This window comes from Furipterus horrens, unplaced genomic scaffold (genome assembly GCF_987537825.1).
Source record: "Furipterus horrens unplaced genomic scaffold, mFurHor1.1.pri manual_scaffold_11, whole genome shotgun sequence".
Taxonomy (NCBI): domain Eukaryota; kingdom Metazoa; phylum Chordata; class Mammalia; order Chiroptera; family Furipteridae; genus Furipterus; species Furipterus horrens.
In genome coordinates, this window is record NW_028327181.1 from 9,906,768 (window position 1) to 10,009,666 (window position 102,899).

Genomic DNA, 102,899 nt, shown 5'->3' on the forward strand with positions numbered 1-102,899 from the left:
CCATTGTAAATGGAAGATAGATCAATGGATTTGCTTGATATGGGTTTAGATTCCACATTACAATTAACCTTTAAGAAGCTATCGCTTCAGTGAATTGAGTGTCAGCCTGTGAGCCAAGTGTCGCTGGTTCGATTCCCAGCCAGGGCACATGACTAGGTTGCATGTTAGGTCCCCAGTTGGGAACGCAAGTGAGAGGCAATCACACAGTGATGTTTCTCTCCCTCTCTTTCTCCTTTCCCCTCACTCTAAAAAAATGAATAAACAAACAAATAAATAAGTTATTTTTTAAAGTTTAAAAAAGAAAAGAAGCTATCACTTGTCGAGTTTTGGCGTAACGTCAAAGAAAAATATCAACAACGATTTCAAAAGGCTATTAAAATATTCTTTCTTTTACCAACCACATCTTTGTGATGCTAGATTTTCTTTTCTTTTTTAGGTTTATTTATTTATTTTTAGAGAGATGGGAAGGGAAGGAGAAAGAAAGGGAGAGAAACATCAATGTGTGGTTGCCTCTTGCACCCTCAACTGGGGACCTGGCCCACAACCCAGGCATGTGCCCTGACTGGGAATCAAACCGGCAATCCTTTGGTTCGCAGGCCAGCGTTCAATCCACTGACTCACACTAGCCAGGGCAGATTTTCTTTATGTAATTCAATCAAAGCATCAATATACTAAATGGAAAAGCAGATATAAAAACTCATTTTTTATTATTAAACCAAATATTGAAGAGATTCGCAAAAATGAAAAATAATACCATTCCTCTCATTCATTTTTTTAAATTTTGGAATATACAGTGATTTCTCATGAAAACATGTGATGTTAATATGTAACAGGTTCATTGTTAAGTATTTTTAAATGAAGTAATATTTTATCGGTTAATTTTAATATGGTAAATATGAGTATCTAAACCTACATAAACTAAAGGTTTTTGAGATCTTCAACAATTTTTAAGGGTATAAAGAGATTCTGAGACCAAAAGTATAAGAACCACTATTCTAAGTAGTTCTCCAAACATGGGCTAGTCCCCTTTGATTATTCACAGGAAGACAGTGCTTAGGGTAAACCTTTGCAGTAGAAAATGATCACGTCCCAGTCAGGTTAGGCAGGGGAGTGCTATGAGGAAGGATCTCTTCAGGAGCTAGAGTTAGCATGGTGACAGCTCATTCCCACAGTAACAGGTCAGTCTAATAGACTAGGACAACTGAATTCAAGAAAGGCAGGCCAGAGAGCTTTTTGGAAAGATGGGCTGCAAGTCTAGATCAAGGAAAAATAAATAATTGAAACCCCCTTTAATTAGGAATTCTGTTTGCTCTTGCTATGCGTGTCTCTATAAATATATTAGGGAGAACGTATCCTTTTTTGATCAAAACAGACAAAAGAGCCCACAATCCTCCTGCTCAAGAGGGCATAATGAAAAGTGTCAGAACACTCCATTTCTGGAATGGTACCATGGTCAACTTCAAAAATTCAGCTCTAAGATTGACATGGGAACCCCTCAATTCTCTGTCTCCTTTCCAATCAACAAGTGAACAAAGCCTGTGCTAAGGCTCACAGCCTTTCAGATTCTCACCTTCAGTTTGGGGTACAAAGTGATGTATATACCTAAATATTGGCAGGCTCTGAATTTTTTTTAACTGACTTGAGAGAGAGGGAAAGATCAATTACTTGCTCCACTTATTTGTGCATTCATTGGTTGATTCTCGTACATGCCCTGACCAGGGATCAAACCTCTGTGAAGGTGGATGATGCTCTAACCAACTGAGCTCTCCAGCCAGGGCTAGTAAGCTCTGAATTTAATAAAGAAAAGCCTGAGAAACCATTTGGCTTGAAATTTCCATCTCACTGTGATGAAATGAGTCAAGGTGTATGATCTCACTCGAAAACGGCTTCTTGTCCGGGAGAAAAGGGGAAAAAGAGGGACCAATTCTAGCTTCAGACAGGCTAGTTCACGAAAATGGGAGACCGGGAGTCACCAATGAGGTTAGAGCAGGAACCGGCTGGGGTCATCCAAGCAGGCTCTTCAGTCCTTCTTCTGATCATTGCAGGAAGCTTCCCTAACACCACCTTCTGTATCGACGAAGGCCGTCTCGGTCACAAATGACCACTTATATTCCTCAAGATGTCTCATAGGTGAAGAAAGTAAAGAACGGATGATTTACCTGAACCCTGGAGTCAGCCTGCCTGGATCTGATCCTAGTGTAGTGACCTGGGCAGATGACTCCACCTCTCGAGGCCTCAGATTTCTCCTCTGGAAAATGGGAAGAGTGACAGTGCTCACTTTGTAAAATAATGGGTAGAAAGCCCTTAACACCAAACTTGGCACCTACTAAATACCAAATAAACACAAGTTGTTTTTAGGGACATTCTTTACTCCATATTCTCTGGGCGCAGTGTTTTTCGTTATTACTCAACACAACTCCTTTCCTTCAAGGCTATTTCCGAGGTTCTGGTTTCTTATATCCCTGAGTCATCTCCATTAAGATGCTGGGTTTCTGAAATCATCCCTTTTTACGGCTCTCTAGGGCTCCCTCTCCTGACTGCTTAGCTCTCATGGGGCCCAGACCCTCAATTCCGTGACTGCGAGTCTCCCTCGGGGCTTGGTCACCTGTCTTGGGAAAACGTCCGCAGTCCCCGCGGAGACCAACTAAGAGGCGGCGACGAGACTGAGCAGCACCCCACGGCGACAGATGCCCCAGACCCGAATTGGAAGTGAGGCAGGGGCGGGGCCTTGTCCCGAGGTGAGAGGAGATTGGGGGGGTGCGGCGCACCCAGTGGGGAACGAGGCGGGGGCGGAGCCTTGCTCCGACCTGAGAAAGAGGCTCGAGCGGAGCTCATTGGTGAAAGCGAGGCAACACCCCGAGGTGAGAGTGCTGGGGGCGGGGCCACACTCGAGGTGGGGTGAGCTTGCTCCCAAGAGCCGATCGGAGCCTTAGGGATGCGCCAGCCGCCTCCGCTGGCGGCGCGCGCAGTCGCCCACATGCGTGACGCGGCGCAGGGGTTAAGGCCGCCGGCGCCACCTGGGCGTCGCTGAGGAGACCCAAGAGCCAGCGAATCCCGTGCGGGCGCGGCGAACAGGTGCCCGCGCGCGTCGGGCGCCGGGGAGGGGCGGGGAGAGGGGGCGCGGCCGGAAGCCCAGGGCGGGGTGCGGCCAACCCGGTGAGCAGGAGGAGCCAAGAAAGGCAGGAAGGAGCTCGCCGGGCGGTGCGGCGTGCGATGTGGAGCTGCTGCCTCGGCGCCTGCAGCAGCAGCGGCAGCCGCCACTGCTGCTGCCGAGCCGAGGGACATGGAGCGCGGCTGCAGAGAGCGGCCGCCGGCAGCAGCAGCAGCAGCAGCAGCAGCGAGCGTCGAAGCAACAGCGGAACGCAGCCCGTCCAGTGAAGCGCTGCCCGGCCCGTGGCGGCAGCGGCGGCGGCGGCAACAGCAACAGCAACAGGGCGGCTGATAACCCCGTGGCGGCGGCGGCGGCGGCGGCGGCGTTCATTCTCAAAACCTCAACTCCCGCTTCGCGGCCCCTCCGTCTTCCCGTCCTCAGCCTTCCCTGTGCCACCCGCTCCTCTGCTGCGCGCTGCGAGCAGCTGAGCCCGGAGGCGGGGGGGAGGGGGCGCGTGCCGCCGGCGTGGGGGAGGGGCGGGCCGGCGCGCGCCGCGCCCAGGGCTCGCGGGGACCCGGGGGGCGCGTGCCGCGGCGCGAGGCGAGGCGAAGCGCGGGGCGGTGCGGCGGGGCCCCTCCCCCCTGCAGCCTGGCGCGCGCCGGCCGGGCCGCACAGCTGCGGGCTCCACGCGTGCGGGCCATGTCCGCCTTCTGCCTGGGCTTGGCCGGCCCCGCTTCAGCACCCGCCGAGCCGGACAGCGCCTGCTGCATGGAGCTGCCCGCCGCCGCCACGGACGCAGTCGGGAGTCCAGCCGCCACCGCCCTGGTCTCCTTTCCTGGGGGCTCCGGGGAGCTGGACCTGGCATTAGAGGAGGAGCTGGCGCTGCTGGCGGCCGCGGAACGGCCGTCCGAGCCCGGGGAGCATCCTGCGGCCGAGCCTGGGCCTCGGGCCGAGGGAGCCAGAGTGCAGCCACCGCCTGTCCAGGACCCTGAGCTGCTGTCGGTGATCCGGCAGAAGGAGAAAGATCTGGTGTTGGCGGCCCGGCTGGGCAAGGCGCTGCTCGAGAGGAACCAGGACATGAGCCGGCAGTACGAACAGATGCACAAGGAGCTAACAGACAAACTGGAGGTGAGGATGTCCCCCCTGGGATGGGTGGGAAATAGGGGGAGCCCGGGCACCCGCCAGGCCCTGGGCAGCTTCTAGCGCCACTCACCCCCTGCCCCGCACTCCACCCTTTCCTTGCCCACCCAGCTCACAAAAAAACGCCTGGAAGGGTAGGGGCAGGATGGAGGGTTTGGGATCATCAGACCGGGGACCCATGGCATACACCTGCCTGGCCCATCCTGTTCACAGCGGACGGGTCCACACACAACCGCCACCACCGTGGGCCATGCTGTCTGTGTACTGTACCCGCATCTAAAACAGCTCTTACAGTGTGACTAATTCATACAGCACTGAGGTGGCAGCCGCGCCCCGAGGAATGAGAAGGGGGAAGCATTTAAAATATGCCTCAGGTTTGCAGGGAGGTGGTTAACGCCTAATCTGGGTGTTAGGCTAAAGCTTCCCAGACTGGGCGTCAAGGCCTCCAGATGCCCTTGTCTTAACTTCCTGGCAGTTCGGAGTGGTGGGAAACAAGTGCCCTCAAAGGAGCTTTTTATAGGTTCACGTACTCCGGGATTAAGAGCTGGTTCCATGGCCGCCAGCCGGGCCGGGGCTCAGCACGTGACGGCCCGGAGTGGATTTAATTTGGACCTCAGTATTTGTGTGTTTAAACAGTACTTTTCTGTGTTCCGGGTCTCACCCATGCAATCGGATAGGCAAATGTGAGAACCGTATTGCTTCAACTGTTGTTATAAATAACCCCTTGAAGTAGCTGTAAGATTTCTGCCATTTCTTTCTCCTTCACTAGAAAAGGGTCTTGAAAGTGGTATGGAACACCAGCATTTCTAAAAATGAGATTTTAAAGGGGGAGGCATCTATGACAGTGGAGATGAGCTTATCTTTTTCTGCCTGTGCATTTACTATTGTTACCCACTTTGGTTGCAACCAGTTGTATGTATGTGTGTGTGTGTGTGTGTGTGTGTGTGTGTGTTTTATTAGTTACAAGAGAATAGTACAGTCTTGAATAAGGTCTGAAATTGACCCTAGTCTGGTTCGGTATCACTGCTCCTGGCTGAACAGGCAGAATGTAGATTCAGAAACTTTTGTATAATAAGATTTAAGTATGTCTGTAGTCCAACCACATATCAAAAGTAAATCAGGGAGAAAAAAGGAAACCAGTGAGTGCCCTGTAGTTCAGTTGGCCTGTTAACTAGGTCTGCCAGTCGATGAACTCCTGAGATACCTCTCTGAAAAGTGGTTTGTGAAACCTATAGGTAGACTGCCAAAAAGCAACCCAATGAATGGAATTGTTGAATTTTCACTTGAAGTAGAGGTCTACAAATAAAAGGGTGTCTTTTTTTTAAAAAAAAAGATCTGATTACACGGCTCTATATAGAAGTACCGCTGCAGATAGTTATACTTGATTTGAAATTCCTTCTTTGAGGGACTTGATTGAAGAGACAACAAGCTTGAAAGGACCATCATATCAGTCAGTTTGATTAGTGGTAGATTTCAGAGTAACCCTGAGTGTGCAGTTACACACATCCTGGGTTCCATGTGGAGCCTTTATACATTTCTTCAAAGGAAAAAGATTTCAAAATTTGGTAACAAGAAAGGTTTTATTGTAAAAGAATAAATTACCTTTGACTTTGTAAAATTTAAAGCTCGAATTGTTTTTTAAAATCTTCACTCCTCTGCAGGCTGGCATATGAACTCTAGTGTTAAAAGTTGATTTTAAATTTCTGGAGGTTTGTTGCACAACAGTGTGAATGGACTTAACACTTCCGAACTCTACACTTAAAAATTAAGATGGTGAATTTTATATCCCATACACTGTAGTCCCCCCTTATCTGAAAAAGAGATGTTCTAAGACCCCCACTGGATGCCTGAAACCACAGATAGTCCTGAACCGTATATCTACTATGTTTTTTCTATGCATACATACCTATGATAAAGTTTAAATTATAAATTAGGCCCAGTAAGAGATTAACAACAACTAATAACAAAATGGAACAGTTAAGTCAAAAACATTCACCTTTTTTACTTTTTGTAAACACTTTACAGCTTCTCTGGTGCATCCAAATTGCTAACATCACTACTTTTGAGCTTTGGGGCCATTATTAAGTAATATAAGGGTTATTTGAACACAAGCACTGCAATACCGAGACAGTCAATCTGATAACCCAGAGGGCTACTAAGTGACTAACTGGCAGAGAGCGTATATGCTGGACAAAGGGATGATTCACTTCCCAGGCAGGACAGAGTGGGAGGGTGAAAGATTCATCATGCTGCTCAGATCGGCGCAAAATTTAAAACTTGTGAATTGTTTTTCTGGAATTTTCCATTTTAATATTTTGGACCAACGGTAACCGTGGGTGGCTGAAACTGTGGAAAGCAAAACCACAGGTAAGGGAAGAGTACTGTACTTTACCGCAATTTAAAAAATAACATTTTTTAAGGTTTATTTTTAAAAAGCCAAATAATGAGCGTCATTGAAACTGATGGAGAGTTCAGTTATACTGTTTCTTCTAGGTATGTTTAAAAATTATTATTAAAAATGTTTAGTTTTTTCAAACATTTAAAAATATAAAGATTGTCATTAGTTTCTTGTTAATTCTTCTAGTGTCAGTGTGAGAGTGACAAACCTGATTTCATTTGATACCTGCAAGTGAATTTTGTCCACTGTGTATTTTTTAAAGCAGCCTAGATTTTAGAATGTCTCCTTAGACAAAATACTTTCTAAAGTTCAACACAGCTACTCTGCTATAATTTCAATTAAATGAAACGTTTGGAGGTAGAGAACCAGCTCTTACTTTAAAAAGCATTTGTAATTTTCCACAAACTGCCACACATTGGAGTCACATTTTCTGACAGGTTGGTTTGAAAGATAAACAGTGGATTCTGAGAGAATGTTGGTTTGACTGTTAAGTGATGAGATGGTTTTGTTTTAGTCTTGTCTGCTTCCTTACTACTTCAAAATTGACACCTTTCTAACTTGAGGACCAGTTTCAAGATCTTTTCTTCCTATTCATATGGAATACCTCTCCAGTTATGTGTACCAAATCCAAGGTTATGTTTTGTCACTTAAAACATAAAGTACTTGATCTTGTACTGCTCTCTTTATTAAAGGTACACTTTAAAGTTTTTAATAGTTTAAAGATTAACAGACATTTTTTAGCTATACATCTCTCAGTGTTAAAATAAAAATTCCATTTAATTTAAAAGACTTAAGGTTTTGGTTATTTTTTTCCATCCTGAAATTGTCTATCCTGTATTTTATTCACTCAACGAATCAATTTTCATATGCTTAAAGTTTTTAAGACATTAAAAAAAATTCTATTTGCATCTACAGTTAGCCCATTCGTTTTTAAAACTTATAGCCAACCAGGTCCTAAAGGGATTTTTTTCTCCCAGAGTAAGAACTATGACAGTCATTTGCATTTTTACACTTTTTTCTTCAGAGATTGAATATTTAGTTTTTTTAATTACTGTTTTTAATGTACAGAATCCCCTCTTTTTTTCCTTCCAGTTGAGAGTAACTTATCTCTTACTGCAGAGGTGGTTTTTCCCCTCGAATACTTTTTCTTTCCCCTTTTCTAGGCCAAGTCTTATGATTCTAGTGCTCTTTTTAAGAGGGTAGAACAAGAGAGATGAAAATGATTGCTTATTTGGAGTCAGTAGTAGACTTAGAGGAGCAAACCTAGGGGTCCTTATTTGCATCCAGTGCTTGGTCCACTTTAAAAAAATAGTATTTTTCAAGAACCATATCCTGGACTTATGTGAATGGTGTTGCTTTTTCAGTTCTTTGCAGAAATCCATTTCTGTGACAACCAATTTTAGGTAGGCTAAGGATAACTAGCTTTTGTTTCTTTGGAGTTTTAAATAAACTTCTTTTTTTTTTTTTTTTTAGAATGGCTTTAGTTTCAGAAATATTGGAAAGATGGGACAGAGAGTTTCCATCTGCCCTCCATCCTCTTTCCTCTATTATTAGCATCTTACATTAGTATGGGTCACTTGCTTTAATTAAGAAATGAATACTGATATGTTGTTATTAACTAAAGTCCTTAGTTTATTCAGATTTCCTTAGCCTTTACCTAATGTCTTTGTGTCTTCCAGGATTCCATCCAGGATACCACACTACATTTATTGGTAGTTCTCCTTTCTACTTAGTTTCTTCTTTGCTGAGACAGTTTCTTAGACTTTTCTTGTTTTTGGTGACCTTGACAGTTTTGATACTAACTTTTTCCCTCGTTTTTTCTTTATTGAAGTATAATCGACATATAACATCATGTTAGTTTCAGGTGCAGATATTAACTTTCAAGATACCACATAGCCCCAAGAAACAAAGAATAGCATGAGCAGAGCCTTCTGACCTCTGCACTTGCTGATAATTCTGCCTAGAGTTTACTGGTTAATTCAGCACTTAACTGAAAATATAATTCTAGAAGAAACCTTTTTTCAGGATAGATAAAAGGCTAAATTCTTTAGGTTTATTAATAGGAAGGTCTTGATTTTTTTCCAAGAAATTTGTCACATGTCCAAAGGAATGTAAGGACAGAATAGATTGATCAGCACCACCTGTCCTCAACCCCGCCTCCCAAGTGGATTGGATTGTTTTAGTTGCTTGGTTGGGCTGTTCACTAACAGCTGTTTGCTGAATATTTTTAAGTCTCTCTGTTCTTTTAGAACACAAGCCTAATTTATCGGGCCTCTTCATAACACTGTGATTACTGAGTTCTTGCTGTTGCCTTCTCAATATTTCTCACTTTGGAAAAACTCAGTAAAACCAAGAATCACAATTTTAGGATTGCAATTAGCATTTGTTTCTGAATTTCATCTTTCTGAAGTTTCTACAGTGGCTAAAACAGTCTCATTTTGGAAGTTTAGCAATATGAGGGAAGCTTAGAGCAGAAAATTCTCATACTGAAGAGTAGAAGTCCCTCCCTTATCTTTCCTTTTCCCACATGCTCCAAACTGAGACTGTATAAAGTGTAACTATAATGTGACTTTTTCAACAAATATACTAGAGTGGCTATATCCAAATGAATTGTTCCCTGAAAGTGGTCAATTTGGGAGGCTGTACATGTATTTCAATATTTATTAACAAACTATCTTTGCTAATATGCTCAGAATTTTAATTTTGGATCACTACTTTTATCTTTTGGCATATTATTTGGACTGTTGTACCGTGGTAAATTTTCATTTTGGGGGGTAAATTAGACTTTCAGAAACATTCACAAGTCACCCAGAGCAAAGTAAGGGGAATAAGATGCCAGGATGAAATGAGATCATCTCAGATGTGAAGTAATGGGACTGATTTTCTTGTATAGTTACACACTGGCCCTTAAGGTGTTCTAAAAGAAGCATTCCAAAAAGTATTTGCAAAGTGAGGTCTTGGATAGAGCAAGAGCATAACTTCCCACGGTGAAGAGGTGACTAGTATTCTGAAGGAGAAGATTCATGTATGATTTAAAGTAGACCTGAACCTGAAACTGCCTTAATGATTTTGAAATACAGTACTATGTAGGGCACCAAATATCTATTGAGTTGTGGTTTAGAGCGCTAAAAAGAGTGAAGTATCATAGACACAAATCCCAGCTCTGTTATTTACTGGTATTGACCCTTATCTTGTTACTTAACCTCTTCTGTTGCCTCATTTATAAGGAAAGGTAGTTAATCTGAAGGATCTCTGGAGTTCTTTCCATATCTGAAAATTCTGTGATTCTAAGTGCTGATATTATATGCCAAGTAGAACAGATGATTTCAACAGAAGCCTTCTTAAGGAATCTTTTAAGTTGTTCAAATATATAGTTCATCAATTAATTAGATGACAATAAATTTCTAATGAATTCCTAAGTCTAGAACCCCATGCCCAAGGACAGAAATAAACATAATACCATTAAGTGGTTTTTAATAGGAATGGCAATCTATTTATGAAAACAACTCCTTTTCTATTCTGGAAGAAGGGAATATTTTCATAGCTGTGAAATGGACAACTTTTCCTAAGTGGCAGTGTTTTGTTGTGATGACTAACTGGGAAAAAGAAAAGTTAGGAGAGTGTGCAAAGAGAAAAAAACGAAAGGCCACGGAATTTTTAAGTTTTTAAATCCTCTTCATTTTTCACCCAGCACTTAGAACAAGAGAAACATGAACTAAGAAGACGATTTGAGAACCGAGAAGGAGAGTGGGAAGGCCGTGTGTCAGAGCTGGAGAGTGATGTGAAACAGCTTCAGGATGAGCTGGAGAGGCAGCAAGTTCATCTACGGGAGGCAGATAGAGAAAAAACACGAGCTGTCCAGGAATTATCTGAACAGAACCAAAGGTTATTGGATCAACTCAGCAGGGTGAGTCCCAAGTTAAGAATTTATGGTTTAAAATACTAAAACTTGAAACAGACCTTCTGTATAATGTCAGTCATGCATAATAGTAAGAGTAATTCTCTTGTTTGCTGCTTTCGGTATTATATCAAAAAGTTAAGTTATTTTCACCTACAAGGACATCAGCTGTGCCAAACTATGAGTCAGGAACCAAGACCCTTACCTGTCATTAGCCAGCTATGAGGCTTTAACAATCACTTGGGAGTTTTCTCATTTTTAAAATGAAAGATTTCTGACATCCCTTATAGCTCTAAAAAGCTATAATTCCTTTTCCTAGAGAAGGTCTGTCACTGATAAATTATGTTAATGCATTTAGTTCAGATATTAAATGGTGCTGTCTATAAACTGAAAAGCTTAGGGGGAACTTCTAGAGGAAATGATTTTTATTGATACTACATTTGTGAATGTACATTACTTCATATTATTTAAATACTAAAGGAGGTATATATATATATACATATTTAAAATTTGTTCTCTGTATTTCCACATTCAGTAAAAATTCTTTACTTGTGCCTTTATAAGGTGATGTCATGAAAGAATTAATTAACCAAGGTCAAGACTTATAAAATGATTGCAAAGGAAAGAGTTTGAGGGCTGAATAGGTGGAAGTCTATTTAAATACAGAACATAACGTTTTAACAAATGCAGGAATGTTGTTAATACCCTGGTCTCTAAATCCACTCACTTTTGAGTTAAGAACTGGATTCATTATTGTACCTCAGTCCTTTGTGTGTGTTGAAAATAAAACTACTAATCCTTCAGTTACCAGAGGAAAAAAAGAGCTTCTACTCGGCTCCCATCCCTAAGCACTAATATTCTCATGAGAGCCCTGCCCTTGTCTGCATGGTTAGTATTTGGTGCTTAGGTCTTTGGGAAAGACTTAACTAGAGCAGCATATGGTAAATCCTGGTGCTTCCACTAATTCAGTGGTTAACATTATACTAAGTTACTTCCCATGGGTACTCTGAGGCTGGTTAAAGCCTTCATGTCTGACAAGGAAGTGTGAAGTAATTGCCATTATTAGAGAAAGGGAGAGAAAGGAGAGAACCGAAGGAGGCCAGGGAAAAGAAGTGAGATAGCGGAAGGAAGAAAAGGAAAGAGAGAAAGATACATTCATATCAGAATGTATCTGATAGGAAATACCAGAATGTATATGAGGCGAGAATTAAAGTGAAAGGTCTTGCCTGCAGGTTTCCCATCTAGGGAACCAAATTACCATTTGATTGGCTGGAAAGGACGAGTTGGATGGTTCTTCACGAAGTCATTTACAGGGCTAGTTCAGTAATAGCATTTCTGATTCAGTTCTAAAACCATTTTCAGCAACAGGGAAGGGAATCTCTAACCTTGTAAAATTGTATAGGTTTTTGAGTCTTCACTCATTCATGAAAGATTAAGCTAACCAGATAGACCTGGCCACATTGATTTATTTGTTCAAAAATATTTATTTCACACTTATTCTGAGCGAATATTTCTATGGAGACGTAAGACCAGGAAGACAACAAACCAGAAAATTAAAGGGGAAATTATTTCTTGATTGTCAAGCTCATGTTAGAAAAGAACTCTGCTTTCCGATCTCATGCAAGATAGGTGACCAGGAGACAGGGGAGAAAGCAAACCTTAGCAGGGCGGCGAAAGAACCCAGAGCTCGGCATTAAATTCCTATTGAGCCTTAGCTCTGCTTCTCATTTGTTGGGTGACCTTGTCTGTGCCTCACTTGCCTTGTCCTTAAAATGGGGGTAAAAATGTGTACCTCATGCAAGTACTTTTGGCATGAAAATAAGGTAATGTGTTTATGATAAGCAGTGAATTGAATGTAAGGATTTGTTTCAGTGTTGATGGTTATTTTGCTAAAGCAGTGTCTTTATAGTTGAGGATCCCTTGCCTAATTTCTCTGTAGAAAATCCTGATAAGCTGCTCTCAAAAGAAGATAGGAGGATAGCATTTCCACTAGATCTAGATTCTTCTCCTCTCTGGCCTTGAATGTAGGCCCTTGATGAGCTTAGTGGCTTTTTTTCCTTTTCTTTTTTTAAGCAGGACAATTCCCTGGTGTTTCCATCAACATCCAGTTTAGATTGCATTGTATTTTAGTTTTATTAACTGGGTATTCAGGAACTTGAGAAGTAGAGTGGTACTTTGAAGTGAATTAAGATTTTCCTAGGACAAGAAAACAACCAGCAAAAGTAATAGAAGGCCATGCTTTTCTTAAAGTGTATATAATATGTTTTTATAAGCATGAAATGTATAATACCTATAATATAATACAATATTTCTATGGTGCTTTTGTCCAAAGTATTTTTAAATATATTTCCTTTGTTGCTATGGTTCTTTCATCAGGGTGGGGGTGGGGCTGAATTATACAAACTATTTATTTCTTTAATAATAGCTCTATTGAAATATAATTCACATACCATAACATTTACTTTTTGAAAGGGTACATTCAGTGGTTTTTAGTATATTTAGAGAGTTGTGCTCACCGTGATCTAATTAAAGAATATTTTACCTCCCCCCAAAAGAAACCCTGTACCTATTAGCAGCCACTCCCCAATTTCTGCAACCCTCTACTTCACACTCTGACAGCCTCTAATCTACTCTGTCTCTATGGATTTGCCTATTCTGGACGTTTCATAGAAGTGAAATCATACATATGTGATCCTTTGTGACTGGCTTCTTTCCCTTAACATAATGTTTCTAAGGTTCATCCACACTGTAGCATTTATTAGTACTTCATTTCTTTCTATGGCTGAAGAATATTCCATTGTGTGGATATAACATTTTGCTTATCCATTCAATACTTGATGGACATTTGGGTTGCTTTTACTTTTTGGCTGCCATAAACATTCATGTACAATTTTTTGTGTAACTGAGGTTCTTTTCAGCTCTGAAATAGGGTGCTATGAGCAAATGTATCCCATGAGCTTTTGTATCCTCATTATGGTGAAGAAAGGAATAGGTATTGTTCTAATTTTATAGCTGGGAAATCTTCAGGGACAGAAAGATACGTGACTTGATTAAGGATCTTCCAATTTAAGATTGATTAGAGTTCCTATGCCTTGATTTCAGATTTCTGAGGCAGCAATTAAGCTCATAGGCTTTGGAGCCAGACAGCCCTGGGACCAAACACAGACTGCTATTTACTAGCTGGATGAACATGGAAAAAGGGTTTTTTTTTTACCTTTTTTAACCTCCTCCATATAATGGAATAATTATATCATCACTAGTACCTGATAATGCTATGAGGAGTAAGTGAGATATGTATATATATAGCTCTGGTCACAATATCTAACATACCATACTGTTCAATAAATGGCAGCTATCATTATAATTTTCATGTCCTCATCCAGATGGGATTTCTGCATTTTTAAAACATTGATTCTCTGACTTGAGAGCGGAAGAATCTGAAATGTCCCCAGCATATATCAGTGTGTAAAAATGTTTCGTTTAGTAATTAGTGTCTATGCACAAATACTTTTTTAAATTAATTCTTCTAGGAGTCGAGTTGAGTTTATTTTATGGCACCTCATATTCTCTGGACACTGCTTCATATATACTGAGGACACATTTATCCCAGTTTATTTGCTCATTTGGACAAAATGCCCCCTAAATTCTTTTTTAGCTTCTAAGATCATGAGTCTCGTTTTATGAAACTTGGCCTGACTTAGTTGGAGAAAGAATAACTCACTTTCTAAGTTAGAACATAATACCATGATGGCATTGACAGTGGAGTTTAATGGGATGTGTTAGACATTTATTATCCTGACTGTATCAGAAGTGGAAAGAATACAATGAGCCTTGCTTTCAGAAGGAGGAGAGGAGAGGCGTGGCCATCCTTGTTGTCTAAGGAGAATGTATGCGCGCGCACACACACATATACATTGGCACAACTTTTCTATTTATTTTTGCTTTTTATTTACTTTTTGGAAACATTGCTTTTTTCTTTTTAAACGAAATGATTTTGTTAGTTTTTGGGTTACTATATCTTAGACCAGTTTTTATATTTTTCATGGTTGTATATAGTATTCCATGTACACATGGACGTACCAAAGTTAGTGTGACCATTTCCTGTCAAAGAGCATGTGCATTGGTTACAGAGTTTTGGTACCAGAGTCACTGCTGCAGTAAACATCCTCGTTCATACATCTTTGCACTTCTACATTAGCATTTCTCTAGAATGAACTCCTAGAAGGGAGATGTCTAGATCGGAAGGTTTGTACATTTATAGTTTTAATAGATATTATCATATTGCCTCCCTCAAAATATTTTAATAGTCTGTACTCTCCCTAACATTTATCTGTATTAAGGCTGAAGAACCTATCATTCTGCATGCATAAATAGTAAAACTACAGGGAAAACTGAAGTGATTCCATCACAAAAGTGAGGATAATGATTACCTGAGGAGTGTGTATGGGGGTGTTTGTCATCATGGAATGGTGCTTGAGGAGGAGAATTCAGGGATGTTCTACTTCTTGACCTTGCTGGTGATTGCATGGGTATTTGCTTTACAGTTATTTGTTAAACAGTACATCGATGTTTAAGTATTTGTATTTATATATGTTATATTTTGCAATTAAAAAAGAAAAAAATCAGTCATTTATTAAACAAATATGTATAATGTGCACCTATTGGGCACCGTTCTGGGTAATAGAAATACTGCCGTGAACAGGATAAATTCCCTGTCCTAAAATAATTTAGGAGGTTTGATGGTAAAAAAAGGAACTATATAAATAATATAAATCAGGTAGTGATATGTGTTACGAATAAAATATAGCCAGGTAAGGGGAGGAAAGTGGTAGCTGAAGAGACAACATGACTTTGGCCGTGGCGTCAACAAGCAGCCTTTTAAGAGGTGAGGTTTGAGCAGGCCCCTGAAAGGTACAAAGGAGTGGAAGAGTATTTCAGGCTAAGAGGAGTGACTGGAGAGCAGGCCGATGTGACTGGGATGCAGTCGGTGTGGGAAGAGTGTAAGAGGTGAGGTCTGAGGTCGGGGGGTGGGGGTGGGGGGCGGAGGGTAAGGAGCCAGACTACTGTGCTGTGAAGCCAGTGACGGGTTTCTGATGGGGGAGCCTCGTGACCTGATGGATAACCTTTTAAAAGATGACTCTAGCTGCTGTGGGAGAGCGGATTCTCGGGGCCAGGGGTGGAATCACGGTAATTAGTGTAGAGGTGACTCTCCAAGGGGAGGACTGGTGGTAGCTTTGATTATAGAAGTGGTGAGAACGATTAGGCGGGGGTGGGGGGGGGGTGGGGGGGGTTTGTTTTGAAGGCAGAACCAACAAGACTTGTTAATGGAATGGATGGATGGGAGAAAGGGAGTTAAAGAGAGAAGAATTTTTTAAAAAGACTCAGATTTTTATCTCCAGGTTCTGTAGGAATAGTGGCATCATTGACCTGAGAGACCAGAGGTTCTCAGGAGCAGGGGCACAGGTTGGGATATAAAATTGAATAATTGTTTTTGGGCTGTTAAACTTGAGCTACCCTTTAAACATCTGTTAAGTTTCACATAGGGCAATAAGAATTCTATCGTATTGAGGTGAAATTTTGAATTAAATTTTCCATGCAAACTCCCTCAGTGCCTGAGACTGTTGTAGTACAGTAAGTTGTCACCCAAGAATTGACTCATTTCGAGTGACTGAAGCTATGTTCAGATGAGTGCCTACTCCCCTCCCCCCAGGGCTGACTTCTTCTGCCTTCTGTGATCCCCGTCTTCTCCTTGTCACCTGCCCTAGATTCTCAGCTCCTAGAAGAGCCACTCTTCGGAGTTGTTGTCTGTGCAGTGACATGTGTAGGAGGAAGTGTATGCAAACAGGTGTTTTCTTCCCTGCCTGTTTGGGGCTGTATTTCTCAACCCGCCTCCAATGTCTTACCCAAACAGAAAAAATACAGCGTGCATACTAGCTGGAGCTCATCTTCCCTGAAAAGACTAATTTTCCTCTAAAATGTAAACAGACTCCTGTTCTTTAAACAGCTCGTTTGGGATTAAGAGCTCTGCATCTGGTACACTTCTTGAAGCACATTTTCTCCAGGTTTCTTTCTCAGGGGTAAAGTCTTTAAAATAGTGGCCATTAGTGTCACAGTCTCCCTGCTTCTGCTTGGTGACACGTAGCCATTTTTGTTTCTAGGATGCTTGACAGTGAACAACAGCTGCTTATCAAAAGTAGTTTTAATTTCCCTTTAGGGTCCTTTTAGAGTCCTGGCTTTCTTCTTAGAAAAGTCTCTCTCTCTCTCTCTCTCTCTCTCTCTCTCTCTCTCTCTCTCTCTCTCTCTCTCTCTCTCTCTCTCTCTCTCTCTCTGTCTTGACATTGAAATATGGATCCCCTTAGTCCCTGTAGACAGCTTAGTGTATTGTATTAGAGTGGCGAAAACAGAGGTAAATGAGCTGTCCCTGTCTGATGTGTGGTGAGGCCTCCACATTTTGAACCTGGCAAATGGTTGGAGGTAATAGGAAGGCTGGAGTTAACTGGCAGGAAAAAATGTTGGCAGCAAACTGCATTCTTTTGTTAACCCATAGTTCTGGTTGCCTTGAAAAATAAAGTGTGTATTCAGTGAGTAAGCATAATCAGCAGAAAAACAGGTAATGTTTTGACTCTGATAGAATCTTCACTGTTCTTCATTGGAGTCCAGGAAAATAATCCAGTGCTATCATGTCATCGTTAGAAATGAACAAGAACTTCTAGTCTGGCTGGACCAGAGGTTTATAAAATGTTTGCTTTTTAGAGGTTTTTCATACTTACGGGGTTTTAAAAATTACACCACTTTGAAGAACCGTTACCAAAATAGATATCATGCACTCTTGAGATATGTGCCGCATTTAACAGATGAAAGACCACCGGTGCCTCAGCATGTGCTGCTTTCTAGAGACATTCCCCTGCAGCCTTTCTTACCCTCTTGGCAAACTAAAGAGTATGATTTGCTGGGAGTTGAGCTGTGTAGAAACTGGTGTTATTTATAACTGTTTCACTGAGAGAATAAAGTTTGTTTCATTACTTTAAAATCACAAATACATCAATACTGAGTAAAGCTGCCATTATTATTCTTATCCTCCAACTTCAAATTGTTTTGAAAAGGCCTCACTGTTCTTATAAATTTTATACATTTAAATTTATAAACTACTTAGCCCTGGCTGTTGTGGCTCAGTGGATTGAGCACCGGCCTGCAAACCGAAAGGTTGCCGGTTCAACTCCCTGTCAGGGTACACGCTGGGGTTGTGGGCCAGGTCCCCAGTTGGGGGCGCACGAGAGGCAACCACATACTGCTGTTCCTCTCCTTCTCTTTCTCCCTCCCTTCACCTTTCTCTAAACGTAAATAAATAAAATCTTAAAAAAAAAACAAAAAACTGGAAATGCAGAGAAGCAGATCTTCTCCTAAAGTCCCCAGAAAGGAATACAACCTTGCTAATACCTTAGTTTTCCTCCAATGACATCATGTTGGACTTCTGACCTGTAAAACTGTAAGATAATTTGTGTTGTTTTTAAAAAAAAAACGTAAGAAAAATTTATAAAATACTTAATAAAATAACCTTTATCTGTATCTGTTTATTGAGACGTCTCATAAGATTTCATATGGAAAAGGGTTGTACTGTCAGAAAAACACCTCACATAATTTGGAAAACTGTTGGTTTAGATCAGTAGTTCTTGAACTATGTTCTGAGGAACCATAAGTCTCCAAGAGATGCCTTGGGAATGGTTGCAAGGAAGCGCTGAAAGAGATATTAAGCTGGTAGATTTCTGTCCCCTTCGCTGTTTCCATTTCAATCTGAGTGTTCCTGTGTTTTATGTATTGAAAATGTGTTTTATATTTATTTGGAAAAAATGGTTTTTCCGCTCTATGGTAAAATGATTTGCAAATCACTAATCCATTAATAAGTAGTTAAGGAAGCTGAGACTCAGGGAAGTTAAATGACTTGCCAAGCCTGCAGTCCCAGTCCTTTGCCACTTCCAGTGGGGCTCTTACTGCAAAGTAAAGCCATTTCTTCGGGAGTAAATAATATAATACTGATTAAGGAGGGGGGTAGACAAAGAGTATTCACTATTTGTAGAGGAGTAACCCTAGTTACATATTATTACAGTATTTATGAATTAATACTGATGTTTGCATAACAGATAAATCTCAAAATCTTAGTAGCTTAAGAGAGGAATTAAAAACTGGTATTCCTGATTGGCAGGTGCCCCTCAGCTCAGGCAATGAGTCAGGGATCCAGCCGTCTCCATCTTGTGACCCTGCCACCTTCAACAGGTGGCTTCTAAGGTCGCGGCCAGCGGCAGCAAGCCTGGGCGGTTTCTGTGGGTCATGTCAGGAAATGGTGGTTGTAGCTCCCCCTTGTTCACTGGTGAGAGCTCGGTTCTAGGACCTCACAGGAGAGACTGGAACGTAGGACGTTCTGCACCCAGGGTAAGTGGGTTGGCAAACAGCTGGTCGGTCTCAGCCCTGACAGTATCAGAAGAAAGTCCTGGACTTCCCTTTTCTGGGCTTCAGTTTTCTGAAGGACTTGGACCAGGTAATTGTTAAGATTTCACCCATTCTAAGTAGAGTGGCAGACAGGGTTGTGACAGTACCGCCTTTTTTATACCCATACGCCATTCTGTCCTAAGTAGGGAAGCTGTTGGCTTTTTTGTACTCAGGTAGTACATCTGGTAATCACAGCTTTGAGTAAATTTCTTTGAAGCTATAACTTGATCCAGCATCCCCCAAATTTTTTAAAAAGTGGTTATGATTTTCGGGTTGCCTTGGGGTAGAATAGATCCATTCATGGTTACATTAGGTAGGATAAAGTGTTATAACATATAAACCCTAAAATCTCAATGGCTTTACATAATAGAAGTTTATTTCTCATTCCCCTGAAGTCCAAACAATGTTTCTGTTAAAACATGAGGGGGGAAATAGCATCATATTTTAATGGAAAAAACTGGCCCGGAAAACTTAAAACTTCACTTCTACCCTGTGCTCTGTCCCTTACTGACCTTTAATAAATCCTCACTGTGGGTCTCAGTTTCGTGTCAGTAAAACAAGGGGGTTAAGCTAGAGAGGAGATGGTTCCTTCACTCTTTAAATATTCACGTGAATATATGTGATCTCTATTAAAAAGAAAATTCTTAAGGGGATGTTCTCACATTATGTGGTGTATTGTGATCCTGATAGCTTTGTGATGTTAAACATATTCATCCATGCAGAACATAACTGATCCATCTCTGGGACCAGGGGCAGCTTCTCCCTGCACTAAAATTCAGTGCCTCTTATCTGATGGGAGATAGAGAAAGATTGAGATGATTGGTGATATAGGAAAATTTATTTTCCACTTCAGTCTTGACACATAAGGTACTTCCCCTGAACCCAACTGATGATGAGGGCAGTGAGGTATTTACATGCTTTTCCTGTTTAAAAGTATGTAGTATAGTACTAAGGTTTTATGAGGCTGACAGTCCCAACTCTACAAGAAAGTCAGATTTTCCACATCGCCCCTAGCATTATTAGTTACGTTCAGTGCTGCATGTTATTTGCAGAACTGGAAGAATTCCCCACACACACACCTCTCGTCATCACTTGCTAGGTTACAGCATTTTACATTGTCTCAGTCTGGTGATGTTGCTGTGGATACCGGTTATTCCTCCTCCTGTGACACTGTGCTGGTCAGGCTCAGCGTGCAGACAAGACATAATTATGGGACTTCCGGCCAAGATGGAGGCCTAGACTGACATGCTCTGTCTCCCTCCACAACTAAGAAGGAATACAACTATTGCAAGACCAGAAGTAACTAGAAGTTCCAGAAAATAAAGCTACATGGAAGTCCAACATATGATGTTATAAACATTGGTGCTTGTCCGGATGGGTAGGAGGGGTGAAGCCTGGGAAGAGAGGTCAAGCTGTGCTGGCGGTGACGGTGGCAGGACAGCGGTAAGCACACCCGTATTTAAGGGGAGGCGAGAAGCACCTGAGGAGCACCCCTGGCTGCAGACCAGACCTGTCAGCTTGCAATTCCAGTGCTGGGGAAGGCAGACCCCCATTGCCTCGGACTATGATGCCCAGAGGGCGCAGGGACGAAGGAGGTGGCTCCCAGTCTCTCAGCAGAGAGTAAACAGCGGAATCCATCTTTGACCCCCGCCCCCACTCAAAATGCCACAGCGTGGTGAGACAGGTCGCCCAGTAGTGACAAGCGCACAGGGCTTCGCCCCCTATAGCATGGGAGGTGTGACAGCGCCGCCCAGGAAGCAAAGACAAACACAAAACTGTCAGGATGGCACAGATCATGATAGAGATCCCCGTGACGCAGCTGACCAGCCAGGAAATATCTGATCTAATGGCTCAGCAGATAGGAAATCTTTCTGAGACTCAGTTCAGAGCTTTGGTTATACGAATGCTTCCAGACCTAACAGCAGATCTTAAACAAGACAGGGAAGGAATGAAGGCTAGTCCTGCTGAAATGAATGAAAACACATATGAAACTAGTGGTGAGGGAAAGAAAACAGGGATCAAATCAACAATTCGGAACATAGGGAACCAGTGCAGAAAGAGGAAACAAAAAGTGAGGAAAATGAGGAGAGGCTCAGGAACCTATCGGACAAGCTATAAGCGGGCCAACATCCAAATCATAGGGTTACCAGAAGATGATGAAGAACTAGAAATTGAAAAATTATGTGAAAAAATAATGAAGCAGAACTTCCCTAACTTGGGGAAGGAAACAGACTTACAGGTCCAGGAAGCACAGAGAGTTCCAAAAAGCTGGACCCAGGGAGAACCACACCAAGACACATTATAATCAAAATGTCAAAAATTAAGGATAAAGAGAGAATCTTAAAAGCAGCAAGAGAGAAGAGAATTATGTACAAAGGGGTCCCAATAAGACTATCAGCTTATTTCTCAAAAGAAACACTGCAGGCAAGAAGGGACTGGCAAGAAATATTCAAAGGAATGAAAAGCAAAAACCTACAACCATGATTACTCTATCCAGTGAAGCTGTCATTCATAATAGAAGGGCAGAGAAAGTGCTTCCAGGACAAAGTAAAACTGAAGGAGTTCATCAGATCCAAACCACTGTTATACGAAATGTTAAAGGGACCTATTTAGGAGAAAGGATCAAAACTATGAACGTTAAAATGAAAACTGTATCACAACAACCAGCAACAGAAACTAGGGAATTAAAACAAAGGCAAACTAAGTAGGCAACGAGAGTGGGAAAAGAATTATAGGTATGGGGAACATTTGGGGGGGAGGTCAGCGGGGAGGAAGAAGGGGGGAAAGGGAGGGAGATGGTAAAGGAATTAAGAAGCAAGGTAGGAGGGAGTGGAGTAGACAGGATGATGTTGAGAAAAACTATATGCACAACCAATGGGCATGGACTAAGCAGGAGGAACAATTGGAGGGAGGGGGGGTCACTGGGTCGAGAGGAACAAAGGGAAAAGAAATTGGGACAACTGTAACAGCATAATCAATAAAGCATATTTAAAATAAAAACATAATTATGATGTCAGAGATGTTTTAGAATATGGTGTTCCCCTCTACGCTAAAGATAAGATCTAAGTAATAGATATCAGTTCCGTCTTTTCTAATATATAAATTAAGGAAATGAGGAAAAGCTGAATCCTCAACACAGTCCATCACTTCAGACCTTTATTCCATTATTATTCTACATAAATAAAACTAGAAGATTTGAACTTTGAATAGGAGACCTCCTGTACTGTGTCCAGTTCATGCTCCACACAGACCAGCATCCTGCCTCCTGCAGGAAAGGCTTTGCATGGAATTTAATCGTTATTTTTGACATTGCCCTCAAAAGTTAGGGCCATTTGGGGTGGCTCTTTGTCAGACTCAATTTTCTAAGGGATAAAGCCTGTCTGAATTTTATTGCCACTTCATATCACACGTGGTTATGCTTGTTTTCCTGCTAGGTTTTAGACAGTACGAAGGCAGGGACTGTGTCTGTGACTGGTTTTCACCCCCAGCAGTGCCTAGAACAGTGCCACACCCATGGCAGTGATCCAGAAAAGGCTTATTGATGCTTTCTGAAGACTAAAAGAGTAGGTAATTACTAATTTGATTTTTGATTTCTAACACAATGTTTTAAGATGGTGAGAACCCCTTCATATTACAGTTGTTGAAGATTGCACTTAACCCGTGTTATTTAGCTCTTACCTAGTCAGACTCTTTGATCTCACGGTGGAAGAAACATGAAGGCCCTAAGAGGATGTGACTCATTTAATGTCACAGAGCAAGTAAAGCTGTGGTTTGTACAAATGTGTTATTAAAAAGTCTGTAAAAAACAGTTTAAAATCTTTGCAGTAAAAAGAGCTCTGTTTACTTAAATAATAGTGTCTTGTTTTATGCAGTCTTTATTTAAAAATGGGGCAGACAGACACATATTATTAGAGAAGAACTCAAGGGGTTAATAGGAGCTCTATGAAGAGCATACCAACTTCTATTTCAGGTCAGCTCAAAGCCTCACAGTCTACTTAAATATTTGACTTATTCCTCAAAAAACCAGGTTGAAATTGAACACAGCGTAGAATTGAGGGCAGCCTTTCAAAATTAACATCCTATGTAAAAACTGGCAGAATATGAATTAAAAAGTCATCCCTTGCATGTGATGACAGTTTCCTAAAGTGAAAGGAATTTATTTACCTAATAGAAAGGAATTTATTTACCTAATAGAATCCCTTTTTTCTGGGAAGAAAACGAAGTGAATGAAAAGGTATCTTCTGAAACACAGACTGCCAAAGTTTTTGGACTTGTCTCTGGGAAAGACAAGACATACCCTGTGAGAGTCGAGGAAAGTGATAAAGGAGAGGCCCTCAAAAGATGACATGTAATTCAGAGTGAAGCTCCCCTCCTTCCCAGGACCAGAGAATCAGAGAGCCTGCCCCTCCTTTCTCGTCTCTCTGCATCCCTTGCGGAAGTGAACTTTATGCAGTGATTCCCTTATGCAGTGATTGCCCAAGTACCTCTGCCTTTATGCTCTGCCCCTCCTTTTTCCCGTTGTCAGATTACCTTCCCCCATGGCAGTGTTCTGAGCGTGGCCTTCAGGGGACTCCCCTTTGCCTACCAAATTAAGTTGGAACTCTTTGGCATGGCATTCAAAACCCTGTACTATCTGGACCTAGCACACATTTCCAGCCGCGTCTCCCCTACTTTCTACTTGTGCCCTGGGCTTCAAACAAATTAGCCTATTTCCTCAGAATGCCTGGGGCTTGTCTAGCTCGCATTGTCTTCTCCCCTTGCCACCTGTTGGAGTTTTCCCCAGCCCTGAAGGCAAAGCTCAGTTGCCACTTCCTTTGTGAGGCCTTTGCTATTTTTTTCCCTCGAGTTTTCATCTCCCCTTCTGTTGACCGCAGAGAGCACTTTCATACCTTTCTTTTGTCACTTACGTCAGCCACCTATTGTGGTTAATTCATGTGCTCGATTCTGTGACATCAAAAGCATGGTACCTCCCACGGAGAGCTAAGCACCTTGTCTGAAACACAGATACTTACTTAGTAAGTATTAGAACTACAGTGACAAGCATATAATGCCTAGTTCTGTGGTTCAAAAATGTATAGCAAATTTGGCTGTTTACTAAAAGGTTTTACCTACCTAGACGATCAATATTTTACTTCCTTTAGTGTACACTCCCCATCTAGGAAATACTTAAGTTTATCTTTTATTAACTTCTAAAATTATTGAGATATGATTGACCTATAACATTATATTAGTTTTAGGCATATAGCATAAGAGATTGCGAAGTGATCACCAAATGTACCCTCATTTTTGCTGAATTTCTTCACCATTGTTTGTATCACTGGTTCCTGGTCTCAGTATGAGAATACTCACCCTTTAAATACAATAGGTAATCGGATTACCTTCTGCAGTATTTTTGGACAGCCTTATTGAGGTGTAATTTGCACTTTATAAAATTCACCTGTTGTAAATGTATAGTTATTTTTAACAATTGTATAGAATTGTGCAACCATCGCCATAGTCTAGTTTTAAAACACTTCCATAATCCCCTCCTCCCCCACCCCCAAAACGAGTTCCCTGATGTCCTTTTACAGTCAGTCCTCACTCCTACCCCACCCCCCTCAGCCCCAGGAAAACTGATCAGCTTTCTGTCTATATTGATGTACTTTTTCTGGATATTCCACATGTAACGGAATCAGACAGTATCTAGTTTTTTGTTTCTGTCTTCTTTCACTTAGCATAAAGTTTCTGAGGTTCACTTATGTTGTAGAACAGATCAGTAGTTGCTTTTTGTTACTGAATAGTATTTTGTTGTGTGGATATAGGCACTTTGTTTATTCATTCACCAGGTTAAGGACATTTGGATTGTTTCTAGTTTTGCCTATTATGAGTAGTGCTGCTATGAAGATGTTGATTCTGTACCTTTCTTTGTGTGGACATGTTTCATTTATCTTAAGCAGATACCTAGGCGTGGACTTGCTGTATGGCATATCTCTGCGTAACTTTAAGAAACTGCCAAACTGGTTCTACCATTTTACATTCCCACCAGCAAGTGTATGAGGGATCCATTTTCTCCACAAGAGGATCCCTTCTTAGTATTAAAAGAAAAAAATTGTAGATGCTCACATGATAATAGATGTCATTTTAGTACCTGCAGGTTAATAAAAAAATGTAAAAATGACACATTATTAGGGACTTAGTAATACTTCTAGAAGAGTTTATATAGGTATACCTTGGAGGTATTTCACGTTTGGTTCCAGACCACCGCAATAAAGCTAGTTGTAATCTTTTTGCTGGTGGAGGGTCTTGCCTTCAATTTGTTAAAAATGAAACAAAAAATAAACTGTGAAGTGCATTAAAATGAGGTGTGTCTGTATTCAGTCATCATAACAGCATTTAATGACATGATGTATTCACTCTACAGAAAGCAGTTTGTGGGTACTCTTACAGCAGCAATTCGGTGTTCCCCAAGTTGCTGTAGTTGGGAGCTACTGGTCCAGGTGACTTGTTTAGAAGTAAAGTTGTTTGAAAACATGTCAAGCATTTATTTGGCTTGTAATAGGTGCTCAGTTAGTGACAGCTTGTTAGTACTTAAGGATCAGAGGCTTAATAGAAAGAGCACAGGCTTTGGAGACAGGCGGAACAGCAGTCTCTCCTTTACTCAGGCTACCTCGGAATGGATTCTTGTGAACACCTGTTTTCATACGTAACTCTTGCTAACTTCGAGTATCAGTGAGTATCTACCCATTTTTGTTGTTGTTTCATTTTGTTGGATAGGAACAGTCTTCTCCTTCCCACCGCCAGGTGTCCCGTTCACTTTGAAGTGTTGTTCCTGTACTCTCAGCATGGAACTCTCATCCCTGATGGTGCGTTAGAATCTCCTGGGCGGCTTGTGTGATGAATACAAGTGCCTTCGTCCTACTCCCAGAGGTTCTGATTTAACCACTTTGGGATGTGATCTGGGCATCAAGATGTTTAAAAGCAGGTGATTATAATGTGTGCCCAAGGATGAGAATTACTATTCTAATGTGTAACCAGGATTGCTGGCAGCTCTTCTTGCCTAATTTCATATCAGCAGCCAATGTTACAAGTATAGGCATACCTTGTTTTATTGCGCTTCACGGATGTTGAATTTTTTCCAAATTGAAAGTACAAACCTCAGCCAGAAAAAAGATTACAACTCGCTTTACTGCAGTGGTCTGAAGCCGAATCTGCAATATTGAGGTAGGCCTGTAGCTTAATTCCTTTGTCAGTAAAGGGATTGAGCAAAATGGAATCTCTGGGATACCCTGTTAGAACAACACTGAGCCACTGGAGGAACCTTCAGGTATAGGACTTGCTTCCACCTAAGTAGCAAGTTCGTGTCTGAAAGGAGGGTGTGTGGAATGAAAGCAAAAACCTAAAACCTGGCTGAAGTCAGGGCATATTTCATCCATCATCACACCTTCTAGGAGGCAGTGTGCATAGTGAAATGGATTCAGATTTTGGCACTGGGTGAATATGGATTTAATTTGTCTCTCTTACTAGCTACGTTGGTTGGGTTCAGAGAGTATGCAATTGCACACTGTTCTCATCCGGAAAAAAATAGGATTAGTAAAAACAAAAAGAGAATCATACACCTTGCAGGGTTGTTAGGAATTTGGACTGGACATACAGTCCTTAGCATACTGCTGGCTTCGTAGACAGCAGTTGTATTAGTGTGACTGCTCCTGCTGTGTCCCAGTGACTGGACATTAAAGGGACCATGAAGTTAGAGACTGTCTTAGACTCATTTGTACCTCTGGTGCCCTATGCTCAAAGCTTAAAAAATTTGATGTATAGAAAATAGAAAATTTTGTATTAAAATCTTACCGCTTGACCTCATAGGTAAATAATTAATAGAGATGCGGCACTATGATATTTAGTGCTCAGCAGGTAAAATTTGCTGCACATTATAATGGCAGTATTCCTTCCTTTTTGTTTAATGAGATTCATGGTCAAAGTCATGCAATGTCATACAACCCAGGGACAAAAAATAGTAGTACATCGTATTAGGCAAGAAATGCTTCAGCAGTTTCAACAAGTTTGATGTGAGCAGGAGGATAGGTATGAAGGACGCTGTAAAGAATAACCATGCAAGGAATAAGAGAGAGGTCAGAATAGAGTAGGATGGTTACACAAGCCAGAATCAAAACACTGAAATGCAGTTCGTACTTTTCCCTAGCTTTGTCCACAAAGGGCTGAAAAACAGTGAAATACTAGTAGTGATGAGTACCTGAGTACCTTACTGCCCAGATTTTACTTTCTAGATATCGTTCCCCGCTGAAAGGAACCGGGTTCCTTGGAGAAATAACTTAATTCCTAGACTGGCATAGGAACTTGACAGGGTGAGCCTAAGACATCCTTCTGTGCTAAAACCAAAAACCTTTCCAAATCTAATAATATAATTATACTTTAATTGAAAACAAACGAGTGGAGTTGTGTCAAAAGAACAGAGAGGCCAGTTTGAAGGAACTCTGACTGGCTAACGTCAGGACAACTGGCGCATTAGGGAGAATAATGATGCAGTTAATTTATATACATGAACACACAAAAATCCATGAATGTAAATTCACACTCAGAAAAGAGAAAGCTCGAGCCCCAATTGCCAGTGTTAAAAATTACTCTAGTATCAACTCCTTACTCTAAATATTGATAAAATTAATAATTGAGCATTTTTCCAGGAGCAACTTTTTTTAGGGTCTGAATAACTCTAGGGGATGAGGATATGCTGGTTTTTTACATGAGAATATTTTAAAGGAAAAAAAAGGCAAAAACAGTAGAAGGTAAATTTAAAGCGCCTATAACAAGGAAATAATATTAATAACTGAGGCCAAGCAGGCTTTCTGGGTGTCCGTGGGAGACAGCACCAGTCACTGGTGTGGCTTCCCAGCACTTGTCGGAGGGGGTGTGCGAAGGAGGTCCCTATGGTGTTGTCACAAGGCCTTAGCTTCTTAAGTCAGCTTTATTTTCTTTCCTTGCTGTCTCTGAGGACATGATTATTAGTGTGAGATCCCTGTGCTATGACCTGACACTGACTTGGGACTGCTAGAAATCATTGTTTTCCCACATCCAGCTGAGGTGAAGTTGGTATTAAACTGTGGCGGGAATTCCATGAGGAAACTGGGATTGTCTATAGAATATGAATCATTGGCTATTTCAGTGCCTGAAACGAGAGGAGAATAAGAATGAGGTAAAGGTAAATCTCATTGTATTCCCCTTGTGGTGCCCCTTTACCTTAAAATTGCCTAGGAATGATACTTTTGTGCTTTATAGTTTGATCTGTTTTCATATATTATCTAATTTGAGACTCACAGCTATATTGTTAGACATTGTTATCCCTGTTTTACAGATAAGGAAACTGAGACCCAGAGAGGCTTTGATTTGCTCCGTGTTGATCAGCTCGCTCCTTCACAAACTGTCATGTTGCTGTCACTCTCTGTGTCCTATCACGGATGTTTGTCCTCAGCCTTCTTTGAGATCTTTAAAAGTCCAATTTGCACTCCCCAGGTATTGTTGAAAACAAGGCTTCTCTTGTGGAAAACTTTATGCCCCAGAATTTTCTCTTGCATATAGTGTAGTAAGTGTCCAAAATGTTTTGATTCCTCATAGGACCAGTTTAGCTATTTCTATCCAAGACAGAGGCTACCATCACTTAATACCATTATTCCTAATTAAAATATCTGTTTACTCTTAATTTGCAGTTATGTACAAGATAGGCTAGCATCAAGGTTTGGGCTCAGGAGCACTGAAATGTGTCCTAAATGGGTGTTTGAAGACCAAGTTTTAATTGAGGCAGGGGTAGGCATTAATCTCACCCTGCCTTACCGTACCCCTAAAATGTTAATGACTCAGAATTCATCCAGGAGATTGGCTCTTTTGGAAGACTAGCTGTTAAATGGCTTCATTTTTCTCATAATGTCTCGTCACCAGGGCCATGACTGTCAATTTAGTCAAGGAGACTGGAATTGGAATGTAGCTCTGTTATTTTCTGGGACTAGAGGCTCTATTAGGAATATTAGTTTGGTGGTCCCTCCAAGTCTCATTTCCACTGAAGCTTTAGTTATTAAGAAAACATCTCTAATTCTGTGTTTTGCTACCTTTCAGAATTTCCTGTTTCATTGGCTATTCCAAATGTCTCAAAGCCCCATTGTCTGTTCTCTATCTGAGAACTGATCCCCCCCAAAAGGGTGAATATTGTACATAAGAAAATGTGTTACTCTGTGAAAAAGACAGCAGTGGAACATAGTGGCCAGACACCTAGCTATTTAAGCAGAGTCTACAGATTCCATAGTCACAGGTAACCGATGAGTCGGGCTGGAAGGCAGTAGGTGACTTAAGAAAAAGAAGGCTGGTAAAAATGGATCGCAAAATTGGTTGCGACCCAGGAAGCCAGCGAAGAGGCTCTAGCAAAGTGTGCTGAGCAAAGGTAGGCCCTGACTTCAGGGTGTGGGGCCTTAGAACCATGGCTCTTAATGTTTGCGGTCAGAGACCCAAGGTGGATCTGCTGTCAGTCATGGAAGGGTAGGCATGTTGATTAAGATCACAACAGGTACAGACAGAATGTACTGTGGAACTCCAAAGGCTCTGTGCCCGGAAGTGCACAGCTATAATTTCACCTAAAGGTCAGCACCATTTTCTCCTCAGTAGAAAGGACAAGGATCCCTCAGCTTCCTTCCATGGAACATAGTCTCTCACACTGTCATTAGAGTGACTTACGTGTTCTTTTTATTTTTAACATGGTTGCCATCAGTGGAACCCTGAATTGAAATATAGGTCTATTCAGAATTTTCCAGAGTGTTTACAGCTGTTTTCCCTCAAAGTGTGCAATTATAGCATCAATCCCAAGAAATGTATCAGAATAAAAGATTCCATGGTCAAGGAAGTTCAGGAAACACTTAACATTATCTCTCTCTCAGAGAGTTGCAGTATATATTAATATACTAAAGGTTTTGTAAGCCTTACAGCAAAGAAACTTATTTGATCCAATGTTTCCCAAACGTTTTGACCCCAGAATTTTGTTTTTTGTTGATAACTGTCTTTTGAACTAATATTTCTTAACCTGGGACATAGGACATACCCTTGGAAATAATAACCCTATGCCACGTGGATTGACCTTGAAACAAATAGAGAATTTAGATTATTAGCAGCCCCATGATTTACAGAAAATTTCAAAACCTCATTAAGGAAATGGATAAACCCAAGGAAGGGAACAGTAATGGTGAGGTGGGTATATTTTGGGAAGTGGGGCGCACTTGTTGTCACTAAGACCTAACAGGATGATGAGGTTACCTCACATGTGTATTAAGCTTTCAGATTTACAGAACTGGCATTTCCATGATCAGGACCCTGTGAGGGAGAAAGGCAGATACTGTCTTCATTTAACAAAAGAGAAACTGCAGATTAAATGACTTTCCCAAAGTCACACGGCATCACTAATACATAGTAAAACTAGTGTATCTGCATCTTGGGGCTTATGAGGTCTGTCCAGAAGGTATTCAGCCATGTAATTTGAAAAACGGAGACATTTATTGATGAAGACACAAGATACAAGAAAAAGAAACATTGTACATAGGACAGCGAGGCCTCAGTTCCCGTCAAAGCAGGCACCTTGGGCCCTCACACGGTTCTCCCAGTCGCCATCAGCTACCCTGTCGTAGTTTCCTAACTCTCATCAACAGTCTGAATCTCTTTGTTCCAAAGGTGATTTAGTTTTGGGAAAAGCCAGAAGTCTCAGGGCACCAAATCTGGGCTGTAGGGGGACTGAGTCACCTGGGTGATTTGATGTTTTTGCCAAAAAACTGCAAGAGACAGACGTGATGCATGAGTGGATGCATTGTCGTGATGAAGCTGCCGATCACCCGGTGCCCACAGCTACGGCCTTCTGAGTCATCTGAATAGTTTCTGTGCAGGGATGCTTAAGTTCAATGAAAAATATGATGCAGATTTGTTGCTCTGCTCGCTGAGTCATTTTGAATGTGGTGGCCACACAGTACCGCCCCTGCTATAATGAAGTCATCATTGTTCACGCATGTGCATTCCAGTCCTCTCTCCTTGGCTGCCAGGTTATATCAGTGTTGCTCAAACTGTTGTCATTATATGCACAATGGCTGCATTTTTTTCTGGACAGGCCTCATAGTATTCAAGTCCAGGGTTTATGCCCCCATCACTAAAGTAGTTGCTCCTATCTGTGCTAGTGAGTGCTTCTTTTATAGGAGCGGACACCTTCTCATGCTTTCTCTTTTCTCCTTGTAAGTCCCTCTTGTTGCATTTCTACACCTGAATTCTTTTTAGGCTTTGCTGTTTTCCACAGCACCTGAGTGATGAGCAGTCTAGACATAACAGATACCTAGTTTGTCTCTAGGCATTCTACATCAGAGGACCACACACTTTAGAAATTTCACATTTCTTGTATAGAACATAATTCCCAATATGAATTCAGAACCTACTATATGTAACCTTTTTTGGCTTTGTTTTCATAAATTCAGTGAGCATTTATTGAGAACTGACTACCAGTTACAGGCAAGGAATCAGGTTATCTATCACTCCATTTTATTTTCTGATGCATTTCAAAGTAAGGTAGAGACATCGGTGCACTTTACTCCTTAATAATTCAGGATGTGTGTCACTAATTAGAGTGCAACGTTTGTTTACAGTTCCTTTTGTGTTGGTGTGCCAGGCACATGAATATGTGAAGGACTCAATCATATCAAAACACAAGAGAAAGACTGGAGTGAGCACATTCATGAACTTCACTGAACCCTGTGTAGTTTGAAAGGGTCATGTCTGCTCTCTTGACAGTCTCAAAAGAAAATTTCCTTCCACCATATCTTCCCTTAACTCCCTTACGTGCATACAGGGCCCCACATATACCTGTGTCAGAACATTCCATTCTCAGAGGCAGAACATTCCATTCTCAGAAGCCAGGAAGAGGAAATCTTTTAGGAAAACGAAGCCAGAATAAGTCAGAGCTCCTCTCCTGGTGGTGGCTTTGTGGTCATGAGCAATGGCAGAAACAAGGAGCAGCTGATTTAAGATTTAATGGGCAGTTGGTTTGTTTGTTTGTTTGTTTAGCCTAAATATCTCATGACCTAGTCAAGCTCTCCTTCGTACAGCCCTGTCACGTTCAGGCTGATTGATGGGTTAAAGAATCAATTCTACCCATTTTTTTTAGGACCAGCTGGCAGTTAGTTCATCCTCTCCTAAAGGCTTCCCTCAACATTCCAGCGCAGTGATTGCCTCATCTAGTTGGCACTTACTATTCACTGCCTTGGAGATTTTGTTTTGCTTAACTTATTTTTTAACCTTTTTTTAAAACCAAAAATCATATACTGCACGTACTATTTTGAAACCTGCTCTTTAAGTTAATGATCTCCACTTTTCTACTCCAATAATTTTTCATTGTAATTGTAAGTCCACATTCAAATTTCCCTAATTGACCTCAAAAAATGTCCTTTACTCTTGTTTTGCAAATCAGAATCTAATCCAGGACTATGCCTAATCTTTATTACATTATGTCTTACCCCTTAAGTGTTATTTATTTTAGTACAGTTTCCCCTTTTGCGTTGACACGTTGAAAAAACTGGGCCAGTTGTTCTGTAGAAAGTTCCAGCCTCTGAATTTGTCTGGTTCCTTTCTTATAGTGACATTTAGCTCAGTCTTCTATTCAGTGCCATATCCTGTTAACTGGAAGTTATATATTAAAGCTTGATGGATTCAAATCAAACATTTTTGGCTAGAGGATGTGCATTTAGGATGCATAACATCAGATGACACGTAGCTGGTGGTCCCTCAATCAGTGATGCTGAGACTGGCCCCTGGACTGTGGCGGTGATGTGAGATCCTCCATTGTTCGGTTGTGTTTTCCCCCTTTCGACAAGAAAAGTAGTCTATGGAGTATTCAGACATTCTTCCAACGCCACCAAATACTGGAACACAATGTCTCATCCTTCAAAGTTATTGATCATTTTGATGAAAATAGCGTATCACCAGCTAGTTTTTGCATGTAAATTTTCAACATGGTTTTGGTCCATATAACTTACTGTTCTGATTCTGGAACATGAACCAGAAATTACATTTTATCTGTAAGATTGAAATTGGGAAGACCTGCCTGTGGCTCAGTGGGTATAGCGCCATCCTGCAAACTGCAAAGTCACTGGTTTGATTCCCGGTCAGGGCACATGCCTGGGTTGTGGGCACGGTCCCTGGTTGGGGCCTCTGAGAGGCAACGCGTGTTTCTCTCCCTCTCTTTTCCCTCTCTTCCCCTCTCTAAAAAAAATAAATTAAATATTTTTTAAAAATTAGGAAGACTTCAAATACAATGGATGAGATTTGCCATCTGTAGGAGTCACAAACTGAGAATTGTCTTAATGAGTATAGACTTGGGAACATGCAGAGTACAACCAAGGTGACTTGCGTGTAACTTCAGGAGGGCATGACTGGACTTACTTTTAACTAAAATTATAATACAGAAATTAACTAAATACCAGGGAGTTGTAAGAGCTGCCATCTGGCGGTAGGTCTCCTTCCCTGGATTGGGACTATTGGGCTCAAACAGAAGCACCTGGTCTTGGGCAGTCGGTAACTGGATGGAGCAGCATGACATGTGACTTCATGACCTCTTTTGGAACAAGATCATCCAAGAATCTTCCTAGCTGGAATTTGGCTTCACACACCAATTTCTTCAAGAGACTCAGGGATCTGTAATCTTGATATTTACTTTCCACCATTGCTGGTGGTCAGGAATTGGGCATGAATTAACAGGCCCCTCCACAGCACAACCTCCTTTTTCTCCCCAGAAGAATCACTATCCAGATTTTTATGGTAATCAGTCCTTTACTTTCTAGTGAGTTTTATTTGTTAAGTAGGTATCCATAATAATACCATTTTGTTTTTCCTGTTTTGGAATTTTGCGTTAAATCATTCAGTGTGAATTATTTTGTGTCTGATTTCTTTAACTTAACAGTTGTTTTTTATGGTTCATCCATGTTGATACACATAGCTTAAGTAATTCATTTGCTTTGGCATATTATATTCCATTATATGAATATATAATACATTATTTTATTGGTGATGGTTGTTTATAGGTTTTAGCTATTAACAAAAAAGTGCTGTTTAAATTATCTTGGACATATATTCTGGTGAACATACTCACACATTTCTGTAGGATATACACCTAGGAAATTGCTAGTACATAAATCTTTGACAGCTTCTTTTATTGTTCCTGAAGGTAGATTCCTTGCAGTAGAATTAATGGGTCAGAAGATGTAACCATGGAAGGTGATTTCAGAACTATGATTTTACTCTATAATCAGTAAGACAGCCTTTATTCTAGTTTTCTTTCTGCTCCAGTGTAAACCAGCTACCCTTTGTTCAGTCTGTGGAAACAAGCTATGGACTCAGTAACAATTTCCTTGTACTGGGAACATCAGACTTGATTTTCCCTAAAGTTCATCTGGAAATGTACTTCTACCATGCTATCGTCTTTTGGGTTTATGTAGTAAATATATCTAATTGGCTGAAAAGCTTAGAACTGTTGGTGAATCTCATTGTGTGGAAATATCAACTCACCATGATCAAATGTATAAATACATTGATTCACTATGCTTTATTGTAGGATTCACTTTCCAGAACTTAACATCTATTAATTGAATGTTTTAATGTATGTGCTTCTGTGTTGTTGCCTGTACTTTAACAAATGCAATATCTGGTTTGTTCTCTGGCATATTTCATGTTCCTCCTTGAATGCAGGGCTGCATCTTACTCATTGCCTGGCAGCCGTGCCTATGGTACATGTCCAGTCACTGTTCGCTGCAGTGGTACTTGATTACCACGTTATTTACAGTTGCTGCCTTTGTTGTATTTTTGCTCTTCCTTAGCATGTTAGGTGTATTAATGAATGATCACTTGGATTTCTATAGAGCACCTTCTCTGCCACCCAGGAGCTGTGAGGTGATAGGTTATTTGGATTCTTTTTGGCTTGAAGGAATTATTCTGGCATTTAAATAAGCTTCTGTCTGAATGTGCTCCAATTTTGCATTTCTATCTTTTCAAGCTTTCTTGCTCCCCAAAATTTTCAGGCTTATAAGACTGCAATTAATTAATAATCTCCATCTTGGTTTTCCAGATAAATATGGAAGTTGACTGACAAAGAAAGCAGAAGCAATTTTTAAACAGAATAGTGCTTAGCAGTGAGATAGTAGTTTATACCTGAAAGCCTTCACAGACATTAACTAATCAATTTTCCAATATCTTGAAGAAGCAGGAAACGGATTTTTATTATGTATTTAATATCTGAGAAAGTGAGATATGCTTTTAATTTCTTGACTCTCCCTGAGAAGTTGAAATTCACTTGAGAACAAATTACTTTTTGTAGCCTGGTTTACATAATACATTTCTGGTTTTTTTAACAGACTCATCCTTTGACCTTCCATTTGCCTCTGGAGAAAACTGAGCTAGCTTCAAAACTTAACCAGTTCCATAAAGCGAATCCACTAGGCAGTTTCTGGAAGTAGTAAGCTACTCTTACTCCCTTACCATCCTTGGAGAAACAAGAAAATGGAACAGATGCCAACTCACAACACCGAGTAAACTAATTTCCCCTCAGGATGGTCCAGCAGTAGATAGAGTTAGTTTATCCCCTATTTTTTAAAGGCCTGAGGAAACAGGGTAATTGCTGATGTTCACCCAGTGAACCAGGAAGTTAGGACAGGTGATCCCTGTCCCAGTACTTCCTCCTTAAACCATTGGTTCTTAATCTTTTCTTTCTCATCAAGACACCTGCTCAGAACACTTCCGTAATGTTCAGTTTGCTCACTAGCTGTGACTATACCTTTTCTTCCCCACTCAAGAAAACATAGTGAGTGAACACTTTGAATTTGCTATTATTCATATTTTTTAAGTATTTACTTAATTACTTGATAATAACAAGTGACTTGGAGTATACATCACAACTGATCATGACGAAACACCAATATGTTCATAGTGATAGCTTTATATATAAATTTAATTAATTTTTTCAAAATAGTATATGACGTTGTTAGGAAAAAAGCCTGTCTCTGCCTTCTCACCTACTCACATCATATGTAGTTCTTTTTGTTTTTTGTCATTGTTGATTTTCTTCAAATCATTTTTGCCAGCTGATTGTCTGTTGTAAGCTAAACCCTTTCTGAATCCTGGAGAAGTTTCAAGAGGAGTCGGGCCACTCTTTCACTTGAAACACCTACAGTTCAGTGCCAGTGCTACGGCTTATTTGGGGGTAATGATCTGTCATACTGGAGAAGCCACTTAACCTCTCCTAAGTTCAGTTTCCTCTTTTAGATAGTGGGTTAGTAATATCTCCTGACAGGTATAATTATGAGGACTTGTTGAAATAATTCACGTGAGAGCACGTAGCACTGGTGCCTGGCTCAGGGTAGCACTCAGTAGCTGCTGACTCAGTTTGCAGTTAGGGAACCATGCAAGACATTACAGTGTTCCCTCACTTATCACAGGTATTACATTCTAGACCCCCATCCCCACACCGCGAAGTAGGAACCTTACATTTATTCTACACTCTTAAACCTACGTAACTTTAACAACATACGTATACAGTACTGCAGAATCCTGCAATATAGCGAAAAATTCGCAGTAAATAATTAAATATAATATTTTTTAAAATCCTGTGATACAGTGAGGCCACGATAAGTGAACCATGATATAGAGAGGGACTACTGTATCATTATATACTTAAATTATGATATGGAAGCCATTTTTAAAAAATAGGAATTGAGAGACAGAAGCAAGAACTGAGAGCCAAAATGGATTAGGAAAGGCTTCATGAAGGCTGGCGGATTTAAAGAGGCTGAAAAGTTGGTGATCAAGTGGTAGGTGTTAGAAGGATAAGGAACGGATAGACTGATTTGGAGGAAGAATTTGGACTCCCCTATCCTCCTCTTACAGAGAGTCTCCCCAGTTTTCTATCCCCATATAGTATCTGTGTTCCTTCCGCAGTGACTCCACAGAAAATAATTCTACACTCAATGGTAAAACCCTATGGAGCTAGTCCTTGTCAGCATTACTACTATTTCCATGGCAACCATCAGGTAATATATTATCTTAATGAGGCAAGGAGTTGCCGTCTCCTGAGAAGGGGAAGACTCAGGAGAAGCACGTTTGGGTGGAGGCCTTTCAGTGAGTTCGGTTGTTGTGCGTCTTGAGTTTGAAACGCACCTTCACTCACCAAGGGGACCTGTTGAGTGGGCTGTTGGATATAGGACCCTGAAGGCAGAGAAGAAGTCAAGACTGGAGATAGCATTACAAAACAAGTCTCAAAGCATTCAGGAAGACGTGCCAACTGGACGTCTGGTTTTTGCTGCTAAACCTAACCAGCCACGGGGGTGAGGACAGTCTTTTTTCTTGGGCATGGTGGCATTTTCATTGGCTTTGGGATCAGACATGCATTTGAATACTCGCTCCATCATTTACTAATTTAAGTGACCTCAACTGTGTGACTTAATCTCTTCTAGTGTCAGTTTCCTCATGCATAAAATCTGTTAACAGGACATAGGCCATAGCACTAAGTTAAAATGAAATGGTGTATGTTACCTAGAACAGTGCTTAGACATAGAAAGTGCTTAAGAAATATTCATACCTTCCTTTTCTTCAGGTTTAGTTTGTTGCATTCAACCCAAACGAACAGAACATCAGAAATCTAAATTTAAAGCTTATTCCCCCATATCCATTTTGGAAGTGTGCCTGTTTAATAATAAGCTCCAAAAATTTCAAATCAACTATCAGAAATAATGACCCTATAAAAGACCACTTTAATGAGGTTTATAGAAGGCTCAGGGGGAAAAGTTGTGGATTCTAAGTATTAAAAGATTCCACCTGCAGAGTGAAGGTATATATAGATACAAGCAGCAAGTACATGGATCAGTCATGGGTAATTTACATCACAGCCTGAGTAAATCTGCTTAGGCCATGGTGAGGGACTAAAAGAGGAAATAGTGCCCTTGCCTCGGGATGGGCTATTCCACTCAAGAGAGTTATCTCATTAAGGGGATGATCCTGCTGGAACTTTGCTAAAGGGACACTTCTGGGGTTTAGCTTAATCCCACTTCTATTTTCAACAGTCATAGCGTGACTGACTCAAGTACTCATGTAAGGTATGCAGATTTTTATCTCTTACAGTAATCATTTGAGCACCTACTGTATGCCATGTACTTTTTTAGGGGAAAAAAGATAAATAGGTACAATTCCTGTCCTTAAGTCTTTCACAGTATAAAAGAGAAAACATATAAACAAATAAAACAGTATGTGATAAACAAACAAAATTGAGTGTATAATACTCAAAATAAGAGCATTATAGGACTGCAGTATGCATAATCAAGTAATTTTATCCTGGAGATTATAAAAGCATATAGTGGTCACCTCTGAAACACACTGTGCTGTTAAGGTTAAGAATTTACCAGGTGAAAATTTTCAGGGAAAGACATTCCAATGAGCAGAATCCTGGAGGCAAATTCAGGGGAAAAAGAAAAAGGCATAATGTGATTGATTAATAGTTTTGTCTTTACAGTGACCATCATTTTGAAAGCAGTTTTTCCTTAATCCTTCTCCAGCTCCAAACAAGAACATTTGAACTTTTTAACCTTTTGAGGTCTAGAGGAGTCCCATGGTGAGCCATATGACAAAAAAAAAAAAAAAGAAAAGAAAAAAGGTACTAGAATTTTCTTTATTAGGATTAGACACGAGTTATTTTTTGAGGGAATACTTAAATGTGTCCCTGTGATACCCTCAGCCCATTCCCATCACTGTCCTAAATTGAAATTTACTAAGCAGAATGTCATTCAAATATCTATCTTTCCCCCACCCTTCCTGTTTATTATGAAAAGGTTCTCAGTTTCTTTTCCAAGTATCTTGGGATAATTGTCTTTGCCAAGCATAGACATTTCATATTCTGGAAAATCCTACCATACTCATAGTATTTTGGACCCTGAGAGAACAGGTGGGCCTGTCCCAATATAGCCCTGTTCTTGGGGACAATGCAGTGCCTCAATTTAACTGGGTAGTAATTCTTTTAGCTTGCCTGCCTTTCCATATCCATTCCCTCCTTTGCCCCCAAGACCTTTCAGGGTTTGTTACCACCCCTGCCACCATCCATGGATGAAGGAGAGGCCTGAATTCTCTGCAGCCCTGCCTCAGGGCTGTCATTTTCCATCCTCCTTCAGTCCCTATGCCAGATTTTCTTAACTCTTCAAGATCTTCCCTCATTTACATTTAGTTTTTAGACATTTCTATGCCAGTGACTTGAACATCAGATCTTAAATCAGGGTTAATCTTTGAGATGATTAGAGGTAGCGAGTAGTAATGATGAAGATGACAAAAATAGCAAGAGCTAGCACATATAGTACTTAAGTGTGTACCAGATGCCATTCTAACCACTTTGCGTGTATTCATTTATTTCATCCTCGCAACAACCGTTTGAGGTAGCCACTACCACTTTATCCTCATTTTATAGATGAAGAAGCTAAGGCACAGATAATTAAGCAATATGCCTGAGGTCGCACAATGAAGTAACTGGTAGAGAAGCAAGACTTTTTTCGACCTTGAGTTTGGAAGACAGTTTTCCTACGGGAACTGAATCTTACCTGTATCCTTGGTTTAGAGTATAGAAAGCAAGTGTTCTGTCCGTGCTGGAATTAGGCAAAGTGCTAGCCGTCAAACTGACAATACACAGGATTGTGTGTCATTTTGGGTAAAAAAAAAAAAAGCCTGAGTGAATCAAAAGCTCTTGGTTGTGAATACAGTATATTAGGAATATACTAGGGCCTATCTAATTGTATGAGTCCTCGTAGAACATTTAAATTTTGAAAACCTATTCTTGGCCCTGGCCAGGTAGCTCAGTTGCTTAGAGCATCATCTGCATACGGAAAGGTTGTGGGTTTGACCTAGGGTTAGGGTACATACAAGAATCAACCAGTGAATGCATAGATAATCGGAACAACAAATTGATGTTTCTCTCTCTCCCTCTCTCTTCCCCTCCCTTCCCTTTTTCCCACTCCCCCCTTCCTTTCTCTTCCCACCCTTCCTCTCTCTCTCAAATCAATAAAATAAATTTTTAAGTCTATTTAATCTCTTCTTCTGAAATATTATTATTAACTAGCAGTGGGAATCTGACATTGAATGATGGCCTTATTTTAGAAACAAAGGCAGAGTAGCGTTTGTCCTTTTTTCTTTTTCAATTAAAGTGTGTGGTGCCAGAGTTGCTGGTCTTTGATGCTGAGGGAGTACATTAGTGACAATGATTAAAGGATGATACTACTAATAATAAAACTATTATTGTGCTCTAATTTTAAGGTTAGTTCCAATAAAACAAAACTAGACATGGCTCCTCTCTAGTGGGTGTACATTTTCTAAATGTCAAAGAGCAGCTTTTACAAATACCTCACGTAACAGGCCCACCAGTAATGCATTGACTTTATCAGGCATCCCCTCACATGAATAACAAACATTGTTAGTGGCATCAGACTTTCTTCTTTCCAGGGGGTAAGTTTTTGGCATCCCTGAAAATTGTCCAGCATGTGGCTGTTTTTGTCTTTATTAAAAGAAATGGTAATGAAAGAAACCGATCTTAGGCTGGACCCTTAACCTTCACTCCGACCCCTACCTGAGAGGCCTGACTTTGCTGACCCATACCTCAGCTTCACCGCGGGGTTTGAACCAGGTAGCTCCGAGGCTTCAACTTCCATGTTGCCTGTTTTTCTTTGAACAAATGAAAGCGTTCTCTTTGTAGTTTTCACTTTATCATAAGCACCAGTAATAGCTATAACATATTACATATTGTATTTTCACGCTGCCATAACTTTAAAGGTAGATCACTTAATCATCGTTTTTCAGATGAGGAAACTGAAGCATAGTGGTTGTATAACTTTCTCAGGGTCACATAGCTGTATACTTTGTTCTTCCCCCTCTTAAGACAGTTCCATACTTTGCCGTGAGCTGCTTGTGCACTTTTCATACCACCTGCCAGGTGCCTTATATTGGCAGCTTTGTGAGTGTTCATCTCCTTGAGGATGGAGATTAGGTCTTATACTTCTTTATATACCTCATAGAGACATGAAACTGTAAATTTTCAGATTTGAAAGTTAAAAATAAAACTTTTTCCCCTCACTTTTTTAAACTTACACTATCTGAGGTTTGTTGTGATTATTATATCAGTCTCCCCAACCTCATATTACTTCCCTTTCTTTCACTTTTCTCCCTAGTTTGGTGTATTATGAATTCACCTATTTTCAAAATAAAAGTTTTATTTTTCCTAATTATTAAGACAATATATACTTCCTATAGAATGTTCAAAAATTACCAAAAAATGACTTTTCCAAAGTTGTGATACAGGGGGGTGCCTATAGGACTATCAGTTGATTTCTCAGAGGACACTTTGCAGGCAGGAAGGGACTGGCAAGCAGTATTCAATGTGATGAAAGGCAACCTGCAACCAGGATTACTCTATCCAGCAAGGCTATCATTTGGAATGGAGGGGCAGATAAAGTGCTTCCCAGACAAGGTAAAGCTAAAAGAGTTCATCATCACCACGCCATTATTATATGAAATGTTAAAGGGACTTACTTAAGAAAATGAAGATCAAAACTATGAACACTAAAATGACAACAAACTCACAACTAACAACTGAATTTAAAAAATAAAAACAAAATCCAACTAAGCAAACCAGAATAGGAACAGAATCATAGGTATGGGGATCATCTGGAGGGTTATCAGCTGGGAGGGGGGAGGGGCAGAAATGGGGAAATGGTGCAGGGATAAAGCATAACCGATTGGTACAAAATAGGGGGAAGTTAAGAATATAGGAAAGGGTGAAGCCAAAGAACTTATATGCACGACCCATGGACATGAACATGAACTAAGGGGGGTGGGATTGCTGGAGGAGAGGGGGGTACTGGGCAGAGGGGAGCAAACATAATCAATAAAATATACTTAAAAACAACAAAAAGCCAATGCTGCAGTCAACACCCGTGGGCGTATTTCCTGGGTGCAAAGTGAGTCTCGGCTGCCTGTATCCCGTATCTGCACTAAGAAGGTATGAGTGGTGCAGTGAGTGGTCCAGCAGATGCCCATAGCCACACTGTTACCGTGTAACAGCATGAACTTACAACAACCCGGTGTGGGTTTGATGGGTAAAGTCTACCTTTACAAGCATCGAACTTTGGGTTGTTCAGATAAACAGATTCCCATTAGACATTAAAGTAAAATGAAAAACTTGAAAATATGACTCATCTTCAAGTTTTTCACTTGAAAGAACTGTTAGATGTTTGCTTCTGTGTCTGCTTTGGTTTGGTAGTAAGGTGGTGCTTTGCAAAGTAGAGAGGATGCTCTGTATTATAATGTGAAAATAGCACTTGATGGGAGAACCAGCTTTTGAATAAGGAAACATAAGTCATTCATTCTCCAAATATGTAATAAGTGCCAGTGAAAGGGATGATACTACTACTAATAAAACTATTATTGTGCTCTAATTTTAAAGTTAGTACCAATAAAACAAAATGTGGCACTTAATGTCTGGAATACTAATGTTCAGCATCTAATGGGAGAGAGATTTCCCTTTTGTAATTAGTAAATATTATGGGGAGGTACTTTAAGGCTATGCAAATACCCTGCTTCTCATTCACATTTTGCCCACTAATTATTAGCATTCATCTGCTAGTTCTTGCCTGCAACAGTTATTATTGTGATGCTTATCTAATAATAGTTATTTCAACTATAACTTGTACTTTTTATTAATGGGAATTCTTTCATAAGGAAGGGCTACCCCATTTCCTTTTCCCCCATTAATTTATTCAATTATTTATCAGGGTAGACACGTGAATATTTATCTTATTCTGTGCAGTATAACCCATTACTATTATTTGTTTTATTCATCAAATGGTTCTAGCCCTTACCATTGGGAGCTCCTTCAAACTGGATCCTGTGTCCATTCAGTATACTGCCATCATTTTTGGAGCGCTTCCTTTCTTTTGGGCCTGACAGGATGTTCCAGGCTCATTTTGTATTTTTCGTGCTTCATGAAACCCTGGAACCAGTCATTTCTCCAAGGAACCTTGGCTCTTTTACTAGGAATTGGTATTTAGAAATCAAAATCTGAGCACTAGGTGTGCTTATTGCTGCTAGGATGTCGTTACTTTTAGGCCATCTCTGAGGACAGAGCCAGAAATTAAGTATATATACACTGACACACTCATAACCAGACATCTATAATTATTTCCCAACCTCTGTATCTATATATACAGGGTTGGGTGAAGTAGGTTTACTGTTCATATGGAAAATAATACAATAAATAATAATGCAAGAATAAACTATTTTGCATACTCACATACTACTTTTGCCCCATCATGTATATATCAAAAACCCTAAGCTCATACTGATATCTTCAATTACAATCCAACACCATTGACTTCATTCTAGCGTTCCCTCTTTCATTATTTGTAACTTCTTTTTCCACAAGAGAGAAACCTGGTTCTCATTATCCATTATCAATTTACTTATTTGTTCAATTCTATTAAACATACACAGTAATGTCAGACTCGCTAACCCATACCTCTGTGAAAAACAAACTTATTAATTGCAGTGCAGTATCTGTGTATAGTTCCTTTTTTCTTGAACCTTACAGTATACAGTCAAAAGACTGTTTCCCCAAATTAGGTTAGTTATATCCGCCCCCCACCCCCCGCCACCTTAAGTTTAGTTGTTATTCATTTGTAATGTCCTTGGGTTTATTTGTTACTGTTTGTGTTCCGTTGATTTGTTGTAATAATTTGCATAAGTGAGACATTAACATGGCTCTGTCACTGTCTTGTCAGCTCTTTAATGCTTTTAAGAAGCCGTTTGTATTTTATTCAGTGTTTTTAGCTCTTTTCAGTAGAAGGATCAGTCCAAACAACCTAGCCCACCATAGTATTAGAAATGAAACGTTTTCTTTGGAAAAGTATTGGTAAAAACCCTTTGTCTTCATACATTAAGGAAAAGATATATACATAACAAACTTCACCTTTGAGTTTTATTTTGAAAGGCTTTGGGAGGAACTGGCATACTGAATCATAATGAAAATGAAAAGGCTATTTTACATTTTTTTTGCATTTATTTATCGTTCAGGAGATGGCTGTCACTTTTATTACTATAATCAAGAATAGTAAAAGGGGGATTTATCATGTAACGTGCTATCAGAAGGTTCATGGCACCCATTACTGAATTTAAAAGTTTTAAGCGGTAAAATTTTGAAAATAAAAATACAGACTTCTAGTTCATTGGCTTTTCCAGTTAGCAAAAGCTAATTATAAACCATTTATGCATTTTCCCTAAAGTATATTCATCTAACTTTCTGATGAAAAGCTAATCATAAACCCATTTATGTATTTTTTTCCTAAAGTATATTCATCTGACTTATCCATTCAGCTTCCACTCAGGTAAAGTTCTGCCACCACCACCCCAGTGATGTGTATTCATTGTAATTGGAAAATACGGGAAAATCCCAGATGCCTAACAGTGAGGGAGTGGTGAAGGAAATTAGGATATATACCTGATGAAATATTATATAGTCATTTAAAATGATGATTAAAAAGAGTAATAATAAATAGCATGGAAATGGTTGTGATACAATGCTATGTGAAAAAAGGAAAACCTGTGAACAGTATGATCATAACTAATTGTACATACACATAGAAAGACTGGAGGGGGATCAACAAAATTAACTTTTTAAAGCATACACACATTCTGCAGTGGAATTCTATTTAAATGGAAAAATAAATTTATTTTGAAAGTATCGTTCTAAAGCAACAGTTTTCAACTTCAAGTTAAGAATTGTTTTAAATAATTCACTCTCTGTCCTAAATTAGAATAAATTTAAGGTTGCTGCTCTAATGTCACTTTCATTAAATAGGGGGAACCCTATTTTTCTGAGAGGGAGCAAAGGAGGGTAGGAAAGGGATGCTGTGTGTTGCGGCTGAGAGTACAAGAGTAGGAGCTGTCGGTCTGGGTAGGAATGCCAGCTCAGCACTTAGCAGCACAAGTATGACCTTGGAAAAATGCCTTACCCTTGAAACCCTCGTCCGTAAATAGGAAAAGTCCGAATGCCTACTTGAGTTAATAAATGTGAAATGCTTAGACCAGGGTAAAGCACATAGTAGATGCTTGATACGTGAAGCATTGCTGGAGGTGTCATCATCCCGATTGTCACTCTCACTGCCACCCCTGAGGTATTTCAGGCACATGCCCTCTCTTCATCATTCCCTGGTGGAGAAAAGAGTCTCTTTCTCCCTCTCTTTCTCTCCCCCCGCCCCCCAAATACAAGCAAAAATTTATTTAGAAAGTCTGAGCCAGCTGGGCTGCATGGATTCAGGACAGGAGTTACAGAGGCAAAAGAAGGGCCCTTGGAGTTTAGGAGAAAGAGGCAAAGAAAATGCGCCTGGGGGAAGGAGGGGGAAGGCACTGGCGTGCTCCAGAGCGAGCGAGCACACCCCCGGTCTTTCTCTTAAAGCCCAGGAAATCAGGCAGAGTATTATAATTTCTAAATTAATTGGTTCACTTTTTTCCCTTTTGACAAATAAGTTAAATGAATGCTCATGTGTAACTAATGCAATTTCCTCTTCTCCATTTAACAAGAAAGTAAGTATATAGTTAACAGGTCCACTTTGGCCAGTTTAAATAAATTTAATCTATGTGTTCTATTTTGAGGAAACATTCACTTGTTTTTAATCATGTCAATAAAAGAGTAATCATGAAACAGCTCTGCTCAGTGGGGAGCAAATAGTCTGAGTCTGTCCAAAATGGTACTCTGACCAAATCAAGCATGTCGGGTAAAAGGAACATACTGTCAGTTTGTTTTGCCAATATGAAGATTAAAAAATAATAACCCAAGCACTAAGATTATTAAAGGAGTTTGTTTCAGATAGCTCAGGGACTACTAAAGTGCTAAACTCTTCAGCATTCTTTAACAGAATTAGAGTTATTTCTTGAATGTCTTGTTTTTATAATCATCTCTGTATGCAGTGAAAGTAAGACATTTTGAGAGTATTAGAAATAAGTACCTAAAGATTAAAATGTTTCATAATTCCCACTGGTGGCAAGGGATTGGGAAGCAGGCATATTTGTGCTCTATTGCTAGGGGCATAAATTGAGGCAGCCTTTTGGGGAGAGAGATTGGCAATACCTATTAAAATGAATATGCATATCTTTTTACCGAGTGATTCCATTTATAGGAATTTATTCATTTATAGGATATTTTCCCACAAGCACAAAGATGGGTAAGCAAGAACTTTTTTTTTTTTTTTTTTTTTTTTTTTGTAGCAAAGAATTGGAACACCCTAAATGCTCATAAGTAGGGACTAGTTAAATAAATCATGATACATTTGTATAACTAAATATCAGACAATTGTTAAGAAGAATAAGGTAGCTCTACATATTGACATGGAAAGATGTTAAAATATATGTATTTTTAAAGCCATAATTTTTGGTAATGTTTTTCATAGATAGATACCAGGAGAATATTTCAGGAAGGAATCACAAGAAGCATCTCCAAGGCGGATGGTATAAGAGCTATCACTGGAGAGCGGCATTGATGAGGAGAGATCAGTGGGGACTTTACTTCCATTTCCGTCCTTCAGTGCCCTCCTCCTTTTTTACTCTGAACATTTATTACGCTTATCAGAGAAAAAAATTTTGAGAGTTGAAGAACAAGAAATAACTAAGCTGAAATCATACACACACACATATATAATTGATCACAGACGGCGTTCTTTGCCACAGTTTTGCCACAGCTGTTACTGGCCGCTTAATCAGGCATGGTAGCCAAAACCCGTCATTGTGAGAGGTAGGCCGGAAGTCCCATGCGTGCCATTTTCTGTCAGAATGAACTGTCCTAATATCACTCCCTGCCACCACCACACCTAGAACTAGGAAAATCTTTATTTCCAAGGGCCGTGACTGAGGCCCCAAACCTAGGCAGGAGAATTTGTGTCTCCAAGAGAGAGGTATGGCTCCTGGATAGTTCCTGGCTATTGAAAGGTTACCAGGAGACCAGACTGAAAGGTATGGCTGCTAACTATTTCTTTATTTCCTTATATTTTCTAGCCTGACCCCCCACCACCTTCATGATGTTGGCTGAATCACTTGACAGGCTGTCCTCAGTGCAGACCCCAAAGTGGACGGTAGCAGCACCCTGTAACACACACATGGTGTTCTCAGGGCCTGGTTTTTAAGAAAAACAACTTATCCTTGGATGTTTTATTATTTTGCACAGTTTTCCTAAATTTGTAGCAGTGCTGCAGTGTTTTTTCTTTTGTTTCCCTAAACTTAAGTGATTTGACTCAGTCCCACGAAGTCCTGAATTAGAAATAAGGGAATGGGCGTTCCCTTAGACCTGCCCTTTTTGTATTACTATGTAAAGGAGAAATATGTTCATAATTTGGGAAAGAGATTCAGAGACGTAAATGACACATATAACTCGTACATATATGTGGTAGAACAGGAACTCTAACCCTGACCATCTGACTCTTTAACTTTTTCTTTCCATCATACCATCTCCTCTCAGGAGCGGAGTGGGACCCTTCAGAAAGACCACTGTTACCCTGGCTAACTCTCCTACTTGAAGAACTTCAAAGAGCTGCGAAATTTATTATGGAGCTAAAACTGGCTTTGTAGACTTCCTGATACTTTGATCAGAGAGCATTTAGAACATTAGAGTTGTATGCAAACTTAAGAAATTGTTATTTAATTTATGTGCAGAAATAGGTAATATTCATCCTGTTAGGTCTAAAGATCTAAGCCAGATTGCATCTCTAAAAAAAAAAAGATAATAATTTGTTTTGAAAGGTGCATTAGTTCCTTGCAAATGTTAGCTTTATATGTCTGGTTGATCCATCCCCTCCATCATCATCACAGGCAAATGACTGGCCACCTGGTTGGAGGTGGCTGTGGTGTGGTGTGAGGGCACAGAACCCGTAGGCCAATGACCAGGGCAGTGCCATTCCCTGTTCCAGCCTGTACCTTCTTGTCTGCTTCTTAGGGCTGTTGGACATTCACATGAGAGATGTAGATTAAAAGCCTTTGTGAACAGTATGTCCCTTGGCCCATCTGAGGAGTCAGACATTAAAGGAGACATAGCATAGTGGTTAGGAGCTCAGATTCTGGAGTCAAGCTTCCTGGTGGAAAGAGACAAATTTTATTTCTAGGAAGATCACTTTGAGAGGAAACAGGTTTATAGGGGCAAGTCTGAGACCACCTATGTGGATTTGTAGCCTTTGGTACATCTCTGTGGCTTGGTTGTCTCATGATTCATATCAAGGTGGTGATGCTCAGAATAAGGTCAGCTGCCTTAATTATCCAACGCTTTGCAAATCTAAACATATTTGAAACCTTGATAGTCAACTGAATTCAGTAAAGGCAATTAAACTGCAGCATTTATGAGATGGAATTTTCCTCATGGGCCCTAAATTCTATTAGAAGAAATTTCAAGAGTCTTAAATAAAATTGCTTAGTGTTAGAAAGGAAGGAGGAAGGAAGGAAGGAAGGAAGGAAGGCACAAAGGAAGTTTTACTAAACTGTACTTGTAAAGTTTGGTTTCAATAGTGAGCAACAGAAAGGGGAAACTTTTAAGATACAAGAAGGCAGTAGCACAGTCCTAATTTGGGGTAAGGTGGCCCAAAGTTTACCATTCTGATATCATTTACGGAGATGTGGGGCAAGTTTCTTCACTTCCCTGAGCCTGTTCTTCAATCATAAGTGGAGGGTGATACAGGCCCTACTTTGGTTTTGACAATTGAGATAATGCATTTATAGCATTTAGCACAGTTCTTGGCACGTAGTAAGCGGTCAGTAAACATTACTCTTTTTTTAGGCAAAGATGACTTAACATATTTCTAAGTGATTAAGAAGTCTAAAACAAGACGGTAGTATCTGAAATTAAATTTCGAATGTGAAAGAAAAAGATGATTTGACTTTATTTTGTTGTGTTTGTTAATGGTTTTAAAATTAGAACTATAGGTTAAGAGTCTTATGTACCTCTAGTCTGGGGGGTGGGGGGAGTTAGATTTGCTGAACCTATGGGACCAAAAATAAAAATAAAAAAGATGGACAACTGGCTAAATAGCGCCTGAAGATAAAAAGAAACATTGAACATGTGAAAGCCTCACTGAACAGCTAGCCTACCATGTCAAGATTATTACCATCCCACCTTCTCTTGAAGGCCTTTCCTTTAAGCACACAGTGATCTCTTCCTCACACCCACAAAGCTTGCCGACCCCATTTGGCCTGGGAAACGCACTGAGGCAGTTACTTGTCCTGCCCTGTGGCTCTCTTCTCTACCAGGCAGTGATCTGGGTGCCCCTCGGTATAGGCTGGGCTGGGCCCTTGGGAGGAGGGCTAGAGTCCATGCCTCACCCAGAGAGCGTTCTTGCAAAATACCCTCCTGCACATTCAAGAGAAGGTGCCGATAACACCAAATAGCATTGGCGTCTGCTATGTTTCAGCATTCAAGAATAAATGGGATGGGTTAGGGTGGGAAATGAGCACCTGAGCCAGCACTCCCCAGAGAATTAAAAGTTGCAAAATAATGTCCTGGAGAAATGAAAGGCAAAAGTCTTAACAGACATGACGGAATTTTAAATAGTGCGCATGCTGAGGGGAAGTGAGAAACGCAGACGGCAGTGATTTCCCTGGGCCCTGCTGAGGGGGTGGACGGGAAAAGTCAGGACGTTCTATGGTTGTAGGTATATCAGTCTTATTCTTTTGTGTAATGTACTCATACTTTCTCTCAATTTTGTAGATCTTTGCTCAACCTCCTGCACTGTGCAGAGTAATAATTACGATAACTAACAATCAGAGCTTACTATTTTCTAAACCTGTTTCCTCTGATCAGCAGAGTGGTCTTGGACCTATACCGTCATCCATGGTGGTGGCACAGGTAGGGGTTTGTCCTGTGTGGGTCCTAGAGAATAACTGGACCTGGGGGAAGAAACAGCATCTTATCTTGTACTCCTTATAGAATAGAGAGTTGCAAAGAAATGCTTCAGAAATGAAAGGCAAAAATCCGAACGGATTTCTTTGTACCACCTCTGAATCAGCTCTGAAGGTCTCCTCTGCTTACAGGCGTCCGAAGTCGAGAGACAGCTCTCCATGCAAGTCCACGCCCTCAGAGAAGACTTTCGGGAGAAGAACTCGTCAACCAACCAGCACATCATCCGTCTAGAAAGCCTTCAGGCCGAGGTGAGCCTCCTGTGCTGCCCTGGAGGCGCTGCGGCTGTGGGGCCTTTCAGACCAGGAGCCCTCTGCACTGGGAAACAAAAACCTGCTCTATCTAAAATCTCTAGAGAGACATACCTGTGAGAAACTAAATGGGGAACACTTGATCCATGTTCCTCTGGGTAGTCTGTTGTCTGGAAAAATAAGGTTGCTCAGAGTCACTGCTGAGTGTTTTGAAATCTTGAATGACCTACTTTTTACTGACTGTGCTGAGTCCTCCAAAAACATCCTTGCCAATCCTAACTAGAAGGTGGGAAAGGGAATCTTTCCTCTCTCCACTCCGTTTGGGTCCAGTTCAGTTCACCTTAACCCTTTGAGTGCCATGCGTAATTAGAAATCTGGATCAACATGAGAAAAAGTTATATCAATATATAACCCAAGGTACAAAACAAGAGAACAAAACATAAAATACGAATTATCCCATTGTTATTTACATTTATAGCCATCAAAAAGTCGCTGGGAGCAACGCTGGTACTTTTGGGAAAATTTGTCAGCGTTGCTCAGGGCGACGTTGGCACTCAAAGGGTTAACAGGGCCTATTCTCACCCATAGAATGAAAGTAATAGGGTATCTCTGGTATTTCATAGGGCCTGTGAGGAGCTGCTAAGTTAATACACGGAGAGCACTTGTGTGGTGTTTGGCAGATTGTAATGTCATTGAAAGCGTGTGAGAGGCCAGTCAGGGCCGTGGTCCTGACGGGGCCTGAGGGAAGAACAAAGTAGCATTTAGGAGACAATACTATGAGAATCCAGGTGTGGGAGGTGAGGCCACCAGGGGGATCACGCCATCAGCCCAAACGGGCTCTTTTCTGGGAAGGCTTTTCCCTAATGTGCTCCCGAGGACCCCTCAGCCGAGTGCCTGTGGAGGACACACTGGGGCCAGGTGCCTTTGCGCCCTCCTGTGGTTAAGGAGTCGGCCAGCGTGGGCAGGCCCGGAGAGGCAGGCTGCTCCCCTGCTTCGGAGATGACCTGAAGATGTTTTTCCTAAAGTCTGTCATTATCTTCTCTTTTTCTCCTGCATCTCATTCCCTTCCGTCCTCCTTTCCCTTGGAACTCCTGCTGGGACTGAGCAGCAGGTTCTTGAAGTAAGTAGTTTGCTCCGCTGGGTTTGGCATGCCTGTCTGACCATTTGTGTGCATGACTTGCCATTCAGCTGCCACTGCCAAGCTCTGACTCCTCCAAGGTGCCTGTGTTCTCTCTCCCCACATCTGACCCTAACCCGCCACCCACTGTTTGTAGACCCTTGTAACACAGGGTCAGTCCCAGGAATGTTTGTTGCCAGACTCAGTCACAGGTTTCAGGGTGTATGTGGTGGGGTGAGAGAGTCGGCCCCCTGATGCTGATTGCTTGCTCCCCCTAACGCTGCTACTTTGAAAGCCAAGCTATGACATTGTTCATTTCAAATAAGATGCTTTAGTGGGCCAGGAGGTTGTATGTCAGAACCATAGTACCTCATTGCCTCACCAAGTGGAACTCGGGGAGCAAAGATGATCCATGGGAAGGAAAATGTAAAGGTCAGGGAGTGTTTAAATGAAAATCAACTAGAGTAAGAATTCCCTTCACGTGGGTAATGTGGCTTCAGTGTAGGGGAATAGTGGGCCCATTCACAAAAGGGGCCTGTTCCTTTTGGTCCCTTACCCAGGTGCATACTTGGGAGACAGTATTTCTTTGTTTGGCCAGATACCTGATCTCTCTGGACAAAGGCCACATACTTCATTTCCCCAGGACGGCATCCTATCTGATTGATTGGTGGCCATGGAAGATCTGTGCCCTATGAACAGAATTCTAGTGCAGAGTGAGAGCAGCCAAAAAGCAAAGGGAGAGGTGGATTTCGGAGGACTTGGGACAAGTAGACATTCATTTCAAAATCTCCCCTGGAAAAGGTCTGAAGTCTGTCCCCATAAGTGAGTTGTTTTCCACACTAGGCTAGAGAGCGTGGAGAACATCTTAACCATGTCTGGAGAATATTTACAAGCAAGACACTGGTTGAGAAATCATTCCAGCGGGGAACTGATAAATAGGAGGAACCAGGAGGACCTGCAGGACTCCAGGAGCCCCCAAAGGCCACTTGGGAAGGCTTCCCAGGACCCTGAGCAGGGCAGTGCCCTGAGGGGAAAGCACCGCGCCTGGGGAGGGCTGGCGCGGCTTCTCCCCCTGCAGACCTTGAGGCCAGAGGAAGCTTGGCACCTCTTTCCCCTTCCCTCTTTCCCAGCTGAAACTGAAGAGACCAGACAGACCTTCCTAAAAGATTTGTATCTCTCTGGGACTGGCTAGATACCAGTGTACAAACATACCAGCCTGTTTAATAAAAGGAGAAATTGCTTCTGTTCACAAATTACTTGCTCAAGCAAAAAATACCTTGAGTAAAATCAGTTAAACACATGTGCCTTTGTCCTGTTCTTTCCCAGGGTGCAGGCTGAGGCAGGCACTGCTTTGTCTCCTGTGTCCTGCTAGCTCTGCCGTTAACTCAGGCCTGAACTGTGAACTCGAGAGCCACACCTGCTAGCAGCAGGAAAAGACGGAGCCATAACATGTGAAAACACAGTGGCTCCAGAGGCTAGCGTGGGCACTTTCTTGTGCTCATGACTTGAGAAGGAAGAATGGTACAGTGGGTTAGGTTCCACTCCCTCTTAAATTGTGGGGTTGACGTCAAGTCATGGGCAGGCAAGGTGGAGCTCTTCTCTGCCTTATCTGTAAAAAATTCCAGAACGCTAACCTTCCCTTCCTCTGCCTGGCATCCCACATTCCAGCTTCCCCAAAGCTCCACTCCCACGTGTCCTTCCCAGACAGGGAGGGGTTTTCTCTTCAGCTTAGGAGTTCACAGCTGCTGTCTCAGAGATGGGGGCACTGCACCCCTGGGCAGAGCACTTGGAGAGACACGGGCATTCATGTTTGGGGGGCTAGTCCCTCCCTTCTTCCTACGCATCAGCCCGGTGTAACGCCACACCACCCCCCTGGCTCTCCACCTTTTCAGATCAAGATGCTGTCGGATCGGAAACGGGAGCTGGAGCATCGTCTCAGCGCCACCTTGGAGGAAAATGACCTGCTCCAGGGGACTGTGGAGGAGCTACAGGACCGGGTGCTGATCCTGGAGAGGCAGGGCCATGACAAAGACCTACAGGTACTGGGGCAGAGGAGCTGTTCTGTAGCACTAGGGCCAGATAAAACGAGCTCTTTGCTCACTAGCCAGCACCACCTCCAGGGTCAGGAGTGGGTGAAGTCTCCCTGCAGTCCGGATCATAGTTCTCACGCACTCACTAAGTTGGCTGGTCTGGCTCTGCCCAGAAGCGCATGGCTACCCACAGGTCATCCTTCCGCTTTGTTCTGAGCCATCAGGCCCTAGAGCAGCTTCACAGAGTTCTTTCTGGGCTGTTGACGTGGCTGGAACACCAAGAATGTCGTTCTGCCTCCTGGGATTTATGAAATTACTAGACATTTCTGAGGGGGCCTGTGACTGTGCTTGGCTCACAATGCTCTCTGCTGCTACTTCCCCAGGCTGATGGATTTAGTTGGCAGGAACCAGGAAGCTGCCTACTGAACACAGCAAGACTTTATCTCCTGCTTCTGCTAGTTGCTAGAGAAGGCACAGGCTGACCCCTTTGTAAGCCTAGTTAGCCTCATTTTTTTCTCACTAAAGGAAATTGCTTCATGGCTGTATTTGTCCTTATTTGGGAACTACCACAAGGCCTCAACCGAATCCCCAACTTAACAAGAAACAGCTCCCTAAACAAGATAACCACTCCCAGTCTCCCCAGAAATAGAATGTAGCACCTGCTACAGAGAAAGCTTTGGCAGGCTGGCCTAGGAGCGCCCGGGGCCAGTGACTCAGAGTGCATTGCTACCCCTTGGGCATCCTTGGGGCATGGCAGGGAGTGGAATGGATCGAAGAGTGTCATCTGTATGGAGGTGGTCTGCCAAATACGCTCAAGTACCAGGTGGGCGCCTGTCCGAAGACCAGGCCACGGGAGGGCCCTGGGCTCAGTGGTCAGCTGTTGAGGAAAGCCCTCAGATATGGGATAAGGGAGCATTTTAGGCAAAGATCACTTTTCACTGATACCATCAGATCAGCTACCATCTGAGAGATTAACCTCTTTAAGGGCAAATTAGCGATTTTTCTCGTTTTTATACCTTCAGCTCGAAACTTGGCACATAGCAGGGCCTCAGCTAACACTGAACAGCAAACGGTGCCAGCTAAAGCCTCCCCGCAGCTTTCAGGATGGGACGCAGTTTGCTCACGTTTTAAGGTTGATGATAACAGCATTGAACATTTGTATCCTTCTTTACAGGGAACAAAGTATGTTTGCTTACATTCTAAAACTGAGGATTAGAAAGAATGAATTGTCTCTCCACACTAGCATAGTAAGTCCTTGGTAGAATCCTCCCCCACATGCTTTACCTGCTACTCAACATTAATTTCTAGCAGATCACTGGCCTCTGTAAGTCAGTGTTTCACCAGCGTTTATTACCCCATTAAGTGCACTCCTGAGGGTTGTCGAGGTAGAGTATGGAGAGGAGAAGGAACGGAATTACAAAAAAAGGGAAAAATAGCCCCGTCTAAAAGAAATTTCCAGTCTAGCATGAATTCACAAAGTGCCCTTATTTCAAATCAAGAATTGGGGACCAGAGGATCTTCTGGCCAAGATGGAGGTGTAGGTAGACATGCTCCGCCTCCTCAGACAGCCATAAGAAGGATTGCAACTAACTTTAAAAGAAAAAACAACCAAACCTGCCAAATTGAACTATATGGAAGTCTGATAGCCAGGGATTTGAAGAAGAAATATTCATCCAGATGGGTTCACCCAGACAGAGGGGGTCAAAGCAGCTCTACCTAATACACAGAAACAAACACAGGGAGGCTGCCAAATTGAGGAGACAAAGAAATATGGCCCAAATGAAAGAACAGATCAAAACTCCAGAGAAAGAACTAAGCAAAATGGAGATAGCCTATCAAATGCAGTGTTCAAAACACTGGTGATCAGGATGCTCAGAGAACTCATTGAGTATGGCAGTTGAATAAGGGAAGAAATGAAGGCTACACTAAGAGAAATAAAGAAAAATCCACAGGGAACCAATAGTGAAGGGAAGGAAGCTGGGGTTCAAATCAATGAATTGGAACATAAGGAAGGAGTAAACAGTCAGCCAGTACAGAATGAAGAAATAAGAATTCAAAAATTAAAAAAAAAAAATAAACAGAATAAGACAACTCTGGGAGAACTTTAAATGTAGCAACACCCAAATCATAGGGGTGCCAGAAGGAGAAGAGGAAGAGCAAGAAATTGAAAACTTATTTGAAAATATAATGAAGAAAACTTCCCTAATCTGGTGAAGGAAATAGACATACAAGTCCAGGAAGCACAGAGAGTCCCAGGGTGGATGGACCCAAGGAGGACCACACCAAGACCCATCATAATTAAAATGCCAAAGGTTAAAGATAAAGAGAGAATCTTAAAAGCAGCAAGAGAGAGGCAGAGCATTACCTATAAAGGAGTTCCCATAAGACTATCAGCTGATTTTTCAAAAGAAACTTTTCAGGGCAAGAAGGGACTGGCAAGAAGTATTCAAAGTGATGAAAAGCAAGGGCTTACAACCAGGACTACTCTATCGAGCAAAGCCATCATTTAGAATGGAAGAGCACATACAGTGCTACCCAGACAAGGTAAAGCTAAAGGAGTTCATCATCACCAAGCCATTATTATATGAAATGTTAAAGGGACTTACTTAAGAAAAAGAAGATCAAAACTATAATAGTAAGATGACAACAAACTGAGAACTGTCAACAACAGAATCTAAACAATAAAAACTAAGCAAACAACTAGAACAGGAACAGAATCATAAATATGGAGATCCTATGGGAGGTTATCAGCTGGGAGGGGGAAAGGGGAGAATGAGGGAAAAGGTACAGGGACTAAGAAGCATAATCTGTAGGTACAAAATAGACAGGGGGATGTTAAGAATAGTAAAGGAAAAGGAGAAGCCAAAGAACTTACATTCACGACCCATGGTCATGAAGTAAGGTGGAGGATTGCTGGAGGGAAGGGAGGTACCAGGCAGAGGGGAACAAAGGGCAAAGAGAATTGGGAAAACTGTAATAGTACAATCAGTCAAATATACTTAAAAAAATAAAAAGAATTGGGGACCTGTGGATGGGGAAGAGCCAAGACCAGTGTGGACCATCCAATACCTGGCTGGCACACTGAAGTGGATGTTCTCTAAGAGTCCCAAGCCACCCACACTCACGTCCTCGCCATCTGTACATCCTCTGTCATCTGACTGGGCTTCTTCAAGAATGAGAGCATCACCCACCACCCCAGAGCCCACTCGGAACTGGAAAATCTGCGTTTTTGGACTGACTTCTCATCTTTCCCAACTATTTGTAATTCTTGTTCTTCAGTTCATATGAAACTCCTTCAGCTGCCACTAATCACCTGTTCCTCCAGAAAGCCCTTTCTGTTGCTGCAATGGCCTGTATTGATCCAGAAGTAAAAATTCCAGCCTACTCAGGTGGTAATTGAATGATTCTAAATCAGATTTGTGAAAGGTAGAGCTAGTGGCTTGGAATGTATATAATCCTGTGGTTTTAATCCTTTTACTCAGACAAGGCATGAGAGGAGGGCTGAGCAGGCAGGGTAACAAGCCTACCACAACCAGAGTGGCCCCACTTTGACCTGGTTCACTGTGTCATTGGCATTCTGCTGTGAAACACAGATTTTTAAACCACTGATCAAATCCAACTTTGATTTTTTTCCGGATCTGAGTAGGGATAAAAATTATTGATCATGGGCCCAGTAAATTTTTAAAATCAAGCATTTTGCTAAACCCTTAATACCTAGTAAAGGCTATTGTCCCTTTAAGAACTACTTAACTGCCCTACTTCATACCCAACTGGGCATTGTACACGTGTGTTCAGGGGCCCCATCCCAGTGAGTGGGCGGATTTCCTCAGCAGAGAGCACAGGCCCCACTGTAGTGCGACTCCGAAAGCAGGTAACTTGGAATCCAGACCTCGCTAAGCAAATCACTTAATATTACACCATTTCAGTCCCCTCAGAATAAAATGAGGAGAGTGCCCCACTTCTGCCAACATTAGGGGCATGAATATTGTGAACCTGAACTTGTACAAACACAAGTCATTTGTTGTTGTCCTTGTTCATACATATAAATACACTTAGTGTCATCTTTGTTATATAAAGGATGATATTTCTTATTTCATAGGGTTCTTCTATTTAATAGACACTTCTCTGGTTTGGTTTTCCTACATAAGCGTGTGTGGATCAGTTATTGGCCAGAGAGGGCAGACCTGTCCTGGTCTTTTGTTCTCTTGCTGTTATAATTAATTAAGAATCTTCGGGTGTGCATGAGTAATTGAACTAATTTTGTCCAGTGTAGAAGAATTCGTACTTGTCTGTGCTGAACTTCTCCTGCTGAGATGTATGAAGAGTTGCCTAGAAAATAATTGTGAAGCACTTTGCCAGTTTAGTATGCCATTTGTAATCATGCCAAATGCTTCCTAGGAATGTCTTTTTTTTTAAACCCTAATTTCTTTTTCTTGAGTTTCCTTAAAACTGGAGCTGGAGGAGTTCCCACTGGACCAGTGGGTATTGCTGATCCATGGGAACCATGCAGAGCAAGCTTGCCAATTCCTTTTTTATTCGCTAAGCAGCCAGGTTCCAAGCTCTTCTTAGTTAAGGCACATCCAGACCACTGGTGCCATTAGCCAGCTGTTCTCCGATACTGACCAGCAGAGGTGAGGCTCTCAGGGCACCTACAGACTTGGCTGAAGGCTCTGCAGGGCAGCTTGCTCCGTTCTTGAGAACTAGAGCTCTGAGCTGCTGCCTGCCACCCCTCGGTCTCTGCACCTCTGTCGGAGCCACAAGCCCACCTGGCCAACAATCTGGGGAAAAACAGTAAAGTAGCTGCTCTATTTTTAATGAACAGAGGTGACCCATGAAGAGCTATTTTATAAGAGGATAAGTTAGTTAAATTTAAATCCCAAGAAGTTCTTCCTCCCCACCCCTAGGGGAAAAAATCATCTTTCAGGAGGATGCGAGGGGCAGTCTACAAATAAAAGAGAAGGGAACATTGTCCTGTGCGGGTATAACGTGGGCACGTGCGTAGCAGTTAGCAAGTGGATTCAGGTGCTGCAGGTACGGTCTTAGGTTAGAAGCAAGTGTGGTGATGGAGTGCTCTAGTAAGGGTGTGGCACGTAGCAGTCATGGTGGAGTCGATCCGTACATTGAGCAATAGATCCGTCACCAGGTAGCGGTATTCTGTTTGGACTCCACAGGGAAGAGGCCACAGAGAACACAGAGAAGGGCGAAGTAGCAGCAAGAGAGAGGGAAAGACACCTGCATTGCTGTGTTGCTGCCCTTCTCTGAGCCCCAGAGCTGAGAAAGGCCCCTCCCAGGACTAGAGCTTTGTCCGTAAACCGTGCGGTATGACACAGAAGGTAGAGACTGTTTTTCCCATGGGTTTGGGAACTCTTGGTATTACTACGCAGATGTTATTCCAAATCCCACCCCTGTCTCTTTTCTAAACAATCTTAACATTTTTACAAATACATGTGCCTGTGTAACCACCACCCAGTTCAACACTGAGCCCCTTATCAGCCCCCTCCCAGGCAGTACCCTGCCACTGCCTCAAAAATAAACGTCGACTTCCATCTCTTATAGCTCAGTAAAGTTTGGGCACTTTTTATAAATGGAATCATATATATATTGTTTTGTGCCTGGCTTTTGCTCAGCATAATGTCTTACGAAATTCCTCTGTGTTGTGGCGTACAGTAACTGTGTGTTCTTGGTTTCCTGCAGTGTAGTAACCCAGCATGGCAGTATGTCCATTCTATTCCTGCTGGTGTTACATTGTTTCCCATTTGTGGCTCTTAGGAACAATGCTGCTGTGAACATCCTATTTGTCTTTTGTTCACATATGTGGTTATTTGTGTTATGTCTGTACCTTAAGAGTGGAACTGCAGGATCATAGGAGCGGGCTGTATTTCACTCATTAGAAACTGCCAAATAGTTTTCCAAGATGGCTGTACATCTGCCACCCCCAGCAGCAGCGAGAGTCCCAGTTGCTCCATGTTTTCGTCGACACTTGATATTATTATTTTGTTCTTATTTATTTATTTTAGCCTTTTTGGTGAAAGTGTAATGACATCTTACCTGTATGTGCGAGTGTTTAATTTTTTATTATGGAGAATTTCAGGCAAACTCAGAAATATGGGGGTACATGCCCGATGTACCCCACTGCCTGGCTCTACAAACCATCGATTCCCTAACCAGTCCTCATTACATCCATTTGCTCTTCTCTTGTATTGTTTTAAAGTAAATCCAAGAATTTTTATAATTTCATCTGTTAATAACAAATACCTTTAAATGATAATGGCTGGTCTTGGCTCATGCTTCACAACTTCCTAAATGCTATCAAATAAGCAACAGCCAGCCTCAGTGAGCTCCCAGCCCCCATACCTCTTGCTAAGTGGCCCCAGGCCTGGCACTAGCAGCAGCCAGCCTAGATTTACAGCTTGGCTGCACCTGGGAATCTCCAGCACAAGTCGCAGCCATCTCAGACTGCTTTGTAGCTTGTGCAGGGTGATCCCAGGCAGAACACAGGTGCATGCTGACCTTGGCCTGCACCTCCAGGGAAACCCCAGAGCCTGCATACCCAGTGGACAGCTATAGACCACATCAGAGCACCACTTGACCTTGCACAGTTGATCCTCCCGAACGGCCATGGGGATATAAAGTACAGTATAGGAAATGGAGTATGCAAAGAACTTACATGCATGGCCTATTAACATGATCAATGGTGTGAGGATGGTCTGAGGGGGAAGGTGCTGGGCAGAGGGGGTCAAAGGGAGAGAGGTCGGGACAACTGTAATAGCATAATCAATAAAAAATAATTTTAAAAAGTTGGTAGTTACAAAATAGTCATGAGGAAGTAAGTCAAGCATAAAAGTATAGTCAACTGTCATTGTTTGCAGCTGACACGATAGTGTATAGTATAGAAAACCCTATAAGCCCCACCAAAAAATTACTTGACTTAGTGAATTTGGCAAAACAGCAGGATACAAAGTCAATATTCAGAAATTGAAGGCATTTTTATACACCAACAATGAAATATCAGAAACAGAAATAAGGGGGGGGTCTCATTTACTGTAGATACAAGAAAAATAAAGTACCTAGGAATAAACTTAACCAAGAAGGTAAAAGGCCTGTGCGTACTCAGAAAACTACAGAACACTGAAGAAAGAAATTAAGGAAGACACAAATAAATGGAAGCATATACCGTGTTCGTGGATTAGAAGAATTAACATTATTAAAATGCCCATACTACCCAAAGCAATCTGTAGATTCAGTGCAATCCCTATTAAAATGCCAATGACATATTTCACAGACCTAGAACATATATTTCAAAAATTTATAGGGAACCATAAACGACCCCAAATAGCCTCAGCAATTTTGAGAAAGAAGGACAAAGTAGGAGGGATCACAATACCTGATGTCAAACTATAGTACAAGGCAACTATAATTTAAAGTCTAGTACTGGCATAAGAACAGACATATAGATCAATAGAACAGAATAGAGAGCCCAGAAATAAACCCAAGTTTCTATGGTCAATTAATATTTGACAGAGGGGACAGGAGTATAAAATGGAGCAAAAATTGCCTCTGCAGTAAATGGTATTTGGAGATCTGGACAGGTACATGCAAAAAAGTAAAACTAGATCACAAACTTATACCATACACCAAAATAAACTCAAGATGGATAAAAGATTTAAATGTAAGCCATGACACTATAGAAGTCCTAGAGGAAAACACGCCGTAAAATTTCAGGTATTTCACGCAGCAATATTTTCACCGATAATATCTCCTAGGGAAAGGGATATAAAGGAAAGAAATGGGACTACATCAAATTAAAAAGCTTCTGCATGACTAAAGAAAACCTCAGCACCGGCCAAGATGGAAGCCTAGAGAGACATGCTGCGTCTCCCTCCACAACTAAGAAGGAATACAACTACCTCAAAACTAGAGACAACCAGAAGTTCCAGAAAATCGAGCTGCATGGGAAGTCCAACAAAGATATAAAGAAAAAATACTCACCCAGACAGGTAGGAGGGATGGAGCCGGGCAGAGAAGACGTGGTGTGGCGGCGGCAGAGGCAGCGGTAGGCCGGTGGAAAGTGCAGTCATATATTTTAAAAAGGGAGGGACACCTGGGAAGCCCTCCGAGCACCAGAACAGATCAGGCCCCGCAGCTCATGATTCCAGCACCGGAGAAAATAAAGCCTCATTGCTTCTGACTGTGAAAACCAGTGGGGGTTGGGGCGAAGGAAGAAACTGCCGGTCCCTTGGTAGAGTCCACTTGTTTAAAGGGCCCCCATGGTCCTAGAACATCCGCAGACCCACCCACTCTGAGAACAACAACCAGGGCAACTTCTAGAGGGGCTCCAGTCCCGTATGGGAAGCGAGAGAAATGCCTGGAAAAGGGACAGGTGCTGAGCAAATGGCATTGTTCCCTCTCACACTCCTCCGCCACATACAGCGCCACATGGTGAAACAAGTTGCCCCATAGTGATGAATACCTAAGGCTCTGCCCCTTACAACGTAACAGGTGCAACAGCTCTACCTAAGACACAGAGTCAAATAAACAAGGGATCCTGTCAAGATGAGACAGAGAAGTATGGCCCAAAAGAGGGAACGGATCAAGGTTCCAGTGGGAGAACTAAGCGACGAGGAGATAGCCAACTTAACAGATGTAGAGTTCAAAACACTGGTGATAAAGATGCTCACAGGCTTGACACGTATGCTTAAGTACAACAGACGGGTAAGGGAAGAAGTGAAGGCTATGCTGAGTGAAACGAAGGAAAATCCACACAAAACCAATGGTGAAGGGAAGGAAACCAGGGTTCAAATCAATGATTTGGAATATAAGGAAGAAAAAAACAGTCAGCCAGTGCAGAATGAGGAAACAAGAATTGAAAATAGTGATGAGAGGCTTAGGAACCTCTGGGACAACTTTAAGCAGATAAAGTGCTTCCCAGACAAGGTAAAGCCAAAGGAGTTCATCATCACCAAGCCATTGTTATATGAAATGTTAAAGGGACTTATTTAAGAAAAAGAAGATCAAAACTATGAACATTAAGATGACAACAAACTTATCAACAACTGAATCTAAAAAATAAAAACGAAATCCAACTAAGCAAACCAGAATATGAACAGAATCATAGGTATGGGGATCATTTGGAGGCTTATCGGCTGGGAGGGGGAAGAGGGAGAAATGGGGAAATGGTGCAGGGATTAAGAAGCATAATTGGTTGGTACAAAATAGACAGGGGGATGTTAAGAATAATATAGAAAAGGGTGAAGCCAAAGAACTTATATGCACGACCCATGGACATGAACTAAGGGGGGTGGGATTGCTGGAGTGAAGAGGGGTACTGGGCAGAGGGGAGCAAAAGGAAAAGAAATTGGGACAACTGTAACAACATAATAAAATATGCTTAAAAAATAAATTTAAAAATTTTTGTTAAAAAAAAAAACTCAGCGAAATGAAAAGGGAACCAGCCATATGGGAAAACATATTTGCTAGTGATACCTTGGACAAGGGTTTGATCTCCAAAATATATAAAGAATTCATACAACTCAACACCAGGAAGATAATCCAATTAAAAAATGGGCAAAGGACCCGAACAGACACTTCTCCAAGGAGGACATACAGAGGGCCCACAGGCATATGAAAGGATGCTCATCATCACTAGCCGCCAGAGAGAGGCAAATTAAAACCACAATGAGATACCACGTTACACCTGTCAGAACAGCCATCATCAACAAACAACAAGTGCTGGCGAGGATGCGGAGAAAAGGGAACCGCACTGCATGGTTGGTGGGAATGCAGACTGGTGCAGCCACTGTGGAACACAGTATGGAATTTCCTCAAAAAACTAAACATGGAACTGCGTTATGAACCCGTGATCCCACTGCTGGGATTATACCCACAGAATCCTGAAACCCCAATTCGAAAGAACCTATGTACCCGCATGTTCAAAGCAGCGCTGTTTACAATAGCCAAGTGCTGGGAACAGCCTAAGTGCCCATCTGTAGATGAGTGGATCAAACAACTGGTACATTCACACAATGGAGTACTGTGCAGCAGAAAGACAGAAGGAACTCCTACCTTTTGAGACAGCATGGATGGAACTGGAGAGTATCATGCTAAGTGCAATAAGCCAGGCGGTGAAAGACAAATACCATATGATCTCACCTATAAGTGGAACCTAATGAACAAAAGAAACAAATGAGCAAAACAGAACCAGAGACATGGAAATAGGGAACAAACTGACAGCAACCAGAAGGGTGGGTGGAGGGGGAGAAGAGGGGTAAGAAAGGAAAGGACCTAGTCAAGAAAAAAGCATAAAAGGACCCGCGGACACAGAAAACAGGGTGGGGATTGACTCTGGGAGTGGGGGTGGGTAGGGCAGGGGAGAGCAATGGCGGAAAAACTGGAACAACTAATTGAACCACAAAAAAGGTTGAAAAAGAAAAAATGTGTATATATAAAAATATATATGGTCAATCGTCGTCGTCGGCAGCCGTCCGTCTCGAGAGACGATGGTGTAGCTTCTTAAGAGTCTATCTGCACCGCCGAGAATGGCTGTGCAGTCCGACTCGGGAGTGACATGGTAGTATCTGTCTCCTCCCGTGTTGAATCGACATCTTGCGATGACGCTGAAGCTACAGAGCCTGGGCAGGGTAATATGGAGGGTCTGCTGTTGCCCATGCAGCAGAACCCCCCTCTCTTCGCAGCTGAAGGATCCAAGGGAAAGACGGAGTCAATACAGCTTGGGTTCAGGTGCGCCGCAGGAGTTGCCGGTGTTGACTATAACGTCAAACCGCCTTAGGGACTCCGGCTCCGGATTTTCTGTCGGGGTTTACTCCCTTAGCCTTTCCCCTGAAGAGGTATGCCGCAAGGCAGCGGAGGTTTTTTGGAGTCAGAGTTTTCCTTCTCTGATGTACCCTGACTGGAAGATCGAACCAGCGACACTTAGCTCGCAGGCCGACGCTCAATCCACTGAGCTAAACCAGCCAGGGCAAATATGGTCAATAACATTGTAATAACTGTGTGTGGTGCCATTTGGGGTACTGGAAATATTGAGTGGAGTACTTTGTAAAGTATAAGATTGTTTAACTACTAAGCTGTATACCTGAAACTAACACATAATAAATAAATTAATTCCTGGGCAACAAAAAATTAAAATAGCATGAGAAAAAATAAAGTAGGCCTAGACATTGCAGTTGGTTGTTGTCTCTTAAACCTATTCTAATTTGTAGGTTCCCCCTTATCTTTTTGCTTTCCTTAAAATGTATCTGTTGAAGAAACTGAGCTGTGTGTCCTGTAGAAATTCCTAAATCTCAATTTTGCATACTGTATCCCTCTAGTGTAATCTAGCGTGTTTCTCCCTCTGTATTTTCCTGTAAATTGGGGTGGGATCTAGAAGCACAGTCAGTTTCTGGGGTAGTGTTCCTTGTTTGTCTTGGTTTTGACAAGCCTCACTGCCCTTTGCTGTCTCTTTGCAAGCTGCATCAAAGCCAGCTGGAGCTCCAGGAGGCGCGGCTCTCCTGCCGACAGCTGCAGGTGAAGGTGGAAGAGCTCACTGAGGAGAGGAGCCTGCAGAGCTCTGCAGCCACCAGCACATCCCTCCTGTCTGAGATCGAGCAGAGCATGGAAGCCGAGGAGCTGGAGCAAGAAAGAGAGCAGGTGCTGGCCTCTCTGGCACGTGAGATGGTCTCGGGATCGAGCCAGGCCCCTGTCATCCCGTGCCTCCTGCTTCAGCTTTAGCCTGGGCACACCCTCGGCCTGCTGGCCAGCGCCGTCATGACCGAAGCATATCCCTGGCTCACTTTCCCCCCAGTGCCTCTTAGGAAATGCTTGTTAACTAATCATTAGCCTCATAACTTACACTGACAGGGTTCTAGGTCATTCGTGATCCATCCACTTGGCTTTTTTTCATACTGAAAACCGCTCATTTCCCTGATCGTGCACTGACTCTACCAAAGTAGATGACTATATAAAGAAGTGCTTTGTTTGGCCAAATGGGAGGGACTAGAGGGCAGGGAAAATAAGAATTGGGAGTCTACATGGATGTCCCAGGGCCATTCAATGATCAGAATTTCTTGGAACAGGTGGTTTAAAAAAAAAAATCTTTCTCCTAGAAACTTGGGTTCATAGTCTGGGAAATAGATGACCAGGTGACAGTATCTCCCAGAGTCCCTCCCTAATCAAGAATCATTCTCTGTGGGCAGCTGAGACTGCAGCTCTGGGAAGCCTACTGCCAGGTCCGCTATCTCTGCTCGCACCTCCGAGGAAATGACAGTGCTGACTCGGCCGTCTCCACGGACTCCTCAATGGACGAGTCTTCGGAAACCTCATCTGCCAAGGACGTACCAGCCGGCAGCTTGCGCACTGCCCTCAGCGAGCTCAAGAGGCTGATACAGAGCGTCGTGGATGGCGTGGAGCCCACGGTAAGAGGCCAGGCTGCGAAGCTCCTTACCCCAGAGGACCTGGCGAGTGGGAGCTTGAAACCAGGCACAGAGAGGGAGGCTAACCCTGGGTCTGGAACCTTTATAAACCTGCAAGGATTTCTTCTGTGCCCATATTATTTGAGAGCATCGAGGGGCTGAGTGCCAGGGAACAGGAGGCATCTCCCTGCAGACACCAAGATACAAATAGAGTCCTTTCTCCTTGTGGTATGTGCAGGCCATGGCCGTCTCAGGTTTCGAGGGCTTTCCTTGGGAGCTTTAAATACAGAACTTTGGATCCAGGCCCATTGGTCCTCGTTGGGGGGGTTGGCTGCGAACAGGCACACTTAACAGATCTGAAGCTTCTGATGCAAGTATGCAAGTGAGCACGGATAGCTGAGAAGGTCAACAGGGGCCTTTTAGAATTCCAGATGTGGCTCCTCGTGGAGGAGAGGAAGGTTACCCGGGGCTCCTGGCAGACTGGCGTTTCTGGCTTCATGACAGCTTTCTGCCAGCCTCACCACTCACATGCCTGCTCTCAGGCTCTTTTCCCCGTTTTGTCTCTACCCAGACTAGGTGAAGGAAGGTGGAAGGGTGATTGTCCTTATCTGAACATGCCCTGTCCATCTGTGGAATGTGTTGCAATGTGGGGGCTGTCAGGGAGGTGTTCGGTTCACACCACACAATTTCCCTTCCCTGCTTGAAACAAACAAAGTAAACGTCCAGCTGCTGTCTGCAGATTGAAATTGAGCAAGACCTCCTCTCCTCTAACCCTTCCTTTCTCTCCTTCCTGCTGTCTGTCCGGCCTCCTGCTGCTCTGCGCGCCCGGAACGAACCGTCCCCGCTCCCGCCCGCCGCCCCGCTCCTCTCCGTCTCTGTCATACCCACCTCTCCGCTCCCCTCCGCTCTCTCCGGCTCTCCGGCTGGCTCGCTCTCCTGCTGTCAGAGCTCCCGGAGAATTGACGATGACTCCTTAGAAGAACAGATAAGGCAGACCAGTGAGGATTCGAGAGCCCTAAGGGAACTCATGGAGGGAGAGAGGGGTAAATTGAGGCAAAGCCTAGAAGAGCTGCAGCGACTCCACAGTCAGGTGAGCACCCCCGTCCTCAGTCCCGCGCAGGAAGTATGCACGTCTCCCCGGGCTCTCAGGGGACACTTGTGACTCTCACCCCCCCCACATCTATTTGAGAAGCGGGTTTCCTCTGACAGATCCTCAGGGGATAGTGACCTGAAGTTAAGGTGAGCTGGTGTTCTTCAAGAGAAGACGCCAATCCCCTGGTTTAGCCCAAAGTAATTGTCAGGGGTAAGAACAGCTGACTCTCCCTTTCCCTCCAGCCAGGCTGCCTTCCACGGGGCCCAGATAATGGGGTGGTTCTGCCGGTTGAAAGGGCCGCACTCCAGGCCACTCCGGGATGTTCCCCCGCAGCGTCTGAGCAGGGACATGCGCAGACCAGGGCTTGATCTTCGCAGGGCTCCTCTCTCTGTAAACACTGTCACCTCTGCTGGCCTGCTTTTCTACTTCAGAAACACTGCCGCTGCCCTTGCTGTTTCTTCGCTGTTTGATCATGATTTCATCTCGAGAACACTGGAGAAAGGACATCTATATTCTGATCTGAAAAGTTTTGAAGGGCTTAGGAGCCAGCCCCTCCCAGAAAGGAGTGTCTAAAATGTACCCTAGGAGATAAATACAGGCTGTTCCTTTTGACTAGGAAAGAGTCTGTGTAGAGTCTGTCCCACTTGTGGTGGGCACCAAATAGGTAGCATATTAACCCTGCCCCCCCAAGCTTGCCCCCTTCTTTTCTTGTCCAAAGTAGTCATTCCTCTCTGCTACACGAAACTGATGAAAAATGGAATTTAAGCCTGGCTTTCATTTCAGTCACTATTTCTTAAAGGTTCATATAGAAATAAACTCCTGTCCTTTGGGGGCTGTGCCCATTAGACTTGCTAGTAGGATCCTCTTGGAAGCTACCAGGAGTCCCACCGGCTCTTGTTACTGCAGTCACAGTGAGTGACCAGATAACAAGGACAGAGAGAAGCTATTGAAAGCTGTAGCTTGTCCCTGGGAAAGCACAGGGAGTGGGTTTGGGCAGCCAAAGACATTCTCATGCCTGAAACCTAAGGCCCTCAGGGTCATTTGGCCAGGAGGTGGAAACTGGAAGAATAAAATGCAAGAGAACGTGGATCTGAAAGTTCTTCAGATTAATAACAGATTTACTTATTTTAAAGCTTGTTTAAATTTCTGTGGGGCTTCTACTTATCAGCTCCCTGACATCGGCTGTTTTTTTGCTTTGTTGCTTCTTGGAATTATAAAACTGGAAACAGCAGAGTGCATTATTCCATTCCAACGCATAAGCAAGGTGTAGGCTGCCTCTGTCCCCTCTTTTCTCCGTTCTCACAGCTCTCCAGGCCCCTGCTGAACCCCAGTGAGGGCTGATGGGGCAGGGGGGCCTTCAGAGCAGTGTGAACACTAGTTATCCGTGGGGCCTCTTAGCCAGGTCGCAGGCCAGGAAGCCAGCTTGCGGGACGTGCATTGAGAAACAGAGTCCCAGCCTGGTGGTTTGGCTCCCTTAGGCTCGATTAATAAGAGTGAATGCCAGGTACTCCAGAAGGGGCCTGGAAACCCAGGGAACATGGGCAGGGGCAGTCAAGGCCCTCACTGCTGTGATCTTGGTGACCCCGCTCCATAAAGGCTCAGCATGTTTTCTCTTCGTCCTCTGGCCACTGCCCTGTTTCAGGCCTTCATTGTCTCACACCCTGGCTTTGGCCATCACCTCCCCCGGCCCAGTCACCCACCACAGGGTTTGGATTGATCTTCCTGAAGCTCGACTTGATAGTGGGACACCCCTTGCAGGTTCTGGATTGACATGCGATTGTCAAGTAAGGGGAAGCCTCCAGCCCATGGGGCTGCCACGGTCGGGCTGCACCTCAGCCATCCGCCCTCTTTGCTGGCGTTTCCTCCTCACCTCCTTCGCTTCAGCAGAACTAAAGATGGAGCACACTGTCCCCGTTTCCCACGTCTGGGTCTTTTCTCCGGCTCTTCCGCCCGGAGGCCTCTCCCTGCCTCCTGCATGTACCTCAGCCTTCCTCCTCGTTCCAGCTCCTGATCAGGTTTCACTTCCCCTTTGGAACCCTCCAGCCTCCCTTCCTCCTGGAGCCACCCTGGCCCTGCTTTGTCATGGTTGCCCTGGCTCACATCTCATCTTCCCAGGCAAACCGTAGACCCTGACGCAGACTAGCCCGAGGCCTGATGTTTCTTTATCCTCTCCTGGAGCATCCAGCACAGCGCCTTGCCTCCAGTAGGCCCTCAAATAACTGTGAACCTGAAGGGCGAACAGAGCCCTACGTAGATAACTTTGGGATGCTTGCTTTGTAGTATTTAGTCATGAGGGCTCCCACCTTATCTGGGAAAGGTGAATTTAGGGGCGGCTGTAACCTGTCATTGTATAAAGGAGCCAGATCAGTCCTCATAACAGCTGGAGGCAAGTAGGTGCCCTGTGTTAGGAGGAGAAGGGAGTACAGCTCACAACCATGCAAGCTGGATTCTGGATGTTATTTATCTCGTGTGAGCCTCACAACAACGTGATGGTGAGAATTAGCTACTTTTATTCCTGTTTTTCTTGAAAAATATGTATAACTCAGGGAGGGTAAGTTCCTTGTCATGCCTAGATAGTTAGTTGGCTCTGTCTTAACCAGCCAGGTTTTCCAGGTCAAAGCAAAAAGTGGTTGTTGAGTTTTATCTGGAGCATACTAAATGCTGGCATTTGCTACCTAGCACATACTTTTATCTGTCTCTTACTCAGTTGACAGAACAGCTGGCTGACCCACAGTTGGCCCAAGGTCATGTCAGGGCTCATTTGTTCTTCAGAGGCCTGGCTGTCTCTGCAGGTAGGTGCTTTCTGGGTCTCAGCTCCGGGCTGCCAAGCTGCAGAACCTGCTAACAAACAGGGCGAGGCCGGGTGCCTCACCTGCTGCTTTGTCTGACTCAGGGTGGCCGCATACGCATGTCACGGCCTCTGCAGCCACCCCAGCCTGTTCTTCCCCAGGACTGCTAACCTTTGCCCATCGGAGCTAGACGTCTCCACCTTGAAAGCACAGCGCTCCGGGTCCCGAAGTTCTGATGTTCCCTGCCAGGCACCTCTGAGTACAAAATCCATTGCCCATAGTGACAACAAATTGTCCTCTATCCGTCCTCCTTGTTGGGTGTCCTCTGATTTCCCAGTGGGTGCTTCCCAGGAGCTAGCAACTTTGCTGTCTCCGTCTGGAGAGTATGGAGCGTCTACAGGGAAACCGGATCTTCAGCGTTAGTCCTGCGGTTTTCACTTGGTTTTATTCTGTTGGAGGATGACCAGGCCTGGGACTGGAAGAGCAGAGGAGTAAACGAAAAGGTGGTGTCTCTCCCCAAGTAGGAGAGACAGACCTTCGGGATGGATCCTCCCTGAAAAATGTCAAAAGCATGTGTAATATTCAACAAGAGAGCAGGGTCCAGCATCTTGACTTCAGGGTGATCCTGTCAGCTATGCGAAGGGTCTCCCACTCTTCCAGTCATTCAACTAACATTCATTGAAACCCTTACCAGTAAGGGTTTCTGGTTGCAGACAGCAGAAACTCACTCAGCTTAAGCAGAAGAAGAATGTATTGGAATTCAACCTGAGAGTTTACAGAATCAACAGGAAGGTTGGAAAACAGAACTTCAAAACAGGAAGGATCCATGGAAGGAGGACAGCAGTCTGCTGTCCATGTGATAGTTTCCCAAACCCTGCGACTTTGCTGTACCCTCACGAGCTGCAGTCCCAGGAAGGCGGCTTTGACAGGCAAGCCTAGGATTCTTACCCAGGTGCCTTGGAAACCATATTTTTCTCCCCCTTGGACTTTTTTAGTGAGTGGGGACATGTCCTGTCTCCTCCCACCAAGGCTCACACAACCAGGAGTGCCCCCAGAATAGGAAGGGGTTTGGGGTGGTGACTAGCCAAAAGGTCACACTATTCACTCACCGCACAATGGGAGTAAGCATTATAGAGAGTCAGGCTCTGCTGTCACAGAGCTCAGGGTGTACCGGGGTCACCAGACAGTGAGTGGGGTGAGCTGTGGTCACCAAGGGAGCCTTGCCACCAGGGGACAGGCTCTGGGGCCATCCTCGGAGGCGTGGAGCACAGGGAAAGTGACAGGTTTGAAGTGAAAGGGGATGACATCATTTAGGTGTCTGGCTTTGACCTGAGGAGTAGAACGAAGGTGGAGGAGCCAGGCTGTGTCAGGTGCTTCACAGAGATGGGAGCCATGTCCCAGGCTTTACCCGGCAGACCCCTGTGTAACAGTGCTCCTTGCTGGGAACAGAACTTGAGCTTCTACCCCAAAACCTGCCTCGGAGCCCTGATGCGCGTGTAGTCTTCACTCACTCGTTCCCTGGGGTAGCCTTGAAGTGGACGAGGTGGCATGGTCGGCTGCGTACAGAGAGGAGCTGGCCGCATGGCTGCAGCCCAGGACCACCAAGCTCCAGCCCAGCGTGTGGCATCCTTTCTCCATGAGAGATGGGCCTCCCTCAGGGCAGTGGGCAGGGGCAGCGGGCAGCTACTGGCCTGCATGGCTCACGTGCCCTGCACCTGCCCGGGGCTTCTTGCTCCTTCCTCCCTCTTGAAGGGAAATACCCCAGGCCAGCAGCAGTGGTACCGTCACGTTCATCCCTTTGGTCTCCCTTTAGGTGACACTGCTGAGTGTGGAGATGACTGCACTGAAGGAGGAGAGAGACCGACTCAGAGTGACATCTGAGGACAAGGAACCAAAGGAGCAGCTTCAGAAGGCCATCAGGGACCGGGATGAGGCCATTGCGAAGTGAGTGAAATGGCTCGTTTCCTTTTACTTTAGTTACAAGTTACGGGAGTGTATGCTTAGTTTTAAAAGTTAAATCATATGGAAGAATATAAAAGTGAAACAGTTTCCCTGCTACCCACCCTTATCCCCACTCCCCTTCTGTCCAGACGGACACTACTGTTGAAAGATGGGTGTGCGTTTTTTGCAGACATTTCCCTGTGCATATGCAGGTGTGTGGAGAGTGTAGTTGTCATGGGCTTTTTCAAAGCATCGGTGGGTGATGCACTGTGTGTCTTGTTTTCCTCACCTACATCTTAGAGAACCTTCCAGTTTCATTATATATATCTGCCTTTTCTTTTTTTTTTTTTAAATGGGCTTTTTTTTTCCTTTTATTACGGACATTTTCAAGCATACATGAAAGTAGAAAAAATAAGCTGGATCTCTGCTTACCCATTTCCCTGCTTCAGCACGAATCAGCATATGGCTCATGTTTTCCACCTCTAGCCTTACCCCCTTCTCCGCGCCCGCACTAGACAGGCTAAAGAAAATCGCAATGTATACTAGCCACCCATCCATACCCACTTCAGCACGGCCTCTGCCAGGAAACGGCGCTTTTTGTAAAATACTCCACCACAATTATAGTTATCACACTTGAAAAAACTTACAGTTTTTCACATAATCTGGTGTCCAGGGTTCAGATTTTCCCAGTTGTGCCATAAATATCTTCTTACAATTGATTAGACTCAGACGCCAAAGCCCACATGTTCCGCTGACCCGCTGTGTCCCAGAAGTCCGTTACCCTCCCCCCAGCTTTTCTTTCTATGGTGTGTTTACTGATTGAAGAAACTGGATTGTTGGTTTCAGAGCTTTTCTGCATTCTGAGGCTGATTGCCTCACTGGAGTGTTAACATGTTTCTCTGTCCCCTGTATGTCCAGTAAACTGGGTAATTTTTTAACGTTTTGGGTTTTCTTTGGCAGAGAAGAAATGCATGAATGCGTTCTCTTACATTTAAAAAATGTAGCGTACATAAGCAAAACACATATTTACATACTCCCCGTCGCCCTGTCAATTCTTCCTGTATCATGCACTCAGTCTACCCTATTCACCGAGTCTGAGGAGATAAAAAACTACTAGAATGTATCTGCTTTGGGGAGCTTTATAACACATTAATAACATTTGTGCATGACTTTACTGTTTACAAAACACTTTCATCCTTTACTCCCAGCCACAGCAAGAGGTAAAATTTTTAATCCCAATTTTACACATGAGGAAACATTGTTTCCCCAGATCACAGCCGGTGGTGGTCTGACTCCTTTCCCCACATCCTTTCCTTTCACCATGTGGCTGCTTGCCAGGAAGCTAAAAAGAGCTCTTCTGAAACAAGCTGTCATTAGATACTATATGCCTTTTTAATAGGACACATTTTAATTTCTGACTTTAAAACTCCCCACAGCTTTCCCCTTCCCACTTCCACACACACTTATCCCCGCCCCCCTGTTCTCTTTAGTCATTTTCCTCATCTGTTTCTTAGCTTTACCCTTCGGTCCCTTTCTCTCTCTGGTCAGAACCCCCCATATCAGGTTGTCAGTTTCTAGTTCATTTAGGAATTTTATTCAGTAAGACTCACAAGCCCGTGTGTTATCAAACGAAGTCAAAAAGAGTCTGGAGGCTTTGGCTAAAAATAAATGTTATTCAAGAGTTTTAGAGTTTGCAAACTGGGAACACTGTTAGGCAAAAACCCAGAAGTGTTCCAGAGAAAAGAAAGTAGGAGCTCTTCAAGTCCTGCATGCTCACCCTCAGGACTGATCCAGGACAGCAGGACGGTTATTTGTCCGGTGTCAGGTGACCCAGATGCTGAGTGCGGGTTGTCTAGAGGCTGGGGGGTCTGGTCACGTCTCGTGGTCTGGAGAGTGGAGTCCGGTTGTCTGGATACCTGAGTCCTTCGGGGAGATAGTCAGAGGGTTATCTGAATGGTACGAGGTGGGCAGAAGTAGGTTTGTAGATGTTCGTATGGAAAATAATACAATAATAATCCAAGGAAAGGCTCTGTTTCGTGTAGTCACAACTGTACACCTACTTTTGCCCCACCCTGTGTATTGAGGCGTTGATAGGGGACTGGAAAGTTTACAAAGTTTCTGTTCCCAGGCTAATAAAACAAGAATAGAGTCTTTCCTCATGCCTGGGCCTTCATAACATTAGTAATTTTAGCAGCTTGATTAAAGTGACTCCATTTTATATATTCCCAACTCTTCAGGCTCCTCAGTAGCTGTCTGGTAGATTTAATTATTGAATACTTGAATGGCATGTGATAATTTGGAGTGGGAGCATACTTTTATGAATAACAAAGGGTGAAACTGTGTCATACAACTAGGGAATAAAATGGTAAAACTAATTGTGGAAGCCCATTGGTAATAAAAAACAGAATAAAGTTAGTAGAAACTGGTTGGTCACCTTTTCTCAACTAGACAAGTAGAGGAGCTGGACATCACGCTCTGACCATGTTCTGTCATCAGCGTGGGAGGTGGGCGATACTGTACAACCAGAGAAAGTGCCGGGGTGCGGGAGAGAAGAAGAAACAAGTTGACAGGTCCCTCTCCCTTAACATAAGTGAGACTTCTGGGTGACAGAGAAGGCCACCAAATCTCCATGAAACCTTGACATACCTGCCCTTCCTTGCCTGATGTCAGAGGAGGCCCAGGTAATCTGGAGTCTGGGCAGATTTGCAAACTCTCCTCCCTGCCTGGGACTCTGCAGTGAGGCCTTGGCCTTCCTGGATCCTGTAGAACAGGGCTGGACCCGAGGGTGGGTGGGGGCGGAATTAGATCACTCCAGAAGAATGGTTCTTTTTCTGTGCCTTAGAAATGAAATTCTTGGTATACACGAATTGAACCAGCAGATTTAAGGAATCATTTAAATTTGTAGGGGAGCCACACCACATTTATATAGGCCCTTAAGAGTTTTACAAGATGCTTCTTTAATTTATTGGCTAGGGAGGGAAGGCAGGAGAGAGGGAGAGAGAGAGGAAAACATCAATTTGTTATTCCACTTATGATGCATTCATTGGTTGATTTTTGTATGTGACCTGACTGGGGATCAAACCCAAGACTTTGGTGTATTAGGATGATGCTCTAACCAACCGAGCTACCTGGCCGAGACCAGAGATTTACAAGATGCTTTCTTATACATTCTCTCTGATTCTCCATCCTGGCTACACTTTAGAATTGTCTGGGGAGTCCCCTAGATGTCAGGGCCCTCTCCAGAAAATTCAGTCCGAATCTCTGGGTTTAGGGCTGCTTCTTAAAAGCACCCCCTTGACCCACCCCGTGATTCTAATGTGTAGTCAGGGCTGAGAGCCCCCAAGAAAAATAGCTTCCCTCTCTTCACTGGGCTGCTATAATCTTACAGCATTCCTTATCCTATATAATAGATGAGTTTCAGGAAAGTTAAGTAACAACTTTTATCGCCTGGCAGATGAAAGGCCCTCACTAACACAAAAATCTGGAGCTAGCAGTCTGAAGGAGTCAGTTACTAGTGTTTTCATTTAAATATGAAATATTTTAGCGCCTTGAAATATTCCTTTTAAAACCCGATTACTCATTGATGAGTGGTTTCTGCAGCTCTGCGCTGGCATTTCTCATTGAGGACAAGCACCACTATTCCCTGGGGAGCAGTCTGAGGCCGGGCTGTGGGGCGGGCAAGGCAGGCCCTGCTTCAGGGGCTTCCGGGAAGAAAGCCCCCTCCTCCGGGCGCGGCTGCGGCTGGACCTGCGCCCCTCCGCCCCAGCAGCATTAGTCGGCACATTCTGGGGGCTCCGGGTTGCTCGCGGCGCCACCTGCCGGGAGGCTCCCGGGAGCTCAGGAGGCTGCGGCGGGGCGGGGCGGGGCGCCCGGGTTCGCTCCTGCGGGCCGCGCGTCCATGGCAACCGGCCCCGCGGGGGGTTTCCGCTGTCTGCCACTGGCCAATGGCAGCGGGCGCGACGTGCCTCCTGCGGGCCGAGCAGCCGGCGCTCATTGGACAGGCTCAGGTCCAGTCCCTGCAGCCGCAGTGCGGTGACAGTTGGTCGCCGCCCGGTGGTCCTGGCCGCGCGGCCCGGTCGTCCTGAGCGTCTTCTCCAGAAGGGGCTGGCGGGGCGCTGTCCTGGGGCAGTGGAGTGTCAGGGGAGGTGACTAATTGCTCGGTGGCCTGGAGGCCATTGGGGAGGTGCTAGTCACCGTGGTGGCCTGACCTGGCTGTACCCCAAGTGCTCCGCCTTCCAGCCCCACTTAGCTCGGTGCTCATCGGCTTCTTTCTTCTCAGGCCGAGCTGGGCGGCCTCTGCTGTCCTTGGGCGTGCACATTGGTTGCTGGCTCTGCAACGGCGACACTTCTGCTAGTTTTTGTCGTATCGAATGCAAAAAATAACAGTTGATGAGGACAAGGTGAAATAATGCTCGTTTCGGCAGTGAGACGGCCAGTGCCACCTGTGCGGCCTCCCGCACTTTTTATTCCTATTTCCATTCCCCCGCCCCCCAAAATTAATATTCTTTTGCACTGAACTGTGACTTAGCAGTGTTGGGGAGGCTTTACAGAGCACTGTGTGAAACGTTACAAAGCGCGTAAGTAGGTGATCGTCACCCAGGGGTAACCGAGCAGACATTTTTGTCTTTACCTTCGAAGACACGAGGGCCATAGCAAGTATACCAGGCCTGTGTTGGGTGCTTTCCTCCCCGTGGCCCAAATACAAGGTACGTAACTTACCGCCAATCAGTCCCCTAATTGTTGGCCATGATGCTCAGCTAAGCTGTGATGATCTCCACTTTGTGGCCCCTTTGGCATATGGGGGTATCTCTTCGATGCCTATAAGGGGGGTATTGCTAGTGAAAAGGGGAGCAGGAGGACAAGGTCCCCACCTCCCACAGGGATTAGCTTTAGGGGAAAGCATTAGCAGCTCCCTGGTGCTGTGTAAGGCCTTTGATCACCTCTGGGTTCTAGTCCTGATTTAAGTATCATCTTCTTAACCACTTCGTCTGTGAGATGGGGATGACACACAGTCCCTTCACCTTTAAGTTGGTTAGGAAAATTGAGAAAACGCCTGTGAAAATATGTTGCAAACTTCCCAGCCTTCTCCAAGTAACATCGTAGCTACTGTACTGTTTGTTGTGACTTTAGGGTCAAAGCCTCTTTCCTCATCTTGTGGATTCCGGGTGCCCCATTTAAGAACCAGCTGCTTCTGGCACAAAGTGTCCGTGCTCACTCTGGATTGTCTGTTTGCAGGAAAAACGCTGTGGAGCTGGAACTCGCCAAGTGCAAGATGGACATGATGTCTCTGAACAGCCAGCTGCTGGACGCCATTCAGCAGAAACTGAACCTCTCACAGCAGCTTGAGGCTTGGCAGGTGAGGGAAGGGATGGCGAGGCTCCAGAAGTCTGTGAGCACAGGCGGAGAGCATGAGGAGTATGTTTTACTGGAGGGTCTGATGTGTGAGGGTAGGCAGGAACCCCGGTCTTCACTTGCTGAAACCCAGGCTCGCGCCCCCATCCCTGGAGGAAGACGCCTGAGGATCCATGAGCCCCGGGTGGTGCCGCAGCTGATCATCGCGGCTTTAAATTTGCTAGAAGGAAGCAGCTGCTAACTTGGAGAGCCCAGGAAGCCCTACAAGACAGCATAAAAATTCACAGGCGGATGTAGTTCCGCAGCCCTCAAGTTGCTGGCAGCTGGTGCCCTTCCCTTTCTCAAAGGCCAGCTTTTTCCGAAGAGGACTGTCCTGGTACAGGCCTGGGGAAGGAGTCAGTGTGTCCCTCTAGGACCACTGTTTTCAGAGTCCAGGCAGCTTATCCCATCTCAGGCCTCACATGGCTCTCGACTGGGCCACGGCTGCACTTGTCCTTTGTTAATGAGGTTAGGGTAGTACAATTTCAGGATATGGGTGTAACCATTCATGTTGCTCCCCAAGAAATCCTAACCAGGAAGATGAAAAGCCACCTGTGGCTTTACCAGGCAAGCCCCGCTGTGGAGGCAGGTTATGGTGACTGTTCCTCCAGGGGCCCTTCCGAGCTTTGACCGCCGCCCCCCCCCAGAGCTGGTCCCTTCCCTGGCTTCTTGGACCAGCCGTGCCCTGGCTTACGTCCTATTCTTTTCTCTTCTCTCCTGGCTACAGTTTGCTTCCTCAGGGCTTTTTACTATCTGGCTCCTTTGGTTTCTGATCTAGTGGCCTTTCTCAGTTCCTGTACCAACAGCTTTAGTTGTACACCCTCCTGCCTTTGAGGTGAGACTGAGTCCTCATCCCACCACACCCCCACCTGCCGCCATCAAAGTCCTGTCCCTGCCGTCTGCCTTGTGGCCCGCTGTGTTCTGCGTGCTGGAGTCTGGCATCATTTCTGTGCAGTGTGCCCTGCCATCGAGTCCTGGCTGCCTCCTCCCATCACCATCACATCCAGCGAGCACAGCAGCACGTGGCCCCCGGTTCTTGGTACCACCTCCTCATAAATGGGTTGCTTTGGCCACAGGATAACAGCAGGTCTGGAATTATGACCAGCTCGAGCGTGTGTCTGTGATGTTCTAAAGTGACACACCCCACAGGATTACCTTGACAAATTGTAAAGGATAAAAAAACTGCAGTTTGCAATATGCCAGGATAAACGCTGGCAGCTCTGAAAGGGGTTCTGTCTGAACGGCGCTCTGACACTCCTAATATTGCATTTAACATAGGTTTTATTAAGCGCAGGGCACTGCTGAGGATTCGACACGGGGACACTGCAGGTAGGGAGCATGTGTCCTCTGTGAGGAGGAGGGGTGAAGGAAGGACGATGAGTATGAAGAAAGATGGGGATAGGAAGAGAGGAAGGCAGGAGAGCAGGACATGAGCAAAGGAGACAAGAGGTCCACACCCGTTGCTACCTGGCGATGTGACCCAGAAAGTCTGTTTCACACTGAAACCTGCAGACATTGTTTTGACACCCACTGGTGAGAGCTTGTGGGAGAGGCTAGGAGGTGATGGACAAGCTGTTGAGGGCCAGGGGCCTGCCAGCCCCACTTCCTGCCCTCCGGAGCAGCTGACTCACTCCAGGGTTTAGCCCGAGGCTGTGTGTTTTCACCAGGACATCCCAGGACCTGCAGGGTTCAAGGGTGAAGGAATCAGGCAGATGCCTGTCGTTTCCTGCTGATGTGAACTAGACAGGGCTTGCTTGTTTATATTCCTAAACCAATAGTCTTCGTGCAGTGTGAGTGCCGAATGTTTTTGTCAAGCGGAGTCTCGCCCAGGATCAGAATCTAGCGACTAGAATGGTGTGCAGCTGCTCTGTCCAGAAGCGCCTCTGTGGAGTCAAGGCTGCTGCCTGAGGGGGGCATTTTCTAGGCAACTTCTAACAGATTGGAAGGGGAAGGGGCCGGCCCCAGTGAGGAGGCTAAGGAAACGGGCCCAAGTAGAAGACAGACCTGAAGTGGGGATACCCAGGTTCTCTGCCACAGATGGGAGCCTTGCAAGTAGAGGGCTGCTGCGTGTGGTTGTCCTCGTCACATGTGGCTGCCGGTGGTGCCTGGGTGTCCGCAGCTCAGGCTGGTAATAATTAGCGAGGCTGAGCGCTGGTTTGGAGCTGGCGGGCAAAGTTGAGAGACAGGAAGGTACCAGCTGCAGCCTGTCTGGGCCTATAGGGACAAACTGACTGTGGGGCCCGCTGAGGGGTAACACTGTCGAGAACAGGCCAGCCCAAGCCGAGATGCTGTGGCACATGGCTCCCGTGTGTCCCAGCATCTACACTTGCTGCTTTCTTGGTTGGGGCAGCCTTGGCTGCAGCCGCTCACTCATCTCATCCCCATCCCACCTCATCTCCCGTCCTTCGGTCCTTCATACGTTTGTCACCTCCCTGACCAGTGTCAGGACACTGCCCTGCTCAGTCCCCTCTGCTGTGCTCTCTGCAGGATGACATGCACAGGGTCATTGACCGACAGCTGATGGACACGCACCTGAAGGAACGGACCCGGCCTGCTGCTGCCCTCCCCAGGGCGCATGGCGCGGGCCACGGGGACGAGCCCAGCACCACGGAAGGCAAACGGCTCTTCTCGTTCTTCAGGAAAATATAAGCTGGGAGGAGTCAGGCCAGCGAGGACGGGGGGACTGGAGGCAACTGAAGGGTCATGGGTGTCTGCATGCGAGGGCCGGGCTCCGTGACTGCACTGCCGCCTCTGAAGGCTGTCGGTGGAGGGACAGGCAGGAGCCGTGCCCACGGCCCGGCCACACCCAGCCCGGGCTGCCCTCGGATCCGCTGCTGTTGAGCAGGGCTCAGGCTGCCCGCTGACCCCGCCCGTCCCTCGGTGGCTCCCTCCCCAGCCCCGGGCACTGCCGCCCTCCCGTTGTGGCATTTGGGGAACAGGAGAAACAGAGGCCCTTTCTGCATGCCTCGGGAGGCCCTGCTGCCCCCAGCTGGCCTGAGCCTCCACCACCCCCCCCAGCCCCCAGCCCAGGGAGTTAGGGGAGGTGGCCCCTCACCCACGTGCATGCACCTCCGCCAGGAGCGCCCTGTGGAGCCTCGTGGCTGGGGCCGTTCTCTTGCGCTCCGCCGCAGTGGGCTCTCCCGCAGCGTGGCCGACGCCACCGTGAGCCCAGAAGAAAGGGCCTGCCTTCCCCCAGCAGGGCCGGGCCAGCCAGTCTCCTGACGGGGCCTCTGCGGGCTCCAGCTGTCAGTCGAGAGTCTCCCCTTCATGGGGCAGGGGCTGGGGGGGTTCTCGTCCTCCCACTGCACCCTGCTTCCCGCACATAGACAAGTTCTTGGTCCAGCCAAGCAAGTCCAGGCCCCAGAATGGCCCCAGAGGGGTCTGTGACCAGCCACCTCCACCTCAAGGGCAGCACTGTCACCAGAGGGTGGACGCCTCCAGATACTGCCCACCAGGCCTGCGGAGGGAGGAACCCTGCAGCCTGCTGCTCCTGCTCCTTCGGCAGCCGCCGCTCCTTCCTGCTGAGGCCTCGCTCAGAGGCACCCAGGCCAAGCGGCCCGCAGGCTGCTTCCCAGAGGACCGTCTCCCTCCCTCACCTGGGAAAAGCACAGCAGGGATGAGCGGAAAGAATGTACCTATAGATATGTACATACCACAGTGCTGTACTTTTGTATGTAGCAACCATGTAAATACCTGTATGGATTTTATAATATACATATTATATATATAAATCTATAAAGGCATATTTTTAGAAAAACAGCACACCACTGCTTCTTTTGAAAATAGTCTAAGAATAAATTCAATTTCTACAGAGCTCTCCGCCTGAGTCATTGGGTGCCTGGGGAGGGGGGGGGGGGGTTGGTCAGAACACAGCTTACCTTTCAGGACACCGCTGGCTGCCATGAAAAGACAGAAATAGTGAGTTCCCCACGCACCTGGGAGGTCACCTCATACACTGGGACCCAACCAGTGGGTTCAGCCAGGAAGGGGCACCTCCCTGGAGGGGGGTTGGCATCCTGTGACAGCTGTTTTGGGAGCAGTGGCCAAAGGCACAGCCTCCACGCCCACCCTGGCCTGGGCTCCCTGCCAGGGAGAGCTGCAGCTGCCCAGCCACGGGCAGGCCCTTCAGCTTGGCAGAAACTTCAAGCCAGAAAGAAATCGCTGCAGGCAAAGCTTCCACTGCATCCTTCCGGGCGTGCAGAGAATAAACAGGCCACTTCCCCTGGCATCTTACCCCGTGTGCTCTCAGCCAACGCACCAGACCAGAGGAGCAGCTGCACCTGGACCAGCCTACCACGGGGAAAATGAACTTGGCTTCCCAGAGTGCCCCTGTGCCTAGACCACAACAATCTGGACACAATGGGTGGAAGAAGCCAAGCCCACCCAGAGCCCAACTGGAGGAGAGGAAACAGACCCTAGAAGAAATTTGGCAGCTTGAACCTTTATTTTTAGTACTTTTTTTAAAAAGCATAATTAGAAATTTTCAATACAGAAATAATCCTAGCAAACCATTAAAAGTTTTGTTGTTCAACAGGATTTTGCATCAGGTTCACCAGGACATCGGTCCAGCCCTGTGAGCCCCCCACCCCCACCCCCCATTCATGCGTACTAACACTTAGCGGGACAGGCACACTGTCACCAAAATCAACCCGCTACCTGGGTCTGGACATCCAGTTGCCAGATGCCTGGGCTGGAAAATTCCAGGACCCCCTCCTCTTACTGACGGAATTTGCCACCCTGGCATCACCTTGATGCTGTGAGGGGAGTGTGCTGCCCACGCCAGGACAGTCTGAGGGCAGACCACACTTTTGCTCCTGGCTCCCCAACCCGATGGGACCGGCTGCCATTTGGCCCCGTGTCCCCCCGTACCCCCCTCCCCCCACAGCACCACCCGCCCAGGCCCACAGGACTCCCCCACTCATCCTGCGGCTGCAGAGTGAAAGCCGTCACATGGAACCCCAGTTGTTTGGCAGTCTGGGGAAGTGGAGAAATGGGTCAAAGTAAACTCCCAGTTTTGATTAAAAACCCCTCAACAGTGTTCACGAGGCAAATCTGCAGTGTGATCTGTAATGATTGTCCAGTCAGGGCTTCGCCTGGAAATCGCCTAGGAAAGGAAATTAATAAAACACATCATGGTGTTGAAATAAATTATTCCCAGGTTACATGATCCTTTTAGGGGAAAGGTGAATGAAGTGTCCCAAGGAGGAGGGAAGGGGACAGTAATCAAGTGCAGATAACCCTGGTTTTCCCTCCGAGGGACCAGGGTAGGTCAGAGCGGCCGGCTCCCTGCCACAGCTGCCATTCCTTCCCACCTGCTAAGAAATCCTCATGCTACCTTTGTACAGAAACAGTTCTGTCAGTGATCTGGGGCCGCCCGCCGTCCGGCTCAGAGGGATCATCCCCACGGTCCAGCAGCACCCACTCCCCACATCGAAGACTCGGGAACTAAGTGGCAGGCCCTGGGCCGACGCAGACAAGAGTGAGAGGCTCCTTCTCCGTTCCCAAGAAATGTCCTGGAAGGCAGAGCCGCCAAGAGCCCGGCCCCACAATGACAGGAAGCCATTCACTTTTTCTAAAAACACTGGACCCAAAGGGGAGGCCACAACTTTTGCTGCTATGCCAGTCAAACCTCAGGAAGAGAACAGTGTAAGGAACTCAATTCATTTGATTTGGCTTCATTTTCTTTAGCTGTTAAAATAATGCTCCTAAGCCCCATCCCTACATGAACACACCATCTTTCTGCTGGAACTGAAACAGGTTGGTATAAATAAGCCGCAGCTCCCCAGGGTCTGTAGCTTAGAGGCGCCTAGAAGGCAGGACAAGGAGTCTGTTAGCCAAAGGGGCAGGCAGGACCTCTAAAGGGAACCCCAAGCCGACCTCAGGCCAGGCCTCCCTGGCTGCCAGAATGGTTAGGGGTAGAGAATGGGAAGGGCAGGGAGCCGGGCTGGGAACACAGACGGCGCAGGCCCCGGAGATGGGCAAGACCCTCCGTGTCAGGGACCGAAGCCGACACCGACGGCCTGCAGGAGAGAACGAGGACCGTGGAGCTCACTCTGTGAGCCCTGGCTGGCAAAAGATGTGGGTAGAGTGCGCTCCTGTCTCCTCAGGAAGCTGCTGGCAGTAAGATGGGATGGGGAGAGAGGGTCTGTGGCAGCAGGCTGGCATTAGGGGGGCAAAGCCAGAACAGGACGAGGGTGAAATGGCCGGTTAAAGCAATATACATTATGTACAGAATGGTTACTCAGTCCGCTCACTGGCAGCGTCCTCGCCGGGCCCCGGCGCCTTGGCCAGGGGCAGGGGCACCAGAAGGGAAGGGCAGGTTGTCCAACCCCTTCTTGGTACTCAAGGGAGAGGGGAGGAAGTGCAGATGGTGCCTCCAGATACAAAAACGTGGAGAATTCTTTAAATAACGGCACGAAACTGAGACTGTCCCCCGAGGAGCCCCGCAGGCCTCGGGCCAGGGAGAGGCCGCAGTGCAGTCTGCAGTGGCTGGGCGAGGCATTAGCAGCAGCGTTTCTTTCGTTTACTGTTCCTCGTGAGCTTCACCACGTCGTTCTGTTGTTGCTGCTGCTGTTTTGCTAAGTTGTCTTTCTTTGCCCGGAGGACCAGCTCTGTGATGCAGTTGAACATCTGTGAGGACGAAGGAGGCAGGGTGGGCCTCAGACCCAGTGGGGCGGCCCCGTCTCGGTCGCGCTACCTCTGCTGGCCAGCACAGCCGCCTCCCGCCTCCCAGGCTTCTATGTCTACTTGTCAATTTTCTGGTATGTATGTGAACACATCCTTCCTAGAAGGAGGTGATGAAGTATGAAGGTCAATCTCAGGATTTCCAGCCTATCTTTTATGTGTCCCCATTCCTTTCCTTCAGCTGGAATCTTCAGACAACGCAGATAAAGGTGCCCCTGCTCTGGTGACAGGCTAGAGGGACCCAAAACCTGCCCACTCCATGGCACCTCACTGCATGTCCTGCCTAGAATCTCCCCAGACCCCTAAACATCCTTGCGATGCCAGAACCCACCTACCAACCCATATTCCTGTCCTCGCCTCCACTGGGAAAGGCATCAGCAAGCAGTGGACAAAGTCTGCTTCACTTTTTCCCCACAACCCAAGGAGCAGGGACTCACCCCACCCAAATCTTCAGAAGATACCCATGGAATCTAGGGACTGTAAGTCGCTGTCCAGGGTCATATGGGCCCCACCACGGGTTCCTAACGGACAGGCCCATATTGCAACCCTAGCCTGACCGAGGCCCCGGTGTCCAGGATGCAGTAGGGATCCCGGCTTCTCAGGGCCTCTGGACCCCACACACCATGGGCAGGACTCGCCCAAAGCCTTGAGTGCAGCCAGCCTGAGCTCACAGCAAAAGGCCCAGCCCTTCTCCCACGGACTCCTGGCTGCTTTCCAGCAGTCCTGCAGAAGTGACAGGAAGCTGCCCCAGCGCGGGAGGCGCAGCTGGTCTGCTGGGGATGTGTGTCCACAGCAGGTGCCACCTGAATTTCGGAGGCCAAGGCCCCAGGGGAAGCCAGAGGGCTGAGTGGAAACCGCATGGCTGTGGTGTGGAAGAGGTCTAAGTGACTTGGCCTCTAATGACCTGGATAACATTCCTTACAAGTTGAACCCTCAGTTTCCCATTTGAAATGAGGGAATGACTGACCTCGGAGGAGTGCTGAGATATGAGCCGACACCTTTAAAGGGCCTGGCAGTTACCATGACATCTTCTGTCAGCCACCTGGGTGCCCTAGGCAGGCTAGCAGCGGGGAGAGGCGGGCCGTGGTGTGGTGGAGCGGGGCGGGGCCCCACTCCCTCCCCACCCCTGCTCCGGCCCAGGCCTCACCTCTTCCACGTTGACATTCTCCTTGGCACTGGTCTCAAACAACTGGATCCCCATCTGCCCGGCAAATTTGTAGGCATCTTCTGTCTCCACCACCTTCCGCTCAGGGTCATCGTTCTTATTCCCCACTTCAAGGCAAAGCAAAGTCAGCTGGCCCTGCAGGAGCACCCCGGCTCGCTCCAGCCCACTGTCCCCACCCCAGAGGCCCAATCTCACCTAATATTCGGCACACATCATCACAGTTCTGGTTAATTTCGTGAAGCCACCGTTTGACATTGACAAAGGACTCGGCACTGGTGACGTCATAAACCACGATGACCCCGTGGGTTCCCCGATAATACCTGTAGGGCCAGGGTCTGCGTCAGAGCTTCAGCCTACACGAGACCTGCCTGCCCACGTCCAGAGAGCAGCCAGGAACCAGGAGGGGACAAGTACTTCCCAGCAAGACACCCAGAGTCTCCCCTCTGCCTGACCGCGCCTGGACCTCTCGAACTGTACCTCACCCAGGAGGGGGTGCTTAGCAGCGCTGACTCTCACACTGTCCCCAGGCACGGTGAGGAGGGAGTGCTCGGCCCCACCATGGGCAACCAGGTCATTCACTAGCTTGAAACTTCTTTAAAGTTCTTGTTTTATCTTTAAAACTCAAGCAAGTTTGGCATTTGACGTCCCACTCTCACTACCCTTGTTAGCAGTCAAAACTGTTCTCTCTTCACATCTTAGTAAAGTGCCGTTCCAAGACGATGCCACATCTGTGGAACCCTGCCTAGGTCTGCACCCCCTCCCGTGGGGACAGGTGGGCACCTCCCATCCTGCCACTCATCCATGCTGGTGGCAGGGAGAGCATGGAACCAGTATGGGCATGCAGGTGTTCCACATATGCCACCACCCAGACCCCGTGGCAGTCAGCTAGGAGGTCTGGAAGGCAGGAGGACGTAGACATTCCCCTTCAGACACCATATCCCCAATTCATTCACATGGTTCAAGAGGACAGATGGAGGACATCAACCCAGGGAGGAAGAAGAGGGCAGGGCTTCACACTTCCCTGGAAAGCCTCCCCAGACCCCACAGCCAGGTGACACCCACCCGACACTGTAACCGCCCCAAGCTGCAAGGTTACACAGTGCTCACAGCTTTGCCATCCCCTGACAATCGAGCAGTCTAGGCACTGTGCCCTCAGAGCACCAGGTTAGTAGCAGTGGTTCGGCTTGGCGGACCCCCACCTGAGCAGGTACAGTGCAGGCCAAGAACCAGGGGAAGAAACGACTGTCCCCTGCCGGTGAAGTGTGAGCAGTGCCATGTGCTTCCAAACTCTCCTTTGCTAAAGACCTTTGGAAGATGTCGTAAATACCTACGACTCCGGCCCCACCACAGAGCGCCCCTGCTCCCTGGGAGACTCCGTCCCCTCTGGGGTCCCGGCAAGGGCCTTTATCAGAGATGTGGAGACTCAGGCTCGGAGCTGTGGCGTGAGGGGCACCAATGCCTCTGGACTTCCCGCTGCCACCCACGTCAGTAATCACTTCCACTCACCACGACCTAGCTCTGTGCCAGGCACAGCACCCAGCGCTTCCTAGCTGCTATCTAATTAATCCTTGCGACAGCCTGGTGTGACAAACAGGAGGGTCGCCGTTTCCCCAGCAAGGATGTGAGGCCGAGTGACCTGCCTGAAGTCACAGCGCCGAAGTCAGGGAACCTGGATCGAACTCCAGGACCAGGTACCAAAGGGGCTTCCCTTCCTTGTCACCGCCCCTTCCATCTCGCTCCCCCACACCCCGCTACGCACTTCCCCCCAAACCCATGCCCACAGCCATACCTCTTGGAAGGCCAAGCCCAGCTACCAAGAGGAAAGCCACTTGACAACGGGCCCTTTCCTGGCAGGCTAGCGGGAGGCCATTTCAGTTTCTCTCCTAATGCCCTGGATCAGAAGAGGCCACACTATTGCATGCTGAGCGCCCTAACCCCTGAGAAACAAACTCCTGGCCTCTTCCAAGTCTCCTCCTCTCTTCACCAGCTACCATCATGGGGTGTCAAGTCTTTCTGTGGACCCCTGGCAGGGACTGTGGAGCTCCCTGCGTCATGAGGGCAGAGTCGGGGACCCCGAGATGGAGCTACCCACAGCCTCCCCAGAAAGACAGGACAGCCAGCAGGGGCAGACCTGGTACTCACAGCAACCAGGGTCCGGTGCTGTCCCCTTCTCAAGCACCCTGAAACAAACGTGTTGCCCTCAGGCAGCTGAGTAACTCCGGGCCCCCCAACAGCTGGAAGAAGCTGTTCACCTGTCCCTGCCCTGGAAGGAGCTGCCCTCATGGCAGCCAGGGGGGCGCTGTGGCTCCTCCGCTAAGAGGGCCCTGACACCCCAGGGCCACTGCCCTGTCGGAAGCATTTCTCGCGGCCACAGGCCCAGCAATCTCCACTGCCCTGAATTCCCTGACTGGTTCTGACCCACAGGAGGCACTAGAGTACCTGCCCTCCGACTCAGCCCTAGTCCCCTGGGGGTGCGGGGCCAGCAGGGAGCAGGGCTGTGGGCTGGTTAAAGGCAAGAGCTGGGACGTCAGAGCTCAGTTCAACTCCTGACTGACCAACCAACCCTGTCACTCCGCCTTCCCCGGGCCTCACTCTTCCGGTGCACAAAATGGAAATAATCACAGGACTCTTTTTTTATCAGGATTAAATGAAATGAAGTAGGTCACATCCTCAGTGACAGTCCCAGCCCAGAGTAAGAACATCTGGGGTCAGAGGCCTTGGTCTTGTTCGGGCCTGGACACACGGGCTGCCCAATGGCGTCCATCCTACCCCAGGGAGCCTCTGACCCCAGCTGCCTTCCTTAGGGCCTCGCCAACAGTTACTAAGACACAAGGGGGCTCGGGCCGCTCATCAGCGAGGGGCTGCAGGGAGCTGCACTGGGGTTTCAGCAAGTCTCGGGCCACAGTACACAAGTGCTCACTACAGGGCTAGCCCGGTGACAGACACTCAGACACTGCTCAGGATCCAGCCCCTTGACCAGAGCCACCCAGCCAGCACCTCCTAGAGTCCCCCATGCTCCCAGCTCCTCACCCCTCACACTTCCCACCCTCAGAAGATCCTGAAGCCAGCCTGGGGTCCGACCCATTTCCATGCTGAAGGGAGTAAAGGGATCTCTGGCCAGAGAACGTCCTCACCCACCTTCCCGAGAGCCCCATGCACACAGGGACCACTGGGGGTAGACAACGGAGAGGCCTATCGAAGAAGCAACTACAGCGTGGCTCCCACTCTGGTGCATACACCACGGGGCGCAGCTCAGGTTCTGCCACCCGCGGGGAGCAGGCCCCTCTCCGAGGTTCCCTCATCTGTAAAATGAGGGCAGTAATAGTACCGCCTGCGGAGGGCTCAATGAGACCCTCGCGGGGCCCAACCACTGAGTACCTGGCACACAGGACCCAGCATGGACGCGAAGCCTAAACACAGACCCGCTGGGACGCTGAGGCACAGGCCTTCCAGGCAGCCTGTCCAAGGTCACGCAGCAGAACAGAAACGTAAACTCGGAAGCATCTGCCTCCGAAACCCTGCGCTTTCCTGGAACCTGTTCCATCAGGAGCCCGAGAAGCAGGAGCCCCGCCCCAGGACCCAGCTCTCTGCAGCTCCGACTGGGTTCTCCTCCTGTTTGCAGCTACGAGGCACAAAGGCGCTGTGGCAGCCCAGGAGGGCCACCAGCCAGGTGAGCGGGCTCCCAGTAACCAGCTCTGCGGCGGCCAAGTAGTGGCCTCCCGACAGCCAATCCTGTGCACCAGCTCCCCTTCCAGGCCTCTGAAGAGAGAAGCCAGCTCCACGGTGTCAGGCTGGTGCAGAAGGGGGTGCTGCACAGCTGACCCAAGCTGTCACAACTCGCACCCCAACAAGATAACTGTCTGACTGAGTGAACACGGGGTGAAGCCAGTATCACCAGTGTCCCATTTTACAGACAGAAGAACCGAAGGCCAGAGCGCAAGCTGACTGCTCCGTACTGTCCTGCCAGCCCACAGAGCCAGGGCGCTCAGCCACTGCCCGTCACAGCAGCAGCCGCACCCCACCCCTCTTCCTCTCACGTCTTTAGGAAGAGGAGGGCACAGTGTGACACCACTAACTGCGGCCAGCAAGGAGCTTACCTCCCACCCAGTGACATGTCTACCATGACCGGGACTCATCACTCAACTGTGTCCCAGCGTTGGTGGCGAGGGGTCAGAATGGGGGCCGGCCAGCCTGACTCACGTGGAGGTGATGGTGCGGAAGCGCTCCTGCCCAGCCGTGTCCCAGATCTGCAGCTTCACCTTCTCCCCATTGATCTCCACGGTCCGAATCTTGAAATCCACGCCGATCGTGGTGATGTAGCTGCCTGCACACACAAACACACACACACAAACGCATGTTATCAAGGCCCACAGGAGCCCCAGTCAGACTAAACTGTACTCACTCTGGGCCCAGCACATTCAAGGTCCCAGGAACATAGTTACAAATGAGGAAGACATGGTCCCTGCTGTGATGGAGCCCCACAGAGACCACAGACAAGGTGAGGGCACAGATAGGATACAATGACAGCGATAAAGGAGACAATTTCAAGAGTGATGAGAGCCACAAAGGAAATAAAGCCGGGGATGTGACTCAGGGAAGGAATAGGCTCTTTTAATTAGAGTGGCTGGGCTGTTTGTTAGCAATGGCCTGAGAACTACGGGAGACATATCATGCACTCTGTTTTTCTTTTCTATTTTATTCCGAACATTTTAAATGACCTTCCAAAATTAACTTTCTAACACACAAGTCATGACCTGCGATTTGAAAAACAATGCTCCAAGCAGAGGGGACAGTAGCAAAAATAGCAGGAGGGAACGGGCCATGTGAGGTTAAGCACGGAGTTGGAGGAAGGTAGGGGGTGCGAGGCCTATCTCGGGTCACTGGTACCACTTGGAGAGCTTGGACTTTCTCTTGTGTGTGACAGGAAGACACTGAAGGTTTTAATCAGAGCGTGAGCTGCATTATAAACAGCAGTCCCGGGCTGTCTGTGTGAAAGATGGAGTGGAAGAGAATTTCTGGTCCATGTAAGTCTCGTCCGTGCTTACAAAGGTCCGAATGCTAAGAAGACAGGTTTCCACTCCGTTTAGAGCTTACAGTATAACACAGCGCTGCGGACAAGACACACACACAACTGAATATAGTCTATAAAGTGTCAACCTCTAAAGGAAAGGTCAAAGTTCAACATGGGCTGGAGATCAAGGAAGGTTTTGGGGAGGCAGTCACATTGGGGCCTACCTTGAAATAGGTAAAATATCAAAGGTTGAGATCAGGTTGGGGGAGACTTCCCACCCAGAGGGAAAAAGCAGAGGCCAGACACAGAGAAAACCCTGAGCAACAAGCCAGCCCCGGCGCTCCACAGCAGCTGGCGGCAGAATGAGCGGGTGAGCGGGAGAGCTCGTGAAACAACGAAGAAGGAACAGCGGGAGCAAGGAAGCTGGGAAGGGGCGCTGAAAATAGACGATGAAGACCAGTGGTTTTCAGCGGGAGGACTGTCCTCACAGAGGACACTGGGCAGTGTCAGGAGACATTTTTGGTTGTCACAGCTGGGGAAGCAGAAGGCAATGTTACTGGTGCCTGGTGGGTGGGGTCCAGGGACTTTAGTCCACATCCTTTACAGAACGGCCCCCACAACGCAGAGTCACAGGGCCCAGGGTGTCAACGGTGCTGAGGTGGAGAAACCTTGCTATAAACTCTGCTCACCCAGAAGAGGGCCGCTGAGGAGCCGCATACTAGCAAGAAGAATTCAGCAGCCTGATGGGGGCTGGGAGGGCGCTGCTATAATGCTTCAGGCTAGAACCAACTAAGATACTGGTAGTGGAAATGGGGAGGGGCAAGACTGCAAAAGAGAGCCCTCCAGGAGTAGAAGCCAATAGGAGGGGAAGTCAGAGGGACATAACAAGGAAGAAGAATAACAACCAGCATGAGAAGCTGGCCCTTTGGTGACCACTTGTGAACAGAAGGCACCAGCAACAACAAACCGCTGGCATGTACTGAAAGGTTACTGGGTCCCAGGCGCTGTGACGTGCAGTGTCCCAAAGGACCCTGGCAATAACCCTTCGTGGAAAGGGCGATGGGCAGCCCCACGTTACAGATGAGCCGTGGCTCAGCCTCACGGTCACAGACAACGCTTCCCACTCGGCACACCAGCGCTGCCACGGGGCCACTGCTAGGAGGAACCCACTTTTCCGCCGAGACAGGCGTGAGCCATGCAATCACTTCCTGGTTTTAGTTCACCCCTTAACCACATCATAGGGGATTCCCTCCAGGGCAGTCCCACTTCACCCTTGGCCAGAGAGGCCGGCCAGCCAGCCAGCCCGAAGCCTCTGCAATGAACCTGCTGTATTCACCAAAGACACGTCCACTTCACCAGTGATCAGGGAGGTACAAACTTCAATGAGACAGCACTTTCTGCTGACTGGCTTAGCAAAGATGAAGACTCCCAAGACCCAGCAATGATGGGCACTAACCCCCTCCTCCGCTCACTTAGTACAGCTTCTCTGAAAGCTCAGTTCCGAGAACCGCGAAGAAGTTAAATGTAGATACCCCTGACCTAGCGACTCCTCTGCTATACGGGAATAAAGATACGATGTTCCCCAAGAAACGCAGCATCACTGCGACGAGAAGCTGCCAGGAAGCTTGTGCACAGCAGAGCACCGCTAAGGAACCAAGAGCATCCATGCACAGCCCAGGAAACCAGAGCCACTCAAAAGAGCCAGAGGTCTGTATGCAGCCGTGGAAGGGTGATCCCTCACACGCTGAGGGGAAGGCTAGTTGCTGACCTACTGCATGTGGAGTGGAGAAGAAAAGTCACAAAGACAGACACCATGCTGAACAGTGGCTACCAGGTCACCAGAAGGGGCAGGTGAAGGAGAAGCTTTCATTTTTCACTTTATTAAGTTTTCCTGCTTGAAATTTTACACAGCCATGTACTAACTTGTAGTTTTTTTTAAACTTTTTTTTCTTTTTTAAACGTTGGGGCACAGTAAGACCCTGGGTGGCCAAAGTACAGGCCTGTAAAGGATTTTTTTGAACCAGACAGACCAAGACCAACCACAAAGCTAACCTGGGCCTCCCTGCTTCTCCTTCTCTCCGCCTTCAATCAGAATGACAAGGTTTCCGACATGAAGCAGAGGCCGCTGTGCTCTGGCGCCAGAGAAAGAGATTTCAGAACCCAAACACCCAGCAGCACCCCAGGGGCACACTCACCTGAGAAAGTGTTGTCTGCAAAACGTAACAATAAACTGCTCTTGCCCACACCTGGAGGAGAGAAAGCAGGAGGTGAGAGGAGGCACGGGTGCCCTCCCTCCACCCCAGTCTCTCTTTCCCCGGGGAGATGACACCCAGGTCCTAACTCTTAAGCTCAGCTCCCTCCTCAACGCTGCTTTTGATCTCAAGCAGCCACGCACGAGAACATCTCCCTCACCCAATCTCTGACCTTTTCCTCCGTCCCCGTGTAAGACAAGCTGCCCCCCAAAGGCCCAGGGGAGAGACAGGAAAGAGACTCATGCCCAGGTCCTGTGAGGAGGGCTAGCTCCACCAACCCAATGACAGAACTAAATAAAGCAGGGGAAGGTCAACCAAACGATACTGGCCCCCAAGTGCATCTAAGACGTGGTCCGAGAAAGCTGCACGCCGTGCGGAGCCTCAGGGGAGCGGTGTGAGGCCCTGCGGAGCTGGACAGAACCCTTGAGATCATCGGGGCTATGTTGCAGGTGAGGAAACTGAGGCCCAGACAACTCAAACCAGCTGCCAGCCACCCTACCCCGGTGATGTCACTGCCAGCTGGGTCAGTGCGGGGCAGCTGTCTGCCATGCACCTGTCAGCCCAACAGCTCCCATGTGCCCGGACCATTTCACCTGCCACAGCATCTGCTGGCACATCTGTTCCCAGAACAGGCAGAACCCTCCTAAGCTCGGCTTCCCTTTACGCCAACACACAGCAGCTTTAGCCTGCCAGGTGCAACTGTCCTGTGTCCTTCTGTCCCATCCCCTACCCCTGCCACCCTTAAGGCCAGCTGGGTCAACTGACCACAGCAGGAAAGAATTGACACGCATAGAGCACTGTGAGTGGTGGGCACTTTGATGCTCCTATAATTCCAACTGCATCTCTTACAATAAGGTAACTGAGGCTCCAAGGAGCTAAGCAGCTGGCCTAGGGGCCTCGCAGGAAGTGGGAGCTGAAATCTGAACCCGGGGCTATGGGAGCTCTAAAGCTCCTTCCAATACATACCACCTGAGCCTGCAGAATCTTCTTGCTTCTGTTTCAGGAAGTGGAATACAAAGACCCCAAAGGGGCTCCTGCATCTCACTCCTGGTTGACTTTTAGGAACAGTGTTATCAAAGCTAGATTTTAAGAACTCTTAGCCTAGGGTCTCAGAAACCCCCACAGCTAAGTGCACATTTTAAGTGTAAGCACATATCTGTGGGGAGGAGCCCGCAGCGGCCACCGCCTCTCAGAGAGGGCCCCGGCTGGGCCCCGGCCCCACTGTGCTGCTCTAACCCTAACTGACCCAGACGTCCTCTCTGAGCAGTCCTCTCTGATGGTCTCTGTCCAGGGAAGCCCAGGAGAACTTGTTCACGGAGCAAACCTGGGCCTGACCGTCCCGAAGGCAGGCTGGGGGTGCTGCGCCCACAGTCCCTGCTGCTCAGCCGGTGCCTGCAGCACTCTTACTCAGAACCACTTCCTCATTGCTGCCTCGGCGAGGGAGGCTTCCTGCTGAGCCCAAGGAGAGCCCAAGTCCTGGGCTGGGTCCCTTACACGCTCTGCCCCACGCCAACACCCCTCAGGCCCTGCCGGCTCCTTTGCTTCCTCCTGGAGTCTTCTGGGTCTGCTTATTCAGCGAAAAGCTGTGTCTGGGCAACTAGGCTGAGTTCCTCCAGAAAGGAGGTCTCGCCTCACATACCCTGGACAGCCAATGTGCTGGAAGCCAGGCCCAGCAATAGCAGGCGCCAGCAAAACAGTGTGTAATGAATCGTGCTGAAGCGGATGCCAATCACACTGACAGCTGTGCCATCTAACGCTATGACTGCAGCAGGAACAGGAACCAAAGCAGTGATTTTCAAACTTTTGGGGACAGCAGAATCCTTTTCTTATATTAAATTTTATCTGACTCCCATCTATCTGAATAGACCACAGGGAGGTGCTCTCTCTGCAGGAAGAATTGAGGCAGCAGCGTCCCCTCTAGCATGGCCTCTCTGGGTCCCCATCACTTACCCCCACGCTCCTCCGCAAAGCTTCTAAAAACCACCAGGCCGCAGAAAGACCACTAAAATCACCAATCTACGGCTCCTCCGAGCCTTAGTTTGGGCCTGACACCAACCTCCAGCACTGCTCTTCCCTTTAAAAGGAACAGACGCCCACCCTGAGAAATGCCATCCCCTAAATATCCCTGGGAGCAGCCTCCTTGGGAAAGCACACTGCCACCATCCATCCCACAACACTGGCCTAAGTGAGAAAGTGACAAGTCCCGATCTACCTTCACCACAGAAGTCAACAGCTTCCCAAGGGCCATATCTAGTGTGAAACCAAACCAGTCCACCCCATCACCTTCAGCCTGCAAGGAACAGAGGCTGGCACTCGATGTCTCCTGGCAGCCAGCAGACACAGCTCTGTCCAGCAAGCCCTCCCAGAGCACCCCCAGCCGTCACCATGCTCCCCCCCACCCCCGCACCATGCCTCGTGGGCTCCACAAATGCTCTGGCCCTCAAAAATCCTCCCCAAGAGTCCTCGTCCTCAGCCCTACTCCTCCCTTGGACTGTGGTTCCACTCCTCTCTGCTTCATTCTTGACTGTTGAAGACCTTTAGACCTTCAAGTAAAGTGTTCTCAGTTTTAAACCTGGCTCAGTAACTAATTCACTGTATAGCCCCAGAGAAGTCACTTCCCCTCTCTCAGCCTCAGGTCACTCATCTGTAAAGTGAGAGGCTCCAAGGAGCTGTGGGGGCTGCTCCAGCCTCCAGGTTCTAAGAAGGAGGACGGCTGGCCCCATGGATCGGATGAAATGCTGTTACAAACCAGCCCCTGTCAGACATAAGGGCAAGTGTAGAACCTCAGGCATAAAGAAGAGCTGCAGAAGCTGAGGGAATGTCTTCTAGAAGCGTGTACAATGTGGCAGAGTGGGAAGAACTCTAGATTTATAAAGAAAGAAACTAACATTCACTGAGGGCCTACTGTTTACCGGCCTGAGGCCAGCTGCTCACACACGACCAGGAGCATTAGCGTCTGGCTTTGCCACTGATGAGCTGGGTCACTTTGGGCAAGTCAGCCGGCTCCTCGCGACCTAGTTTGGTTCTCTGACAAACTACACAGGCAAAGAGTGAGAAGCAGATGAGAGAGTGTCTGTGAAATCATTTGATGAACCTTAAGGAAGCCTCCACTCAAGGAGCCCCGGCCAGGGGAGAGAACGATGTGCATCTCCTTGCTCCATGGCCGAAGCTCACTTTGAACTTCCACGGCTACCAGCGCCCAGGCTCCTAAGCATTCGGCTTTGAGCATCAGCTCCCTGTCAGGAGAAATTAAACTGCAAAGCATTTGTCTCCTCTTCACGCCGTAGTCCTCCACGATCAGACTGAACTAGGAGCCAGGTCAATCTTGACCCAGTGCGTCCTCTCCCACACCTGATTTCTGAGTGACAGATCAATACCCCGTGCAAAGTGTGCTGTGAGAAAGGGGGCCAAACCGTCCCCTGGGCTGGACGGAGAACAAAAGCCAACAAGAAGCCACATCTTCTTGCTGAGTTTATGCTTTTAATTTTTGGATATCAACACAGGTCCTAGATGTCTTGCAAAGGGATAAGGACCCCTGACCATTGTGAGCTGACTTTGACTCCTAAAGGGGAGAAATCACTCCGAGGCCAGCCCCTCGGGACCAAGGCCAGGGCTGAAATTAAGTCCTGTAAAGGCCCAAGCCCGGGGACCCAGAGGAATGCCAGAGGCCACCTCCAAGAGCAGGTCTACACAGCTTGTCTGGTTTTCTGTCACTAAAACCACAACCTCCTCCTTTCTAACTTCTTCCCCACCACAGCAACTCTTCATCTCGCAGTGAGCCCCTCATTTTTCCTCTTACCTCTCCCTTCCACCAGTAACCACGGAAACCTCAGCCGTCCTTCACCTGATCCAAACCACCAGCCACATCCCAATCCAGCTCCACAGTGAGACCAAAACCCACCCACTTCCCTGACCCAGCTATGACCCTGTTGCCCAACACTCCTCCATCAGGGTCTTACAACCCCTGTGGTTTGGTCCCCTCTTTCCTTAGCGGGCCATGGGCTCCACCTCCAGCCTGGCCTCTGCCCCCAGTCACGTGGCCCCCTTGCCCACATCCAACTCAGGCCTGGCCTGGTGTGTCAATTCTGTGAGCTCCCAGCCTCCTTCCCCATCATACAACCCCGGCGCCTCAGCCAGGCTCCCACGGACCTCCCGAGGCCTGTCCCCCTGACCTCTTGGTCCCTCCATACACCTGCATACCTGCCACACTCCAAACCTCTAAAACCCTCCCTTCCCCAGATGCCAGCCTATCACTTCTAGGAACACTTCATATTCATTCATTCAACAAACACGTGTGAGACGCCTCCTGGGCGCCAGGCATGCGATGGGCACCGGAGAGGCTGCAGTGCCCAGGGGTGTGGGCGGGACACTGCTGACCCAGCTCCAACACCTGCCTGGCACACAGACAGCACATAAGAGCAGACGAAGACAGAACACACACTATGTGCCAGGCCCCGTTCCAATCACCGTGGAAGGTTATCTCATCCGCCACTCCATCAGCCCAGTGAGGCAGATCCCCAAATTCCATTTCACAGATGAGGAAGCAGAACCACAGAGACAGCGAGCAATAGGAATCAGGCAGGAAATGCGCCCGGCCCTGTGCGAAGTGCTTTACCTGCCTTACCTTATTTAAACCTTCACAGTAAGCCCGTGAGGAAGGTGCTGGGAACACCCCCAATTGGCAGAGAAAGAAACCGAGGCTTACAAGAATATTGACAATCACACATCAACAGAACACAGCTGTGCCAGGCCGGTGCTCAGCACCTTCCCAGCTTTATGTCATCGCACCCTCACACCACCCAGCGAGGCATGTCCCCGCTTCTCAGATGAGGAATCTGAGGCTCAGAAAGGCGAAACAACTTGCCCAAGGTCAGAGTGAGGAAGCTGGTAGTCCCAGGACTCGAACCCAGGGGTCTCCAACTCCAGTGATCGCGCGACTTGACCAAGGTCACACGTGAAGAAGCGGCAGGCGCGGTGTGTGGACCGGACGCCCCAGCCCCGACCTCTACTCCCCTGGCTGCTCCGCCCCGCGGTCCCGCGCCCCAACCTCTCCTTGGGGCGGCCCGGAGCCCCTCGGCGCACCCCTGGGGCAGGCGGCCGCCGGGCAGCCCCGCCCGCTCAGATCGGGCCGGCACCTCCCCGCCCGTCTGCCCGCGCCGAGGCCCCCGCGGGCCGCGCCCGGCAGGGCCCACGCCGCCTCTGGCCGCCTCGGCCCTCACCGCTGTCGCCGATGATGAGCAGCTTGAAGAGGTGGTCGTAGTCCCGGGCCATGGCGGGCGGGGGAGGCGCGGGCAGGCGGGCGGGGTGGGTGCTGGCCTCGCGATCCGCAGCTCTCTCCCGGCTGCTCCGGCAGCGGCGGATCCACTTCCCGAACAAACAGCCGGAACTGACAGAAACACCTCCCTCCGCTCCCCCTCCTCCTCCTCTTCAGCAGCCGCTGCCGCTGCCGCCGCCTCTCTCCTTCCCGCCCCGCCCCGCCACTGCGCAGGCGCAGCCTCTGGCACCGCCTGTGCGCAGCCGCGCCCTCTCCCCGCTCGCGCACCGCGCCTGCGCTTTGACAGTTGCGCCGGGGCGGGCCTGCTTGCTCGCTGCCTTTTTGGTGAACATAGCTCCTATCCGCGGCCGTGAGGGCTCGGATAGCTGAGCTGCTGTCCAGCCCCTAACTGAAAGAAGCGACAGTGCCGGTGAAGCTCGGCCGTGGTCCGGGACGGACTCGCTCCTTCGTCTTCAAGCCCCGTAAGTGCCGCGGTGAAGGAAAGACAGGCGCACGGTGACTGTGGGGGCGGGGCTTACGCAGGGCTCCCGGTTTCTCGAGGCGGCGGACTCGGACACTCCGCCCCCTTTCCGCATCGACACCGCCCCCGGGGTGCTGGCTCCGGCCCCCCACGGTGTCCCGGGCATGTGGACTGGACGCCAAAGCGATTGGTGGCTGCTGAGTTTTACGAGACAGGAGTCGCCTGCCGGAGCTTAGCGGGTTAGGAGTGTGGCCTTTGAGGTCAGCTCTGGGCCGAAGTCACATCCTAACCCTGTAACCTCTTAGAGCCTGAGTTGCCTTCTTGGGAAAAATGGGGGGAGAATAGTTCGATTCAGAATCCCGTCCAGCTTGACGCTGAGCCTGGGAGATTAGTGACCCAGTGTGTAAGACGCAGCCCGAGACCAAAAGCAGCAGCTCCCTGGGCTTCCATTTCACGACAGCTACACAGCTTAAGAGTTACGCGGTTGGGAAGATTTGGGCCCTCAGAAGAGGTATTTGCTCTATCGTCATCAGCTCCGTTTTTTGTTTTCTTTTTCCAGCTTTAGAGTAAGTTCTCACCTGTCCTAAAAACGGGGCGCTCCTACTGCCATCCTCATTATAGAGTTGCAGAGATTTGTAAGTACCCTATAACCCCGTCCCTTTCCAGTAGAGTCCTTGTTAGCTATTTCTACTTTATCCAGCGTATTTTTAAATCTTGACTATAGCCCTGACAGATGTGGCCCAATGGGTTGGGCATTGAACCACAAAGCAAAAGGCTGCCAGTTTGATTCCTGGTCGGGGCCCATGCCTGGGTTGCAGGTTCAGTCTCAGGCCAGGTGCATGCGAGAGGCAACTGACCGATGTTTCTCTCCCACTCCTTCTCCTTCCCTTCCCCTCTCTCTGAAAATAAATAAAAATATTTTAAAGCAATAAATGAATCTTGACTATAAAAAGTAGTGCTCATGTTGTTTTTTAATATGTACAGTTTACCAAAAAGTACAAGTTACTATTTTTTTTCAGACCCAATCTTCAAAGGTAACCTCTTAATGTTTCATGAGTACCTTAAAATGCTTAAATGTTGAATGAATGTCCTTCAATGAGTTTTCTATGCCTATGCACACACATGTGTATGTATAGTTGCCTTTATTTTTTTAATTGATTTTAGAAACAGAAACCAATTTGTTGTTCCACTTATTTGTGCATTCATTGGTTGCTTATTGTGTGTGCCCTGACCAGAGACTGAACTCGAAACTTTGACATGTCAGGCTGACACTCAAACCACCTGAGTGAGCTACCTGGCCAGCACATGGAGTGTCTGACTCAAGCTTTCAGTTGTTTTTGCAGAAGCTGAGAATCAGTATGGTGATGTCAAAAGAACATGGAATCTGAAGCTACTAGCTGGGAGAGGAGCTGCTCATATGACCGTAGAGAAATGGTCCTTCTTGTTCTGGGAACGGTTAGTGGAACCCTCTTTGATCCAGCCGTTTTGTTTAGGAAATATAAGGAAAAAAGGAAGCCTCAGTGTAGCCACCGGGGAAGCACACTCAACCCTGACCAGCGAGTGAGCCAGGAGACCACTCCAGACCATCTTCTCAACCTGCATGGTGGAGTCAAAGAGACTTTGGTTCTTATGCTAGCTTTGAAATCCTGGCTCCATCCCTTAAAAGCTTTCACGTCACAATGTCTCAGAACACCAGGTTCCACAGAGGTTACTTGTGAGGATTAGAGCTTTGTAAATCACCTGGAACACAGAGGCCTAGTATTTCATTTTACTGCGCTTCACAGATACAGTGTAGTGCGTTTTTTACAAATTGAAAGCAAGATCCTCCACCAGCAAAAGGATTATAATTCACTGAAGGCTCAGACGGTAGCATTTTTTAGAATAACATATTTTTAGACATAATGCTATTGCACTCTTCAGACTACAGTATAGTACGAGCATAACTTTTATGTGGACCTGGGAAACCAAAAAACTCATGCAGCTGCCTTTATTGTGATACTCGCTTTACTGTGGTGGTCTGGAACTGAACCCAGTGTCTCTAAGGTCTGCCTGTACAAGCGTGTGACAGACAGTAACTAGTGCTCCTAACCAAGGTCACTGCACGCCGACACATGCATCCTTTGAGCCATTTCCTAGAGTAGACTAGCATACATTTCCAAGGCAGCCTCCTGACATCAGGGGAGCAGGACTGGCCATTATGAAGACCAGATTCCTGACTTGCCTGCATGTGTGTTCTGGAAAGTAATAGGCATTAATTCCTTCAGTTATTTAGTAACTAATTATTTAATGAATGCTATTTGTTCATTATGTGCCACAGACAGTAGAAAAGAGCCTTTTCCCTCCAGGAGCTTATAGTTCCATCAGAATAAGACATATTCATAAGGAATTAAAAATACACACAATGCAATAGATAAAATAGCTGTCAAATAAGCAGTCTAGACTTCAGAGGAGGAGCACTATCGCTTTTAGCTAAAATGATGGGGAAGAGATTTCCTGATGGAATTGGAATTTAGAGACCTTTGAATATCAGATGTATTAAACAGCCACTGTCACAGCCTCTGAGAATCATCAGTTTGGGCCTTAAGGGGTAATTCGCTATAGGACAGGATATATGTCTGGCATCCCAAAAATGAAGCTCTGATTGTATTTCTTGTAGAGACGCTATTTTATATTTATTTAAACTACAGTTTAATGAATGGAGCTATGTTTTGGTAGACAGATAAATAGACAGGATATATCTATATAAATCAACTTTCATGACCTGAGGTAAGGTTCAGTATGCACTACTGACGGGAAACTGTTCACTGTGCCCAACGGCTAACTTACAGATGAGCTTTTGCAGCGCCACCTGTTTGTACATTAGAAACCACACTGGGGAGGCACTGAAAGTTTTTGAGCAGAGGAGCAATATCAAAATGTTAGTTTAGGAAAGTAATCTAGTGCAAACATGCAGAATGGGTTTCAGCTGCAGAACTTTAAAGGTTATTACTGAAGCCCAGGTGTGAGGTAACAGCAGGAAGGGACAGATGCAGAAGGCAATATGCAAATATCAACCAAAGCTGCATTAAAAAAGAAAATCACATACCTGACAATTCATTTGCTAATTCAGAAAATACCGTGGGCTTACTAGGTGCCAGGCAGCAAAACAAAGCCCCATCCTCATGGAGCTTACGGTTCCTTCAGCAGATACCTGAGGGCTTACTGTGTGCCAGACACTGAGCTGGAGAGTTAGCAGTAAATAAAACTCACATCCCTGCTTTCATGGAGCTCATGTTCTGGTAGAGAATGCAAATGTGTCTGAAGAAAAAAAGGAAAGTAAGGGAGACGAGTTTGCAGAGGTTCACAGGGACAGGGACACGATGGAGGTGGTGGGTATATACTGTTCATTTAGGACGTTTGGCAGTGAATGAAAAGAGCAAAAGGATGGGTGGTGAGAACAGTGGTGTTGAATGCAGTATTTTCAGGGTAGCAGAGGTAGAGGATTAGCAGCCAGCGAATGGTAAAGCGAGCAGCAAGGACTGAAGAAGAGCTTAGCTGGTAAAGAGGAGTGACAGTGCCCTGTCGCCAGTGGGGAGGCTAAGAGGGTAGAGAGAGCGCCCCTCAAGCTGAGGCCTTGGAGACAGAGCCAGCAGCGCCTCGAGGGTAGTAGTGGGGGAGAGAAGGGGTAGCCCAGCCTAGGCCTGGAGGGACCTGTGAAATCCAGGTTTCAGATGGGTCAGCACTGGGTTCTAAAGTGGCAGGGAAGGAAACACACACTGCAGTCCTGGAAGAAGGGAAAAGTGGATATAAACGGGACTTCAGAGATCCCAGGTAAAGTGAATGTCAGGGACTTTAAATGAGCCAAGATGGGGCACCATCCAATATGCTGGCCCAAGAGGGAAGGAATAATAGGAAACTGCATCTGGTCTTCCTTGATAGAACTGGAAATTGGCCTTTTACCCCATACCTGCATGACTAATGCTCATACCAAGACTTGGCAATGGCTCTGCCCTGCCCTTAGGTAGTTCTCAAAATCAAATGGACATCAAGTACCTTGATTGCAGGGACCACCCTGGTATCCTCTGGGGCCTAACACATGGTAGGCACTTGGGTGTCTGTTGAATTAAAATGAAGCCATACAGAATTTGAAGAGTTAGAAGGAATATCAGAAATAATATAGTTGAACTCTCAAGTTTGCTTTATGTGGGGTGTGGGCCAAATTTGGGGTCTCTCACTGTAACTTAGTCAACCCTTTCCGACCACCACCACCAAACCCTTCAACAGGATTTTAGTTCCCTCGCTTTTTAGATTAGATCAGTAGTTCTCAAAGTGCGGTCTAGGGACCCTGGGGCTCCCTAAGACCCTTTCAAAGAATCAATGAAGTCAAAACATTTTATAATACTAAGATGGTATTTGCCCTTTCCACTCTCATTCGCTTACAAGTCTGCAGTGGAGTTTTCCAGAGTCCACATGGCATGTGATATTGAACAGATTGACTGCAAAAGCAGGCATGAGAAACTAGACATCAAACAGACTTGCAAAAATGTAAAGCCATGCCACTTCTCACTAAAATGGTTTTTGTTTTGGAAAACTTAAGTTATATTTGTTGTGGATGGTTCTTTGTACTAACAGGTCATGAATTATTTTTAAATGAATTAATAAAGCTTTTAAAGCTGACCAGTTTTGATGTCTTAAGATGGGGTCCTCAATTCTTTAAAGTGTAATGGGGTCCTGAGGCCAGTGTTTGGGAAATGCTGGATTAGATACTGCTATTCCCCAGCTTTCCACCTCCCTTCTTTATGGGAATCTGCCTGGTAAGAAGGACCTACTGCACTTGGAACTGGGCTGCCGTCTCAGAGTAGCATCAGAGGTGACTGGTGTGGCCCTGGATGGTGTGGCTCAGTGGATTGAGCACCGGCCTGAGAACCAAAGGGTTGCCAGTTTGATTCCCTGTCAGGGCACAGGTCTGGGTTGTGGGCCATGTCCCCGGTTGGGGGCGCAAGAGAGGGAACCACACATTGATGTTTCTCTCCCTCATTCTCCCTCCCTTCC

The 102,899-nt window shown here is 46.0% G+C and overlaps 2 protein-coding genes across 5 annotated transcripts; one reads left to right on the forward strand and one right to left on the reverse strand.

Annotated features, from left to right (window-relative positions):
- The first annotated feature begins 3,709 nt into the window (after positions 1 to 3,709).
- On the forward strand, positions 3,710 to 80,303 carry BICDL1 (BICD family like cargo adaptor 1). 3 transcript variants are annotated; one of them, XR_016513950.1, is made up of 11 exons: positions 3,710 to 4,219; positions 10,321 to 10,536; positions 50,140 to 50,256; positions 53,266 to 53,412; positions 64,867 to 65,046; positions 65,592 to 65,810; positions 66,754 to 66,897; positions 71,503 to 71,633; positions 76,866 to 76,986; positions 77,749 to 77,856; positions 79,509 to 79,571. XR_016513950.1 is itself a non-coding variant. In XM_090290891.1 (10 exons), exons 1-10 carry the CDS (start codon positions 3,791 to 3,793, stop codon positions 79,668 to 79,670), a joined length of 1,866 nt encoding a protein of 621 aa, XP_090147017.1. In that variant the 5' UTR covers positions 3,714 to 3,790; the 3' UTR covers positions 79,671 to 80,303. The 3 variants fall into 3 exon arrangements, 2 of the variants coding, with proteins under 2 accessions (XP_090147017.1, XP_090147018.1); XM_090290891.1 differs by lacking the exon at positions 77,749 to 77,856 and having other exon boundaries at positions 3,714 to 4,219; positions 79,509 to 80,303; XM_090290892.1 differs by lacking the exons at positions 66,754 to 66,897; positions 77,749 to 77,856 and having other exon boundaries at positions 3,716 to 4,219; positions 79,509 to 80,303.
- Positions 80,304 to 82,664: 2,361 nt separating this feature from the next.
- RAB35 (RAB35, member RAS oncogene family) lies at positions 82,665 to 97,559 on the reverse strand. 2 transcript variants are annotated; one of them, XM_090257946.1, is made up of 6 exons: positions 97,353 to 97,537; positions 92,077 to 92,127; positions 89,071 to 89,194; positions 85,066 to 85,190; positions 84,853 to 84,977; positions 82,665 to 83,651 (listed from the first exon to the last, which is right to left on the reverse strand). In XM_090257946.1, exons 1-6 carry the CDS (start codon positions 97,402 to 97,404, stop codon positions 83,523 to 83,525), a joined length of 606 nt encoding a protein of 201 aa, XP_090114072.1. In that variant the 5' UTR covers positions 97,405 to 97,537; the 3' UTR covers positions 82,665 to 83,522. The 2 variants fall into 2 exon arrangements, with proteins under 2 accessions (XP_090114072.1, XP_090114073.1); XM_090257947.1 differs by lacking the exon at positions 84,853 to 84,977 and having other exon boundaries at positions 97,353 to 97,559.
- Positions 97,560 to 102,899: the final 5,340 nt, after the last annotated feature.

What these genes read in the sequence shown, in the direction of transcription:
- BICDL1 (XM_090290891.1), top strand. Translation starts at nt 3,791, where the DNA reads ATGTCCGCCTTCTGCCTGGGCTTGGCCGGCCCCGCTTCAGCACCCGCC. An exon ending in TAGAAAGCCTTCAGGCCGAG is followed by an intron (nt 50,257 to 53,265) that starts GTGAGCCTCCTG and finishes CCACCTTTTCAG; the next exon opens with ATCAAGATGCTGTCGGATCG. An exon ending in TGGAGCAAGAAAGAGAGCAG is followed by an intron (nt 65,047 to 65,591) that starts GTGCTGGCCTCT and finishes CTCTGTGGGCAG; the next exon opens with CTGAGACTGCAGCTCTGGGA.
- RAB35 (XM_090257946.1), bottom strand. Translation starts at nt 97,404, where the DNA reads ATGGCCCGGGACTACGACCACCTCTTCAAGCTGCTCATCATCGGCGAC. An exon ending in TGCAGACAACACTTTCTCAG is followed by an intron (nt 89,195 to 92,076) that starts GTGAGTGTGCCC and finishes TTGTGTGTGCAG; the next exon opens with GCAGCTACATCACCACGATC. An exon ending in AGAATGTCAACGTGGAAGAG is followed by an intron (nt 83,652 to 84,852) that starts GTGAGGCCTGGG and finishes TCGTCCTCACAG; the next exon opens with ATGTTCAACTGCATCACAGA.